We start from the raw sequence: 115,673 nt of genomic DNA on the forward strand, positions 1-115,673 counted from the left end.
GTTATTCATCCGTTCTCCAAACAAATATTTTTGTCATGCTTTTTTAAGGAACTACTGAACACAATAACTTCGGATTTGGTCAACAACTTGACAGTGATGAGTTCCTACTTCCTGTTTCTGATACTTTGAATTTTAAGCGGTTTATGCTTAGCATCATGCATGCAATGTCTTGTTGAAATAGCATTAGGTCCCACTAATTTATATATTAATACTGTGGGATAAACTAAAAGGGATTGAAATAAAGATAAGGAAATTCACTTAGCATTAATTAAAACTCAATTTCTTCTTAGATAATTATAAGGACAGTCAATATCTTCTTTATATTCTTTGTTTTCAAATGTTTAAAAATACAAACACAAGGTCATGTTTTTCTCTGACTGTTAATGACGTCTTTAAACTAAATCCATTGGGTGTTGGATGTGTACTGACTGATGTTTTAGTCTTAGATAAATGATTTTTTTCTGAGTTGTTGTTGGCTTTGAACTAGCTGTAACTGCGAGTACTCTCAGATCTGTACTTGGTGTCTTTTGTTGTGGTGGGGATGCATAAACACCCTGCCACGTCCGGTCTTTGTTTTTGTTATTTGTTTTTCTGCTTTGTTTTCGATCTGATGAGTTTAGCCCTTTACAACTGATTTTTATAGTTTGTTCATATGTTGCGTTGTTACAGCACTTTCCAAGGTTAGTAGAGGGTTGGGCGGCCGCAAACATTTTTAACCCCGCCACATTCTGTATGTGCCTGTCCCAATTTAGGAGCCTGTTATTCAGTGGTTGTCATTTGTTGTTGTATATCACATTTGTTTTTCTTTCATTGTTTTGTACATAGATCCGTCGTCGTCCGTCGTTGTTAACTTTTACAAAAATCTTCTCTGAACATACTGATACAAATTTTACCAAACTAGGACACAATCATCATTAGGGTATCTAGTTTAAATAAATGGGGAATGTGTCCATGGGACACAGATGATGGCCCCGCTTGCATATCATATAAAGTTATAAAGGGACATAACTGAAGAACAGTAAAAGTGATGCTACCCAAATTTGTACTTGATCTGAGTTTCGTGGTAATAAGTATTGTGTATAAGTCTCATAACATTTGGTTGAGGCTAACTTGTGTTAGAGAACAGAAAAGAAATATTCAGCAATTTTTATACGACCGCAAAAAAATTTTGCAGTTGTATATTGGTATCACGTTGTTGTTGTTGTCGTCGTCAAAAGACAGTTGGTTTCTGGACAATAACTTTAGTATAATTAGTTAGAAATCTATGAAATTTAAACACAAGGTTTATAACCACAAAAGGAAGGTTGGGATTGATTTTAGGGGTTATGGTCCTAACAGTTTAGGAATTAGGGGCCAAAAAGGGGCCCAAATAAGCATTTTTCTAGTTTCCAGACAATAACATGTGGAACGGTGTATGGATCCCTCTGAAATTAGACCACAAGTTTCCATAACACAAAGGGATGGTTAGGATTTGCTTTGGGGGGTTATGGCTCAAACCGTTTAGGAATTAGGGGAAAAAAAGGGGGAAAACAAGGGTGTCATGGTTAATGGACAATAACTTTAGTACAAAATATAATTTAAAGCAGTGTAAGGGAGGTAATTCAAACTCATCATTTGAATTACCTCCCTTACACTGCTTTAAAATGGTTAATGGACAATTACTTAAGACAATTTAAATGCAGTGTAAGGGGGGTAATCGAAACACAACGTTTTGATTACCTCCCTTACACTGCTTTTAAATTATGTTTAAAGAAATGTATATTTATAAAGAAATACCAGTAAAAATATCTGCAAATGTTGCATCTTTTTTTTTTTTTACAAAAAAATCCATATGAAAGATTTGACACCATATTTTATATTCTATTATAAAATAGATTAAGTTAGCACTATGGTAAATTTAATTGGGTAATTATGGTTGCAAACTCCATTGGAAATTTGAATTGAGATTATGACCATATCTTGAGGTAAGAATTTTTCTGGGGGAAAAAAGGGGGGGTAAAAAGAAATTGTGGGGGGTCAATTTTTTCTCATTTCTGATTTCAGAAATTAAAAAGAAAAATTCTTCAAATATTATTTTTTTTGCAAAAAAAAAGTGTGTGTGTGTGTGTGTGGGGGGGGGTTAATACGCAACAACATTGTGTATTGCACAAAAGAAAAAAAAGGGGGTATTTTTTTTTTTTTTTGGGTGGGGGGGGGTCAATTCGCAACAGCAAAGTGTATTGCACAAAAGCAAAAAATTGAATATAAATTCAAATCATATAACCAATTCTAAGTTCTTTGACTACAGTTATCCTGTGTCAGAAACCTTTTATGTGTCAAATATTTAAAATTACAATCCAAATTCAGACCTGTATCAAGCTTGAATATTGTGTCCATTTTTGCCCCAACTGTTCAGGGTTGGACCTCTGCGGTCGTATCCAGCTGCACTCAGGGAAGCAATTTATTCCATTTGTAAACTGACATAACTGTAGACACCACCAAAATTCAAACTTGATCTGTATTTTGTGGTAATTAGCATTGTGTATAAGTTTCATAACATTTGGTTGTTGCAAACTAAAGTTAGAGTACAGAAACGAAAAATTCAGCAATTTTTATGTTTATAAAGGGGCATAACTCAAGAACGGTAAAAGTGACACCACCAAAATTCAAACTTGATCTGTATTTTGTGGTAATTAGCATTGTGTTTAAGTTTCATAACATTTGGTTGAGGCAAACTAAAGTTAGAAAACGGAAACGAAAAATTCATCAATTTTTATGTTTATAAAGGTGCATAACTCGACAAAGGTAAAAGTGACGCCACCCAATTGCGAACTTTATCTGTATTATGTTGTAATAAGCATTGTGTATACGTTTCATAACATTTGGTTGAGGCAAACTAAAGTTAGAAAACGGAAACAAAAAATTCAGCAATTTTTCAATTTGTAAAGGGGCATAACTCTAGAACGGTTATAGTGACACCACCAAACTTCAAATTTGATCTGTGTTTTGTGGTAATAAGCATTGTGTATAAGTTTCATAACATTTGATTGAGGCAAACCAAAGTTAGAGAATGGAAACCAACTTTGGGACATACGGACGTACAGACGGACAAGGGTAAAACTTGATGGTAATGAGATGTGCCAATGCTTATACAACTGCATACCAAATATCACTGACCTACCACTAGTGGTTCCCCAGAAATTGACCTAATCACAAACTAATACATGTAAACTATGAAAAGTTTTAAAGTCAATAGACCTTGACTGAGGGGGCGGGGCCAAATAATCTCCATGGTAATGAGATGTGCCAATGCTAATACAACTGCATAACAAATATCATTGACCTACCACTAGTGGTTCACCATGAACTAGACCTAATCACAAACTAATACATTGTTGACACTGCTGCCGCCGCCGGAAACAGCATACCTATGTCTCGCTTTTTGACTCCGTCAAGGCGAGACAAAAATAAATTAGGAATGTGTCCATGGGACACAGATGATGCCCCCGCTTGCATATCATATTAAGTTATAAAGGGACATAACTGAAGAACAGTAAAAGTGAGGCTACCAAAATTTGTACTTGATCTGAGTTTTGTAGTACATTTGTAATAAGTATTGTGTATAAGTTTCATAAAATTTGGTTGAGGCAAACTTAAGTTAGAAAACGGACACGAAAAATTCAGCAATTTTTCCGTTTGTAAAGGGGCATAACTCTAGAATGGTTACAGTGACACCACCAAAATTCAAACTTGATCTGTATTTTGTGGTAATAAGCATTGTGTATAAGTTTCATAACATTTGGTTGAGGCAAACTTAAGTTAGAGAACGGAAAGCAAAAATTCAGCAATTTTTCCATTTTTAAAGGGGCATAACTCTAGAATGGTTAAAGTGATGCCACCAAAATTCAAACTTGATCTGTGTTTTGTGGTAATAAGCATTGTGTTTAAGTTTCATAACATTTGGTTGAGACAAACTAAAGTTAGAGAACGGAAACCAACTTTGGGACGTACATCTGTACGTACAGACGGACAAGGGTAAAACTTAATGCCCCCTCCGCGACGGCGGGGGCATAAAAAATGGCAATCAAAGTGGGATACACCACCTGGATCTGCCACTGGTATTTATTGGTTTTAAAATGAGAAAGAATTGGATATCAACTTTGTGTTATCTAATGTCAATATAACAGCATACATGATACAAGCCTTTAACAAGATTATACCTGTGTTATCATTTACAGAAAATTTAATAAGGAGAGTTTATAGCAAGGGATATCCAGTTCTCATATGTTAAAACTTTTTTCTCTTGCAGTAAAAATCCAATATCTATCATGGTCTGTTTTGCCAATCATGCATGACTCTCTGTGTGGATGCATTAGTATACATGGCCCCTTTTAGGATATACCCCTGTAGCTGTATGTTTTTAAGGAAGGCTTTCATAAAATATTATTATTCTTATTCTAACTCAATATAAACTATACGTTCAATTAAAAGCATTATTTTGGTGTAAAATTGTTGATCTTGTCTTTGACACCTCAACAGTTGGATGCCGTAGAATTGATCTTATTACAATGATAAATTGATAACATAATGAGTATTTCACTTGACAAAAAAACTAATTTTTTTTCAAGTAATCGCTGAACCATGAAAATGAGGTCAAGGACAATGGACATATGACAGACGGAAACTTTGTAACATAAGGTATCTGTATACAAGGTATGAAGCATCCAGGTCTTCTACCTTCAGAAATATAAAGCTTTAAACAAATAGTTATGACGTCGCCACAGCCACCACCACTGGTGGATTGTAATCCCTATGTCTCGCATTCAGGCGAGACAAAAATTATCCTTCCCTTTCATATCTCTATCAGTGGAATGAAAAGAAGTCTTTTCTTTTTTAATCTACTCCATATATAAAGCCACCGTAAGGACAAGAGTCAGATGTGGGCCATTATATTGCCATTGAGAAGGCATCCATTCAGATTATTTGGCATTGTGAGGAGATTCTGTACTTTGAGGTGCCTTTGTTGTAATTCTATTTACATGTATATCATGTGATTCTGTAAAATCTCATACCCCATTCTTTAACATAACTGTTAGCAGAATCATGTGGAGCAGTGTACATAGTGTTCAAGTTGTTTATATGTGATATATGTGTTCACATCAGAATTATAACTTTGAATATTTGATTTATATATGATACTCTTAAGTCTCTACATGCTAACAAGAAATAACATATAACAATTTAAATTTTAATGAAAACCAAAACAAACATGTTTAAGCATTTTACAAAAACAAATGCCAAGGAGTTTCTAGACATAAGATACCAACCAAAACATAATCATGCAATAATAAGTTATAGCACTTTAAGATTTTACACATTTAATAAAATTTGCAACATCACAACAACAGATGTTTCCATTTAATGAATAGTTAAATTAATAAAAATAATAAAAATAACAAGAAATATACATTAATTAATATCCCTAACCCATTTGGAGACAATTTTTTCCAAAGCTCCCTATGAATAACTACACTGTATAGCAAACAGTGCTAGTTAACACCTTATATCATTATTGTATATAGTACCAAACAAGAGTATTGCTCATCATGCTCATCACAACTATGTCTATCAGGGATTTTTTTGCCTCCAATAATTTAAATTATAACATTCTCTATTAACAGACCTTTCTTTTCTTTTTTTCCCAGGTTAGTTTATAAATTTGTTTTCTAATAGCCATTTTATTACAATGAAAACGATCTGGGTAATCAAATTGTTTATGACTATTTTTTTTTCAAACTGTCACTCAGATCTATAGCATTCACAAGATGTTAGTATTCCCCACTATTACATGCATTTTGAAAGAATTTTGCAAAAAAGATTGATTAAAGGTTGCCTATCATCCAGGTTCCTTTAAAACAGTTGAATGGACATTAAACATTTTATGTGTAAATTCTGTTTTATTTTGGAGAGAAAAAGGAGTTCCAAGTTCAAGCAAATGTTTCAAAATATCCTTTTTAAACAGATGCCGGTGGAATATATAAAATGCCTTTCAAACAAAAATAATTCTTTACAGGTAAACAAATGATTAAAAATTAGTCTTAAATACAAAACGATATTAGAAATTATTAGCTTATAAATATCAGCTTATAATATGCACGTTTTTAATGGTTATATATAGATGCAAATGGTTAGAACCGTATATATGAAATGACCAGTTGATAAAATATTGTATATGAAGTTTCAACCTCTAAGTTTTTCGCTGCACAGAACATAGTTGTCAAGTTATTAACTAGAAATCCATCCAAAAATTGATTCATTGTCTTTAAAGTTTTTTTACAACATTTAAATCTCATAAAACCAAAAAGATTTTCCTTTCAGACACCTCCACATGTAAATATCAAGTCATCACACACAATTTACAAACTATCACCATATTACATTCCAAGAACAGAATTTCTTTTCAAGTGATCACTTACTAAATATAGAATCTATTAATATTTTCTATATGGCCAAATATCAATTTTTACATGACTACTTTTGACAAAAAAATATTTTCTATTCATTATCATATTTCTTGATTCTACAGAAAAAGAATGTGATCCCATTCTCTCACTTTTGGACAAATAAAGTAAGTGTAAATTGTTCCTTCAGTTTTACAGCTATTTTACTAATTAACAATCTAAAGACTGAAATCAAATTCGCATGGCCTAACATATATTAATGGAATTTAATTTTTTAACAGTGTGATGGAAAAGTTTTGAATGTAGAAAAAAAGGTTCAATGTTCAATTAACATATATAATGAAATCCAAGATAAAAAAGTTTCAATTTAAAGTTTACATTATAATCTTTTTTTTTAATTGTGAATTTGGAAATAATTTCCTTTTCTGACACAACAAAAAATATATTCCTATAATATTAATAGCTAAAGTTGCTATGATTATATTTTTAACCTTTAATACAAATACAAGTTAATAAAAGTTTTCCATACATTCTCATTTAGACGTAACAAAACTTTCTTGAACATTTTTCCATATACATATACATATGTTAAGAAAAACCAACATTCACAGACATATATATTTTATTTCTGATACAATTCATATGCAAGCATCTGTATGTATTATGATACCATACTCGTAATATTTTTCAAATGCATTTTTTTTTAATTGCACTGCAAACTGAATCAAAAGACAACAGTGCCCCCCAAAAAATCAAATGAACCATATCAGGCAATGTGAAAGTTGAAAATTACTTCCTGGTCCAAGAGTACAAAGTTCAAAAATTTGTGGTTTTGCTGTTAGATCTAACAAAGATCCTACCAAATACACCCAAATGTTTGCAGCATTAATGTTTTCTTAATTCTTTCTTTTAACACTTTAATGAGATAAATATGAAGGTAAGTTTGATTATGCAGAAAGGTACTGGTATCATATGATTATTTATAAACTACTGATATGTAAAAATAAAATATATTAAATTCTGTAGCAGGTGAAAGTTGGTAAAAAATATAAATAACATTTAGCAAAGTTTTGTGCAAATGTCATAAATGAGTGATGAATTATTATTAATAATGGATGACAGTACTTTTTTGATTATTATCAATGCAAGTATTGAGGAAATGAAAGAAAAACAGTGGAAATTAATACACCATGATGGAATACAAATAACCTGTGCACAATTTTAAACAAAGAAATATTTCATTTAATTATTTATAGACCAATTGTGAACACAATCTTGCATGTGATAAAAATTCAACTAAAGAGATTATTGTAATTTTGTATACATTTCATCAATCTGAGGTTGGAAAAACTTTTTCAAATCCTGTCTTTTGGCTTTAAATGTTGGTGTTAAAAGTCCATTCTCCACAGAAAATAATTCTGGATGTACATATATATCCCTCACCTGAAAAGAAATATTGATAAAATAAATTTTAAAAAGAGAAGAAGAAAAAATTGACTTCCCTGTAAACAAAGACTTCAAGCACTGCATGAAATAAAATTTAACAATTACCTACTAGACACAGTTCTTTAAATGCATAAATTTTGCGATGTTTTCATTATTGCTAATAATTGACTAGATAATCATGCTGCTCTATTTCTCTTGATAAATCTGTAAAACTACATGAACAAAACTTTCCACAGGAATACAATTTTTTTATTGAAATATGAAGGCAAGTATTTCATTCATTCCACTGTCAAGTTTAAAAAAAAAATTAATAACAATATGTTTTTCTTGAATGTATTCTCATCATTTTTAAAATTAAAATCACATGAAAGAAAGTTATATGTATATTTTAATATGTCTTGACATCATATTTTGTAAAAAAAAATTGACACAAGAGCTTATAACTGATAATTTTCAGCATTAAAGATGCATATATAATCTGACATTCTAAATGTGAATATATTACAAGGTTATCTTTGGCAAAAATTACCTGGAGTCCAATTTTAGAAATTTTAGAAAGGTAAGAAGCAAACAAACCTGTTCAAAGGAATGTAATCCACCACTCTTTCCTAGTTTTGTCAGATCTGCTAATATGGCCTTCTTTATTTCCTAGAAAAAAAACCATTCAATGTTGTTATCTAAAACATTTAGTCCTAAGTATATTGTTTATAAATTATTTAAGTTTTACCTTAATTACAAAAGAATCCCCACCACAAAAAATGAGTCATCAGAATTAGCACTTGGGGTTGTTTAGTGTTTAACACTGCTCCCTTATTGGCTGCATTATTTTGATTGCAAAGAAAATCATGTATCCTTTAAAAATTTGAATTATAATACACACCCAACTGAAATGCTGATAAACACATACACAAACCGAGAACAATCTTCAATAATTAAATGGATAAATAGATGGGAGTTAATATATTCAATATATTCTTAAAAATAAACGATAAATGGGGAATGTGTCCATGGGACACAGATGATGCCCCTGCTTGCATATCATATAAAGTTATAAAGGGACATAACTGAAGAAGAGTAAAAGTGACGCTACCCAAATTTGTACTTGATCTGAGTTTTGTGGTAATAAGAATTGTGTATAAGTTTCATAACATTTGGTTGAGGCAAACTTAAGTCAGAGAACGGAAACGAAAAATTCAGCAATTTTTCCATTTGTAAAGGGGCATAACTCTAGAACGGTTAAAGTGATGCCACCAAAATTCAAACTTGATCTGTGTTTTGTGGTAATAAGCATTGTGTTTAAGTTTCATAAAATTTGGTTGAGGCAAACTTAAGTTAGAGAACGGAAACCAACTTTGGGACGTAAAGACGGACAAGGATAAAACTTAATGCCCCCTCCGCTACGGCGGGGGCATAAAAATATGTGTCCATAGAACACCATGTTAAGGTCTTTTATGCTATCACATTTACATGTTTAGTGAACTGCAAAATCTCCAGTCAAAAACCCAAATTTGGCAAAATTGTAAAAAGTTCACATCATAATAAACATCTGTACTAAATTTCAAGTTAATGTGACCACAACTTCATGGCAAACTTTTTAAAACATAACTCTAACCTGATACAGGACGGATGTACAGGCCAAAAACAGAATGTCCCCCTAACTGGAGGCGAGGCATAAAAATAGGATAGAATTTATCATTTGTTTGTTGCAGGTCCTATAACCCCCATCATCTAAGTATTATTGTGATTTCATGACAGTTTTTTAATAAACCCAAATATATGGTATATATCACTGACCATCCACAAATTATCTAGAAATTCTTACACTACCCATAAACTCAATTAATGTACCTTGTCATTTTTATGCAAATGAGAAGGGCAAAACATTAACCCCTACCAAAGTAGAAACGGACATGATCTGCCATAACACATTTTGTCAACTATATATACTATTCTACCATCAAGGCCAATCCCCCTAAAAAAATGAAGATAAACTGCTTCAGAGCCTATTTTTTTTCTCTTTCACTATCTATACAATACTATGATGTAAATACAACTGAATATACATACTGGATTTTTTACTAATTCTTCCATTGATCCTGATACATTTAAATTTGACTTTGCGTAACTTGGTAACACTTCAGGATCTGGTACACAAACTGCTACTAAACTTGCCTGAAGAAAAGATATATATAATTCAACTTCTAATCACATATAATGGCTCACAAAATGTTATAAATTCCTTTCTTACACACAGTAAAAAAACACAGTTTAATCTGTTTATTTTAATGCAAAAGAAATGTAGGTCATGATGACCGATCAACCATTGGATCACTCAAACTACATTAATACATAGAATATATGATTGATTGATTGTTGCATGCTTAACGTCCACTTATTTCATGGATATTCAGGACACTAGAATATAGGATTGTAGGTCAAACTGTATTGGAGAAATAAATCTCTGAAAATTTAACCAAATCAGTAAACCATGAAATATACATCATATGACCTTCTTTTACCACTGAATCTTTAAATATTTGTCTTGTGATCTTCATCTTATGTCTAATGGTCAGTCTCTCAAAGGTACATGTATGACTATATGTTAAGCTTCTATGATCTGGCTTTGGATTAGGACATGACAATGATGAGGGTGTTATAGCAAACAATATTTTACTCATTGGTGTTCAATACAATTTTTCAAGAAAGAATTTTTTTTTTTCTCAATCAAAATTTTAGTAAATTTCATATTGCACTCACGGATACAAAATTTGATTGGGTCAAACAGCTACTTGGCTAAAACAGCTACATAAGTCTAATAGTGATTGGATGTATGTGTTATCTTACAAATGTCAATTGCCTCTGTGGTCTTATTGAAGCATGATCAACTTATATATGGCTGATCTTGGGTTTGATAGTCGGTAGGGTAAAACAGACACTTTTAATATTAAATTTGCAGCTTCTCTGGTAGTTATTTTGAAGTGAGAGCAAAGTCAGAATAAGGCACTTGGCTAAAATAGTACTTAGAAGAGACTTCTTAAATTTGTTATGTGTTATGTATGCCTTATATACATACCTTCAAGCTATCACCATGGACAAATATTTGTGCTACCAATGTTGATCTAACATAAATGTTTTCTATCTTCTCTGGTGCTATATACTCTCCCTATCAAATATAAACATTGGAAAAGCTTTATATCAATTCCTATTTTAAAGAAAGTGGCCTTGACTGATGTGTTCTTTAACTATGACAACAAAGTTATCTAATGTTTAGTTTTAAATATGCTTAAATCTATACTATAGAAACTAGAGAAAACTGACATGTCAGCATGGGCCCTGATTACACTTTTTTCTGATTTGGGCCCAGCTTTCACATTTTTATGCAAGGCAAAGAGACTGATGACTGACATGTCAGCATGGGCCCTGATTACACTTTTTTCTGATTTGGGCCCAGCTTGCACATTTTTATGCAAGGCAAAGAGACTGATGCGTTCAAAGCAAATGTTCATAAGTTGTCAATTTTCATAAATTTTAACACCAGCAATTAATTCAGGATGTGTTTTTGATAAATAAAAGTTGTGTTAAAATCCAAGCACTATGTTTTTTGGTGGGCATTTTCGTAAATGTTGGGCAACCAATAATTTGACACAGAAAATCTTCTCATTATAGCAAATGATACCTTTTTCATTTAAATCCTAGCAAAAAACACAATTTTGACTTGAGGAAACAATTTGGAATGCATATTTTGCCTATAATGCATATCAATTTTTTATGACATCCTACCACAAGAAGATGCTTGTGAGTTTTAAGCAAAAGGTAAAATTTACATTTTTCAAAATTTGTCAATCGCTTTGAAATATTAACTTAATACACCTATATATCAGTTTTTATTAAAAATCCTATTATAAGAAGACATTTCTCAAAATTTGTGATTTTTTTTTTTTTTTTTTCAAAAATTAATGGGCTGAATTTAATAAAATAAAATATGCACATCTACATATAATGCACAACTACTATGCAAAATTTCAGTGGCCTCCCATCTATACTTTTAGTGATTTTGCCCTTACAAAAATTTTTTACGGACAGCCAAAGTGAAAACTATTAGGGCTTCTGCATTTGATGCGGGGCTCTAATAACAAAATCTCAAAAATTACTTTTTTTTATGAATATTACATACCTGAGCTAACTTAAATATATGTTTCTTCCTGTCAATAATTTTCAGGGTTCCATTCTGAAAAAAAAATGACATCAAGTTCATTGTCTAATACAAGTAATAGTAATTTTAGTAACTTTTAAAATTAAATATCATGAAAATAAGAACACTTTAGCTTTTATATTATCCGCATTTTATCATTTAAGTATAATGGTCAATGGAACAAAACTTTAATTTTCAGAAAAATGAAAATGTAAGCATAAAAGAATGCCAGTATGTTAAAGCTTAAAAAAAAAAACAGTCAAAAATAAAGACATACAATCTATACCTTAACTGAACCATTTAGTTAATCTTAATTAAATCTGCTTCCAACTGACATAAAGCAAACAATCTATATTGCATGAGTAATTCTAGTTATGTTTGATTAAACATCAAAACTACAATGATACATTATTGAATAAACAAACTTACAGGTAACCATTCTCCTATATCTCCTGTATGTAGCCAGCCATCCTTGTCCAAAACTTCTTTTGTTTTTACCTCATCATTTAGATAACCAACAAAAACACTTGGACCCTTTAGGCATACCTATTAAAGTAATCTTAAATCATCATAAATGAAATCTTCTGACAAATATTTTTGCTTTTTAAGTTCCGTTATTTATATACTATCAATTTATTACAGTCTTTTAAAAAGCTTGTTATTTTTTAAACAGAAAAGCGAACATCATTATACAGTTATTTAATATGTAACTATGCAATAGATCAAAATATATTTCTCGAGGTATGAAGATCAGCTCATTGTTCTATTGCCCGAAGCCAACGGCTGAGGGCAATAGAACAATGAGCTGATCTTCATACTGAGGGAAATATATTTAGATCTATTGCACTGTTACACATTCAATAACTGTTTTATTACCTAATACATACTGAGTCAGTTCTAACAAATTCTTAGAAATAAAACACATGAAAGTAACAACTGTATTAATTATAATGTGTAAGGAGCATACATGTACAACCAATACTTTAGAAATTCAATAAAACGAACATGAAATCAGAGTAATTTAAATAACAAGAAATCATTAAAGTCAACATATTAAATAAACGATCAAAACAATAAACCCAAGAACATTTAAAAGACCCAATTTGATTGGACAACATGAATGCCTTTAAACTAATCAGATTTCAGAATAAGAGGTCATAACAGGTCAGTGCAATAGACTGCACACAGGTGCAATAGAACGATAATTTCCAGTGCAATAGACCATGGAACAAAAAATGGCAGAAAAATAGCAAATAATATAGAAATATTAATAAAACAGTAAAATACTCTTTACTAGGTAATAATAAAATCTATTTAATAATTGCAATGTTCTTCTTATGTGTTTGTAATACTAAAAACAATAAATCATTTTTTTAATGCAATGCTTCAACTAATTTTTAACATTTGCTACTCAAATATGACTGAATGTCTTACCTCTCCTTTATTCTGTTCAGCAAAGTATTTCATATCTGGTACATCTTCTAGTTTGATAAGGTTACTGGGAATCGGTGGTCCAACATTACCTAAAACAATTAATATAATAATAGTGGTTCAACGTTACCAAATATGTCATACATCATATCAAAATTAACATGGGTAATAGTCCGAACTGTTCCTGATTTGATAAGAGCACCTCCCTATTTTCTCTGCTAAAAAATAAATAATTTCCATTTAAGTTGATTTTATAACCATTCTATGTGTTAAAACTACAACGTTTCACTGGTCTGGTCAACGGAAAGAGGGGAGGGTATGATAAGAAACATTATTTGTCCTTTGAAATTGAAAAAAATAATGATAACCTCAATCCTTTGTAAATCAGGTCTTTATTAATAAATGAAAGGGAGGATGAAGTTTGGTCATTTATGTACAGAAATGTCATTTGTGATGTCACTGTTATATATTTAACATGTGGATTCATGGCTTTATCATGCATTCTACTTTTAATCCAACATTATTCTGATGCACAAAAACAATTCAATACATGCAGGCATATATATTAGGAAGAGGATAAAAGAAGGGAAATATCATTGATAAGTACTGATACGTTTGAATTTTAATTTAAATTTCAATTTGACTTGAAGGCTTACTTGGTATTTAATGACATTTAATATATCTGTAAAGAATATAGAATAACCATACATTGTCTTGAAGTATAAGTTTATTTATACAAGGCTTAGAAACAGGTAGAATGCTAGCCAAACCAAGTACAAACAAAATTTTTATTTGGTGACAATGTTTGGTTGTTTTTCTTTATACTGCAACTCTTACAACTGTTCCAAATGAAATATTTTGGGTATAAACCATCAACTTTGAATTTGAAGAGAACAATGTTAAAATTCTGTGAACCTGTATTCTTTATTGAGTCATAAAAAACTCTACGAATACGCAATATCAACATCACAAACAAGGCAGTATATGTATATGCTCAGTGACTCATGGGACACAGATGATGCCCCCGCTTGCATATCATATAAAGTTATAAAGGGACATAACTATAGAATGGTAAAAGTGACACTACCCAAATTTGTACTTGATCTGAGTTTTGTGGTAATAAATATTGTGTATAAGTTTCATAACATTTGGTTGAGGCAAACTTAAGTTAGAGAACAGAACCTAAAAATTCAGCAGTTTTTCCATTGTAAAGGGGCATAACTCTAGAACAGTAAAAGTGACACCACCAAAATTCAAACTTGATCTGTATTTTGTGATAATAAGCATTGTGTATAAGTTTCATAACATTTGGTTCAGGTAAACTTAAGTTGGAGAACGGAAATGAAAAATTCAGCAATTTTTTCATTTGTAAACGGGCACAACTCTGGAACTGTTAAAGTGACACCAACAAAATTCAAACTGAATCTGTATTTTGTGGTAATAAGCATTGTGTATAAGTTTCGTAACATTTGGTTGAGGCAAACTAAAGTTAGAGAAAGGAAACTAAAAATTCAGCAATTTTTCCATTTATAAAGGGGCATAACTCTAGAACGGTTAAAGTGATGCCACAAGAATTCAAAATCGATCTGTGTTTTGTGGTAATAAGCATTGTGTATAAGTTTCATAACATTTGGTAGAGGCAAACTAAAGTAAGAGAATGGAAACCAACTTTTGGACGTCCGGACGGATGTACAGACAGACAAGGGTAAAACTTAATGCCCCCTCCGCCACGGCGGGGGCATAAAAACATTTGAGATATCCAATTTCATTGAATTGAACTGAAACTGCTACTTGTGATCTTTCAATGTGCAAGCCTTTTTGTGTTTTCAAACTGCAATACAGTACTTGATTGAACTTTTTCACAAAATGGACAATAACCCAATTTTTATGTCATTTGGTCTATGATGGAAAGTTGTCTCATTGGCAATCAAACCACATCTTTTAATTTTCATAAAAAGATATTAATTTACCTGATGAAGCATCTCCTATGAACTGCATGGAACATAAAGCATGAGATTCTGTCTGTCCATAACCTTCAATTATCTGAAATGAAAAAACTAAATATTTAATATGTAATACACCTTGTACTCTCTCCAGAAAACTGATGATATTAGGTTAGATGAACCCTACCCAACAGACTTTTATACCTTGCAATGATTCTATGTGTCAAATATTGTTCTTTAACTCAGAATAACTGAAAAACCTCATGTGATTAAAGCCTTTAGTTTTTTTAAGCAGTCACTGATCATAAAAGTGAGGTCAAAGAAAACTGACAAAAGCCAGATGGAATTAAAAACATAAGGAATCTATATACAAGATATGAATCATGCATTTCTTCTGCCTTCTTAAATATAAAGCTTTTACAAATAGTTTATGCATCCCTTCATCTCTCATTCTGTGACATTTGCTGCCAACGTGACAAAATGATATCTCATAATTCAGAGTTGTAGGCTCCAATGTATCAGATAGTAAAATAATTCATGAATTACATTCTTTAAATACATGGTGAGGTGTGTGCTACTCCAATCTTCAATGACAAGGATTGCAAGTTTCCCTGATGACTTTCTTGGTTCTCTTTGGGTATGCCAGCTTCCTCCACAAATTAAAACCGGCCACCATGATAGGCCCGTAGTATATATCAGGAAGTTAGATAATTAGCAAATTACACTGATAATACATAGAGAGATGTGTTCTACTCCAATCTTAAATGACAAGCATTGCCAGTTTCCTCCTGAATTTTGGCAATTCTCTTCAGGCACTCCAGTTTCGTCCACAAAAAAAAAAAACTTCCATGACATAACCAAGGTTGTTGAAAGTGGCATAAAACACCAACAATTAAAGAAAATTTAAAAACAAAAGGAAACAAGAAATGAATGTAACAGGATGCTGTTACGAAGTCTCCCAAACGAAGCTCCCATAATTCGTAATTCCCAGGGTCGCCTGACATTGGGCAACATCCATTGAAAATTGGTTTGGTCCAGTAAAGTTATATGCATTAGTGATGCCTGGGGACTAACCTTGTATATCATTCAAATCATCTTGGCATGACAAACAAGAATATATATGGTTTAGGGGTGGGGATCTCAACCATTTACAAGATACTAGAATATTGGGGGTGGGGAGGAACCCCTGGGGACTGGCCCTATACGTCATTCAAATGTTCATTACATGACGAACAGGAATATATATGGTTTAGGGGTGGGGATCTCGACCATTTACAAGATATTAGAACTTTCTCAAATGACAGGGGGTCAGGATGACCCCTGGGGACTAACCCTGTCTATCATTCAAACCATCTTCGCATGACAAACCAGAATATATATGGTTTAGGGGTGGGGATCTTGACCACTTAGAAGATATTAGAACTTTCTTAAATGGCAGGGGGTGGGGGTGACCCCTGGAGACTAACCCTGTATTTCATTTGATGTGCTTTATCATGACAAACCAGAATATATATGGTTTAGGGGTGGGGATCTTGACAACTTAGAAGATATTAGAACTTTCTTAAATGGCAAGGGGTGGGGGTGACCGCTGGGGACTAACCCTGTATAACATTTGATGTGCTTTATCATGACAAACCAGAATATATATGGTTTAGGGGTGGGGATCTCGACCATTTACAAGATATTAGAACTTTCTCAAATGGCAGGGGGTCGGGATGACCCCTGGGGACTTACCCTGTATATCATTCAAACCATCTCAGCATGACAAACCAGAATATATATGGTTTAGGGGTGGGGATCTTGACCACTTAGAAGATATTAGAACTTTCTTAAATGACAGGGGGTGGGGGTGACCCCTGGGGACTTACCCTGTATAACATTTGATGTGCTTTATCATGACAAACTAGAATATATATGGTTTAGGGGTGGGGATCTCGACCATTTACAAGATATTAGAACTTTCTTAAATGGCAAGGGGTGGGGGTGACCCCTGGAGACTACCCCTGTATTTCATTTGATGTGCTTTATCATGACAAACCAGAATATATATGGTTTAGGGGTGGGGATCTCGACCATTTACAAGATATTAGAACTTTCTCAAATGGCAAGGGGTGGGGGTGACCGCTGGGGACTAACCCTGTATAACATTTGATGTGCTTTATCATGACAAACCAGAATATATATGGTTTAGGGGTGGGGATCTCGACCATTTACAAGATATTAGAACTTTCTCAAATGGCAGGGGGTCGGGATGACCCCTGGGGACTTACCCTGTATATCATTCAAACCATCTCAGCATGACAAACCAGAATATATATGGTTTAGGGGTGGGGATCTTGACCACTTAGAAGATATTAGAACTTTCTTAAATGGCAGGGGGTGGGGGTGACCCCTGGGGACTTACCCTGTATAACATTTGATGTGCTTTATCATGACAAACCAGAATATATATGGTTTAGGGGTGGGGATCTCGACCATTTACAAGATATTAGAACTTTCTAAAATGGCAGGGGGTCGGGATGACCCCTGGGGACTAACCCTGTATATCATTCAAACCATCTTAGCATGACAAACCAGAATATATATGGTTTAGGGGTGGGGATCTTGACAACTTAGAAGATATTAGAACTTTCTTAAATGGCAGGGGGTGGGGGTGACCCCTGGGGACTAACCCTGTATTACATTTGATGTGCTTTATCATGACAAACCAGAATATATATGGTTTAGGGGTGGGGATCTCGACCATTTACAAGATATTAGAACTTTCTCAAATGACAGGGGGTGGGGATGACCCCTGGGGACTAACCCTGTATATCATTCAAACCATCTTAGCATGACAAACTAGAATATATATGGTTTAGGGGTGGGGATCTTGACCACTTACAAGGTATTAGAACTTTCTCAAATGGCAGGGGGTGGGGGTGACCCCTGGGGACTAACCCTGTATTTCATTTAATGGGCTTTATCATTTAGAACATTTTCAATTAAAAAGTTTGTGTCTATCACGAACGGTTTTCAACTAATAATCATTTGAAAATTTAAAAAAATAAAATCCCATAGGGTTCTATAGTAAAACCCTCTTTTCTTTTTGCCCCTCAAAGTACCCCTTTATAAACCCCATTGCAAAAACAAAACCCTGATTGCACCACTAGACATGTTAGTCTAACATATTGTGAAACCCTAAGTTAATCCGACAAGCGGTTTTGGAGAACGGGTGCGGACAAGTTCAAATTTAAAAGCGGCGGAAGAAGAAGAAGAAGAAGAAGAATAATAATAATAATAAGAACTGAGCAAAAACAATAAGTCTTCCCAAACTTCGTTTGGGAGACTTAATAAAGAGCAATATAATGGCACCTAATGCACAGCCCGTAGAAATTCTATCATTGTCCTACACTAAAAGAGCACTTACCGGACAACCAACACAGCATCTTAGGAATTCTAATACTGTTGCTGACAGAGGAGCTGAACCTGTAGTAATAAGTCTAACTCTTCCTCCTAAACCTTGTTGGATCTTCTTAAATACAAACTTGTCGTAAATGCTGTCATTTCTTATTATATGTCTGGTAAAAATAATAAAGCATAAAGTTACACAATAATACAATGTAAATTTTGTATTTAAGTAATTGTTATATTAAAAATATTGGGTTTTTTAAAAAAAATTTATTATTATTATTATTATTTACAGTGCTTATATAGCGCTTATCTAAATAAAAATTTACTCTAAGCGCTTTACAGTGCATAAAAAATAAAAAAAAAAAAATTATGTGTCAATGTTGCAGTAGAATCAAAATAGAAACCGTAAAAAAAATACAACTCAATATAGGAAAATTAATAAAAAATTCAGCAAAAGACTGAAATTTTTAAATAGAACAACTTTTTAATTTCCAATATTATAACTGTAATACATTGTACTAAAAATATTGTTTTTTCTTAAGAATAAATTCATCTTATGACTATTCTTTTTTTAAACAGAACCACTTTCCATTATCATCCCCAAATGGTGTCAAGTAATGTAAACATGACATTGATGTCTTTTAATCACTGTCCTTGCCTTTCTGATATTTTCATTTTGAAATAAAAAAAAATCCAAGATTTAGTCATTGCTTATTCTTATATGCAAACATTGTTCTTTTAGTTTCTAAAACATACAATAGAAATAACACTTGTATAACTGGAATAGTCTTTCTTAAAATGGAAAACTAAAAATATGGCATGATGAAAGGTATAAATATATTAATAGATATGCAAAATATATTAACTGGCTAATCTTATGTTACTGATGTAAAATGATAAATGAAAGATGGACAGACGGACAGACAGGGATGACACTCATTGCCCAACAGTAAACAGTTCATAACCCTCTCTTTTTATCCTATTTGTAAATTGAATATTTTTCCAACTAAGAATTATATCTATGAAATTAGTGTCTAATCTTTAGATTCAAGATTTTAATTATAAACATTAACTTACTTTTGAAGTTCTTTCTGTTTACTTTTCATTCCCATATCAAACATCATTTTTTTAATTGCACTTTCATTCACACCAGCTACAACCTAGAAATATAAACAAAATCAAAACTGATAAATTGTCACAAAACCTAAGTCACTGGAATTTTATGATACATCTACAAATTAATGGTTTTATATTTTTTAATTCAAGTCACAGTATTGCTTACATCTGTCTGGATAGTCAGATGAGGAAGATTTAAAAAAAAAATAAATGGGGAATGTGTCCATGGGACACAGATGATGCCCCCACATGCATATCATATAAAGTTATAAAGGGACATAACTGAATAACAGTAAAAGTGACACTACCCAAATTTGTACTTGATCTGAGTTTTGTGGTAATAAGTATTGTGTAATTTTTGCATCAACTCTGGAACTGTTAAAATGACGCCACCAAAATTCAAAATTATCTGTATTAGGTGGTAATAAGCATTGTGTATAAGTTTCATAACATTTGGTTGAGGCAAACTTAAGTTAGAGAACGGAAATGAAAAATTCAGCAATTTTTCCATTTGTAAAGGGGCATAACTCTAGAACAGTTAAAGTAACGCCACCAACATTCAAACTTGATCTGTGTTTTGTGGTAATAAGCATTGTGTATAATGCCCGATACAGCGGGGGCATAAAAATAACAGCATAAAACTCTATACCAGAATCACTTGCTACCAATCAAAGAAAGATTCTTTATTATGCAAATCATAAAATAATTATCAGTTTGACATTTCTAAATGTCTACCTTATAAAAATAAATTCCTTGTGACCAAGTTTTAATGTTTTAAATTTTGCTTTAACTAGAAATTTTCCCTACCTCCCTAAAGTACAGGTACAACAATTTTTCCATTTCAAGCAGTAATCAAACAATAATCATTAAAATCTAAATACCAGACATCTTTCACAAAAAAGCAGAGCATACAATTAAGTGAAAAAATAAATTATAACCCAGCCATGTTGTTCTCCATCCAGATTAAAAAAATCAATGTGTCATTCATTTTATAACTTTATGGACTGATAACCATTAAGAAGCAAAGAGTGGTTAAAAAGAATAAGTATAAAACAGGGTAAAAATATCCTGCATGCTTGAAGCAATAGTAAAGTTTATCATTATCACTATTGCTTGTGTTATGTTACAGCCGATTTCAATGAGTGTGTAGGAAAAGGTAATATCTTTGGTTAGCTTGCTTGCTAGCTGAACCGTAAAGTCATTATTAGGTAAGGTAAACTACCCTCCTTTATGAGTAGACTAGTCCCACAGGTAACCAATTCTATCTGTCTGTCGGACTAGTCTACTCAAAAAGGAGGGTAGTTTACCTAACCTAATAATGACTTCACGGTTCAGCTAGCAAGCAAGCTAACCAAAAGATATTACCTTTTCCTACACACTCATTGAAATCGGCTGTAAATTCAGATATCTATTTTGACATGGTTAACTCAATCAAAACAATAAACAAAATACAAGAAGTTTTACCTTATCATAGAATCAATTGAGTAATCTGGGTACAGATGGAAATATTACCTTACCATAGAATCGACTGAGTAATCTGGGTACAGATGGAAATATTACCTTATCATAGAATCGATTGAGTAATCTGGGTACAGATGGAAATGTTACCTTATCCTAGAATCGATTGAGTAATCTGGGTACAGATGGAAATGTTACCTTATCCTAGAATCGATTGAGTAATCTGGGTACAGATGGAAATATTACCTTACCATAGAATCGACTGAGTAATCTGGGTACAGATGGAAATATTACCTTATCATAGAATCGATTGAGTAATCTGGGTACAGATGGAAATGTTACCTTATCATAGAATCGATTGAGTAATCTGGGTACAGATGGAAATGTTACCTTATCATAGAATCAATTGAGTAATCTGGGTACAGATGGAAATATTACCTTATCATAGAATCGATTGAGTAATCTGGGTACAGATGGAAATATTACCTTATCATAGAATCGATTGAGTAACCTGGGTACAGATGGAAATATTACCTTATCATAAAATCTATTGAGTAATCTGGGTACAGATGGAAATATTACCTTATCATAGAATCGATTGAGTAACCTGGGTACAGATGGAAATATTACATTATAATAGAATCTTTTGAGTAATCTGGGTATAGATGGAAATATTACCTTATCATAGAATCTATTGAGTAATCTGGGTACAGATAGGAATATTATCTTATCATAGAATCTATTGAGTTATCTGGGTACAGATGGAAATATTTACCTTATCATAGAATCGATTGAGTAATCTGGGTACAGATGAAAATATTACCTTATCATAAAATCGATTGAGTAATCTGGGTACAGATGAAAATATTACCTTATCATAGAATCGATTGAGTAATCTGGTTACAATCCATTGAGTAATCTGGGAACAGATGGAAATATTACCTTATTATAGAATCAATTGAGTAATCTGGGTACAGATGGAAATATTATCTTGTCATAGAATCGATTGAGTAATCTGGGTACAGATGGAAATATTACCTTATCATAGAATCGATTGAGTAATCTGGGTACAGATGGGAATATTACCTTATCATAGAATCGATTGAGTAATCTGGGTACAAATGGAAATATTACCTTATCATAAAATCGATTGAGTAATCTGGGTACAGATGGGAATATTATCTTATCATAGAATCTATTGAGTAATCTGGGTACAGATGTAAATATTTACCTTATCATAGAATTGATTGAGTAATCTGGGTACAGATGAAAATATTACCTTATCATAAAATCGATTTGAGTAATCTGGGTACAAATGGAAATATTACCTTATCATAGAATCAATTGAGGAATCTGGGTACAGATGGATATATTATCTTATCATAGAATCTATTGAGTAATCTGGGTACAGATGGAAATATTACTTTATCATAGAATTGATTGAGTAATCTGGGTACAGATGGGAATATTACCTTATCATAAAATCGATTGAGTAATCTGGGTACAGATGGAAATAATGTTGGTCCTAGTTCTTTGATATCATCCATCAATAATTTCACATCACCTTGGAAAAATCCTATTCTGCCACCAGACATTGTCACTGTTACCTAGGGAAGAAAAAAAGCTCATCTAAACGATGTTTTGTTAGTCTATTAAATGTCTTTCATTCTTTAATTACCAGTATTTTTCATTTGGAATAGAAACAATTAAAACAAACCAGTTTCATTGTCTGAAAAATATTCAATATTGAAATCTAGCTTTGTTATCCTTATACAACAGTGATTTGCTTGCCGTACAAATTATGAATGTTACTACAATGTACAATGAATACACTTTAACACCGAATATTCTACCTTTACAATGAAGACCTACCTCTAATAACCTTTCATATGAATGGGCTAATGGTAGATATGAAATTAAAACATCTTCTGGACCAAGTGTAACACCACCATTTTCCTACAAAAAGCAAAAAAGCATTGTGTTGTAGTCGAAAACACTGAATTATTAATGTAAAATGATTATAATTTCAAGGTGTACCTATTTGAAGGGGGCATGCCATTTTATTTTTTGTTGGGATTTCTTGTAGAAAGAGACAATATAAAGATAAGTCATTTACCCAAGTTTTAGGTTAAAATAAGGAAATATTCAGTCTTACAACACATTTCAAAAATGTTACATCTATGCACTTTAGCTTTGCTTACAAATGATTAACAAGTTTGATAATTAACTGTTTCTGGTATTAAAAGGCATATAAATACAAGGACTTTCATTTATTTCTAGAACACCAATGATTTGACCACTATAGATTTTTGAACATATCTTAGTCCCTGTAGTGTACATTTAAATTGAAGAACCCTAAGTATCTAGATCACCTTATCACTAGAGCATATTTTGACTGAATGATTGATTGATTCAATGTTGGTGTCTAACGCCACTTTCAGCACTCTAGGCTGTATCATGGCTGCCAGTTTTAGTTTGAGGCAGCCAGAGTGACTGGAGAGAACCATAGAACATATTGTGAATGATTACATAGTTGTATGAGAACTCATTTACAATACATGTACTAGTCATAAGGGTTCCATTGAAAACATTAGATAACAAAGGTGCACATAATTTTCCAAAAGGTCTCCTTCATAGCCATGTTTCTTTAATAATTACACTGATTTCATAGGTTTATAATAACAGAAATATTCCTGATGAAATACTCACAAGGGTGACAAATGCTGAACAAACTGTAGAAATGGTTCCTTTATGTGTTAACATTGCTCCTTTAGGTAAACCTAAATTTGAAAAATTAAAAAAAAATCAAAATTATATCTTATAAACATCTATTAGTATATCAAATCAATAACATTAAATTCTTACATCATTATTAAGTCCCTGTAGTGTATTTAAAATTGAAGAACACTAAGTATCTATATCGCCAATACACATTTTGAATGATCACAAAGATTTACTATACTATTCATATGCTTATGCAACTGTTTTTCAAATATCAATAATTATATTAATCATAAATATTTGTTCTTGAGGACTATTGACACCAATATAGTAATACCTTTGTCTCATAATAAGGAATTCCTGTTTCTCATTCTTTTGTTTTCTGTGTAGTGCCGTATTTTTGTTGTTTTTCTTCTGGCCATGTTGTTGTCTGTTTTTCTTTCAATTATAGTTTTTAATTGTCTCCATGGTATTGTTTCCACCTTTATAATATGTTCATCACAGGCAAGACAAAACACTATACACATCATGAGCAGAAGGTGTGTGGTCATAGGTCACTATAAGATATTTATTTGAAACCTTTTAAACCAGCCACATTGTTTCTATATCACGTCCATAAACCTTATAATCTTTAACTTTTGTTTTACTCTGTCGATTATCTGTTTACTGTTCATGTTATGTATCAAAGTTTAAAAAAAGTTTTTTTACCCACCTGTAGTACCACTTGTATAACATACAACACATATATCATCTGGCTTCGCAGGCTGTAAAAAAGACCAAATGTTGTATAATATATTTATTAGAAAATTGTATTAAATGCATGTTATGGTTATAGGTGTGTCATTATAAGAATTATGTATAAACAGACTTTGGTCATTTTGATGCACTTAAAATTATATAAGTGTCAATTTTACTGTTCAAAATGTTTCTTTTAGTATGTTTTAATCAAAAGTCTACTGTGACTTAATATTAAGTGAAGCTTTTCCACAGGAATTCAAACCCACATAATAGTTTAATTAGTCTTTAATTTGGAAGGAAAGAAATCTAAAATGTCTTTTATCATAAATATACATAATACAATTACCTTTGGTTCCTTGGGAGATTTTTCACCCTGTTCCTAAAAATATCAATGTTAAGATGATGTAATCCTTTACAGTATTTGTAGTATTTTTAATTTCTTATAGTTCAATTTCTGTCATACTGATATTTTTGATAAAGTACTTTAACCAAATTGGATTTTACTGCATTGGCTGATTTTTATGGTTTGTTTTGTTAAGTGAAAAATTAGTAAACAAGAATGTGTCCGTAGTACACGGATGCCCCACTAGCACTATCATTTTCTATGTTCAGTGGACCGTCAAATTGGGGTAAAAACTCTAATTTGGAATTAAAATCAGATAGATCATATCATAGGGAACATGTGCACTAAGTTTCAAGTTGATTGGACTTCAACTTCATCAAAAACTACCTTGACCAAAAACTTTAACCTGAAGCGGGACAGATGGACGGACGGACAAACGGACGAATGGACGCACAGACAGAAAAAAAACATAATGCCCATAGGTGGGGCATAAAAACAAGTTCAAGTACCACATATTAATATGGCAGTCATAAATATTTATATCACTGTATCTTGTCCTTTAAAGACTTTGCTGTTCATGGCTTATCTTTATTAGTCTCTATTCTATTAAAATTCCTAACTACACTCTGGAAAATTTAGTTTGGCATAAGGTTATGAACAATTGTACATTTTTGGAAGACTGTATGACTTCTGGATGTCTTTTTGCTTTTATCATGTTGATGGGTTGCTCTCTCTCTATTGTATATCCTGCTTCTCGTGTTTCTCTCACTAAAATATGAAAAGTCATTTCCTTGTCCTTAATATTATTATAACAAAGTTGTTGATTCCAATTTTGCTACCAACTCTCTCATGAACAATTTAAATATTTTTGACAACCTCAATAATATTGTATCATAAAAACATTTACTAATTTTCACTAACATGCAATTTAAAATCAAATAATATAGTGTGACCAATTTTAGCCACATATTCTAAAGCCTTGTGTAAACAGTCACAAGAGAGGGTTGGGGGGGGTCTCCACATATGATTTTTGGTAGTCGTGCAGCTGGGGTTTTAATAAACACCCCCCATTCATATATTAAAATTTAGAGATAATCCTACCTATAATTATATTTCATGGGAAAATCATAACCCATTCAGATATTTCTGAGTTATAGATTATACAATCTGTGACATCTTTATTTTGATGAAAAAGGAAGATTAAACCTGTGTCAATAAAAGACTAAGCAGAAAAATATGGGAACATCCATACTCATTAGATACAAGGAGTGGTGCACCATATTAACACACATCTAACTAATGAAAGATGAAAATTTATGATTAACTTATATTTCCTCAGAGAAATTATGCTCCACTGATATATTTGACATATCAAAATAAAAAGGGACCAATTCCAGCGGCACTTCTACATATACTTTCATGCAAGAGAAGACCCCTTTCCCTGTGTCAAGTCTACATGTTATAAACTATAAAAAAAAGAATAACATTCTCTGCCCATGATCAATAGAATAAGATAATAGAAGCTAAAATACTAACTGTTGACCTTACTTGATCATAAGAGCCTAAATATCAAAATCATTTAATGATACAGGTTTGTATATTTGGTGTCAAACTAACCTCCAAATCACTAAATGATACGAGTTTGATCCCTAACTGTTGTGCTTTAGTCTGTAATTCAAGAGACATTTCTTCCATCATTACAATAGTTTTCAGGTTTGGTGTTTCCTCATATTTATCAAACATGGCCTGAACCTTCTTACATGTATCACAGATAACTAGGCTAATGCTGGCTGAAATATATAATAATATACTGAAATGACTGTATTATAAGGTATGTTGATGATAGATGACTGTTTATGTCCAGTAGCAAATTAAACACATATTTATGCAGGACGAGACTATGTTTATGTAGTATCAGTATAAACCCTGCTTTGTACTAGACCAACATGCTAGTTCACAAGGATGACATGTCACCCTACCTGAACACATAAATCTTTGATATGACCAAGCAGGGGATCAATTCCACCACCTCCTGCTATTATCTTTTATTATAAGGAATGATTACAATATAAATTTCAGTCATTTTTTATTTTATTCTGATGTTGGGTTGCCATTTATTTGATGATATTACTCATATTTCTTTTAATCAAGTGTAATGAATTTTTGAAAGTCAATTATGCAGCAGCGGCTCAGCCACTCTGTGTATAATCAAGTCATACTAGTAACTGTGTATAATCAAGTCATACTAGTAACTGTGTATAATCAAGTCATACTAGTAACTGTGTATAATCAAGTCATACTAGTAACTGTGTATAATCAAGCCATACTAGTAACTGTGTATAATCAAGCCATACTAGTAACTGTGTATAATCAAGCCATACTAGTAACAGTGTATAATCAAGCCATACTAGTAACTGTGTATAATCAAGCCATACTAGTAACTGTGTATAATCAAGCCATACTAGTAACTGTGTATAATCAAGCCATACTAGTAACAGTGTATAATCAAGCCATACTAGTAACTGTGTATAATCAAGCCATACTAGTAACAGTGTATAATCAAGCCATACTAGTAACTGTGTATAATCAAGCCATACTAGTAACTGTGTATAATCAAGCCATACTAGTAACTGTGTATAATCAAGTCATACTAGTAACTGTGTATAATCAAGCCATACTAGTAAAAATGTTCAATACAATGATTCAGATCAATGTTCACCTGCCTTCCTCCACAAACACAAAGAATATAAAATGACTTGCTTTAATTGACCTTCTGCAACATCTAGATGCAAATTAATGTGTATAAGATCATTGGTAGTGTGAACTAAATCTTGCAGCCATAAGTCAACACTTGAAAGAAGACAAGATGAATTTTCCCTAATTGTGAATGTACTTTAATGATTTAAGGCCAGTCAAATATATCATCTCTAAAGATCATTGCAATATGTATTCTTGATAAAGCAAATAACAATTGAGTGTAAATGAAAGTAATTTACTGAAGTGTGAAAAAAGGATACGCATATAACTCTATATTCTATTTAAAGCATTGTGCCATTTAATGTTGACCTAAGTGGTTGTCTTTTGTTATATCTTAGTTTTTTGTCCCTTAGGGAATTTGGTATAGGTAACTGACCTTTGATAGTCTCTGTTAATTTATTACAACTTGTTTAGACCCTGAACAATTTAGAGCTTGGCATAATGTAAAGACACTTGTGTTACGTTGAAGTCTGTAGGTTGACATCTAAATTTCTTTTTAATTTTGGTGTTGATAAGTTGCTGTCTCTCTGGGTTTATACCCTACATTTCTTTTTATTCATAAGCTTTTTCTGTTCCCAATACAAATATAATTGTAAAAATATTGATGTATACAAAATAAAACCTAACCTTGATTGATGATATATGTACATGCTTCTGGTCCTAATGTGTCATATAATGGAACCAATGCCATAGAATAAGTATAACATGCTTGTTCCACAATACCATACTGAAAATAAAACAATCAAACATTATTACATGCTTGTTCCACAATACCATTTTGAAAATTAAATAATCAACAATAATATGCTTGTTCCGCAATACCATACTGGGATTTAAACATCTTTCCTGTATGTAATTTTGGTAGTATCATGCAAATGTTGAAATAACTAGAGGCTCTCAAGAGCCTGTGTCGCTCACCTGATTCTACTTTGGTTTTGGAAATCATGTAAAATTAGATTAAAATCATATCAGATACCCTAATAATGATTGAGGCCAAATTTGGTTTAATATTGGCCCTGTAATTTAATCAAAAGCAGAAGACTTTTGTAAAGTTTACAGAAATTACCAATAAATTCATTGAAATTGTAGAAAATTACTTTATAGGGACAATGACAAATCAGCTACATAGTAACAACACTTGGTCAGCAAATTCATACCACTTTTGGTTTCAATCCATTAAGCGGTTTTCTAGAAGAAGACATTTGTATATATTTTCCATAAGGGTCCTTTGTTAAACTAAGTCCCCCGTTGGCAGCCATCTTGGTTGATGAATTTGCTACAAAGTAATAACACTTGGTCAGCAACCTCATAAGGAACATTCATGCCATGTTTGGTTTCATTCCATTCAGTGGTTCTCTAGAAGAAGTTCAAAATGTAATAAAATGCTTCGCTGGGCGGAGCTTGATACGACCGCAGAGGTCGAACCCTGAACAGTTGGGGCAAGTATGGACACAACATTCAAGCTTGATACAGGTCTGAATTTGGATTGTAATAAAATATTTGACATATTATAGGTTTCTGAATAAATGTAGTCAAAGAACTTGCAATTGGTTATATGAATTGAATTTATATTCAATTAAAGATTTCTTGCTGTTGTGCAATACACTATGCTGTTGCGCTATACTTAGTAAATCTGTTTCTGACACAGAAAGAATGTGGTCTAAGAATTTGAATTTTTTTAATTTACCTATTATGGTCCAATGTCCAAAATCAAAATACATGGTTAGATTCAGCATATCAAAGAACCCCATATATTCAATTTTTGTTGAAATCAAACAAAGTTTAATTTTGACCCCAATTTGGACCAACTTGAAAACTGGGCCAAAAATCAAAAATCTAAATACATGTTTAGATTCAGCATATCAAAGAACCCCATATATTCAATTTTTGTTAAAATCAAACAAAGTTTAATTTTGGACCCTTTGGACCTTAATGTAGACCAATTTGAAAACTGGACCCAAAATTAAAAATCTAAATACACGGTTAGATTCGGCATAACAAATAAATAAATGTGGTCAAAGATTTTACAAATCTAATGCGCCATACTGTGCAATTAAAGATTACTTCTTGAAATTTTTCAATATTTAAAATTTGAAAAAAAAATAATATTTGAAGAATAATTCTTTTTAATTTCTGAAATCTGAAATGAGAAAAAAATGACCCCCCCACAATTTCTTTTTATCCCCCCCCCTTTTTTCCCCCAAAAAATTCTTTCCCTCAAGATATGGTCATAATCTCAATTCAAATTTCCAATGGAATTTGCAACCATAATTACCCATTTAAATTTACCATAGTGCTAACTTAATCTATTTTATAATAGAATTTAAAATATAGTGTCAAATCTTTCATATGGATTTTTTGTTTAAAAAAAAGATGTAACATTTGCAGATATTTTTACTGGTCTTCCTTTATAAATATGCATTTCTTTAAACATAATTTAAAAGCAGTGTAAGGGAAGTAACCAAAACGTTGTATTTGGATTACCTCCCTTACACTGTTTTAAATAATCTTAATTGTTCATTAACCATTACTTTATACATAATTTAAAAGCAGTGTAAGGGAGGTAATTTCAATGATGTATTTGATTTATCTCCCTTACACTGCTTTAAATTATGTTTTGTACTAAAGTATTTGTCCATTAACCAGGACAACCTAGTTTTTCCCACTTTTTTGCCCCTAATTCCTAAACGGTTTGAGCCATAACCCCCCAAAGCAAATTCTGACCATCCCTTTGTGGTATGGAAACTTGTGGTATAATTTCAGAGAGATCCATACACCATTCCACAGTTATTGTCTGGAAACTAGAAAATGCTTATTTTTGGCCCCTTTTTGGCCCCTAATTCCTTAACTGTTGGTACCATAACCCCCAAAAAACAATCCCAACCTTCCTTTTGTGGTATTGAACCTTATGGTAAAATTTCATAGAGATCCATTCACTTTAACTAAAGTTAGAGTGCGAAAACCAATGTGTCTTCGGATGACGACAACACCAAGGTCATACCAATATACGACCACAAAATTTTTTTGCGGTCGTATAAAAAGTTAACGACGACAACGACGGACGCCAAGTGATGAGAAAAGCTCACCTGGCCCTCTGGGATAAAAAGGGCAATACAAAAAGTCAATGAACCATGACTGAAGTGCAAGACAAAATAATCTCCATTGAAATGAGAACTGCCAATGCTAATACAACTGCATACCAAATATCATTGAATTATCTTTTGTGGTTCATCTTAAACTGACCTAAATATAAACTTAAACATGTGAACTATGCAAAATTTTCAAAACATCAATAGACCATGACTGAGGGTGTGTGCCAAATTATCTTCATTGAAATGATTGTGCCATTGCTAATATAACAGCATACCAAATATCATTGACTTACCACTAGAGGTTCCCCTGAAAGTGACCTAATCACATTTGTACACTGTTGATGCATGTGACTTCGTAGAGAGGAGACAAAAAGAAAATAGCATATCTAGTCAAATGAGAAAAGCATGATTCTGTAAAATGAAATATTTTTGATTATTTCTATAAATCATATCAAAACTGCTTTCTAGTTAGTTATATGTTCACATCATTTCTATCTAAGTGCTAATTTTTTAACTACATACGAGTATCAAGGATTTACCTCAACTCTGTTTTGTGAATATAACCCTATTCTTGTAGAATTTGTAGCTGTCTGGTTATTTTCTATTAATCCTGCACCAATACTTGCTGCCCTATTCAAAACCTGAAACGAATTTGATTTAGTATACAGTCAGTTGAAATGTATTTTTGAAATTATATACATTTGAGAAAGTGGTTTACCCTACATAATCTTAGCAGGGTGTCAATTTATATACATTTAATCTTAGCAGGGTGTCAATTTATATACATTTAATCTTAGCAGGGTGTCAATTTATATACATTTGAGGAAAAGGTTATCTATAAAACCATATACATAAGTAGTCTATTTCATATCTGTATGTGCAAGTGGTCTACTTTATATATTAAATTATTAGCTGCAAGAACTTTAGGCACTGTCAACTAAATTACAAAAATGATTATTATTATTATTACATGTACTATAATTAAATGAAATTTCCTGCCAACTTATTTAATAATTCTCAAAGACAAAAAAATCACAAAAGGATTTAAAGGGAAATCACACTATTGTTTATACGCATCGCTATCGGCGCCGCTATAGTGTCGTGACCGTATTATGACGTCGCCGTTTCGAGTCCGTCGTAAAGGTTGCTAATTTCTAAAATGGCGGCCCGCTCAAAGGGACGTTCACTAAAGCAAGAGAAAGCAAATGACGTTTTGATTTAAGTGCAAAAAATGAAAATGCTACTCGAAACGGACAAAATGTATGGCAAAAAAATAGCCGAAAGTGGTCTTGATATGGTCTTGAATTACCTTACGATTGGGTTTAATTCAAATGCGTTACTCTCTTTGAATAAAGATATTATTATTATTATTAATATTATTGAGTTAGTATTTACATACAATACCATTTATACAATTATTTTACTTAAAGGTTTATTAATTTCACCGAAAAATATTGTTAGATATGAGAAATATCAACATTTTTTGTTGATCTGGTGTTTATTATTTGTAGCGAAATCCGTCAGCTCAATTTTTTTTTGTAGAAAAACTTCTTTTATTTACTGTAAAGTTTATATTTTCTTATATTAACATATTTATTGATCTCGCAGATTTCTTAGTTTCACGAAGAAAAAAAATATTTAAAAACAAAAGAGATATTTATAACACTTTTTGGTCGATCATTTCAGTATAATCAAAGAGTACATCGGCGAATGTGAAATCCGTCCGGTCAACTTTTTTTTTTAGAAAAACATTTTGTTTTACTATGAAGTTTAAATTTTCATATAAGATAACTATTAATCTCGCAGATTTCCTAGTTGTATGAAAAAATATTGTAAAACAAAAGAGATATTACTAGTAACACTTTTTGTCGATCAGTTCAATATTGTAAAGCGTTCATCAGTGAGTGTGAAATCCGTCCGGTCAACTTTTTTTTGTTAAATATTCATAAAATATAGTCTAATATTTCTAAGGTCTTCAAATATTAAAATAATCTATCAAATAACAAAAAAGTTCTGACTATTTATATCTCATCCGGTCAATACGGACAATTGTCCTGTCATTAGTGTAACCCAACTGTTGGCAGCGTATCGTCGCGATGCGGTATGTGGGAATATACTGGAAAAATAACAATATACCAAGAGTAACAGCATGTAAGCGTACAGCTTCCGGAATTTCTAGTTTTCTGTCCAACAGAGGGATGTAAATAAGAACAATGAGTTTCGATGTTCCTTTGGTGTCAAACGCCTCTCTCTCTCTCTCTCTCTCTGTTTCTTTTTTTTTTTGGGGGGGGGGGGGGGGGGAGGGGGTATGGGGGCACAAACACATGAACACGAGTGATTCGTAGAGTAATCATATTTGTTGAAATATCAAACGTTATATAAGAATAACGCCAGTTAAACATCACTGTAAAAGAAGCATATACATAATTTTACATCGGTTGCTGTCTGTCGAAATCAAAGAAAATTTAGCACCGTATTATATAGTACATTATACTCAATCTTCCTTTAATGCTTTGTACAGGCTTACATAATTAGGGCACAAAAAAAATCATATTTTGTAGTATTTCTTCAAACTGTCAATTATAGCGAACTGTACGACCAGCAAGTTAAAAAATAAGGTCGCTAGACGTCAGAGCAATCTGGGAATATCAAACACTATGCCTAGTTATTTTTGGACTATTGATGACCGTACTGCCTACAACAACAACAAAAAATCCACACTGTATATTTGGCTTTACAAGACTCCAACAAGAGAAATATTTAACACACACACATGTATTTATGTAGAGTAACATGTCTTTCAGAGTGCTAATCTGTAACCATCACATTATGGTCCGTCTTGTGAAAGAGTATTCATCTCATATAGAAAAAAAATTTGTGCTGATTTTCATGTAATATTTGCCACTGAAAGTTTTGCAAAAATCAAGAAAAAAACGAAAACAAAAACAAAAACAAAAACAAAACAGAAACTAGTAGTTTAGATGTAGGTTCGTGTTCAGATCACTCAATGTGATCACTTGCATGTCAACAAACAGTGATATAGGGAGATTGTCAGATTCCGATCATGACTGTAAAGGTCAACCATTTGTTTAATACAAAGGTAGCTGATTTACTCTTGATACCTTGGTTCTTTAAAAAAAAATGGCCAACATGATATAGCAGAGTGCTGAAAGTGGCACACACAATCAATCAGTTATTTCCAAATTACCTATCATTAATCAGTTTTGGCAAAAAAAGTATATAGGCTATACCATACTGAAACATAAATGTGATAAAAGAATATACAATTCAAGAAAGAGAGGTGCACCAACAGAAAATAGAAACTGCAATCTTTGTTTTAATTTCATCGGATCTCAGATCTCAAAATTTAAACTCTTACCAGAATGTATTCTATCTTACAGTATAACTCGGAAGTTTCTAAGTGGAACTCGAGCTTTAACTAGAACTCTTACTCGAATTAACATTCGAACTAAAAATAAAACTGGAACTTTAACTCTAAATTTAGCTGGAACTCGAACTCTTATTCTACATCAAAGGTTATCCACACTCTCATTTGTCATCTGAAAAAAAATCTCGTAAGGGTTCCACGGAACCCAGTGTCTCGCCTACTTTTGCTGTTAATCGCAGGCTCAACAAAAATGAGGAAAAAAATCAATAAAAATATTCCTCTCGATACTATCTTTTGATTGTAAGAAGCTTCTGTCCAAGTTTGGTATAAATCTAGGATAGTTTATGGATCTAATAAATGTTTAAAAAACTTTAACTGCATACTGTATGTAATGTTAACTGGAAGAAAAACTAAGTCCATTTATAAGTAAAATACGGATAAATAGGTACAAAATTTTGACAAATTTCCTTCGAGATACAAGCTTTTGATCATAAACAAGCTTCTGTCCAAGTTTGGTACATATCCAGGATAGTTTAAGAAAGTTATTGAAATCTTAAAAACTTTAACCACAGAGTGAATGTATTGTTTCCTGGCAGAAAAACTAAGTCAATTTATAAGTAAAATACGGGAAAAAAAGATTTTTTTTTTTACAAAATTTACTTCTGGATACTTTCTTAATATGATCATAAACAAGCTTCTGACCAAGATTGGTACAAATCCAGGATAGTTTAAGAAAGTTATTAAAAATTTAAAAACTCTAACCACAGAGTAAATGTATTGTTTCCTGGCAGAAAAACTAAGTCCATTTATATGTCAAATATGGAAAAACAGGAATTTCATTTTTGCAAAATTTACTTCTGGATACTATCTTATGATCATAAACAAGCTTCTGTCCAAGTTTGGTAGAAATCCAGGATAGTTTAAGAAAGTTATTAAAACTTCAAAAACTTTAACCACAGAGTGAATATTTGTGGACGCCGCCGCCAACGACGACGACAACGACGACGCCGACGACGGAATGTAGGATCGCTATGTCTCGCGAAGGCTCGACAAAAAACTAGAGTTAGATAAAATATATCGACATGTCCACAGAAACACGGATAGATGTAGCAGAACAAGAAAAAAAAACTAGATCCGTTTATTACAAATTAAAAGATTTTTTGAATTACATATCAACTGGGAACATTATATGTTCCTGATATCAATATGGCGATGTGTATTTTATTGTCAATTAACTCTAAATTATCAGATGCATTGTATTTCTCATAACATACCAGCGTTGAGCGATTAATCGAACGGTAATAGAATATACGTAATACATAAAGTTTTAATACACAGGCGATGAACATTGAACATATTATGTACAATGAACATGAAACGATGTATGAAAAATGGGTGCGGGATGATAGAACTCAGAAAAAAAATTGGTTTCCACAGTTCGAATAAATTATGAAGCGTTGTGTAATTACGGAACCAATTTTAAATTCCTACCGAAAATAGGTTTCTTTTAACGTGCTGAGTTTGTGGCATTTTTAACACGGCATTTCAGGTTTTATCTTCCCGGTGCGAATGGACAAGCTAGTGAAATTATGGTAACGAAATTTTTCTGCCTGCAGTCTAAAAGGAACGTGTTACTTTTCAGCCCGGATACCCTCAGGCTTCCGAGGTAGAAGATTCTTTATCTGGAAGCCGAAAATTATTTCTATAATACGGCATGAGGCAAACATTCGTTTTCCCCATACAACAAATGCAATTAAAAAAATGAGATGACTTCAACTTTGACAATTACTTTATAATAAATGTTTAACGATTCGATAGATTGATAAAGATATCAATGAATAATCAAAATACCTTAAAAAATGTTCAAAAATGATATTATATTTTATTTTGTAGTGAAAAGGTTTAATTCAACCCAAGCGTTGCAAGAAATGCTGTTATGCCAGCAACGTCGTTCTATAACGTTAAAAGGTTATAGTTCCCGCCAAAATTCAATAATAAAGATTATTTCCGTTCTAGCGGATTTAAAACATCGGTGACCCCCCTTTTTTATTTATGCTTTTAAAATCTTCCCTGAAGCTGCAACTTTTACAGAAGTTTGAAGGGAAAAACATTAGTAGATTTTTTTTATTTCAAGAAAAATCTATTATAAATAGCAATTAAAAATGGCGGGAAATGTTCAAATGCCTTCAAAAATAAGGAAACCGAGACAAATAAATGTTCATAAGGTACAAGTTACATTTGACTGTTTTTGTTATTCCAGTTAAACATTTTTTTTTTAATAAGTTTGTCTTTTTTTAACAATTTAGAGCGTTATTTCTATATTTCGTTATAACGCGATTCTTTAAGTTTTGATGACGTCATATCTCGAAAACAACATCGGTGACCCCAATTTTTTTTTCGCCTAAAATATCTTAATAAGTATGATCTGTCTACATGCAAAATTTCAATTAATTATTATTAGTAGTATAAATAGTGTGATTTCCCTTTAAAATCGTCCTTCAGGGACAATAACACCTATAGGGAGTTGACTATTCATTTTTTTTTTGCTTTTACAGTTTTTCTTTTTAATATAGTTTCCTAGAAAAACAAATATATATGGGTAAAACTTATCATTTAAGGGCAATAACTCAAAGAAAGAGTAGATTGAAGATTTCTGCTGATCATTTCCTCAAGTCAATTTCTCTTATTACCTATCTTATTATCTAAAATAATTTTAAAGAAAAAACATATCTTATTTCATCTCAAACTTATATAATGATTTTCAAACAAACAACTGTAATAAATTAACCTAATTTCTTTTCTTTATCTTGTGTTTCATATCCGTTTAATTTATTATTCCAAAAATACATGTAACATCTTTCTTATCAGGCACCTGTTAAGTCGATAAATATACTTTTTACATTGGTTGCAATGAAATGCCAAGATTTCCAAGTCAAAGAAAAACTGATAGTTTCACATCTTTCACTCCACTGATGTCATACAACAATAGTTGTTAATGATGCTGCATCAAAATGTAGTGAGAACATGTAAAAAAGGATATGGTTCCTGGCATTTTCTTCTTTATTTACACTAAAAGTCAATGTTATAAAAAGAATAACTAATTAGCAAATTTAAAAATAGAAAAATATTTTCACTTAAGTTGTCACTTGTTAAATATTTTTCTATATATATTTGGATTCTTGGATTAGCTATTTTATAATTCTATGACACCTTCCAAAGGTCACCCACTCATTTTTTGTTTATTATAGATGCTATTAGCACATCAGATTTATCACTATGAAACTTACAACTTATCTAAGAAAGAGAGTCCTACAGGGAAATTTGTGTTTTCTGTGCTCATTTTTTCTGTATGTGGAACACAATTGTTAACAATGAGAATTAAGGTCAAACTTTCAATAGATTTAAATTGTAAAAAGTATTTGATCATGAAATATTAAATCACAAAACAAAGAATTTTCTACAAATTATCAAAATTCGAAATACCTCGGAGCCAGAATCTCTCATATGGCCAAAATTAGCAAAAATGATATTTATTGTAACTTTTTCTTCCTGAAACCAATTATTTATTTTGAAATTAAGGCCTACATTGTGTTTCTTCCATAACAGAGTACCATTTCGTTATATATGGCAAAAATCAGAATAAAAACACTTATCTACATAGTCTTCCTCAGCCCACACACATTTCCCAAAATGAAATGAACCTTTAAGAAGTTGTCACAATTTACTGTAAATTCCGAAATTATTGCGAGGTTTTTATTAATGCAAATAATGTGACTGTGTCAGTATCGATAAGTAAGAACTCACATTCTAATATATGATACATATATCTGTTTTCAATTTTTTCTGAAATCGCAATAATTAATCTTGCATTTCTGTCCATTCTTTAAAAATTGCAATAATAAATGTACACAATAATTTCTGAATTTACAGTAATAGATCACAATTTGCTTGTTTATCAAGTTTCTCTTTATTTATCCTTTGTTTTCAATATAATATACATTTACATTAAAAGTTCATTAAAATCATCATTGAAGGAAAATCAAAAAGCAGGTACAAGAAAAAAAAACCAACTTTATATTAGATTCCCAAAAGTTTATTCAAGGCAAAGATTTTTCAGAGGAGAAGATTTTTTAAAAGTTGACACCAGATGTGGGTTGATGATAAAAGCCTAGCTATGGTATCAGATCAAATAGCCCATTGGTGAGCCAAAATGTACTCAACCAGTGCTATAATTAACATATCAAGTACCATTGCTTCGTTGGTTTATCCTGTCCTAATTTTTCATTCACTCAGAAAAGAGTTTATCCTCACTTTACCATCATCAAAAGCATAATTGTATAAATGTAACATCATCAAAAGAATAAATGTATAAATATTTTATGGGATATTATAAATAGCAGCCATATTGCTGTATAAATTAATGCAGGAAAAAAATGGTTATAAGCATTCTATGAATTTCAAGCTTTAACTTATCAGTGGTACCCATGAAATCAGATAAATATTATGTTGGTTAATGCTATTGCTACAGTATAGGTAAACAAATTATGTCAAGCCTTCCATAAACTTAAGGATACCCTAAATTATTTCTTAAACAATATACATGTTGTGTACAACTGACTATTTTTGGATTATTCACTTATAAAAATTGAAAGATATGGTGTAGTATAGTAGTTTTATGACATTTATTGGTTTACTACCAGACTACCAAACCTTATAAAGTTTTATAATACAACTAATATATTTACATCATTGTACGATATCCATTTATATGGTTCTTTACTACTTGGCTTCCATCCATAGCAAGCACCGTTACCTGAAAAATATAAACTTCCTTTCACTTAATTATAAACAACATGTCAATATATCTGTACCAGTAGCATAAACATACCACCTGTTCTTATTTAATAACACACTATTTTTTTTTAAATTCTTTACTTTCAATCATGCTAAATACTTTTCATTAGGGCTATTTCTAGAAATTGTTTATGGGTGTTGGAAGGCCTTTTATAAAATTAATTTATAGGTCAAAGGTTAAGGGGAGAACACTAGTAGTCTCCATTACAAGTGTATGCCATCAACATTGTCAGTGGTTGTCTTTTGATTTATCTAACTATTATGTTATATGGAGAATTTGGTGTTGACGGCAAGTTTCTGTTTAATTTTAGTCTCATGACAATTTAGAACATGACATTTTGTATAGACAATTGTTGAAGACTTTATGTTGATTGAGTGATGTTTGCTTTACGCCACATCAGTGCAAAAAAGCTATATTATGGTGGCGAGACTGTATGTTGACCTCAAGATATCTTCTGGTTGTTATTTCATTGACACACACCCCAGCTCTTTTATTCATATAGGAATATATATTGCTTTAGACTTTAAACTCCATTTTTATGATTTCTTAAATAGAAGGTCATTGGGATGTTACTGGTAATCTTCATAACAAAGTATGTACATGTATATATAAATTTTTGAATTTTCAAATCTTCTTTTAGCTCCCCTCATACATTATTGCTATAGAGGATTAAGTTCCTTCACAATGGTAAAGAATGCAAGAGTAATGACAAAAAGAACTATCTATATCGTCAAGTTCACGTCATTTTGTTTATCATTAAAGTTGAGCAAAGAAATTACATTTTTTCTAGCTTAGGTATCTACTCCTAATTTCTTAGGTACTTAATATCTATTCCTCCTTAATGTTCAACAAGACTTTATTTGTCTTACAGAATGAATATATAAGACCATATTAATTGATATAAATATAATGATCTATCATGGAAATCTTCTACCTACTTGATACTTGTGCTCCATTTCTGAATGCTTCATAAAGAGTTTGGACATTTTCATCCAGATATTCTAGAAGTTTACCATCTTTACATAATTTTGATATTCTTGCTTTGTCTTTACCCTGTAATTAAAACTACAAATTTAATTTTGTGCAACATTTCTATAAAATCAGTTCTGATAAGATTATATTAGACATAGATAGTCAGTTTATGCAACCATAAAAAATCATAGCTTGATGTCTGATAAAATATACCCTTACGCTCATGTTAAGATAATACACGTTTTATAATTACTCCTTTTTAAAGTCTGTGCAAAGTATTTTGATAACACCACAAAAACTTAACATTGTCCAATAAACCATGAAAAAAGGTCAAGGTCAGATGAAACCTGCCAGACAGACACCTTACAATCATTCCATGCATCAAATACAGCTGCTCTATTGCTTAACGTATCTGAGAAACAGACCAAACCACAAAAATATAACATTGACCAAGGAACCATAAAAAAGAATTCAAGGTCAGATAAATTCTGCCACTTGGACATGTACACCTTACAGTCATTCCATGCACGAAATATATTTGACCTATTGCTTATAGTATCTGAAATAGGGACTTGAACACGAAAACTTGACCTTGATAACTGATCCATGAAATGAGGTTGAGTTCAGGTGAACCCTGTCTGACCAACATGTAGACCTTGCAAGGATCCCATTTACCAAATATAGTTATCCTATTACTCATTCTAAGTAAGTATTTCAAATGACAAAAAAAAAAACTACAGTTTTCAAGCAGTCACTTAATCATAGGGATGATGTCAAGGATGCTGGACATATGACTGATGGAAACTTTGTAACTTAAGGTATCTGCATACAAGGAATGAAGCATTCAGGTTTTCTACCTTCTGAAATATAAAGCTTTTTATGCTGTTGCAAGCGCTGCTGCCACTAGATAGTAATCCCTATGTCTCGAAATTCCCAGGCGAGACAAAAAACCAGAAAAAAATTTGCAATGTTCCATTTCAATTATTTTTAAGCAGTGAAATGGCAATAAATGTCAATTCCATCTGCCGTTGATTGCTTCATAACAGATACTTTTTACTAAATGTAATTATGAAAAAATTGACAGTAAAAGTAGATATTGACTTTAATCCAATAGAACAAAGAAAATCTTCTTAAATTTTTATTTTAACAGCAAGCCCTTAAATCGTAAACAAATATTAACATAAGATAATTACAACTGCATGAGTTGATTGTCTCTTTAACACCAAACAGCATCAAATTCTGAGAATAATGCTTGATTTTCAACGTAAAAATAAGTTAACTTTTGAGGAACCAAGAGCTAAGAGGCATACTATACCACTCATTTAAAGCAATCTTGATGTTCAAAGTTTTGGAATTAAATATATCAAAAGTAATTACTATCTATAAAATAAGCCCAGTTTTAAACAATAAAAATATTGTACAAGCATGAGAATTTATACTATCAAAAGGTGCAAGTAAAGATTTCATATTTAGACTTTAAAACTAGACCTTACCAATGAACGAACACAAGGTCAGGGGTGAATGATATATGATAGATGGACATACATCCTCTACAACAAAACTCCATATCAGTCATTGTTGATATGTATACTTAATGAAGAACATCTCAATCCCGAAAACCTAACATGAGGACAAAGCATGGATATAATGTCAGGTGAAAATAATTGGCTAAAAAGCAACCTCTACACAAATTTCGCCTAACTCAGGGAAAGAAGTGATAAGTTACGAAGGTAATTTTAATTGTAAAGGCAGTCACTGTCAGAACAAATCTATAAAATTCCCTCCCCAATATGTCAATTTCCAGGTATGAACAGTTTATTAATTATTCAGATTTATATTTCAAATCAGTTATTGTCAGTAGTTTTTAAGATGTTACAGGTATTTGTTATGAATTGACTACTTTTCTTCTCAGTACATAACATCTTGAATATATATATATATATATGATATATACCAGATGAACTAATGTTACATTAATTCTAGTATATAGATGTCTTCTTTCTATCTTTAATTCTCAAGTCATAAGAATTTATTGATTCTCCATATCTTTGTATCAGTATAATAAAGATATATTTTCAACATCTTTCAGGAAAAAAATCTAATAAATTGTCCATGGTTATTAATTACCAGTAGCAGAAAAGTATTGTTATTATATTTTCAATAACTTTATTTTTTAAGTATATTTTCCTGTTATTCAATCTATGCATTTTGATACTTAATCTAATTTTTACAGATCACAGGAGAATTATAGCACACCTGGAAATAGGGTCCACGCCATATAGCTAATGCCATCCCTTTGAAACTGCTGTCATTGTTAAACTTTTTAAAAAATCTTTTCCACAGGATCAAAACTAGGGCTTTATTATCCTTAGTGTGTAATTGCTTCTCAACAGACCCTACAGACCAATATAGTCTCTATTAATATTCAAGATATATAAGTGTTAAAAAACATCTTTTATTTATTAAACAGTTGCAAATATACATGTAAATGTTCTATTAGATAAAGCCCTACCCCCTCCTTTACACACACACTTTGGGCTATAAATTGGGAAGGCCTGCTTATTTTTGTTTCCAACATGAGTCAATGAATATAAAAAAGAAGATGTGGTATGATTGCCAATGAGACAACTCTCCACAAGAGACCAAATGACACAGAAATTAACAACTATAGGTCACCGTACGACCTTCAACAATGAGCAAAGCCCATACCGCACAGTCAGCTATAAAAGGCCCCGAAATGACAATGTAAAACAATTCAAACGAGAAAACTAACGGCCTAATTAATGTACAAAAAATGAACCAAAACAAATATGTAACACATAAACAAACGACAACCACTAAATTACAGGCTCCTGACTTGGGACAGGCACATACATACAGAATGTGGCAGGGTTAAACATGTTAGCGGGATCCCAACCCTCCCCCTAACCTGGGACAGTGGTGTAACAGTACAACATAAGAACGAACTATAAAAATCAGTTGAAAGAGGCTTAACTCATCAGATGGCTAAAAATACAAATACTACAATTACAAGTGGACGTGGCCGGGTACTTGTACATCCAAACAACAAAAAGACACTAAGTACAGATCTGAGAGTACTCGCAGTTACTGACAGCTAGTTCAAAGCCACTAACAACTAATAAAAAAAATCATGCATCTAAGACTTAAGCATTTTTGGGGTCAAAGGGTGCAAATAATATTATAGTTGTTGTTATACTTGTTTTATATATACGTACTAAGAAAGAACTATCTGTAGGCTTTCTAAGCTATACTTAAATTCTAAATCAGATTATAAGACCATCATGCAAAGCAACAAATGAAGTAACAAAAGATAATCAGCATATTCAAGTCATATTTTTTTTTTCGTTCTGTATTACTAACAGACAGAAGGCAAAGAGTGCATTTGTTTCTAACCCGAAATTTTGTCATCGATGACTATCGTTTAGTAAACGTTAAGCTGCTAGAAACAAATACATCGTTTAATAGCCTTTATCGACCCCGCGTAGTGAGACAGAAATAGATTACATACACGCACTGTAAACAAACAGGTAAAAGTGAGGGAAATGAATGACCAGGAGTTTGCGAAAAACAACATGTGCTCGTAATTATTTAAACGACAGATGCAGAAACAAATACATTGTTTATAAGTCTCAACGATAAACGATTACGCGACTATTTTGCGCGTACATCGTTTATGTGAACGATGTCAACATTAACCCAAAATTGTAAGAAACAAATGGATTAAACGACAACGCGTGTAATCGTTTACATCGTTTAGGTTAGAAACAAATGCGTTCTAAGTGTATTAGACCACAAATATTTAAATTTCAAATAGTCAATAAACGATACTTTTAAACCAGAATCAATACCTAAATAAAACAACTTACAAACACAATTTCCGACTGTGAATGGAATCGACTGTTAGTCTTTGTAATAACTACTGAAGCTGAATGTCCCATATCCAACAATTCATTCACAAATGATGTTCACTTCTTAATTGATTGATTAGTTTTCCAGGTAAACACAGTATGTTTGTCTACTTCATGACCATAAATAAAATACTTCCATTTATTAACAAGTGTACTATAAAGTTCCCTTTTCAAGCCATTTATATTTTATGACCACAATTGATACTAATAATTATAGTTAGATATTAATTTTTTTTCTGTGACAGGTAGAAAACAACGAAGACACAGGTAAAAAGGATGAAATATAAAGACAACAATCCAATAACTATGTAACGATAGAGTAATGAAACTAGTATCAATAATGGTAACAACACACTTCCAATCAATGTAAGTGTTTATTACGACTTATACTTAGGCTATAGAAGTAGGATGTTCATCATGCCATTCTATTTTAGCCATTCAATAAGAGTTACGTATATCTCACATCCCATGTGATAATTACAGCAACAATATTGACACTAGTTCTATAAATAAACTCTGAAATTCCACTAATATCTACATCTTTCTGTAAATAAAACATGAATCATTATCTAACAATCCTGATGCCTAAAATCACATAATAAGAAAAACTGTGAAAAGTGTTCAATTATTCATGTCACAGATCCCCCTTTTGGCATAGATATGTCAAAGTCTATGATTAATGTAGGTAAAAACCTAAAATTATTATGATAAAAGAATAGAACAGGTATCAGGAGATGCAAAATTGTTTTGGTATTATGTGAAAAAAATTTTTGCAATAAAGTCATTGTTTCTGAAACAGTTGCAGATACAAGATGTCTACCCTTTTTATAGATATGCAAAGGCTATGTTTTGCCACAGAAAGTCCAAAACATCAATTGGAAAAAAAAGAAAATAGTTGAACAATGCCATTAGAAACTAAAGATTCTGTGAAAGTTTTCTTGAAACCTATTCTCTTGTCTAAAGGGAGTTGAGGTTATGACGTGTGACAGACAGGCAGACAAAAAATGAATGTAGAATGAACAGAATTAATAATTAATATACACAGGTGCTTCAACAAGCAAGATGTTTCATATCAGAAAATGATTAAAAAATTAGTACACTTATGTTGCAATCATTATACTCGCATTTTTGTCCATTCTTAAAAAACCGCAATAATAAATGCATGCGAAAATTTCTGAATTTACAGTAAATGTTAATAGACCAACTGCTTTAAAAATTATATTTCTATTTTCATTATAGTGTTAAGAGTACAAATGTATTTATATCAAGAAATATCTTTATCACTTAAGACCCAAAGGGACATCCTAGAGATTCTAAAAAATTCTGACCTAACTATTTAACATGCAAAAAATATAACAAGTATAATTAAGGTAACTTGTGATCGAAGTTTCAAATTGATTCATTGATTAAGAAAATAAGAATTGTGCATTAAGAAAACCCATAAAATAAAGAGGAGCCTAGCTTATGAATATAGGAACATGGATTCCTACAAGTTAATTTGCAATTTTTAATCGAGTCAAGTATTTACTCAGTGACAAAGAATGTACAATTCTAAAAAATCTTAAAAATGGAAGATAAGTGATAGATCAGACTAAAAGCTCACACTTTAAGGCCCTAGGGCTAGATAAGGTAAAACATATGAAAGCATCTTAGAATGTTATGTCTATATATGCTCAAGGTTTTTAAACTGAAATATGACAGTCTTAACTAAACATAAATTGAAAACAACACTTATTTAAAATTTGGTGCATATAAACAAGGAATTATATACAATTCCTTGATATAAAGCACTTTACAGATTTATCTTCATAAGAAACGCTCAAACCCAAAATTTGAAAGCCAAGGCTGTATAAATACTTGTAAATAACTTCAAAGTAGATAAAAGATGAATAATGAACAATACAAATCTACTTACTGAAGCAATCTCAGACTGAGAACTGAACTGATCCTGTGAAATTTCTAAAGATTCTGACTGTCCCATTACTATAAACTTTAGTTGACTAATAAGGTAAATATCCTGGTATGAAATTTATGTGTAATATCAATCCTGTAATAAATCATGTGTGAACTGTGGCCACTTATTTTCTTAACCCAAAAATATTGTTTTCAAGGTAAAGTAAACAACTCTTTTAAAAGTGATTGCCAGTAAATTGTAAATAAGCCACGCATGCAATGGCACGTAATAGTCAAAGTTGTGACTGAGTGCGGAAATATGAAGATAGATAGATAGTAATATTTAACTGGTCAGTTTACCTGAGGACAAATTCACCAGCAAAACACATCAAGGTGATAACTAATCATGCAACTACATGACTAGTTTAAATTCATTGTGGGAAAAGAAACAAACAAAACTTTAAATAGACCCTCTTCTTGTTTGATACATGTATTCAGAAATACAAAAAGATATCATGTGAATCCCTGAATCATAAAATGGTTGTAGACTAATGCATTTAAGTAATGTAGTTTCTAAATATTAGTTGTTTATATAGGCAGCTTTCAGTCCAAGTATAATAGCAGAAATAAAATGTTCACACAAGGATGTTGTATATGATATTATAACCAGAGAAACACATTCTCGAACATGGTTAAATATTTTAATTGTTTAACTTAAACTTTTGATACTTTTGCTGCTCCAAAAGATATTTAAAACTGTTAACACACAGAGGGCTCATATTCTGCTTGAAAATGAAACTAAAGGATTCAAAAACCACCAAATATCTATAATGATCCAGTTTCAGTACTTCTTCATAAAAAAATTTCATTAGAAAGCTACACCATTTGAAAATTCGAAAATTAGAAAATGATACTCAATAAACATGACTTCAGGGGGCAGAGAGCCTTAGCAATGTGCAAGAATTCTGATGTAAAAGTATATCATATAGCAATGCAGGTATATCACAAATACTTCTTCATAAACACTTCATATCAACAATCTTTAAACAATGCAAAACCTTCCAAAGTCACTGATGAAAGACTCAGAAGGCAAAGCTTCGTATTTGTCCCAAAACTCTACATTCTCTAGTATATGGATGGTAATGCAACTACATATGATTCTTCAATTTCATATCATACATATACTACTTCATGTAACATAACAATTCAGACAAATTAACATATTCAATTGTTTCTGTTTAATTCATTTATTCACAACTTTTATAGACTCAAAGTAAATACTAGGTAATAATGTTTTAGTGGACTAAAATAAATATATCCCATTATTCCCTAGAAGTCACTCCAGTATAGAAAAGACCCAGAAAAACACATTCCTGTATCACAATGGTATTGTCTTTGCAAATGAGAATACATATGGTGGGAATCTAAACTGCTTTCAATATGTCTAAAAATTTATTATATGAGAGGTTTGGTCATACACCAAAAATCCCCTCTACAAACAAAATCTATGGTACATATAAAAGGTCTATCTATAAAATCAAAAGACCTATTGTCTGATTTTTAAAACTGTTTTTTGTTAAATGTTTGAAATAGCTCTTGCTAAGATATAGCCTTTTTACACTGATGGGGTGTAAAGCAAACACCAATACATTAATCAATCTTGTCAGGGCAGTTCCGAATATATATGGTTTTGGGGTGGGGATGTGGAACAATTTTTTGATTTATTTCACAATTAACAATATAAGGGCTCAGTTACAGCTGTTATCATAATGCTAGCAAGTTGAAGGTTTGGTTGGCTTGCTTGCTTTGTTTGTATTAAAGTTTGCTCAATCATTGTAATTAAGATTGACATCTGCAAACAATATAAGTAGGCCGAGTTAAACCTGTATATAGGTAAATTTGATTTACTTGATAATGTCCAATCAAATTTAAATATAATGTATACAAGTTTAACTCCGCCTTTTTATATTGTTTTCAGATGTCAATCTTAATTACAATGCTTGAGCAAACATTAATACAAACAAAGCAAGCAAGCAAACCAAACCTTTAACTTGCTAGCATTAGGATAACAGCTGTAATATATCTATGGTTTACTGTAAAGGTCTTGTCATGACAATTAATCAAATATATTGTTAAGTAGGGGGTGAACATATGCAGTTTTCAAATTATTGATACACAGAGGGTTGGGGATGTCCGACAGGGTCAACACAAATGGTGAACTAGAAGGTCTAATCAAGGCAATCAAGACCATTTATGGTTTAGGATTGGGGACCTAAGTCGTTTTTTAAGATATTTAACCAGGGGCATAACTCGTTAAAAATATTTGATCAGAACTGATTTTCGAAAGTGTCAAAGACATTGCTGATATTAACCTATGATATAAGTTTCATAAAATTCTGGCAGGAATTGAACACATGAGAGCGATAACATTGCAATTTTCCATATAATCAATATTTTCAAGGGACACAACTTTTTTTTAAATAATTGATCAGCACTGATTTTTGAACTCTTCAAGTACATTGATGATATAAACCTATAATATAAATTTCATAAAAATCTGGCAAGAATTGTACACATTAGAGCGCTCATAAGGCAATTTTCCATATTATTAATATTTCCAAGGGGCATAACTCTTTTTAAAATTATTGATCGGCACTGATTTTCAAATTCGTTCAAGACATTGCTAATATAAACCTATGATTTAAGTTTCATTAAATTCTGGCAAGAATTGTACATATGAGAGTGCTAACAATGCAATTCTCTATTTAATTCATTTTTTCAAGGGGCATTACTCTTTTAAAAATAATTGATCTGCACTGATTTTCGAACTCGTCCAAGACATTGCTGATATTAACCTTTGATATAAGTTTCATAAATATCCGGTATTTCCATGTCCCCCGCAACACATTACTCAGGGGACAATTAAAGATTTATAATATGAACATGTATTAACAATCCAATTGATACAAATAAAACTAATGTAATAAACAAGCTGTGACAAGCAAATTTACTTAAAACAAACACCGTATTAATGAATACATTAACAGAATGTTAATCTTGATGTTACAAAACTAACAAAAGGATAGCATACTGAACATCCTTTATGGCTTACTTGGTAAACTACTGGCTCAGGATGAGTACAAGTTCCTCTATAACTCTATCCCCATTGTACCAATAACTCTTATTAATAGCATTCAATGATATATTGATCAATGTTCAATATATTGGAATGCTAAGAGCATTATCAAGACTTGAAGTTCTCCTCACTGTTTCAAAGTACATTCTTATCAAAAAGAAATTAAAAGTGTTCAATGGAATGTTATTTTCTAATTTTATGAGGTCATTTTAGCCAAAGACCAGTTTCATAGAAGGTAAATGAACAGTGGACCTCTGGATTAGTATTCCAGTATATTGAATGGTTTAAGAAATATTGAAATTAGTAAACTGTACTGGGATAGACAGTGAAAGGCAGTAACAATGATATAACATGCTGTCTTTAACCAGGACAAACAACTTAAAAGTACAAGAAAGCATTTGTTAGCATTATGCTAAAGGTTTCCTCAAAAAAGTTTAAGCTTAGAAAAAGATATATATGACAGGAAGCCTATTCTAAGAAAGATAACTCTTGGTCTATTTACAAGATGTGTCATTGCAAAGGCCACATGGTTACAAGAGCGCAATTATTCGTTAAGCATTTTCCATAGGGTACCAGTGGTGTTCCATATTTTATTTCTCGCAGACTACACAAACTAGGAAATAACGGGTAGCAGTTCCTGTTACTAGAATTGCAAGTGTTGCATAACAACCAAAAAAATATATATGGTCATGCGGCAAAAATTGACTTAAAATGCAGTTGAAAAACATCGTCTATTTTTTTCGCTTAATGAAAAAGGCAGATTTTTAATGGCTCCGACGTGCAGATATGAATATATTTTCTATACTTTGTACAATGTGAATTTGTTTTTCTGGATTTTTTAAACCTAATTGGATAAACTTTCTATTAAAAGTAATTCCAATCCTGTATCATCCAATCAGAAGACGTACAAGATTCTAATCTGAGTACCATCTTGGGGTAAAAAACTTGCCGGAAAAATGTAAACAAATAATTGCGCTCTTGTAACCATATTGTAAATACTTTGACTTCCAAGAGTTGGAAAAAACCATAAGAGAAATTGGCTCTAACAGAGGTATACTAAGACTAATGCCTAGGGTTAACAGTCAAATCTGTATGTAACATCCTCACGACCAGGGAAAACTGACCTTATCAGAGAGGTGTTGAAATGAGATTCAAAATTCATAGGTATTCCTACGATGTGACAAGAAGAGGGTGGCATGACAAGACAGGATTTAACTTAATAGAGGTGACCTTGATAGCTGTTTTTACTGCAGTTCTTTTATTTCCCCTTCTTTTTACTCACATTTTATAGTAGCATTGTATTGTTCAAAAAGACTGCATTAGTGAAATATCACTTCAATGTGATTCCGATATTTAATCATCTCCATTGAATTCATGCCTAACTTCTTACTAAGGAGTTTCTGAGCTTGTCAATCTTCGAAAACTGGGTGATGATCTCTAGATGTCTGTTTTTGGTTGGCTTGTGTTGTTGGGTAGCTGACTCACCAATGTTTACACCACATCTCCTTTTATCAATTTTATACTACAGACACAACCAACCAAAATACACCAAGATGCAAGCTAAGGTAATCCTGCATTTAATGATACATATGATATGATTTAAAATTGATTGGACCTATTGATAACTGTATGCTGATCTACTCTTTAGAAGTAATCTCAGTAATAAATATAGAATAGCTATACATAGTCTCAAGATATAAAAGTTGGTTTTAAAAAGATAAGAAACAGGTAGAATGACAGCCTTTGCCTAGCATTTCTATCCTGTTTCAAAATGAGTATAAACAAGCATTCTGAGAGTATTGCATGGCAATACATAGGCCCCTACCGATTAAAAATTCATTGTATTGGAACAAAATGCTAACTTGATCTATAACTTGTCATGGTGTAAATTTTAATACAAATATCAAGTCAATATCTTCAAGCATGACGAAAAAAAGTGTTGAAAACTGATTATTTGAGTGAATTTTCTAAGTCCAAGGACCATAACTCTGCACAAAATCATCAGACCGGAACAAAATTTGAACTTGATCTGTAACTTGTCATGATAAAACTATATAAAAATTATCAAATCAATATCTTTAAGCATGATGAAAAAAAGTGCAGAAAACTGATTATTGAAAATTTGGCCAAAATGATCCGAGGACATTATGAAAAGTTATGGATGACTGACATTTTAAAAAGTAGTACATGTACCTTGATTTCTGTTGATTGGTTGTTCAGGTCTACAGCTGAAGGAACAGGATTTGGATTCTGTGTTAGATATAAATATGTGGCTGTGGAAACAGCACTCAAAGTTATGGCCCCTGCTCCAGCTAATTTCAGATAGTCCATGTCCCGTCCAGTTATCTTCTGAAATTAAAAAAAAAGGGACAAGTGTCAAGGCAATATCCTTGTTCAGTTATTTAGACATTAAGTTGTACTTAATCTTACTACTACATAACGTCATGTCATATAAGAAAATTGACAGACTTTAAACTGACTCTATGATCTATCCAAACAATACTGGATTATTTATGGAAATATTTATGGAAATTAATTAAAAACTTTAAAAACATTTTACAGATTTAAAGTAAATCTTATTAATAAACTGAGTACCTGGTAAATAAATACCCATCTATATACATTTGTATAAATCTTATTACCATAGATTTCACCTCAATGTTGAGTTTAAATCTTATAATCCTAAATTGGTAGTATTTACATGAACATACCTTTTAAACTTTTAAAAGTAACTAGATACAGTTTAAAAGTAACTAGATACAGTTTAAATGTGAATAAGAAGGAAGAACACATCTGCTGACTTTTGAGTTTTTTTCTCTCACAAATATTGAATGTAAACCAATAAGAATCTCTGAATATATAAAAAAAAGTTATCAAATGACTTAAAATATTTCCCTATATGCTGAAACTATACAAACCATTGCAAGCTTTCTTTAGAAAATGATTAACATCCCAATGTTGTAACGTATATGATCAAAATGTTACTATCAAAAGTACGCTCAAGCTGTATAAAGGTCACATGAACATGCAAGGCCAATGATACTCAAGGTTACTAATACTATAATCATACCATTTTGTGACCTTGATCTTGAACTTAAAATGATTCATGTTTTCTTTCACTTCACACCATACAAAGTAAAGATAACTTAAACAAACAGCCACCTGTACAACGCATAACCTCTTCCATATATACATGTACTACATGTAACCTTAACCTTATGGTATACAACAATAAGCAACCAGTCTAAAAGCATTTATCAAACTGTTGGAACAAGAATGGCATGATCAATAAAGAAATTAAATTACCTAGTGATCACAGATAACTCAGTCCAAAGTTACCTTTTATTTTTTTTTCATTTTTGCTAGAGTAAAAGAATTTATAGGGACATTACCCTTGAATGATAACTGTCTCATCCAACAGAACTGAATTTAACCTGTATCAAGAAAAGATTCATGACATTTTGAAAACAAGAGGCTGTCAGAGAGACAGCAAACCGGATTTTCCTGCAGAGGTCGAACCCTGAACAGTTGAGCAAGTATGGACACTACATTTAAACTTAACCAGCTCTGAATTTGGATTGTGATTGAATATTTGACACATCATAGGTTTGTGACACAAAAAGAATGTAGTCAAAGAACTGATATATTTGAAATTGGACATTTAAATACCTATTATGGTCCAATATCCAAAATCTAAGTACATATTAGAATCAGCATATCAAAGAACCCCAAGAATTCAATTTTTGATGAAATCAGACAAAAGTTTAATCTAGGACCCTTTGGACCTCAATGTGGACCAATTTGATAAAGGAGCCCACAATCCAAAATCTCTCAATACATGGTTAGATTCAGCATTTCAAAGAACCCCATAAATTCAATTTTTGTTGAATCAAACAAAGTTTAATTTTGGACCCTGATTTGGACCAACTTGAAAACTGGGCCTAAAAATCTAATATTTAAATAGAGTTTAGATTCAGCCTTTGAAAGAACCCAATATATATATATTTAATTTATGTTGAAATGAAACACAGGTTAATTTTATCCATAATATTTTCTGTGCAAATGGAAATAACTCAAGCTGGATAAATAGTTCTCTAAAATAAGATATGATGCAATTTTTCAAATTATAATCAATAATATAATAACAACAACCAGTGATGACTAAGTTCTCTAAAATTAGATATGATTTAACACTCAAACATTGTTAGAATCAGCATATCAAAGAACCAAAGAATTCAATTTTTGATGAAATTAAACAAAAGTTTAATTTAGGACCCTTTGGACCTCAATGTGGTATTATCTTATTAATAATGAAAAGCTCGACCGTTTACAAGTTCTTAAACAGGAGGGGGGTGGGGGTGACTCAAGGGGACTCGCCTTATATTTCATTTGATTAGTTTTATTGTCCCATACAAGAATATATATGTATTAGGGGTGGGGATCTCGACCGTTTACAAGTTCTCAAAAAGAAGGGGGGTGGGGGTTACCCCAGGGGACTTTCCCTCAATTTCATTTGATTTGTTTTATTGTCCCATTCAAGAATATATATGGTTTAGGGTGGGGATCTCTACCGTTTACAAGTTATCAAAAAGAAGGGGGGTATATGATTTTATATCTATCAATTAAACACATCACTTTTCAAAATAAATAACTCAAACTTATTTCCATAAACCAGTAAAAAAAAAGTAATCAAATTTAATTAATAGTTGCTAATATTGTTTCTTTCATGTGTCAAAAAATAATACAGATCTGCAACTTATCTAGCAATGTCAAAAACTTTATCTCAAAATAAAAATAGATTATTATCTAATTAAAAACAAGTTCAGATTCAGCACTTGAAAGAACCCTATATATATTTAATTTATGTTCAAATATAACACAGATTAATTTTCCCAGGGGACCTGCCCTTTATTTCATATTTGTTTTTTTGTCCCATACAAGGATATATATGGTTTAGGGGCGGGGATCTCAACCATTTACAAGTTCTTAAACAGGAAGAAGGTGGGAATGACCCCAAGGAACTCACCTATTATTTCATTTCATTTGTTTTATTGTAACATACAAGAATATATATGGTTCCGCGGTGGGGATCTTGACCGTTTACAAGCTATCAAAAAGAAGGGGGTGGGGGTTACCCCAATGGACTCCCCCTATATTACATTTGATTTGTTTTATTGTCCCATACAAGAATATATATGGTTCAGCGGTTGGGGGTTACACCAGAGGACATCCCTTCCCCTAAATTTCATTTGATTTGTTTTATTGTCCCATGCAAGAATATATATGGTTTAGGGGTGGGGATCTCAACCGTTTACAAGTTCTTAAACAGGAAGAAGGTGGGAGTAACCCCAGAGGACTCGCCTTTTATTTCATTTGATTTGTTTTATTGTAACATACAAGAACATATATGGTTTCAGGGTGGGGATCTTGACCGTTTACAAGATATCAAAAAGAAGGGGGGTGGTATTTTCCCCAATTGACTTCCCCTATATTTCATTTGATTTGTTTTATTGTCCCATAGGGAACGAAAATCAATTTTGGGACATACAGCATACATACTTACAGACAGACAAGGGTAAAACTTAATGCCCCCCCTCAACTACAGCGCAGGCATAAAAGTGTGGCAAACTGATTGACCCCAAGGAACTCACCTTTTATTTCATTTCATTTGTTTTATTGTAACATACAAGAATATATATGGTTTCGCCGTAGGGATCTTGACCATTTACAAGTTTTCAAAAAAAAGGAGAGTAGGGGTTACCCCAGGGGACTTCTCCTAAATTTAATTTGCTTTAATTTATTGTCCCATACAAGTACATATATGGTTTAGGGGTGGGGATCTCAACCGTTTACAAGTTTTCAAAAAGAAGGGGGAAGGGTTTACCCCCGTGGACTTCCCCTATATTTCATTTGATTTGATATATTGTCCCATGCAAGAATATATATGGTTTCTGGGTGGGAATCTTGACCGTTTACAAGTTATCAAAAAAAAAAGGGGGTAGGGGTTACAGCAATTGACTTCCCCTATATTTCAATCAGAAAACAGTAAATTTTCAAATAAATCTGTTACTCCAATGATTATCATATGCTAAAATATTTCAAAGATCTAATTAATAATGAAAATAAATCATTATCATATGCTGAAATATTTATAATATCTAATTGAACAGAACTATGGTTGTTTAACATAGTACTCTAACATAATTAATAATGTAATAATCCTCAAAATGTCTAATGATATAGCGTATAATCATTACCACTTAGGAAATAGATAATTTTCAAACAAATCTGTCACTCCAATTTTTATTCTGAGATAAGACAAATCATAAAAAGATAACAACAGTAAAATGTTTAAAAATTCTACTTTTGGATATTAAAAATGAAGATAACTCACAAAGGAGATATACTAAAATCTTGAAAATTAATAGAGACCTTCATTAAGTCCCAGGAAACAACATATTTAAATTTGAAAAAAATTTGTTAAAGCGTTTTCATGTTATTGTGCGGATGCTTTTGGCAGCCGCCAGAGCCGCCCGCCGTATATAACCATTTTAATAACCGATATTTCCTTCGAAAATCCGGTTAAAAAATTCTAGTCAAGCTCTTCTTGGATTTTTTTTGTATCAAAATACAAATAGAAAAAAAATCTTTTCAGATAATAATTCTTTCATTACTATTTGCTACCACTTTACATGGGATCTATTATTTTGCTCCAGTAAATGGCATTCTACTCTCTAAGAAATTAGCTGGTTGGTTGGACAGACAAATATACAGACAGAGACATGTTGTCACTGAGATACAGATCCTTCATAAACTGTTATCTAAATATCCTGTAACAAAACATTTATATCTGGCATTGTCATTATCACCTACAATCGAAATAGGGTCAAAATCAACAAGACTTTCATCTGCAATTATATCACCTGATCCAATTAATGCATGTGTATGAATGGACTTTGTTAATGAACTGTTTTATCTACCATCAGAAATAGGTTATCATCAATTTACCACACTTATATAACTTACAATTATATGGACTTTCAAACAAAAAGAGAGATAGAAACAGTAAACATCATTCTATAAGAAGACTTTAATTAAAAAATTCTAGTGAAAATTGTTTACAATGATTGTCTAGAAATTATGAGCTACAAAATCTATATATACAGGATATAACTATCTAGACAGAAAATTTGCAGTAATACCGTCTATTTTTATTTTATTTTTTCAAAAGTTTCTCTTGAAATAAGAACAGTTTTCATACTATGTATGTTCCCCTAGTATATTATTTGTTTTTTGGCAGTAAAAAAAAAGAGTCAGCAAAATTATCAGTTTATATGCATATAATTTGTCGTAATTTATATTAGATTGCTTATAAGATTCAAGAGGCTATTAGTTACCCGACATAAGAGTAGAGTAATACCATATTGGAGTTGGAAAAATTACAAAATATTGGAAAAGTACCTGTTGTCATAAATTTAATGTTGTTGAGAAAAAACAAAGATAACTATCCTTTTATGTGATTTAAAAAAAAAAAGAGTGTGTCTGTTACAGCAAAAAACACTAAATGTGTGCTACTGATTAGAGTAGAGGGTTATATTTGTTAGAACCTGGGTGAGTTTGATACATATATAACCTTTAAGACAGTAAGGGATGTTATCATATCATAAACCAGACGATAAATCTCCAAAATGGCCTTAAACGGCCTTCTGGTTGTATATTGGTAAGAACTGATAATGATTGAAAGGTTTTATCTAACCTAATTAATAGATACCCCTATTTCTCTACATACAAATCAATAACACAGGTACATTGTACTTATAGATAGGATAGACAGGAAGTTAGCATGCATGTGATCTTTGGACCCAGACAAGTGAACCATGAAGCCGACCACAAATACACCACAGCAAAAAGCTAAAAACATTTATACTTAAAGGTAAATTAAGTATAACTTTTCAATTCAATTTCCCCTTACTGGTAACAGTAAATTGACAGTTACCAATTATTTTATGCAACAACTGACGTGTTGTGTAAATAAATCATACTGCTATTATCTTCAGACATAATACTTTCATTTTTGAGTATTTTGCTTTGTTTGATGCGATTAAGACAAAGATATGCAGAGTTTTCTAAAACAAACTGAGGTGTCAGGGTAAGATACAAGCGCAGGCTTTGTGGGGCAGGGCCAATTGTTATATATTAAATAATTCAGAAACAGAACTTAAACATCATGTATTAATAAGAGGTTCAATTCTCCTGGCAGAACTTATAACCATCAAATTAAAGTCTTGGATTTTAATTGATAGAGTAGAAAACAAAACCATGATTAAAGAAGTTAAAATTTTCTCAGACAGCCAATTAGAAATTGGAATCCTTTCCTGTAACTGGAAGATAGTAAATCATAGGCCAACTACTTATCAAATACAAACACTAAAACATCAACAAAGAATTCAATGAACCTGCAGCTATGATGTGTACAGGGAAACAAAATTGCTAACAGATTAGCAAATAAACAGCAAAAAAAGCTAATAAAAATATTCAATGGAACTCATATAATAGTTACCAAGCAGGGCATTAGAACAACAGCAAGATCTTTTGTCAATAAAAATTCGTAAAGGGGTTTCACGGAACCCTGTGTCTCGCCTGCAATTGCTGCTGTCAGTGTAAAAGTGTTATGTTGACTTAAAAATGAGTCCATTTAACAGTAAAATACAGAATTTAAAAAAATTTAAACTTTTTCTATAGATGCTTATGCTTGGCGACAGTCCTGAAGATTAGCTTCCGTTCAAGTTTAATAGCAATCCATGAAGGTTTACAAATTTATCATGTCACAAAAATTTAATCCTAGACATTATCTCTTAATCATTAAAAAGCTTCTGCCAAAGTTTCATAAAACTCTATGAAGGTTTGACAAAGTAACTGATGTGTAACAAACTTTAATTCAGTAAGCCTGTAATTCAGTGGTTGTCGTTTGTTTCTGTGTTACATATTTGTTTTTCATTCATATTTTGTACATAAATTAGGCTGTTAGTTTTCTCATTTGAATTGTTTTACATTGTCATTTCGGGGCTTTTTATAGCTGACTGTGCGGTATGGGCTTTGCTCATTGTTGAAGGCCGTACAGTGACCTATAGTTGTTAATTTCTGTGTCATTTGGTCTCTTGTGGAGAGTTGTCTCATTGGCAATCATACCACATCTTCTTTTTTATATTTAACCCTAGACTTACCTACTTGTTACCTGTACAAAATAAGTCCATTTATCAGAAAAACACGGGAAAATGAAAATGTCGTGATATCATCTCATGATGGTGGATAAGCCAATCAAATTGACGCAGTTTTCATATCACTTTTTCGCATCACACTCCGTGCAGTGTGATAAGAGAAATATCTTGTCATGCAAGAAATAGATAACAGGTCTGACACAACCATAAGAGAAATCATTTTTAACCCTTGAAAGTATTTTCATATAGGACAGAATCTACTTTAAAAAGGGGCTCCCATAACACGTTTTCATGAATACAAATTAGTGTATTTTTTAAATTAAGTATTTTTCTATTGTGCTTAATGGTTATCTTAATTGGAATTTACAAAGTCAATTTGGTATTATTGCTATGAGTTTGAAAATCATGATTGTTGTTAACTAGCTTTGTTGTAGTTACTAAATACTGTAGTGCTCGTTTTGATTTGGAATAGTGCATGATTTGAATGATTGTGTGAGATGTTAATGTTTATGATTGCTCCAAGCTTCAATGTCTACATGACGAGTTTGATGATCGTTTGATATCTTCTGCCTTTCTTTAACAAGTCTTAGACATGTTAGATGAATGAACTAGGCCTTTGATTATGATGGCAATATTCATTATTCATTTCATCAAAATAATTCTCAAAATACTAAAAGAAAACCGTTTACGTTTACATTTTTAGAATGATACTTTATTTAAAAAAAATAAAATCTTATTATCTTTATTTTTAAAGCAATACACTAACTATAACACAATTAAAAAAAATATTCAACACAAAACCATTAAAAGGGTTGCTAACATGTGGGTAAAAAAGTTAATAGGAGCGAACATGATTTTGGGCGAACAGACTCAGATTCAACATTGGCCGGATAAACATTGGTTCAGAACGACGAATGCAGGACAACTTGGCCCAGAGACCAACCGGACGGAGTGAAATTGGACTGACTAATAAGTCAACTCTGACCATCTATAATTACAACTCAGACACAGTATTAAAAGAGGATTTAAACTATTTAAATGATTTTAAATTATGTAATGATATATTTTGCATGACAGTATCATTTACATATTGCTGAATTTGCAAAATATAATACAAAAATTAAAATTTGTTTAATGCGAATTCAAATTTCTACTTCTCTTTATCAATTTATTATAAAACTGAATTGAAGCAAAAAAGTCTATGTTGAATTTGTTTTATTTATTTGATGAATTTTTATTTTATCATTTAAAACTCAACCGTCTATATGAATTCTAGTCACTTCGGCACCTGGTCAAATCAGCACCCCTTATATGACCTAGTCAAATCGGGACCTGGTTAGCTCAGCACCTACGGTAGTTATTTCAGCACCCAAAATTAAAACTATGTTTTGCAAGTAAACTTTTGAAGACACCGTTTTTTACATAATTAATTTAAATATTATTACTCAATGTGTCAACGTATATTTGTAGCGCGTAACAGAAGTTCCAATGAAACTTTGTTATAAAAAATGGGTCCATAATAACTGTTTCTATTGGAACTACTATACTACTAAAGGAAGAGACTGATTTCATTGAGCCGCAACTCCTCTGAAACCATACAAAGTCGGAAATATTTGTGATAAGACGTATAAATGTAGTGTTTTGTACTTCCTTAATTTGTCTTTGAAATAATCTTTTTTCCACAGAAATTTTTTAGAAAATATCCAAATTCAGAGACCGTTATCGATCCGTGTCTTAAACACTGTCGCGCATGCTCAGTCGACGTACTGCCCAACGACTCAGCCCACGGCCAACTCGCAACACTCAAACTCTCTCACTAATTATTACAACTTGCATCACTTTATCAAACTCGCACCACTCAAAAAAAAAAAAGAAATATAACAAACTCGAAGAAATGTGTTAAATCATTAAATTGTTTTCTTCTTCTCTTAGTAAATTCCTTCATTCCCGGAGCACCTGTGTCACACAGAGACAGAAATTGCACCACTCGAAAAAAAAATACTGCAAACTCGCACCACTGATCAAATGTTTTAAATCATCAGAGCATAATGCATCAGTGCATAAAAACAGTTTGAGAAACACAAACCCAATCTGTGTATAACTATAAACATTTCAAGTAGTCTTCAAGCCGCGCTTGAGCTGGTTTTTTCTAGTATATTATAAAGGAACCTCTATTTCATGACAACTGCACATTTACTAGTAAACATGGGCTACAAGAGGTGCCAACGTTATTCATTTTATACAAGTAGACAGGAAATGCAAAAAAGGCTGTACTTTGACCTATAATGGTTTAATTAATCAAATTGTGACTTGGATGGAGAGTTGTCTCATTGGCACTCATACCACATCTTCTTATATCTACAATGTATATAAAAAACAAAAAACTATTCTCAAATAAAAAAAATTAAAGAAAACGATAAAAATAATATTAGGTGCCAGTTGAATAACCAAATGCCGAAATTACTTTATGTAGGTGCTGAGTTGACCAGGTGCGGTAAAAACTGTAATTTTATAAATTGTCTGAGTTGGCATTATAAGATGACTTATATATGGTCCCAATTGACTTTATAGACTTTCAGAGTCGACCTACAGCTGTATTGATGGTCTGTGTTGTCTTCATAGACAGTCCGAGTTGTTTTATTTTTTTGTAGATGGTCCAAGTTGTCCTTTTTGCAGATGGTCCGAGTTGTCTCCAGGCCGAGTGGTCTCTCCAGAACGACTTTGAGCTAGAACGATAAGAAACCTTAATTTTTTTTTCAGGACACCTTGGATGTACTGTTCAAGTACATATGTATCTTTACATATATTTCAATATGAATATATGGAGATGTTCAATACGAAACTGGCTGTTAATTCTGTTCATTAAAATAAACGTCATGTCAACTAAATCGGACGGACAAAATTACCGGACTTTTATATGGAGTAAACGTCAATTGCGACAGCAACCTAACTTTGCTGGAATCTTGGAAATTGTTTATAAAATTGTCTACCAAATTCTACGCACCTTAGTGTTTCAATATTGACAGTTAAGTGATACAAGCATGGAAAGAACGTGTAGGAAATTAGCCGGTTTCGTCGATGACTGGTGACTTTCTATTCGTCTGACCATTAGCCGAAATTATTCAACAGGGATCCAGTTCAATTTGGACTTAGGCTGGGCCTCTCCTTTGCAACATACGGGTATGTCAGAGCCAAACAGATAAAGGACAGGGACCCAGTCTAAATTTGGACTTTGCCTTACCGTGATATACAAAACGTAAAGCTTTTATTACCTGTATTGAATAAATTAAGAGTTATTTCATATTTGACAGTTGTGAATAATCAAGACTTGAACAGATATATCCCGCCAAAAAATCAAAATTTAAGCTGTCTTTGTAAACTTTTTTTATTTCTTGCGTACAGTGTATCAATTTCCTCATACAGCATATACAGCCTCGAACTGGTCAAAGGAAGACAAGGTGCGTTATTTTGCAAAGAAATATATATTTTTCAGTAATGCGATGAGTTGCCATATTTCAAAATTATAGATAACTGAAGGTTATCATAACTATGCAACATATGAGATACAGTTGAACATAACCAGTGTCACTGTGTTGTGCATCTAGTGATCTACACAAAAAGGGGGAGGGTTGTGAGGCCGGCAAATTATTATTAGTAAAATTTTAATAATGAATTGCCCATAAAAGACGTCATTATTGTCTTCACAAGTTGATAAATATTCCCTTATCTTATAGTAATAACTTCTATTTCATCATAACAATGTGTAGCTGCGGAACCGTAGCTCTGGGTACTTATGATATTTTCTGACAACTTGCAGACTAAATAGCTATGGATTTTTCCTATTCCTAAACGTTCGGAATTGAGAACTAGGTTCAGGTCACATTTATTTCCAAATTTGTCATTGTTTATCCCCTGTGCATAGCTTGTCAGTGTATATTATATAGTACTTTTCTTTAAATATTTTTCTATGATATTGACATACTAATTTATGTTTGTATATTCATTTCCTTGACACTATTATCTAATTATTTCATTCTGCCATTTTGAATGATCTCATGACGTCATTAAATACTAGAACAGATAACTCTCAATAGGTATAGAACGTGTCGGTTTGTTTACGTTTTCTTTTATTCTATTTTTTGGACTATTTGAATGAAAGAACATTTTATTAAAATCATTAGTAATAATTCTTCCCTGTACTGCTGAAATTTTGTGGTAATTATTTTTCTAAAGCCTGAAAACACACGAATCTCGCTTAGTAAAACCACACACTTTCTATCTGTAAAAGATTAAAAAAAATATTGTACATAGTATTTTTATGCCCCCGCATTAGCAGAGGGGCATTAAGTTTTACCCTTGTCCATCTGTACATACGTCCCAAAATTGGTTTCCATTCTCTAACTTGAGTTTGCCTCAACCAAATGTTATGAAACTTATACACAATGCTAATAACCACAAAACACAGATCACATTTGAATTTTGGTGGCGTCACTTTAACCGTTCAAGAGTTATGCCCCTTTATAAATGGAAAAATTGCAAAATTTTTAGTTTCCGTTCTCTTACTTAAGTTTGCCTCAACCAAATGTTATGAAACTTATACACAATGCTTATTACCACCAAATACAGATCAAGTTTGAATTTTGGAAGGGTCACTCTAACTGTTCTAGAGTTATGCCCCTTTATCAATGTTTATAAATGGAAAAATTGCAAAATTTTTAGTTTCCGTTCTCTAACTTAAGTTTGTCTCAACCAAATGTTGTGAAACTTATACACAATGCTAATAACCACAAAACACAGATCAAGTTTGAATTTTGGTGGTGTCACTTTAACCTTCAAGAGTTATGCCCCTTTATAAATGGAAAAATCGCAAAATTTTTAGTTTCCATTCTCTAACTTAAGTTTGCCTCAACCAAATGTTATGAAACTTATACACAATGCTTATTACCACAAAACACAGATCAAGATTGAATTTTGGTAGCGTCACTCTAACCGTTCTAGAGTTATGCCCCTTCATAAATGGAAAAATTGCAAAATTTTTAGTTTCTGTTCTCTAACTTAAGTTTGCCTCAACCAAACTTTATGAAACATGTACACAATGCTTATTACCACAAAATAAAGCTCAAGTTTGAATTTTGGTGGGGTCACTTTAACCATTCTCGAGTTATGCACTTTATAAATGGAAAAATTAATCATTATCGAGTTATGCCCTTTATAAATCGAAAAATTGCAAAATTTTTGGTTTCCGTTCTGTAACTTATGTTTGCCCCAACCAAACATTATGAAACCTATACACAATACTTATTACCTTAAAACTCAGATCAAGTACAAATTTGGGTAGCATCACTTTCATCGTTCTTGAGTTATGTCCCTTTATAATATTGTATGCAAGCAGGGGCATCATCTGTGTCCATGGGGACACATTCTCCATTTATTTTAAATCATTTATGAATAGAAATTCAAGTGACTGGTAAAATATAACAAACCAACATGTGCTTTCCTTTTCTGTATGTGTTCTTCGCCTCCAATATAGGAGATCTTGAAAAGAAATTTGTCTTGCCAAACTTTTGGACTGACATATATAATGCAATCTTGAAAATTTGCCAATCCAATTTTTTAATTCCATTGCAAAATTGACTCACTTTAATATGTCAGACATTTTCAAATTTTTGTCAGTCAAATGATTCAGACTGACACTTTTCAAAAACTATGCATGAAAACTTGTGACAACTATCAACATGCTCAGAAATTCTATTTAGTTTGCAATGTTGGAGTGTCCATTGTCGAAGATGCACATAGACACATGTGAGCGACACAGGCTCTAGTTTCATGCTTAAATAATAAGTTGAGGAAAATGTCAGAGATGTTTTCCTTGGGTAATAATTGTAAAGAATTTATTGATTGATATGGAAAATAGATCTCAACAGCACAATATAGTAATTTAAACTGTAACTATCTATCTTTTGCAGGCTTGAAAAATAAAACCAATCAAAATCAAGTCAAAAAGTAATTTTTCCAAAGCACGCAATACATTTAAATTTATTATTTAGGTCCTGCATCCATGCTTTGACACATTCCCCATTTCCATTCTCAATTTTATTTAAAACTTTTCCAAGTGCACAGGTTTGTCTGTTCTTATGTAATAAAAAATATTTGTCTTATTTCATGCTCTCAATGTAAGTGAATGCCAAACCTAAAAGAATTTATTGCCTATTTAAATAATATTCAGGAAATATTGCTTATTGTTGTTTGAGGAACTATTTATATACTATTTTCGCTGGATTATTCTTTCATAATAAGATTTTCCATAAGCTTGATAAGCAAGTAAAAAATATTGTTAATTCAAATTATAAAAGGCAAGAAAAAACATATTTCTTTTCATTTTCTTTTTTTATATATCTCAGTTGAAAAGTTGTGGTGTTAACCAGCAATATTTGTCAATACCTTTTTACGTAAAACTGTAGGTCGAATAAAACTCAAAGGATCTGACATTCGAAAAAAGATTTCAAAAGCTCTGGTACAAAAATGTAGCTGACACTTATAATTTCATTTAAGCAGCTGTAGATAATATAGTCTTGTGTTGATTGATCTGATATTGCTTTTCAGCAAACTTAAACTTTCAAAATGGCAGAAGAAATGGTAACATTAGATTGGTCCAATGAAGAGGAACTTTTAAAAGAAGAGGAAGAAGAAGAAAAGAAAGCTGAAGAAGCAGCCAAGGAAGACGACAAAAAGACAGATGATCAAGTTTTGACAGAAGAAAAAAAAGATGAATCCATGGATACAAGTGAAAACAAAGATTCTGAAGAGAAAAAGGATGAATGGGTGAAAACACTATTGACATATGGTAAACAATGGTTCTTAATATCTGTCATAAATAACATCACCACATGAGAAACTGCAACAAGTGTGAAAAATAGAATTATTAAGACTGAAGTGTATAACGTATGGAAATTATACCTCCCTTCGTTTCAGTATTGGGATTTATCCTATCAAAAACTTCTTAATGATTTTGCTTAAGATTCTCCTAAAGCATGAACTTATTACTTCACACCATTATTGTTGTTATACTATCTGAAAATCACTTCATTGGCCATTATTCATTTACTTTATTTAATAACTTAATTGTTTAGTGATAAATCATCTTGTTAAGTACTCTCCATTTGAAAGTTTACTATCTTCATATTAAAATACAAAATGTATATACATATTTTTTAATCTTTTTCAGTATTGAGGGGACCTGTAAAGGTGACCAATTTGCAGATCAAAGATTTGTCATCTAGGGAACTTCAGGGTGTGTTGCACAAGTCATTTAATACACAAATAGATTTTCAAACAAAAAAAGGGTAAGTTTAGAGGTTAAACATTCTGCTGGTGGCCATATCTACAGTAAAACTTGCATTAGAAGAATGATATTTTCCGTCTTTTTATCTCATTTTAGATCTGGTCTTGAGGACCATTTGAGCATATGCCACCATCTGTCATCATCTATAGTAAATCTTTCCTTAATTTTGACTCGCCTGCGACAAAAGTCACAGTATGTGAGACATAGGGATTACTATCCGGCTAAGTGTAAACTATTTGTATAAAGCTATAATTTCAGATGGTAGAAGACCTGGATGCTTCATATCTTGTACATGTATGCAGATACCTTATGTTACGAAATTTCCGTTTATCATATGCCCATTGTCATTGAGCTCATTTTCATGGTTCAGCGACTGCTTGAAAAAAAATAGTTTTTTGTCATGTGAATCTTTCACTTATGAGTAATAGGATAACTATATTTGGTATATGGGTTCTTTGCAACGTCTACACGTCTGTCAGACAGGATTCACCTGACTTCGACCTCATTTCATGGATCAGTGATTAGGTCCGTTTCTCAAATACTATAAGCAGTAAGTCAACTATATGTGGTGTATGGAATGATTGTAATGGTTACATGTCAGTCTGGCAGGTTTCATCTGACCTTGACCACATTTTCATGGTTCATTGGTCAATGTTAAGTTTATATGTGTTTTGGTCAATTTTTCAAATACTAATAGCAGTAGGTCAGCTATGTTTGGTGTATGGTATAATTGTAAGGTGTACATGTCTGTATTATCTGACCTTGACCTCATTTTCATGGTTCATTGGTCAATGTAAAGTGTTTGTGTTTTGGTCTGTTTTTCAATTTCCATAAGCAATAGGTCAACTGTATTTGGTGGATAAAAAAAATGTAAGGTGTATATGTCTGTCAGACAGGATTTATCTGACCTTGACCTCATTGTCGTAGATCTTTAAAAATGTTAATTTTATGTGATACTTTTAGTAAAATCTTATCTTTAAGACTTTTAACATAGAATTAATGGTCAGTAAAGCAAGCGAGGCATTTCAGCGTGTGCGCTCTTGTTGCATTTTTGGCAAAACATATAATAGATAGAGGGAAGCTTTAATTTAAAGCCAAATAAGATCTACTATAAGTCAACATAACCAGGAGTTGTTTTCCTTAATTGAAACCCATTTTATAGCTCACCTGGCCCGAAGGGCCAAGTGAGCTTTTCTCATCACTTGGCGTCCGTCGTCGTTAGCTTTTTACAAAAATCTTCTCCTCTGAAACCACTGGGCCAAATTTAACCAAACTTGGCCATAATCATCATTAGGGTATCTAGTTTAAAAAATGTGTCCGATGACCCTGCCAACCAACCAAGATGGCCGCCATGGCTAAAAATATAACATAGGTGTAAAATGTAGATTTTGGCTTATATCTCTGAAACCAAAGCATTTAGAGTAAATCTGACATGGATAAAACTGATTATCAGGTCAAGATCTATCTGCCCTGAAATTTTCAGACAAATCTGACAACCCATTATTGGGTTGCTGCCCCTGAATTGGTAATTTTAAGGAAATTTTGCAGTTTTTTTGGTAATTATCTTGAATATTATTATAGATAGAGATACACTGTAAACAGCAATAATGTTCAGCAAAGTAAGATCTACAATTAAGTCGTGATGACCAAAATTGTCAGTCGACCCCTTTAGGAGTTATTGCCCTTTATTGTCAATTTTTAACAATTTTTCGTAAATTTTAGTAATCTTTTACAAAAATCTTCTTCTCTGAAACTACTGAGACAAATTTAACCATACTTGGCCACAATCATTATTAGTGTATCTAGTTTAAAAAATTTGTCCGATGACCCCGCCTCCCAACCATCATGGCCAACATGGTTAAAAATAGAACATAGGGGTAAAATGCAGTTTTTGGTTTATATCTCTGAAACTAAAGCATTTAGAGCAAATCTGACTGGTGCAAAAATGTTCATCAGATTTAGATTTATCTGCCCTGAAATTTTTAGACGAATCCGACAACCCGTTGTTGGGTTGCTGCCCCTGAGTTAGTAATTTTACAGAAATTTTGCAGTTTTTTGTTATTATCTTAGATATCATTATAATATCTAATATCTAATACTATTAATTATGATTTTAACATTATTTTACATGATTTCCAAAGCATCAGTAAATACAGGTGAGCGACACAGGCTCTTGAGCGCCTCTAGTTTGTGTTTTGGAGTTATTCTTGAAATTAATAACTAGAAAGAAACTGTAAAGAGCAAAAATCAACAGCAAAATAATATGGACAAGTATGAGATCAGCAAATTAGTTCACATTTATATAACTGAATTCGTGAATCAACTTCTTGTAGGATTTATTAACTTAAGTTGGCCAATTCAAATATGAGATATTGGAATGCTAATCTGGCAGTGACAGTGCTTGGTCTTTGGATAAAGCATATATATTTCAGAAGTTAGAAAACCTGGATAGTTCATTTCTTGTAAACAGATGCCTTATATTAAGTATCTGTATGGCATATGTCTTGTCGTTGACCTAATTTTCATGGTTCAGCAACAGGAGGACTGTATTTGGTTTATATGATTATTACAAGGTATGCATTTCTGTCGGACAGAGTTCACCTGACCATGACCTCATTTCATTGATCAGTTATTCGTGATTAGGTCTGATTCTGAGATACAATAACTTGAATCAGCAATAGGTCAACTATATTAGGTGTTTGGAATAATTGTAAGGTGTTCATTTCCGTGCAGATTTAATTTTGACCTATAGTGAAACATCTATAAAATAATACCCTTTTGTTTTTCAGAACCATACATTTAAACTTTTTACCAAATAAAGACAGATATGCTATTGATATCTTGAAGAGATTGGCGAGGTTTCAGCATGCCAACAAGGAAGTGAAAATACAATGTTCCCGATCTGTAGCTGCTTTACTTGGTAAGTTTTCAGTTATTGTAAACAATGCGATGAAGCCTTGCAAATGGAAAAATACATTCATAATTAAAACTACTTTTTAAGGAATGCTAATATTCATTTCATTTATTTTCTTCGTGTAGATATAGTGTGGAAAGAAGCTTTTATTAGAAATGTGAAATTGAAGTGACATTCTATCAAATATGAACCGAAAAAGAAAAAAGAAAAACATTAAAAAAGCAGAACTACTGTAAAGTAGCAGAAAAGATTTGCTTTGTAGCATATGGTAGCAGTGCTCTTTCAAAGAAATTAAAATAGAATTGTGGTCAAACTTATGTATTTGTATATATGGTGTAATATTAGTTTATTTTGTATCAATAAACAAACAAGTATTAATGCATGTTAATTCATGATGATGAATACTACATTTCAGATTATTTTAGAATCACTTGTTGCTTTATTAATACTACTATGACATTGTTTTCTTGGTAGTTAATAAAGTTGTGAACAATGTACGCATTAAAACAGAAACTACTCATTTTTGACAACAATGTATAAAGTTTAAAAGTTTTACAGCTTTTCTATAAAAGCATGTAAAGCAAACCTTTGATCGACTTGCTTGCTATGTTTGCTTGGATGTTTGTAAACAAAAGGGTAGGCAGAGTTTCAGTCTGCTTAATATATTTGGTATTTGATTGGACAATAAAAATTGACATACAATGTGAAACTTAACATTTAAATGAAGTTAATGTTTATTGTCCAATCAAATTCCAGTATATAGTAAACAGACTGAAATAGATTACCTTCCTGTTGTTTACAAACATCCAAATAAACATAGCAAGCAAGTTGATCAAAGGTTTGCTTTGCATGCTTTTATAGAAAAGCTGTAATTGAAAATTATGTTACTATATATATTATTTTTCTGCTGTTTCTTTTGTTTCAGGATTTGAATTAAGAAGACTAGGTGTTGGGCCGGCACCACCAGGAAGTAAGTTATCTGACAGCAAATTTGACAGTGGATCAAATTTCAACCCAAATTACATACAAAATTGTATACCGTACTTAAAGCAAACTCTGTTAATACTTGACATATTAACTGAATTATGTTGACATGTTTACAGTTGTAGTATGTTTGAATGTTGTGAACTTCAATTTGCGCATACATTCTCTTAGAAAGGAATGACATAACTTACTCTAGCACAACAAAAAATGTAGGCTATAATTACCTTTTGTTTGTCATGTATATTTATGCAATATAATCTAGTTTGAACAATACCCTTTAAAAGTATGAAAGAAAAAATCTTTCTGTGTTTAAGTGAAGGCTGATGACATCCAATCATTAGATGAGATCCAGGACATTATGCACAAACAGTTTTGTCATGAATTTAATAATCATTCTCATCTATCGTACATGTGTGCCAGTTTTTTACTGCATTACATACAACTTGATCTATGGTCAGTTTTCAATCAGATTATGTATTAAATCATTGTTTATACATAGGTATTTAACTTTCATGAAATGATGTTTTATCATTTCTATATCATCCTCTCTGTTTTTGAAATGTCTGTAAGGTCAATTTACAGTTAGTGATTGGGAAGAATCATGTATGATGTATAATTGAAATAGAACTTGTAAGTGTCTTGTTCATTTTATTTGAAAGTAGCCCATTACAAGAGCAGCTGATTCTTGTATTGGAGAGATCATAGCTGTTTTTAGTTGTACAGTTTCTGACATTATAATCAAAGAAACTGTTTCCGTAAATTTCTGTTAAATCAGTGTTTACAATTTCAATAGCCAAAACTCAGTTTCTACTCAAACAATGACTGGTTTAAGAATTATATTACATGAAGTCCAAGGACCTACATCCATACAACGTGACTTCCCAATCACTGAACCGTGTTAAGAAAACATGTCTGAACACTGTACTGTGTTCAGAAAACATGTCCAAACTTTCATTGAGTTTTCAGTGAAAATATATATTGTATGCATGTATATTACCACAATATACTTTATTTTGCATAAATGACATGTAATATTATAAAAGGCTAGCCAGTTTCTTCAAAATATTGAAAATGAAAAAAATATTGAATGTGCCCTGTCCAGCTTAAATAAGTATTAGATTTTGTTGGAAATGGCTAGCACTTATTAAAAAAATTGCTTTTTTATTTATTTAAAATCGGACTGACTTCATTACACCTTTGGACCAAATTACTATTGGTCACATAGCTTTGTCTCTTTAGAGAAAGACGGTTGCATTAATAGGTTCATTTGAACCCCATGAGTCATGTGATGAGATTTTTATTTTCAGCACTTCAATTTGATAAAGTATTATTTCTTTATGATATTCCACCTGAAACTACTGAAGAAGTTCTCAGAGCAATGTTTGATTGCCCAATTTGCATAATCCCTCTTGATGAAGAGGGCAATAACATGGGGTAAGTTGAAACCAGCTGCTTTTGATTTACCTGACCTTCAGTTCTTTTCAATCATGAAAAGATATCCCTCCAGAAACACCTAATATTAATTTGATATGTGCTTTCTAGAGGATAAATAATGGCTTTAATGCAGAAAAGATTACTCAAAATGACTAACTTATACTGTTTCAAATTCATTGCATCAGAATTATAGCTGACATTTTCAGTCATTAGACAAATTACAATGACTGTACCCTAGAATTCTCTAATGTTCAGACTATGCACTGGCTATCCAGTTAAGAATTCTTCATTTGCAGTTTAGATTATGTAAACTGATATGAAGATTGTATAATCCAAATATGCCCACAAGTCCTACATTACATCTTGTACTAAAGAGATACTAAGTACTGTTCAGACAGTTCCATATCAGCCAAGGGGTTTGAATCCTCTACAAAACCAATCAACACTGAACAGTACAACATATTTTTGGTACAAGATGTTGTGCTGAATTGCATTGCAAGTGATTATTACCATTTGCATTATGGGTAATTTCACCCACAGAGGACTTTAAAGTGTATTCAGATTTTATACAATTAGCTTTTCTTATTTACTTTGCTCTTGCTTAAAAGTATATCAATTTAGGTTTATATATATTGGAAATAGGTGACTAAAGTACTGATTTATTGATTTGATATTTATCAAATATTCTAGTACTGGTAAGTATAATTAAAGTATAAACATGAGAAAAGAGATGGACTCAAGTGACTTTCCACTCAGCCAATGACATCACTTCAAACAACCTACTCAAAAGTAATGACAGACACAAAGAATAAAATATCAGTCAACTTTTAGGAGAAAAAAGATTTGCAAACATAATTTAACTACAAGTATAACTTCCAGTAAAAAATATAAGATATAAGAAAAACTAGGTGTGTGTGTGTATATTACACAAATACACCCATTGACAACAAGAAAGAGAGAGTCAAGAGCCATAACTATTATCTGGTCAATTGGAAGAAAACACAAACTTGTTCTGTAATTTATCATTATGCAACCACAAAGAATAGGACTGCACATAAATCTACAGGCACAGCAATAGAATCTGGCAACAGCTATGTTTTTTGAAGAACTGCTAAATTATATTATCTGACAGATTAGTTGGGGATATAGAAATATAAGTGCACACTAGTTTATGCTCAGCAGTTTGGTTGTGATTGAGACTTCTTTTTAGTTTCAACAATATTCTATTCCAAATAAATTGAATTTGATTGGGCAACAGGATTTTTTTAAGACCATTACAAAATTATTAGCTTCTCAGACCAATTTTAAAATAAAAGAAATGAGGTCGGGAGGATTATTTTTTTATATCTGTTTAAAGATGCATTCAATGGCAATATTTTTAGTTTGGATGTTTGTTTCAAAGGCACAACTATAGGGTCTCATTCTTGGTCGCTAGAAACTTCCTGGCATGACACAAAAAAGTTTTTTGTCACATGTTTTTATTCCAAATATACTACTAAATCACTTTGGAAATCATATTATAAGACCTTTTCATTGATCAAGAATCCAATTTGTAATTTTGAAACAGAACCGGAAAAGAAGAATACCCAAATTTTGTTGATTTTGAAATATATAAAAATGGTCCATGTGAAGAAGCGGGAGAAGTTAATAATTTTTTTTTTTTTTTGCCTAAAAAAGTACATAAAGGTTCAAGAGGTTGTCATGTTTTCTCACATAAACTACAATTATTATGCAAGCTTTCCTGGTTTGAAATATTTTCACGAAAAGGTCTACATCATTGAATCTTAATAATACTTTTTCTGTTATATAAATTGTTTTTGTTTTGTGTCAAGCCAACTTCTCCTTTTTTGCCTTTAAAATGACTATACTAATTTTGATTATTTTGTTTAAATTTTAATGATTATTATATCAGTGCAATGAATATTAGCAGTGATAACATAATATATTAGTTAAAGCAGAAATACATTTTTCTCCAATGATTTTAGGGCAGCATTTTTAGAATTCCGTTCGAAGAAGGCAGCTAAAGGATGCCATACTGACAACACAGATATCGAGATTGGAGAAGTCAAGTGCAAGTTGTATAATAGATACCTGGTTGGTGGAACCAAAGGTTAGTAATTTTAGATATTTGACATTTTATTTTGCAAAGTTGATTTATTTCATGATAAGTAGTTTGCAATATGAAATGGAAGGAGATATGGTGTATATGTCATTGAGACAGCAATCCAATGCAATAAATAAACCAATTAAAGCTAGTTTATATTAAGTAGGATAATGAGGATATAAAATGCAGGGTTCTCACTAGGAATTTTTATGGTGAGTCCCAATAGATTTTGATGAGTCCAGGATGCGTGTAATTTTTTGTGTCTTATAATATGATGAAATATGATGAAATAAAACTAAAACGATGCATGTTTGATTGGTAGTTTTAATTATATGATCAACATGTGATCACGAAATAGCACAACAGTAATGAAAGTGGTGTTTAACACCAGTCAATCAGTCAATCAATCCAACTTTGGACACCAGGATAACAACTGAAAAATTAAATAACCTTATGGCATCCTAAAACTATTCCTCTTCAAGTCATAATTTTTATCAATATCAAAAGGCAGACCTAAAAGGAGGTAGAAAGATAGTAGACCAAAGTTTGAACATAGCCCCCTAAAGCAGCCATTTACAGGTTAAATATATAATACAGGGCAATAAATTAAAAAAATATTCTTATTACAAATCCCTTGATACATTGGTATCATTGTTTTTACACAAAAAAAAAGAGATACATGCATTTCATGTATATAAAAACAAGCAAATCTAAAGTGAACACTGTTCAAAATATTGAGCTTGGCTAAATAGTAATTATTCTTTAATCATTTTTTAATCGTCATTCAAAACATTTCTCACCTTGTTTACGATCGGGATGTTCAACATGCACAATACGAGAAAAATGTGAAATAATTCGAAGACCAGTATAATTATTCTTATCAGTAAAATTTCAAATCAACTTTGTTCTATAATCTATTTTATGCATAGTAGCAACAGTTATGAAATATAATATCATTTCATTTCAAGTTCTCAAAATTTTTTACTTTCTTTGGTTCAATTGATAAATACGTGATGTTCAACAAGTGGAAATATTAAATCTTTTCAAATACTCCTAAATTTTTAAAAAAATTGGTAACTATTACATATTTATTAATCAGTTTGAACAGAATTATATATTTTAGGATGAAAGACGTTTAATTTTAAAAATTAGTTATCAGTCAACAAAAATATTCATCTACGCATTACATAAATTTTTCAACATCGACTTCCGGTATAGTTTCCTGTCAAAACAATGCGACGATCATGAATCTTTTTGGCAAAACGATGTGTTTGGGACTCAGGGGATACAAGGAGGACACGTCCCGGGGACTCACGGGTTTCAAAAATGACGCGTCCAGCTTGATTTTCATGCGTCCAGGACGCGTATATGTGTCTTAATGGGAACCCTGTAAAATGTGCGCTTTAAAATAATCAGGGTTCAAAAATAGCAAAGCTATGCCCGTCTATTGCTCTGAATGAACACAAAACAATGTATGCTGACTACCAAATTGAGGCCTAGAAACTCCTTAATTTATTTAAGAGTTTAATGTTTGTAGGATGTATTGAGCTAGACTAGTTCATTTTATTTTATGTACAAAATTTCAGAAGTACCATAGGTGCATTAGTCATGTTGCTATCTTTATAGATTTGTAGAAGAAACAACAGTTTGTATGCAAAATTGAAATACCTGGAGATGGTATTTTACATAGTATAGCAATTCTTCAGACTGAAAGGGACAGATAAGTCAATTGATAGTCTGAAACAATGATAGAATTCGTAATTTTTGCAGACAATGATAGTTTTCTTAATTTTTACAGATGAAGATGATGCTTATGAAAAGGAAGAGAAAGAAAAGCAAAAGAAAGAACAGGATCGTAAAGCAATGGCAGGACAGAAAAAAGTTCAGAACCAACCAAGAGGGCGTGGTGGTACTGGAAAAGCTAACAACAAAAGACAGGCTATAAAACAGAAATTCAATCAAGCAAGACAAATGGGAGCATTTGGAGGACGACAAGGAGGAGGAAACTATGGGGGCAGTGGTGGAAACTATGGTGGTGGTGGTGGTGGAAACTATGGTGGCAGTGGTGGAAACTATGGTGGTGGCATGGGCGGTGGACGAATGAGTAATATGAGCAACGCAGATCAAGGAGTGAGTACAAGTAGCAGTTCAACTTTTTACTTGATTGATGCAAGAAATAAGTGATCATTAAAAGAAATTTATCAAAAAGGGGTGTTTTTTATTGCTCTCTTCTGTACATCTCCAGAATATCTTCCGGTGAAGTGTTTAAAAATATGCAAAAAAATCCTCCTGCAACTCATCCTCCCCCAAATATCAAATGGTCGTCCCTTTACTGCTACTGTCTGACTAGTTCTATAATGTAAAACCATCCATTTCTTTTTTTTTTTTTATTATTGCTATCTTTCATCGGATAGTTCAATTTATTTGTTTTCATTTGAAATATTTGTTGGAAAATGTAAAAATATTGCAGCAAGTCAGGACTGGTAGTACATATACATAACAAATATTGTTATGCTTACACCGCATCCATTAACGTGTTATATTACAGTAAAGACAATAAATTATATGGGGAAAAGGACAAAGAGTATGGAAAAAAAATCAAAAGAGTGAATTTCAAAGTTCAGTTGTGTTCTGATATCCCTGGCTTTCTAAAATAAAACTTTGGAAAATTATAAATTTTTTGCCTTATTTGTTGAAAACTTCAACAACTGATTTCATTTGATCATCTTTAGCTTCAACTAAGTACATGTAACCTAGTATTGAAAAAAAAATGTAGTAAAATTGCCCCTCTAGATGTCTTTTGGTTTTTTGTCATATTGGTTTCTATCTCATTGATGCATGCCCCATTTCTCCTTTTATTCAAACACATTAACAAATATCACAAATACAATGTACCATTTTTATTGTGTTACAAATCAGTAAATATCACAAGTACCATTTTTATTGTGTTGCAAAACAGTTTAAAGAAACGTATAAGTTTACAGGTAAATACTTCATTCAAGATATATTTGTGAAATTTAAATTCAGGGTAAATAACTTTTCTTCTTGACAAGTAAAATTAAAAGTTTTACTTGCCAGGGCACAAGTGCTCACATCAAATATTTCCACACCCCTGCTGTATATCTCAGATTTCTGATAAAAATCTACCATTCATAAAACTTGACCTTTTGATATGAATATTTGATTGTAGGTTAGTCCAAACTTAATGATGAATCAGATGATGGCTATGATGAGGATGAGTCAGAACATGGGAGGAGGAGAAGGTATGGGAGGAGGTAGTGGTGGTGGTGGTATGGGTCGAGGCATGTCCAGGATGGGTAACCAGAGAGCAATGTCTGCTGGAGGAGGAATGGGTGGCGGAAGAATGGCATATGATGATTATGGCGATTATGGTGGATTTGATGATTATGAGAGTGGATATGGACAAGGAAGAAATATGGGTGGTATGGGAAACATGGGAGGTGGAGGAGGAGGCATGGGTGGTAAGTATTAAATTTAAACCAGCTAGGCAAGCATGGTTATATTTTGTTTATTTATCTAAAATTAACTGTATGCAAATTATCACTTGATAACAAGTTTGAAGGAAAATTTTAGCCATTGACATCATGTTTGTAAGATTAACATTTTCTATCATTTAAATATGACTGACATTTTTATTAAAAAATACTGGGGTAAAAAATTAAAAAGTTCAGAATGTGGGATTTTTTTTTTAAAACAAGTAAAATAAAAGAATAAAGGGAGTCAAGTTGCATATGGTAGGTTGTAGTAAATGGTTAATTATTTTTACTTTGTATTTTGCCAACCTCATACTGGAAAATCTAATGCATAGATGAAACAATACTTTTGTAAATATGTAATTGACTTACATTTGTGAATAACAAATGATTTCAGTTATGTTTAAAAAAAAAACCAATTAATAATCTACAAAATACATTTATAATGTCAGTTTTTCAAAAGTTTCTTTTGAATTACATTCAGTTACATTAAACCAATATATTGCACCCAAAAAACTGCACCATACTTGACACATTTCTTATATTAAATAATGGATCATTTGTTTTTGAACGGTTCAAACCAAAGGAACTTTAACAGTAAATAGTAAATAAGACACGAAATAAAATTAAATCAGAAGAATTTAGGCAATATTGTTTTTTACTCTGGTATTTAATTATTTTAATTTTTGAAGGAAGAAGACCACAGAGCTTGATGGTAAGTTTAATGTCTTAATTTTTTCTCCCCTCCCAATGTGACTACATCATGTAGATTTAATAAAGTCTGTCTGTATGATCCAATTTGCTTATGCTTTGCATCCAGTTTTATGATTAAATGTCAGTGATATTTCACCAATACAATCCCTTAACATAGTACAAGGCCATTTATCAATTTTTGGTCACTATTTAAAAATAAAGAGAGGTGGGGGTAAACAATGATGAGACTGCAACCTAGTAACACAAATATGTAAAAAGACATATCAATAATAAGTCCACACTACAATTCTGTTATATTGTGTAGTGGTGATCATTAATATTCAAGGCACTGTAACCAACATTTTTCTCATTCTTGTTTTTTCGTTTTTTTTTTTTTTTTGGTTGAGCATCTACGTATGTATTACTGACACATGAGTGTTGTTGAAAGGGCATTTTAGCATCATAAGAAAGGTATTGTTAAATTAAGCATTTGTTCTTAATAGAAATATAGGTGATTTGGAGAAACAACAATGAGACAACAACTCAATGACAAAAATAATCATATGACCTCTAAGAGGGCAACAGACAGGTCGTTGCATTATTTTATGCTACAAATTATCCACTCTTCAAAAGATATTAATTAAAACAGAAAGATCTGCCATGACCACCCACATTCTCAAAGTATTAAAACAAAACGTTAAGATATGACATGAGAAAACCATTGTGATGGTTCTTGATTTAAAACAGGCATGTGAATATTTATAAGATGATAAATGACAACAAAATGTCTGGCTGTAGAGAAAGACCAAAAATAATTGATAGTTTATCTGTGATTGCTTTACGCCATATCAATGCAAAAAGGCTATATCATGGTGAATAGATTTATCTATGTAAATATGCTTTAAAATGTCTTATCTATTACAGGGTAACAACAGAAGGGGATCATTTGGAAGGTATTAAAAGTGAATTATTGCCTGGTTTTACAGACATTTATCTGATATGGATGGATTATAAAGACTTTTAGTGGATTATTGTCACCATGTTGTCAGCTATGAAAATGTTATCACTTTTATATTTTATTTTAAAAGTGTGATTAATATTTGTACATATTCAGTTTCATTTTTTTTAATAATCAATATATGAAATCATTGTTTTGAATTCAAAATTTCATGATTAATACTACTCACAAACTCCATTTAATTACTAAAATCTGAACAAATTTACATTGTTTAGAAAATTGGTTTCACTTTTTTCAACATTTATGTAGAAGGTCTTACAGATTTTCATATTTCATTTCTTAAAATAATATTCATTGTTTCATCATTGTTGTCAAAGAAATTGTGTAATAAATAAATAATTTTATTTATGTGTCATTTATTGGTAACAGTTGCTTGTTTTTTTTTCTCTAGATACCTTTGTCCAGAAAGGCAAGATTTGATAAAAATATCAGTAGTTGATATAAATAAGGTTCAAACAGCACTTACAGCAGTCAGTTTCATTGGCGTATGTATATATATACCACCAAATGAAACATTCTTTGCATATCTGTGCAGAAGCTGTCTTAACTTATTGAAGAAGCAATCATTTACTAAATTAATTGGTAAATCCACTTCTTCCAAAATATTTGAAGCCTACCATATTGTCATAAAATGAATGCCTTATGGTTTTAATGCTTCAATATTTTTATGATGAGATTGGGAAACCATCACATCAATATGATTACATTCCAGTTATAAAATGAATGCCTTATGGTTTTAATGCTTCAATATTTTTATGATGAGATTGGGAAACCATCTCATCAATATGATTACATTCCAGTTTATTGTTTTTTATACAAACTGGATCAAAATATTTCTTGTCTTATAAAACAAACATATGACTTGCCTGTGTTATGTGTAACCAAATTGTTTTCACAGTAGCACTATAAATCTCGTGAAACAGAACACATGAATTACCTGTGTTCTGTATTGCCAAATTGTTTTCACAGTAGCACTATAAATCTCATGAAACAGAACACATGAATTACCTGTGTTCTTTATTACCAAATTGTTTTCACAGTAGCACTATAAATCTCATGAAACAGAACACATGACTTGCCTGTGTTATGTGTAACCAAATTGTTTTCACAGAAGCACTATAAATCTCATCAAACAAAATACATGACTTGCATGTGTTCTGTATTAATTGTAGCAATATATAAAGTTGCTAAATAGAGATGCTATAAATGTGAAAAATTGACGATTTATGTTATCTGTTAAATGATTTTGTCCAGTACTACTACATCAATGTGAGAATACATTATTTACAATGAACAATTGATTTAAATTTACATACCAAACATAACACGTCTGTGATAACCTGGCAATGCAAATTTGAATCTCTAGATTAAAAAATTAAAACTTTATTTGCTTTTTGCCTAAATTGATCTGAGAATTTATTTGTAATGCATCAATGGCTATTAAGGTGTTCCTTCATTTTGTGTGGAATTCAAAAAAAACATTGCAATAATTCATTCATGGGTCTGTAAGAAGACAACCTATTGCAAGGCAAAACTTCTGACCCGTGTTCATGTAGTCCAAACTTCTTTTAAATTTTTTACTCATCCTGAATATGAATGAATTATTTGCCAGTGGATATTAGGCAAATAACATTTTATCCCTTGATGTTGTAACTTTAATCCCTATTTAAAGATATACATACAATTGTCTTTTTCCCAATCATAAGTATATGGCACACATATCTTTAATGAAGATATTCATATATCTTTCATGAAGATTTTTTTGTTTTTGTTTGCCAGCTTACATATATGTGCAGACTACAACTAAATAACATATTGTCAAGGACACATTTAAAACCTCTGGATATAACTTTTACATTGTTTTATAGCCATTGCATTACATGGGTCTTAAATTTTCTAAAAAGGCAGCAACTGTTACCATACTCAACATCAAGCTTTGCTAGGAAAATTAACCATCTGATGAATTGTCCCTGTAAGCATGATTTTCCTATTTTTACAGTGGACCAAACGACCAGAAAGATTCTGTTGTGGACTTGTTTGAGTCAGCCCTTGATGCAGTTGATAGTCAAATGTAAATACCTTTAATTTAAGATCACAGATTTACTGGAACAGATGTATAAGGGTTTAATTTGGATTAAAATACAAAAACTGGTCTATTTTAATGATACATGGTACTGAGTTGATTCAAACTTCTTCACTCATTGGATGACCCAATGATTTTAAATTGATAATGTTGTGAAAAATCTCGATTAATATCCACTCCGGCTGATGAAAAGTACATGAAAGCTACCACTTTCAGCATCATGGAACATGGAATACTTGATTTGTGTCAAATTCTCCATTTGCATGCAAGCTGAAATTTCTCTGTCCATTTACTCATAAAAGTAGATGACACAGTTTGCACATACATGTATGTCAAACATTCATCAGAATTGGCCTCAAAATTGTCATTTGCCAAGAACAGTTATAGTAGGTCCTTATTCTGATACATGTATTTGTTTTAGCAAGCAAACGTGCATTGGAAATTGACACTGAAGGTAGAGAGCAAAAACGGTCCTGTTACATACAATGTACTAGATTACACAACATTTGACACTACTTAGTAATGTGTTGAATATGGTGACATATTTATCTATAAAGCTGAATTATACACTGTCAAAATGGGTAGCTAATTCCATGAGTGGACATTTAATTTACCTGTTTTTGGTTTCAATAAAAGAAGATTCTTGACACTTTCCTTTCCACAAAGATTTTTACAGAATATACTGTAAGAACAATCTGACCTTCAATGGCATGATTGGACTCATCAGAGATTGGTCTTCAAAAATTGTGATAATTGGAGAAAAATTTTAATTCATAATTTCATCTTTTGTTAATCTTCTTCTGTGGTATTTAATTGTCAAAGTTTCACAGGTCACTGCCCATCAAGGCATATCTGTACATTCCTGTTCCATTGGAATATACATGGCATTTAAATATATACAGATTAGCATCTGTATTCATGTTTAAAACCATGCCTCCTGTCAGAATAAGACTGGTTCTGAAACCTGAGGCATGTTATCATGCAGACCAAATGAAATAATTTCTGAAACATCAGTATTTGGATTTGAATCCCATGAGGATACTCAATCTTTGTAATACTGCAGATATACAGTGCAGCTATATGTATGCAGAGAGAAGTTGTGATGCAGGAAAAGGTATACACATACACATTTATTAATGATCAAATGAAGGTAAGACACAAAAGAGTATATTTCAAGTGAAATGATGCATTTTATTATTACTTGTACATACACTAAAATAATAAGAGTTCCTTTTATATCTGACATTTTTTTTTACAAAAAGTTTACAGTAGTGTTTTCTGTTTTGTTAATGATTTGAATTAGTATTGTAGTTTGTCTTTGTCTTGATATATTGTTAACGTTACCAAACTGATCAGTTGATAATGTAAATTATCCAACTGCTAGATCAAGACATTCTGCAAGTTGGTGCTTCTGTAGGAATAATACAGCCAATATTTCAAATACTTGTCAAGCCACCTGACCTTGTCCTCATTTCATTGTTCAACAAACAATATTATTTTTTTTGGCTGAGGTCAGTTTTTCAGTTACTTTGATGTATTTATACTATATTTGGCCTATTTAGTCGAGTAAGATGACCATGACTTTCTGATGTAAGTAGCCTGAACTTTGTTATTCACACAGTTCATTGATCAGTTTAGATACATTTGCTAAAATATTTTTCTAATAGACTCCATATATATAATTCATTTATAAGCAAACTGGACGTTTCAGCATGTATACACTTGATTAGGAATGTTGTTGGTAAGTTGAAGCCAATAAAAAATTAATAGTATGAATAAAAGGAGATTTTGCGTTTACCTCAATGAGACAACCAAACCACACAAATAAAAACACCAAAAGATATTAGAAAATTGATTAAATTTGAGATATCTCTCGACAACCAAATGAGAATTGAAAGTTATGTGTAATTACTTGTCAACATTGCCACATTGCTGCAGTCTCCAACTAGCAGTTGGATAAAATATTTTACTAAGTGATTTATTTGTTTAGTATGAACTGCAATTTCTTGAAACATATTTTACTGCAAAGCAAAATCACAACATTTAAGTCGGGTGTGGATGATTTTATAATGGAAACAAAGTTTGAGGAGGTACGTATAATTTGTTATCAAGACGTCTCAGAAATTTAAGCCAATCCAGCAGATCCTTTTCTTTTACAAAATTTTGAGTGAAATGGAAGTTTTCTGCACCCTTCCTAACAGAAGATTTGGACAAGATATAGTAATTAGTATACCAAACACAAAAAGCAAAACAATATGCAGTGTTATTAATTATTCAAATCTATATTTTTATTAAGATTTGGGGATTGCTGCGTAGTGCACTGAAATTAAACTCATAGCTAACACCAAAATTAATAGGAAAGTATGCTGTTTTCTTTATGTCCAGTGCCATATAGTTCATACACGTTAAGGACAAAAACAAATTAATAATTAATACAAAAGGTATGTCCTGTAATAAGGAATCCTACATTCCGACTCGGGGGTGGCGTCCACAAATATTCACTCTGTGGTTAAAGTTTTTGAAATTTTAATAACTTTCTTAAACTATCCTGGATTTCTACCAAATTTGGACAGAAGCTTGTTTATGGTCATTAGATAGTATTCAGAAGTAAATTTTGTAAAAAAAAATCCTGTTTATCCATATTTTACTTATAAATGGACTTAGTTTTTCTCCCAGTTAACATTACATTCACTCTGTGGTTAAAAGTTTTTGAAATTTTAATAACTTTCTTAAAATATCCTGGATTTCTACCAAACTTGGACAGAAGGTTGTTTATGATCATCATGATCATAAGATAGTATCCAGAAGTAAATTTTGTAAAAAAAAAAATCCTGTTTTTCCGTATTTTACTTATAAATGGACTTAGTTTTTCTGCCAGTTAACATTACATTCACTCTGTGGTTAAAGTTTAAAAATTTTAATAACTTTCTAAAACTATCCTGGATTTGTACCAAACTTGGACAGAAGCTTGTTTATTATCAAAAGCTAGTATCTATAAGGAAATTTTGTAAAAATTTATTTCCTGTTTTTCCGTATATTACTTATGAATGGACTTAGTTTTTTTCCAGTTAACTTTACATACAGTCTGCAGTTAAAGTTTTTAAAACATTTATTTGATTCATAAACCATCCTGGATTTGTACCAAACTTGGACAGAAGCTTCTTTTTTTAAATTTTTAATAATTTTTTCCCCATTTTTGTTGAGCCTGCGACTTTTGTCTTCCAGACAATCTATAGATTTGATTGCATACTGTATTCATTTTTTACAAGCATAACTTTTTTTATACATTTCAAACATTTTATTTCATTAACTGTAAATCTATTATGTGCATTCCCCTATCACACTATAAACAAAGACAACAGCAAAAGTAGGCGAGACACTGGGTTCCGACTTTTGTCGCAGAAAGCTCGACATAGGGATAGTGATGCGGCGGCGATAGCTAACTTCTTAAAAGCTTTATATTTTCCTAGGTGGAAGACCTGGATGCTTAATACTTTGTATATAGATGCCTTATGTTATGAAGTTTCCGTCTGTCATATGTCCATTGTCCTTGACCTCATTTTCATGGTTGGTGACTACTTGAAAAAAAAGTTCAGATTTTTTGTAAAGTTAATTTCTCTCTTATTATGAGTAATAGGATAACCGTATTTAATATGTGTGTACCTTGCAAGGTCCTCATGCCCGTCAGACAGTTTTCATCTGATCTCGACCTCATTTCATGGATCACTGAACAAGGTTAAGTTTTCGTGGTCAAGTCCATATATCAGATACTATAAGCAATAGGTCTTCTATATTTGGTGTATGGAATGATTGTAAGGTGTAAATGTCCAACTGGCAAGTGTCATCTGACCTTGACCTCATTTTCATGGTTCAGTGGTTAAAGTTAAGTTTTTGTGTGTTGGTCTTTTTTTCTAATGCTATATGCAATAGGTCAACTATAAATTATTTGGTGTATGGAAATATTTTACAATGTACATGTCAGTCTGGCAGGTTTTATTTGACCTTGACCTCATTTTCACGGTTCATTGCTCAGTGTTAAGTTTTTGTGTTTTGGTCTGTTTTTCTTAAAATATAACCAATAGGTCAACTATATTTGTTGTATGGAATGATTGTAAGGTGTATATGTCTGTCTGGCAGATATCATCTGACCTTGACCTCATTTTCATAGTTCATTGGTCAATGTTAAGTTTTCATGGTTAAGTTTGTTTCTTAGATACTATAAACAATAGGTCAACTATATTTAATGCATAGATTGATTGTAAGATGTACATGTCTGTCTGGCATTTTCATCTGACCTTGACCTTATTTTTATGGTTCATTGGTCAATGTTTAGTTTTCCTGTTTAAGTCTGTTTCTTAGAAACTATAAGCAATAGGTCAACTATATTTGGTGTATTGAATGATTGTAAGGTGTACGTGTATTTCCGGTTTGGTTTATCTGATCTTGACCTCATTTTCTGGGATCATGTTAAGTTTATGTGATACTTTTAGTAAAGCTTTATATTTAGGACTATCAACATAAAATCAATGGTCAGTAAAGAAGGCTAGACATTTCAGCGTGTGCACTCTTGTTGATATCAAGGTTGGAATGTCTGCAAGGAACTCCCTCAGTAGTTCAGAGGTAGTGTGCTCCCCTTGAGTGCAGGAGGTAATGGGATTAATCCTGGCCTCGTCAAACCAAAGACTTGAAAATTTGTACTTTCTGCTTCTCTTCTAAGCATGCATCATTTGTAGTAAGTGCAAAGACTGGCCAGCTTGAAGTCAGAATAATATTTTCAGGTAGGGTGACATGTCTTCCTGCACACTGTTCCCATGTGAACTACCACATTAAAAAATATGTTGACTACAAGTTAGGATCCATACTCATATAACATTAAAATGTTTTATTATTCCTTATATGAATGTAATATTTGCCAATGGAAGTTAAACACAGTAAAATTCTTTGGCAAGTAAATTGAATTAAAGAAAATTTATTAATGTTGAGTTGGGAAATACTAACAATATGATGCATTTTAAAAATCCTAATCTTTTATTAATAGTATTTGGTAAAATTTTATCACTATGGAGATCTGTTATTAATGGGACCTGTTTGAATTAAGTCATTCCTTTTAATCGACAAAATCAGAGAACTAATGTGATTTTGCAAGAGGCTATCAAACTAATCAATTTTGAAAAAACAAATCACCATTTTGCAAAAAAGATCTTTTGTAGATAGTATAAAGCAAGTGTTCTCATTCTTTCACTGCAACGCCCAGAGCTTCATCTATTTTGTGATATGTATAGATTACCAGGGCTCTGCAAATTGATACTGGCTCAGAACTAGCTTTCAGTAACTGTGAGTACTCTTGTATTGGAATTTTGTGTCTTTAGTGGGTTTGTTAGTTGTTTGTTTTGCTTTGTATCAATCTGATGAGTCCAGCCCTTTCAACTTATTTTTATAGTTTGTTCTTATGTTCCCAGGTTGGGTGCTCGCAAAGGCACACACATTCTCAATGTGCCTGTCCCAAGTCAGGCACCTGCAATATAGTAGTTGTCACTTGTTACTGCATATCATATTTGTTTTTATGTTTGTTGTTTTGTACATTATAAGGCCCTTGGTTTTCTCATTTGAATTGTTTAACATTTTGTTATGTCAGGGCCTTTATAGCTTGCTATGCGGAATGGTTTTAGGTTTTGCTAATTGTTGAAGGCTGTACGGTGAACAATAGTTGCTTGCATCTACATAGTTTGGTCTCTGGTGGATAGTTGTCTCATTGCCAAACATACCACATCTCCTTATTTTATAAGAAATTTCACATTTGCAACCAATTAACAGTCAAGAATGATTCAACTGCAGATGGAAGTTGATGGGTAAAAAGAAAAATTGATGCACAATTGAGAAATACAACTATCAAGTTTATGTTTCTTTGAAATGTTACTGTGAGATACAGGTAGTATTCAGGTTACTTCTATCTTTTTAAGCAGCTGTTTATGCATATCTAGACCGTTACTTAGATAACTGTGTTCATTTTATTTCATTTAAAACAGAGTAGGCAGAGGTAACCCAAGGAATCTATCAGGAGGAAGAGATAGCAGAAATCCTGGAAATGCAGCGACATTAGGAAAGATAACTAGTCTTATGGATACTGAAATGGGAATGAGAGGTAATTCTCAAAGTCAAAGAGGGAAGTTTGATACTCCTGCTAATCAAAGGCTTGCTAAACTTGCTGGGAGTTATAATGAGGAAGATTTACACATGGCTGGTGGTAGTGATTTTGGTGCAGGGCCTAATATACATATTGGATATGGTGATGAGACGTATAATGACAGAGGAAGCAATAGGTTAACACAGAGAGGAGGCAATGATTTTGGTGATTCAGGTGGTAGAGATCAGTTTGCTGATAGACTCAATCAAGGTTACGGAGGCATAGCAGATGAGGTAAACATGGATAATTATAATCGAGGTTCTAAAACAAGTATGGATGCTGGCTATAGACAGACAATGGAGAGTGGTATGGGTGGTGGTCAATACGACGATTATGTTAGAGATACTGGAGATGATTATAGTAGAGGGGATGATTTTAACCCGAGGCGTAGGGACAACATGCATCGTGAGATGGTCGACACTTACCAGCAGAGGAGAACAAATGTAGGTTCAGGTTACAACGATAAATCAGACCTGATGAGTATTGATAGAAATCAGCCGATTAGTTATCCAGATATATACAGCAGTAAGGGATCCTCTGGTATGAGTGAGATGTTTTCACCCAAGAAACGTAAATTTACAGAAGAACCAATGAAAAGAACATATAATGATTATTTGATGGATACAAGCATGCAAGGTAAGGTAATATATAAATGGCCTTAGTAGCTTATACTCATAGTTGGTCAATACTTACTTAACAGGAAGACACATGAGATATCATCAGTAGTTTATATGTGAAACTTTAAAAGTCTTCATACAAATTTTATCATTTATTGCCCAGTCTTTACAGATAATTTATATAGCACACAAAAAAAGCAGAGCTTAAAAACAAGGGATGTCAAATCAGTGAAGTATTACTAATCAGGTACTCATTGGTTTTACAGACATGACAGAGTAATACTAAAGTACTGGCTCAGAAAAATATCTTCAAATTTCTCCTACATGTATTTTCATCCACTTGGAAGATAATTTTTTCTTCAGGTAAATTAATCAGTAAGTGATGGATTTCTTTTAGAAAAAATTTGAAGGACCCAGTGAACAACAGCTATTGTATTTATTAAATGAGACAAGTGAACTGACAAAAGTTTAATACCTTGAGAAAAGCTGGTGCGACATGTGCACTCTTGTTAACATATACAAACTTGAATACCTGTAGAATACACAATATCTTAGCTGTTTATACATATAAATATTGGATTATTCATCAATACAGTTTGTTCTATTCATGATAAATACATTAGATTGTTTGTCCACCATAGATATGAAACAAAATACATGATTATATGTTGAGCAATGTTAAAAGTATTAACCAAACTACAGCATTGAAGTTTCATGAAATACACATGCAAGCCATTGCAAGGCAAAATATTTATTTTACAAAAATAGGAGGTTAAGTATGATTTAAAATATATGTGGTTGTTGTTTGTGTAGATTGTGAAATTCATTAAAAAGTTACCTTGTAGATTCCTTACGGGATGATTCAGTATTCAAGAAACCAAATATGTCACTAATGGCAGGTAGAAATCAAAATCAGAGAGCAATGGGAGGACAAAATAACCAGAGAGGGAGAGGAGGACAAAATAAACAGAGAGGTGGAGGAAGAGGTGGTCCAATGCCATTGATGGGGTCATTTTCAGGGAGGAAGACATATTGAAGGTTTTATTTTAGTATATAGTGAAGGGGACAGGGATACTATCCTTTTAAAAGTGGAATTCTGGCCATTAAAATACAAGCTCACATACAACATTGAAATTATATATATGTAAATTTGCTAGTCAGAATATAATAACTTTGGACATTTGAGTTTTGAATTTTATGTAGATGCATTTGTATTTTTTACTTTCAGGGTTTTCAGTCAAAAACTACCAAGACCCCTGAGTTTTTTGTGAACGATAAGACACTGTTAACTTTGTATGTGATAATCATGGAGGCTGAATTAAATTGGTTTTCATACAGATTCCTTAACTTACATATAACAGCTGCAGTAAGTTATTAAGTTAACATTTTGTTTACCCATTTGTATGATTTTTATATTTTAATTCATCTATGAAATATTGAAAAGCAAACAAATAATTCCAGTTCTGTAAGGTTTAATTTATATAAAAAAATTTAAACCGAAATACTCAGAACAGATATATTTGATTTTAGGACATGATAGAAAAAATAAAAAGAGTGGATTTTTCAATTATTCAATATGGTACTTTGCTATAGAAACTTTTCATTATATTTTATCATTGTGAACATTTCAGTGTTGTTATATTTATTCATTTACACACTTCATTATTTACATACTATTATATTGAAAAACATAGGCTGGATTCTTTATAAAGAACCTTTTTATAGGTTTTTTTTACTTGATCTGTAAGAGGGAAACAGACTCTATCATTTTTTTGTGATTTTATTGATTTACATTTTCTAAATGGTGATATATGTATTGGTTTTAAAATATATATGATTTTAACCATGACCATGATTCATTGTTGTTTACAGCTTTCAATCTAAACATTTTTCATTTTGACATGAACTTAAGCTAAATATCTTAAATATGGAAAAAAAAATGTTAAAAAAATAAATTTGAACAAAGCTGTAAACAATTATGAGCCATTTTTTCAAGAGTAAAATTAAAATTATGAAATTGTAGTGAAACATAAATATACAATATCAGTTTAAATATTGTACATGCAAGATCTATACAAAATATTGTACATGCAAGATCTATATACAAATATTGTTATTTCATGTTTTATCAGTCCATTTTGGATTTTATACAAAAATTATTTTGCAATCTGGATTCTGACATTGCAATATTTATTTATCTGTAGCATTGATTATACAATAAATAAACAGTATTGGTTAAATTGTAAAAACCAATTTGAGACTAATGTGAAATGTAATGCAGGTTTTGTTTCTTAGAAAAAAAGAACTATTTTAGGTTCCTTGACTTTGGTTTAGGTTAACCTCATTCAAGTTTTACATTGAATTTTCAATATATTTTAATCCGAAACAACAAAAATATTTCTGAAAATGAGTTGCCAAAGGGTCCATTCTTCTTGATGATAATTGTTCATTGTTAGAAACACTTGTTGTTCAGACAATTACAATAAAAGTACCCTTTTATTATTGTACATGACTGAATCATTAAAAGATATTGTGTAGAATGAAGCAAACTCTGTAATCATAGCCTACCTATGTTTTCTGTTGTTTTAGTATTTTTGATACATACACTCGACCAATCATTAGACTTTTTTTTCATTATCAAATAAATATTATTTTGTTTGCACTTTACTGTTATAAAGAAACTTAAAAATGAATATTGCTTATGTTTATTACCTGTATTATGATGTATTATAATAAAGAAAATGAATTGATGTGCAGCTGTATAGTATTGCATTGTACTACTAACCCTTTTTATACGGCCACAACATTTTTGCAGTCGTATAATGGTATGACGTCTTCGTCCAGAGACATTTGGTTTCCAGACAGTAACTTGAGTATAAGTGTATGGATCTCTATGAAATTGTACCACACCACAAAAGGAAGGTTGGAATTGATTTTAGGGATTATTGTCCTAACTGTTTAGGAATTAGGGGCCAAAAACAAGCATTTTTCTTGTTTCAGGACAATCACTTGAGTATATGTGTATGGATCTCTATGAAATTGAACCACAAGGCTTCATACCTCAAAAGTTGAATTCTTGGGTTCTTTGATATGCCGAATCTAACCATGTAATTTGATTTTGGATATTGGACCATAATAGGTAAATGTCATATTTCAAATTTTTAAGACCACATTCATTCTGTGTGTCAGAAACCTACACTGTGTCAAATATTTAATCACAGTCCAAATTCAGTGCTGTATCAAGCTTGAATGTTGTGTCCATACTTTCCCCAACTGTTCAGGGTTCGACCTCCACAGTCGTTTCAAGCTGCACCCTGTGGAGCATTTGATGAAACACTTTGAATTGCATATTTCTGACGAATTTCAATGGGTTTTAGAGCTAATTTCCTAATGCTTGTAGAGTAAGACTTTGGTTGACTTGCTTGCTTTGCTTGTATAAACGTTTGCCTTAGCATTGTAATTAAGATTGACATCTGCATACAATATAGAAAGGCAGAGTTAAACCTGTATACATTATATTTAGATTTGATTTGAGGTTATCCTGGAGGTTAGGAACACCCAATTGTACATGTAAACATTACATGACAAATATTATCCACAGGTCAAACATATTAGTTGTATTGAATGATTGTAAGGTGTACATGTCAATCAAGCTGGTATCATCTGAACTTGACCCCAGTTTCATGGTTCATTTGTCAATGTTAAGTTTTTTGTGTTTTGGTCTGTTTTTCAAATACTAATAGCAATAGTCAGCTATATTTGGTGTATGGAATTATTGTAAGGTGTACATGTTTGTCTGGCTGGTATCATCTGGCTTGACCTCATTTTCATGGTTCATTGGTAAATGTTAAGTTTTTGTGTTTTGATCTGTTTTGCAAATACCAATAGCTATATTTGGTGTATGGAATAATTATAAGGTGAACATGTCTGGCAGGTATCATCTGACCTTGACCTCAGATTCATTGGTCAATGTTAAGTTTTTGTGTTTTGGTCTGTTTTTCATAGCAATAGGTCAAGCATATTTGGTGTATGAAATGATTGTAACATGAGCTTGTAGGTCTGGAAGGTATCATCTGACTTTGACCTCATTTTCATGGTTCATTGGTCAATGTCAATTTTTGTGTTTTAGTCTGTTTTTCAAGTACTATAATCAATAGGACAACTTTGTTTGATGTATGGAATAATTGTAAGGTGTACATGTCTGTTAGAAATGTTAAAAGAGAGGCAAAAGATACTAAAGGGACATTTAAACTCATAGTTGAAAATAAACTGACAATGCCATGGCTAAAAAAGAAAAAGACAAACAACAGTACTGAGCAACACGAACCCCACCAAAAACTGGGGGTGATCTCAGATGCTCCGGAAGGGTAAGCAGATCCTACTCCACATGTGACACCCGTCGTCTTGCTCATGTTAGTACAAACCCGGTGATTCTGTAGGTCAAATTCGGGACAAAGGGGACAGGATTGTAGTTACGACAATTGGAACATATCTGTCGTCATCTGTGAAACAGATATTCCATAACGGTCAACCAACTTGTGATGGTGTACATAAAATTTGCGAAGAGATGATTTCAACTTCACAAATTGGAACTCTTGGTTTGATAGCTTCCTTGTGAGTAGCAACCAAGGCAATCATGATAGGAAATACAACCCCTGGAATATCGTATCAACTGGGACATATACAAGTATAGTCCGTATGCAGGTGCTGCTGGAATGTTTCTAGAAATAAGAAAATGTGGTATGAGTGCCAATGAGACAACTCTCCATACTACATAGAAATGGAGAGTTCACAATTGGGAAGCTGAAATCATCTATCTTGTTTTGTTTTCAACCTACCCTCATTGTCAATTTCTAGATATAAGTCAAGATATGAGGCAGACTTAACTGTATCTGTTGTATCCTTTATCTGAAGTTCGATAGGATAGATTCAACATAGTCACCAAATACTGAATTATTTAATGAGAGAACATCGTATATATAGAGAAAAGTGAAGTAAAAGGATACTGCTAACTTCTTTTCTTTCTTCCCAAAAGAGGGACGAAAGATACCAGAGGGACAGTCAAGCTCACCGATCGAAAACAAACTGATACATAGAAATGGAAAGTTCACAATTGGGAAGCTGAAATCATCTCTTTTGTCGTAAAGTAATGTTTTCAACCGACCCTCATTGTCAATTTCTAGATGTAAGTCAAGATATGAGGCAGACTTAACTGTGTCTGTAGTATCCTTTATCTCTAGTTCGATGGGATAGATTTGTTCAACATAGTCACCAAATTTTGTATTATTTAGTGAGAGAACATCATCTATATAGCGGAACGTAAAGTTAAAGGATATTGCTTACTTATCTTTCTTCCTAAGAAGTTCCTGTATGAAATCAGCCTCATAATAATAAAGAAACAAGTCGGCAAGAAGAGGGACACAATTGGTTCCCATTGGAATTCCGACAGTCTGTTGAAAAACACGTCCTCCAAACGTAACAAATATGTTGTCAATCAAGAAATCAAGCATCTTGATAATGTCAGTTTCAGAGAATTTTTTGTTTGAATCAGAGTGATTCTTTACAAAGTAGGATTTATCCCTCTCCTAAGAAGTTCCTGTATGAAATCAGCCTCATATGAATAAAGGAAAAAGTCGGCAAGAAGAGGAGCACAGTTGGTTCCCATGGGAATGCAGATTGTTTAATGAAAAACACGTCCAAACGTAATAAATATGTTGTCAATCAAGAAATCAAGCATCTTGATAATGTCAGTTTCAGAGATTTTGTTATTGAATTAGAGTGGTTTTTTTACAAAGTACAATTTATCCCTCCCTAAGATAAGATCTACGTTGGCCATTCTTTTTTATGAAACCAAGCAGGACCAACTCTTTCAATTTGTCTTTTAGTTTGGAATGGGGTATACTTGTGTAAAGTGAAGAAAAGTCAAATGTTTTAATACTATTGCATGATGAAAGAGTCTTAGATTGTATGTACTCTAAAAGATCTTTGGAATTTTTTAGTATCCACATCTGATTCACGCCACCTCTAGAATAGGCAGTTTCACAATTAATTTGAAGCCAGGCTTTGATTGCTGATAAAATTGTTGTTAATAATTTAGAAAGAGGTTTCGTGGAGCACTTTGAAGACCCAGCAATATAACATTGCTTGTAAGGACACTTGTGTAGTTTAGGTATACAATACAGTGAAGGAAAAACCAGTTCTTCATCTTTGGTTGAAATTCCAAAAGAACATAGAACGGACCTTTGATTATCCAGGATTTCCTCCTTGGTAAGTGTCGTGGGGGAATATGTTGAGTTTTCAAGTTAAAAATGTTAAGTAATGTGATACTTGTAGTAAAAAAATTATCTTTAAGACTTCCAACATAAAATCAGTGGTCAGTAAAACAGGCGAGACATTTCAGTGTGTGCACTCTTTACTTTCTATTTGTCTCTCTTTCGAGATCACGGCAATCCGTAAGTTAAGTTGACATAATAAAAAGGTACATTCTGTGCCAGATTAAAAAAATCAGGTACACATGTTTTATTACAAAGAATTGTCTTGGCATTTATGTATCTTGCAGGTATCCACAGTGTAAACATTTATTTCTATGCATGCATTACGAGTCATGCAAATCCTTTCCTGTATATCCAGTAGGCAGTGCAATGCTTATTATAAATTTGGTGATAAATGACAGATAGACCATTGTTGACACTTGAGATTAATGACAAAAATGTCACTAGAAAGTAAAAAAATTGAGACAAAATGACTTTTTTAAAAACTTTTAAGGATATCTACTAGTTGTTCATAATTGTAGTTTACGCCAGATTTACCACTATGGTTAAAAGATTGTAAAGTCTTTTCTATATTGATCATTATTATATTCACCCATCAGTTCATCAGTAGAGACAGAAAACTCACTCTTATTTACAAAATATTATTTTTTTATTTGATGAAAATCATTAATTTTACTATCAATATAAAAGAAAATTTTCAATTGTTTGTACCAGTACTATCTAAAACTACAAATCCGGAAACCAGAAACCTCAGACCCCAGTTTATGTGAAAGGTAGAATTCATGTACTCTTGCACAAATCTTTCATTTAGCAGAATAAATTAAAAAAAAAAAAAATTATTTGCAGAATTTATAACTAAAAAATGTCTTTAGTTAATTTTAATTAAAAATGAATTGAAAGTATTCAAGAAAACCTTGATGAATAAATAAATGCCATATAAAATCGCGAAGAAGAAAATGACTCTTAACACCAGTGACTTGCTGAACATGTTAAGATAACATAAAAAGTATAAATCATCAAGTCGATTAGATACAATGTGGCAATGAATAGCCACTTTTTACATCAAACCATGATGGTATCTGTTTATACATAAGCTTTTGATTATAATTGCATTTTAAAGTGAACTTTGACTATTAACAACCTTTCAAGGTAAGTTTATATAGTTTGGCTTTGTCTTTGCTTCCCTCTTCAGTAACTGTTCCTATATATAGCATACAAAAGTGTCCTGTCATTGCAAGTCCTATGGAGAATGGATCTTGCAGTATCCCTTTGTCTTTAAGGCTGATGTAGATCATCATCTGCCCTGATGAATTGAGGACATGAAGAGTACTGCTGTCAGAATCTACAACAATGACATTGTCAGTAGGTGTTGTTGTTATATCACTTGGTGTAAATGGTCTATTTTCAGTGTTGATAACTGAATGTCCAGAATAGGTATTTATAATGTCTTCCTGTCCCAGCACCACCACTCTTCCTTCATATTCATCCCCTGTTCTATCAATTACAAAAATATTATCATTGTTAGTTCCAGTTATTCTCCATGGACAAGTAAATGAGATGCATTTAGTCTGGTCCTCCCCATACACCTTTTCATGATTCCCTTCGTTATCCATGACTATTACATGGTGTTCATGCCTATTCCAAGCTCCTACTACCACCTTATTGTTCCTGGTAACATAAATGGAAATAGGCTGATATGAATATAAATCATAAACAGTGTCCACAACTTTATGTTTTCCACTTTTGATCTGTTTCAGTATTGGTCCATCAGTAGCTAAAAGTAAATCATTACCAGGATTTATGGCCAAGTTGTAAATCTGATTGTTAAAACTAGATATTAACTGTAGCCTATTTCGTTCACATTTAACTTTTTGCAATCCTGTATGGGAGGACAAAAATCTTATTTTCTTTTTATAATATCCATCACCAATCCATAATGAATCATCTAAGGATATTGTCAGATGAAAAACGCCGCCTAACTTGGTTTGGTATTCTTCAACAACAGTCATATCAACATTAGCAGAATCCCTGCTGGAAGGTGATGTACTACCAATAACTGTGTTGGGTGATGATGTACTCACAATATCATTGATAGCTATAATCCTATGTTCCCCTGCTGTTTTTATTTTAGGATGAATGTTATGTTCACATTCACTACACATCAGCAAGTCACATTCGAAACATTTGCAGGAGATTTTAGGATCCTTATTACATAATTGACACTGAATTGGAGATTGTATTAATTGTGGTCTGGATAAAGCCATATTTTCTTGAAATATCAAAGCACGGAATTTATCCTGCTCACATCACTGACACTTTATTTAAGATTGTATTCCTAACTGTGGATTCATCATTGGGTAAAGCCATATGTATTAAACATATTTCTGTTATTGCAACTTACATGTTGTTGAAAAGGATTTCTCAGATCGATTAAAATACAAAATATATTAATTTTGTTTTGTAAGTGACAATATTATTAAAACTATATTTCAAATGAAAAGAAAATTACTGAGCTACAACTTCTTTTGTTTTATGATATATAATCTATCGAGAAAATTTTTAATGAACCATTTCATTTATGAAATGAACACTGAATTTGAGATTATACTTGTAGCTTTGTGGCCTTGAATAAATATTTTTGTCGGAAAGACCACCTTTTTGCTACAGTATAAGAATTTAAAGGGTAAACCATTTGAATGAGTTTTATATTAAATAACTTGTCACTATCAAATAAGCTAATTTGTTATGTCTAAAGTTTGTGTTGGTGTCTTCAAAATGTATAGAATATAAAAAAATAATAAGTCGCAAGGACAATTAACCAATTAAAAAATCTCTCTTGACCATGCAAAGTCGATCAGGACTCGAGCCTGTAATTCAGTGGTTTACCTGATCGGTAAATTCAGTAAAAAATCTCGCATGTAATCCTATTACTTGAATTAAATTTATACCTAATTTATCTTTAGAAATCAGAAGCTTGCATAAATCATTCATTAAAGTAAAAATGTACCCCTATCTTTGGCAACAATCAAAACATAGCATGAGAGAAGCTGATTTATATATTAGTGGTAATTGGTTTTGGTCCAGTAACTGCGAGTACTCTTATATCAGTGCTTTGCTTATTTCTATACGACCGCAAAAAAATGATAAGGCGATGTCGTCGTCGTCGTGCGAAGAAATTTGGTTTCCAGACAATATCTTCAGCACAATAGTATATGGATCTCTATGAAATTGTACCACACTGTTCCATACTACAAAGGGAAGTTTTGGATTGATTTGGGGGTTATTGCCCTAACCGTTTAAGAATTTTGGGCCAAAAAGGGACCAAAAGCAAACATTTTTCTAGTTTCCGGATAATAACTTGAGTATAAGTGTATGGATGTGTATGAAATTGTACGACAAGCAAGGATTTATATAGTATCTTACAATATAAATCCTTGCTACAAGATTCCATACCACATAAGGAAGGTTGGATTGAATTTGGGGGTTGTGGCCGTATCGGCTTAGGAATTAGGGGTAAAAACAATCAACTTTTAAACTGTTTTTTGAATTGGTTATTCCTGAAGGGGGCAAGATTTTTTTTTAAGGTGTTTTAGGCATTTTTAAACTTTTGTTAACTTTTATTTTGAAAATATATGTGCTGATAACTGTTAATGACTAATTAGTTGTTATCTGTTTTCTTAGAATTGATATTGTTGTTAACTGTTATTATAAAATAATGACCCATGTTAGCTGTTCAGTGGTCAGTACACTGTAAATCGTTTTAAATATAATCATTAAAATCTGTGGGGTCAATGACCAATACAGTATATTTTATTACAATCCTTTGTAATAATTCCCATTTTCTACGTATATGTAGGTATCTAGAGTTATCTAGAATTGGTTTACTCAATATATGATAATAATGTTTTGTTATGGAATTCTTTTCTCAGCATTTATTTTTGTACTTTTAAAGAAACTCACAAAGTCGAAAACGCGAATATGCGAAAAGGTGAAGTCGAAAACGCGAAAACGCGAAATATTTTATCTTTCCGATTTCGCATTTTCGACTTCGCGTTTTCGACTTCGCGATTTCGCTTTTCGCGTTTTCGCCCTATAGAGTATGAAGGGCGAAAACGCAAAAACGCAAAATTGCCTTAACCGGCCACCATAAATAATGCATTTAGATTTTGGATTTTGGACCCATTTTTCAAATTGGTCCACATCAGTGTCCAAATAGTCCAAAATTAAACTTTGTTAGATTTCAACAAAAATTGAATGGTAGGGGTTTTGCTATGCTGAATTGTATACTTGATCAATTTCACAAAGGTCTTTCTCTACCTGGAATATCCTTATTCCTATTGTTTTTTTCCCCAACGTGGGAAAGACCTTATTGTTTATCTTTTTTTTTTCTTCCAACATTTTTTTGACATGGCCTCCCCCCGTTTCTATTGAAAAAAAAATTAATTTGGACCATCGATAGACCTCATCATGAAGTATTACCAGGTGGCCCTGTGTAGGATTTCATTATTCCCTTTAGAAGTTATCTCCCCTTTATTGTTTTTTTTTCGACATGGTAACCTCATTGTTTTTGAAGATATCATGACCTTATTTGGACAATAGGTAGATTTTGTCATCAAGTATTACCAAATGACCCTGCGTAGAATTCTATCATCGGATCCCCTTTTAGAGTTGTATCCCCTTGAAATATTTTCTTTTATTTGCATATATCTTATAAATTGTTACAGATAGAATCTATCTGAAAATGGCAGGAACAGATGGCAATGTTAATAAACATACACAATTATTTAGTTATTAACACTTATAAGATTTATTCCCTTTAAAATATTATACACAATTTACAAAAATACATATATTTCGAGAACCGAAAGTCGTAGAGACATATGGGACCTTAACCAATAATCTTCAGTTCATGCGACCTTCATTTGCACCCAAGGTCATAGAGTGCAAACATTTATTATAATTAAATTTCAAGCTTGAATATTAAGAAATCGATAAGAGATAGCTGCATAGACATAAAAATGTTCCTCTCGAAGAGCTCTATATTTTATACAGACTCACGAGAACCAAAACTGTCCGACCATCAGTTAAAAATTTAAGACGAAATAGTTCTTTAAAGTATAGTTTTTGTGTAAATCTTTGAAACGGTAACTGCAAAAAATGATCAGTATTTAGACCTTCAATTTGAGGTCAATGTCATGAGGAAATTTCACATTTACCTTCAAAGGGTCCTATAACTTTGACCGTGTGAACATTTCAAAGGTCAAGTTGTCCTGAGTTGAATGATGGTATATAGTCCCATGTCTCTACGACGTCCGGTTCTCAAGTTTGGTATTGCATCATATATTTAATTAGTCATTGTCCCCTTAATGAGATATTGAATTGCCCAATTTATTTTGACAGTGTAGTACTTCATCTGCAGATCATCTTAGTTATACTTAGCAGATTGAGATATCTGTTGTCGTTATAGACATATTGCAGTTTGAAATTTTGTTAGAGGGGCATATATTTCTGAATCAACAACAGCTAGCCACCTGAAATTTTCAGAAATTGAAGAGTTTAACATTGTTATATGTTTGACTAAATACCAAAAACATTTGATTAAAAACAAAGAAAAATAAGCAGTTTAAAATTTTCATGTTGTGTAAGTTTTATAAGTTCTATTCATAATATCGCATCATTTTTTGGACTTTGACAAATGGGGTCATGTGACATGAAATTGAACATCCAAATGAGGTCTATTCAAAAATGAAAATTTTAAACCGTCTTTTATATCTGAAAGAGAAGGGTTAGATCATTAAGTGCAAAATTTAAAACTTCTTATATGGTAAGGTTGTCGTATATCAAATGAAAGTCCACAAAGCGTACATTTCAAATATCAAATGTATGTCCCCCAATAATGGGCGGGGTTGGGTCATTGAGTGCAAAAAATAAATTGTCTTTGAAGGTAAGGTTGTCGCGTATCAAATGAAAGGTCATAATGTGTAAATTTCAAATATCAAATTCCTGTCCCCCAAAAATTAGTTGGATTATGTTATTAAGTGCAAAAAATATCAAACTTCCTAGAAGATGGTGTTGTCACATATCAAATGACATCAAGTTTACATTACAAATTTCATACTTCCGATCTCGAAAATTGAGGTGGATAGGATCATTACAGCTGTTTTCATTGTGCTAGCAAGACAAAGGTTTGTTTGGCTTGCTTGCTTTGTTTGTATCAATGTTTGCTCAAGCATTTTAATTAAGATTGACATCTGAAAACAACATAAAAAGGCGATTTAAACTTGTATACATTATATTTAAATTTGATTGGGCATTATCAAATAATCTTATTTACCTATACACAGGTTTAACTCCGCCTACTTATATTGTTTGTAGATGTCAATCTTAATTACAATGCTTGAGCAAACATTTATACAAACAAAACAAGTAAGCCAAACAAACCTTTGTCTTGCTAGCATTATGAAAAGAACTGTAAGTTCGAAAAAAAGGAAAGTTTAGAAGACATGCTTGTCGCATATCAAATGAAAGGTCGTAAAGAGTATATTACAGATATCATTACAAATATCAGACTTTAAAGATTTCTGAGTGGATAATTAAGAAGAAGATAAGGAAAAGGGGGGGGGGGGCATTCATGAATTCAAAATAAGTTCAGAAAAATCTTAAACTTGGAACCACTTTCTTAAGAGAGAGACTTGTAAAAAATGTTCCATATTAATTCGTCTTATAAGAATAGTGCCTTCATTTCCTGTCAGATCCTCTTCAAGTTTGTATGAAGATTTCCATTTATCAAAACCTTGGATTAGTTGTATAGCAATAAGAAAAATCCTAAATGAGGAACATTTTTCTTGGGGAAGGGAATGCCTTGCACTAAAAATATCCCATTTGTACTCTTTTTGCTGGATATTTACTTTTTATACGTCCATTGAAGACGGGATGTATTATGGTATTCCAATGTCTGTCGTACAAACGCTTCGTACAAAAGCTAAAATTTGCTTTTCCCATTTTCATTTGATTTTAACACAACATTAGAATTGATGGAAAAATGCTCCCTTTCAAATTTGAAAATTGTTGGCTATGTCGTTCCAGAGTTACAGGACTTTATTCGTTTAAATTAAGGCAATTTTTCCCATATTGGACACTAACTCCAGTAAGCCTCAGTATTTCCTCAAATCATAACATTATTGTTTAGATTGATAAAATGAAGCTCTCTTTTATATTCCAGTATATTTCGTTCAAGTAGTTAACTGAATTGATTTTGTGTCAGGTAAAAAAGAAATATAATATTATTGTTTTGTTTTAAAAAGAAAACTATAAACAACTGATAGCTGGTAGATGCCCACAGCGTTAGTATATCCTGCTTTGCATAAACCACCCGACTAATTCTTCCAAATAACATCCAGATAGTAAGCAACAAAGCTAGGGACATTAAATATCCCATTTCTGTGACAGATGACATGTAGCCAATCACTCACATCTTTGACAAGGAGTAAGGCCATTTCCCCTGTGTTTCCCTTACAGGGTCAAAATCTAAAAGTTATCAAATCCTACTACAAATTGATTATTAGATAGTCTTTATCATATTTTTTTTTAAATACAGATTCATTGTTTTACATGTTTCCAAACAATCCAAACAGTTTTACATGTTTCCATAAAATCCAAATGTTTCAGCGCTACATGTTGCTGTTGAAGTCAATTTGATACATTTTATTTTAGGGCAAAGTTTGCACCAAAGGACATCATTAATAAAAATGATTTAATTTGTATCCAACATAGTTTTTGTTTTGGAAGACAATGTCCTTCTTGTTCGTTTTTAGAATAAATACCCAAAAGTCGGCAAAATTTCTTTTAAAAAATTGTACTTTAGGGCGTACATCAGGGGTTTATAATTTGATGAATTGTTTAGAAATAAGCCAAATTATTTAAGTTTATTTAGTTTGATCTTCATAATAACCTTGCTGGGGTAGTTCATATTTAAATCAGTTTGATATTTTCGACTGGTTTTAGTTAAAAGAATACTCTTCTCCCTATTGATATACATCCACTCATTAATCTCTAAGAACTGAAAATGACTGTTATTTGTTAGGTACCATTACTTTCTGAATTTAATTGAAAATCACTCATTTTAGTCTCCATGGAAATGGATGTTGGTTTTTGTCAGTTTCGACTGAAGCCAAAATTTAATATGCATGAGCCAATAATTTCCCCACAAACATTTGAAGGTACATGTATATTCATAAATAATATTAATATTTTCTTTGTTGACATATTTGTTTGTTTTTATAGTAATTAAGATTATAACACAATGTTGACTGCTGTACCCCTATTTTTTTACATTTTATCCTATTATGTCTGTTTGTTTTGTTCACACATTGTTGTCAATATAATGGAATTATATGCGACTGTCATACAAGTGAGGGGTTTAGCTAGCTATAAAACCAGGTTTAATCCACCATTTTCTACATAACGAAATGCCTGTACCAAGTCAGGAATATGACAGTTGATTTCCATCTGTTTGATGTGTTTGATACTTTGATTTTTTCATTTGATAAGGGACTTTCCGTTTTGATTTTTCTTTGGAGTTCGGTATTTTTGTTATTGTACTTTATACTTAGAGGAATATGAACAAAGTAAAATTACAAAAAAAATGTATTTGCAGAATTTAACCCAGAATGAATAACAGGCAAATAGTTAAACTAAAGTAATCTTAAATGTGGAGAAGGGTCTATTTACCCTTCAGGAGCACTTGAGATTATCCCCAGTTTTTGGTGGAGTTCGCGTTGCTCAGTCTTTAGTTTTCTATGTTGTGTTTTCTGTACTGTTGTTTGTTTGTCTGTTTGTTTTTTTCTTTTTAGCCATGGCGTTTTCAGTTTATTTTCGACTTTGAATGTCCCTTTAGTATTTCGCCTCTCTTCTAAGAAGTAAAAAACTGAACTGAATCAGCTTCCTTTTGATTGCAATACACAACCTGGAACATTCATCGGTGTTAACTCATTTCATTCAGGGACTAAATGACAATCCCACTTTCAAAGAAATAACATGATAGTATTTGTTAATATATTCATATTTGAATGAAAATTGTATTACAAAGGAAGTCTTGGTTATTAACAACCTGTCAAGTTTAAATTATAGAGTTTGCCTTTGTTTTTACTTCCATCTTTAGGCGTTGTTCCTATATACAACATATTTAATTGTCTTGCCATATCGAGTCCTATGGAACATGGATTCTGCACTATTCCTTTGTCTTTACTGCTGATACATGTAATCAGATGACCAGATGAGTTTAAGATATGGAGAGTACTGCTATCATTATCTACCACAATGACATTGTCAGTAGGTGTTGTTGTTAAATCGAATGGTGTAAATGGTCTATCTTCAGTGTTAATCACTGAATGTCCAGAATAGGTATAAATTATGTGTTCATGTCCCAATACTACAACTCTTCCTTCACCTTCATAATTCATTGTATCGACAACAAAAAAGTTTTCATTGTTAGTTCCAGTGATTCTAGTTGGGAAGGTAAATGAGATACCTTGTATCTTGTCCTCAACGTATATCTTCTCATGATTCCCCCCATGGTCCATGACTACCACTGTGCATTTGTCTTCTAAATCATTCCAAGCTCCTACTATAACCTTATTTTTTCTGTTTACAAAAATAGATGCTGGCTGATATGGATCCAAATTGTAAACAGTGTCTATAACTTTATTTGTTCCGCTTTTTATCTGTTTGAGTTTTGGTCCTTTATTAGCTATAAGTAAGTCGTTACCATGAATAATTGCCATGTCATAAATATCAATGTTAAAACTAGATTTCACCTTTAGCTTATTTTTATCACATTTTACTTTCTGCAATCCTGTATGGGAAGTAAATAATCTTATTCCCTTTTGATGGCCTCCTCCATCACCAAGCCACAATGAACCATCTAAGGATATTGCCAGTTGAGATACATCTTTTATTTTTGTTTGGTATTCTTCAACAACAGTTATATCAACATTGGAACAATCCTTGCTGGAACCTGAGATTCTCCCAATATACTTGCAGGAGGGTGATCTACTACCTACATTCTTACCGGAGGGTGATGTACAAACTACATCCTTGGTTGAGGATGATGTTTTCCCAATATCCTTTATAGGTATAATCATATGTTCCGCAACAGTTTTGAATTTTGGATGAATGTCATTCTTACATGTTACACACATCAATAAGTCACACTCTAAACATTTCCAGGAAATTTTAGGATCCAGTTCACATAACTGACTGAATTGGAGATTGTAATCCTAACTGGGGTTTGGATAAGGCCATTTTTATTTTAAATACTTAGTCTGTACTTTAATCTCTGATGTTGTGGATATCGGGGTGATACTAAATATTTTAATCTCCTCTAATTATAGTCCAATATATTTTGATAATTTTTGCAAAATATAGTTTACATTTTAAAGTTTTGGAGTATGAGATACCTGATTGGGGACAATTTAAAGGCAAATCTGATGTCACATAGTGACCCAATGAACCCTACAAGAAAACACAATTTCATTTCTTTAATGTTTTGTTCCCATAACGACTAGAATTTGGTGTAGTAATGTGGTGAACACATATGTTAACATGTTATTACTGATTTAGATTGGTTTTACAAAGAAATATACCTGTCAGACCCAATTTTTGAAAAAAATGTTTCGTAGTATGCGGAACTTTTATTTTCATGGGAGTTTTCTTTGAATACCAATTTATTAGAGTTCAGAATGAAAAAAGTCCAGTTAATTAATAGTTATAGTTAGCACAATATTGTTTCTACATCTTTTTTGGTATACTGGTAGCATGAAAGTTGTAAAGAGTGTCATGTTTTGACCGGTCTTCATTCTATTCATTCTTCCATCATTTTTGTCTCGCCTGCGACGAAAGTCGCATAAAGCGAGACATAAGGATTATTATTCGGCGGCGCCGGCGTAAACTATATGTATGAAGCTTTATATTTCAGAAAGTAGAAGACCTGGATAGTTTATACCTTTTATGCAGATATCTTATGTTACGAAGTTTCCGTTTGTCATATGTTTTTGATCTCATTTTTATGGTTCAGCGACTGCTTGAAAAAAATTACAGTTTTTTTTGTCATGTGAGTTTCTCACTTATTATAAGTAATAGGATAACTATATTTGGTATATGGGTTCCTTGCAATGTCTACATGTCCGTCAGACAGGGTTCACTTGACCTGGACCTCATTTCATAGATCAGTGATCAAGGTTAAATCTACGTGATTAGGTCCGTTTCTCAGATACTATAAGCAGTAGATCAACTATATTTGGTGTATGGAATGATTGTGATTGTAAGGGGTACATGTCAGTCTAGCAGGTTTCATCTGACCTTAACCTCATTTTCATAGTTCATTGCTCAATGTTAATTTTAAATGATTTGGTCTGTTTTTCAAGTACTATTAACAATAGGTCAACTAGATTTGGTATATGGAATGATTATAAGGTGTACTGTCTGCCTGGTATGATCTGACATTGACCTCATTTCATGGTTCATTGCTCAATATTAAGTATTGGTGTTTTGGTCTGTTTTTCAAGTACCATAAGCAAAAAGTCAACTATATTTAGAAATATCTGTTTCATGATGGGGCTTATAAAGATATCCTATATTAATATAAATTCTTGATGCGGGGTTAGTGCCTTCAGTTCCTTCTCATATCGTCATGGTGAAGCATTTTTTCTGGGGGAGGGGGATGACTTGTACTAAAAACATCTCGTATGAACTCTTGTTGTGGGGCATCTAATTTCAAGCTCAGCTGGCCGAAAGGCCAAGTAAGCTTTCCTCATCACTTGGCGTCCGGTGTCTGGCGTCCGTCGTTGTCGTTAACTTTTACAAACATCTCCTCTGAAACTACTCGACCAAATTTAATCAAACTTGGCCCCATTCATTATTTGGGTATTCAATTTTAAAATATGTTACCGATGACCCCACCTCCCAACCAACATGGCCGACATGGCTAAAAATAGAACAAATAGGTAAAATACAAGTTTTGTCTATTATCTTGAAAACCGCTATAAATAGAAAAAATCTGACAGGAGCAAAAATGTTCAGAATGTTGAGCTCTACCAACCTATTTTTCATTTAAGTCAAAACTGTCATACTACTCCTTACAGGAGTTATTACCCTTAAATGTCAATTTTTACCATTTTTTTTTCATTTTTGCCTATTATTTTGAAATCTATAATAGAAAGAGAGAAACTTAGATAATGAAAACCAAATCAACAAGACAAGATCTAAAAGTAAGTCAACATGGTCGAAATCGTCAGACGACTCCTTATTGGAGTTAATGCCCTTTAATGACAATTTTTACCATTTTTTTGTGTTTTTGCCTATTATTTTGAAAACTAAAGTAGATAGAGAGAAACTTTAATTATGAAAAATGATCAATAAGACAAGATCTACAAATAAGGTTCATGGCCGAAATCGTCAGACGACTCCTTATTGGATTTATTCTCTTGATAATGATACTAAATGCATTGCTAGTTTTGCCAAATTTAGAGGGTGTTGAATGAGGATATCATCCACTGTTCAGCATATTTTGACATTGATAAATATTATACATTGTCAGCTTAGGAATGAGGCAAGTGCCTTTAGTCGGCATCTTGTTACTGACCACTTGTCTGGTAGCTCAAGGTGTGCTTGTGGCGGTCCTATTGAAGATAACTTTCATTTTTTTATGTTTGTCCACTCTATACTAGACAGAGATATGAACTTTTTGGTAGTATTAGGAAGTTCCCAAATATTAATCTTGATGTCCTGCTCTAAGGCAGTCCAGATCTTAATATAGATGAAAATATTGAAATATTTACAAATGGACAATCACGGAAAATAACTGAATTAAATTGGATTAAAAAATTACAGACAGTATACCCTCTCCGTCTTAATGATAATATCATGGGAATTGGTAATATATCAAGAACCGATTCTGTTAACATTTTGGATATAGTTTCTAAAACTGTTCGTAAAAACCGTTCTCATGGGCGTAGAAAAAATCGCAATCAAAGAAAATTTCGGACCAACCATACAAATATTTTGGACCTAATTTCTATTTCAAAAAACAACGGCAGACATTATCTATTAACCAAGCTCTGTTCTTTACCTATAAATAAATTAAATAAAATTTTAGAGGATTGCAACACAATTTCATATTGCAGTCCTAAGTATGAAATCGTTCAAATTATAATGGCATATTGTTATTCTAAACTGTTTCCCAAAATTGATCGCCCTGAAGATCATAAAAAACATTATATCAAAATAAAGTATGTCAATAAAGGTTTTGATTTTGTAAATATTGCCGATATTTTTAACGACCATTCTGTTAAAGAACAAATTCCTGGATATTTTGATAATACTGAACTCCCTCTTATTTGTTATATTTACAAGAAATCTACCCGAAAATTTTGTTTAATTATAGCCAAGTCTGTAAAGATGTAAATATCAGTGAAAATACACCTACGTCATGTAATTGTAGTAATTCCGAATACACGTATGGCCCCATTTCCCATGTTATAACAGGAGACCTTAACATCGTTCGCGACCGAAAGTTAAAATCATTCCTCAGTAAAGGACCTAAATATCGTCCCCCGTCAATTATTAATTGGAATGAGTGTCGTAATATCATCCACAACTCACTTCGTGCTTACTGTTTGAAATGGATAAAACGGGAAAAAGCTGACAAAAAGTCTTCGAACTCCTTTTTTAATTCAGTAATGAAGATAGTTGATATACGTATACAACATTTTAAAGAACATTTTACTCTTAACAACAACCATAAAAATCCTATTTCTCGTATCAAACATAAACTAAAAGAACTAACCAAGGAATTTGTTTTTGTCCCGGCTGATAAAGCTGCTAACAATATCATCATAGTTTGACGTAAATTTTACATTGAGGTTCTGCAAAAGGAAATCACGCATTCACCAACACTCCAACTGACTTCATTTTCAGAAAACGATATCTGTAACAAACATAAACTATTAGCTACTTCTTTACAAGCAGAACCAAATACAATGAAAGTCCCAACTATGTACTGGCTTCCGAAGCTACACAAATCACCTTACAAATATAGATTTATTTCCTCTTCAAGTCATTGTTCCACTACTAAATTGTCTATTCTACTTACTAGTACACTTGGTACAATCAAAAACCTGATAATAAATTGTTCAAATAAGGCCTTTGAAAATAGTGGAATTAACTACTTTTGGAGTGTCAAAAACTCGTTGGAAGTACTTGATAAATTGCATGCATATATTGGTGATTTTGAATCTGTTCAAAGTTTTGATTTTTCTACCCTATATACCACTTTGCCTCATATTCTTATTAAGAAAAAATTCACACACCTAATCAAATGGGCATTTAAAAAGTCGGAATGCGAATACATTTGTTCAAACTCTTTTAGGTAATTTTTTAGTAGCAACAAACAAAAGAGAGCTATGTCAATTGGACATGCTTTGATACTATATCTGCCCTTGAATTTTTACTTGATAACATTTTTGTTCGCTTTGGAGATTCCGTATATCGTCAAGTTATCGGAATTCCAATGGGGACTAACTGTGCACCACTTATTGCGGACCTGTTTCTGTATTGTTATGAGTTACAATTTATGAATAAAATCAGCAAAGACCCATCGAAACAACATCTGATACAAATATTTAACAATACTTTTAGATATTTGGACGATATATTGGCTCTCAATAATGACGACTTCAGTATGTATACTAAAGAAATTTATCCTGTTGAACTTACTTTAAATAAAGCTAATACTAACAATGACCACTGTCCTTTCCTCGATCTTGATATCTATAACATTAACGGGAAGCTTAATTCAAAAATTTATGATAAAAGAGATGATTTTTCATTTCCTATCGTTAATTATCCATTTTAGATGGTGACGTTCCCTTGTCACCATCTTATGGTGTTTATATATCTCAACTTGTACGATTTGCTCGTGTATGTAACAAAGTATTAGATTTTAGCGAGAGAAATTTATGTATTACTGAAAAATTATTACACCAGGGTTTTCGATATCATAAACTAGTCAAAACATTTACTAAATTTTATCATCGGTACAAGGACATCATTCGTAAATATAACTCAACATGCAGACATCTTATACGTTCGGGTATTTCACATCCAATATTTTATGGTAATATTCTTTACAAAGCACAAAAATGTCAGTATTCACCTCAAAAGCTAACAAAACCTTTAAACAGACTTATTAAGAAGGGATATAGTTACGATACTGTTGTCAGGTCATTAAAGATTGCATATTTTGGCTTTAATATTGATTCACTTATAGGGTCTTTGCATCGGAATTAAACATATTTATTCTAAAACCAGTTGTTGGCATGACACGGGTTATGTTCTTCTCATATATTTTATGATAGTATAATACTAAACCCCTAACAGGAGGGATTGTGCCTGATATTCATATGATGAAGACATAATCTTTCAATCAGTTTAATTGATGTCTAGAGCTGGCATGTCAGTAACTGCTAGTAGTCTGTTGTTATTTATGTATTATTGTCATTTTGTTATTTTTGCACCTCATGTTTGTGGTATACCATCTTTTCCACAAGTTTATTGTTTTCTGTTTGGTATAAGAGTAATATTAAGATCCATTTTGTTAGATCTGGTGATCAATTTATTTGGCAATCGCCAATGGCAGTCAGCAGGGTTTAAGAACATCAGTTGTTCGACCTGTTAGTCAAATGCGTTTTGTTAAAATAGACTTTTTCACTTTTTTTGGTCTTTTGGAATTTGTTGTTTGTGCTGTATTTAGACCCCTCTACCAAGAAATTTGTTTTACATGCACACGTATAAAAATTGCGGTTTTTATCCAACGCAATCATAGGTTTGAACGTTGTTTTCAATTTAGACTTTTATATATTTTTTTGTTTGGACTTGTATTATATTTTCCTTCGGGTTTATATGATCCGTTCATCCTATGTCGACTCTTTAAATTCAAGAGTTTATCCTAAATTGAGGTAAATTATATGGCCTTCCAAATACCGTTTCGATCCCTAACATCACTGAAGAGACATTAATTGTCGAAATCCGGATATGGTGTACAAATTTTTGCACCTCATGTTTGTGGTATACCATCTTTTCCACAAGTTTATTGTTTTCTGTTTGGTATAAGAGTAATATTAAGATCCATTTTGTTAGATCTGGTGATCAATTTATTTGGCAATCGCCAATGGCAGTCAGCAGGGTTTAAGAACATCAGTTGTTCGACCTGTTAGTCAAATGCGTTTTGTTAAAATAGACTTTTTCACTTTTTTTGGTCTTTTGGAATTTGTTGTTTGTGCTGTATTTAGACCCCTCTACCAAGAAATTTGTTTTACATGCACACGTATAAAAATTGCGGTTTTTATCCAACGCAATCATAGGTTTGAACGTTGTTTTCAATTTAGACTTTTATATATTTTTTTGTTTGGACTTGTATTATATTTTCCTTCGGGTTTATATGATCCGTTCATCCTATTTCGACTCTTTAAAATTCAAGAGTTTATCCTAAATTGAGGTAAATTATATGGCCTTCCAAATACCGTTTCGATCCCTAACATCACTGAAGAGACATTAATTGTCGAAATCCGGATATGGTGTACAAATTTTTGCACCTCATGTTTGTGGTATACCATCTTTTCCACAAGTTTATTGTTTTCTGTTTGGTATAAGAGTAATATTAAGATCCATTTTGTTAGATCTGGTGATCAATTTATTTGGCAATCGCCAATGGCAGTCAGCAGGGTTTAAGAACATCAGTTGTTCGACCTGTTAGTCAAATGCGTTTTGTTAAAATAGACTTTTTCACTTTTTTTGGTCTTTTGGAATTTGTTGTTTGTGCTGTATTTAGACCCCTCTACCAAGAAATTTGTTTTACATGCACACGTATAAAAAATGCGGTTTTTATCCAACGCAATCATAGGTTTGAACGTTGTTTTCAATTTAGACTTTTATATATATATATATATATATATATATTTATTAAATAAAATATATATCAAAGTAAATGGCATCAATGTAGGTGGTAAACATCAAATAGCTGTACTGAAATATATTGATATTGTGTGAATATGTATATAAGTTATAAAGATAGATCATTTTTGTCACAGTGAGTCTGATAATATCATGAAAAAAAAATTACTATACATAGAGTGCTACCTTTTATCATTAGAAACATACATACATACATACGAGACTTCCACTCAATAGAACCTTGGATGGATTTGATCATAAAAAAAAATCTGCAATTGTGGTGTTATTTTATGAGAGGGACTATAAATATTTCATGTTATGTTGGGATGTGGGGTATGTGAGCGTACTCACTACAGGTTCGCCCCTTTCTGCCTCTGTTTAGTCTGTGCAATTCTCAGTTTGTTATTTGGTTAATGTATATTGCGTGATAAAATTGTAATAAGGGTCAATCAAAAATGTTTGTTATCTGGGCAATCTCTTAGCTTTTCATTTAACTAATGACAGAAATATTCCAGTCCAGTCCATTGTTCTTAAATTTAAATGATTTTATATCTTTTGATCAAAATAATATTCAGGATTTTCTCTCACAGTAGTCAGACTAAAGCAGATCCCCGTCTTTTCATTTTTTGTTTTGTTTTGTCAGATTTTCTTTGACATGATTTGAGATTGCCCCTTTGTAACTCCTACCCTTTTTTACACGGGGATGTCATGTCTTCCTACTATATTGTAAACTAGGATGGTAAAAATATGACAAACTATGACAGTAAGCAGGGTTCACAGTTATGTCAGATTAACACCTAATTTATTGACTGATAAAAACTAAAATTGAAAAGAGAGGAAAATTAAGTCTTATTAGGCAAAAAGACAAATACAATATAAGAGCATTCAAGAAGTAAAACATTGAATTAATATGACACCTTATCCCAATTCAACATAATAACCAGTATTAAAGCTACAACGGAGACTGTATGGAAATGAAATTAATGATTTATGGAATCTATGATGAGTTTATTTAAATTAAGAGTTTTTACACAAATTTACTTTATGCATATTTTTACAGTAAAACATTTGTCTAGATCCTTGTTAATTAACATCCTATTAAGTTCAGTTTATATAATTTGCTTTTTCCATTACTATCAGTTTTAGTAATTGTTCCTATAAACAGTACACAAAATGTTCCCTCCATTGCAAGGCATATGGAAAATGGATTCTGCACAATCCCTTTTTCTTTAGTGCTAATGTATGTGATCAGGTTCCCTGAAGAATTTAGAATATGGAGACTACTGCTGTACATGTCAACAACAATGACATTGTCATCAGGTGTTGTTGTCAAATCACTTGGGGTAAATGGTCTATTGTCAGTGTTGATGGCTGAATGTCCAGAATAGGTATTAATAATGTTAACCTGCCCAAGCACTACCACTCTTCCTTTGTTTTCTTGATGCATTATATCAATCACAAAAATATTATCATTGTTAATTACAGTTAATCGTAATGGTGAGGTAAATGAAATACCCTGAGTCCTGTCTTCATCATACACCTTTTTGTGATTTCCCTCATGGTCCATTACAATAACAATTCTTTCTTTTCTTCCTTCAATCCCAGCTCCTACTATGACATTATTTTTTTTTGTAACATGAATAGACAAAGGTTGATATGGTTTCAAATCATAAACAGAATCTTTAATTTTACTTTTTCCACTGATCTGTTTAATTATTGGTCCATCAGTAACTATAAGTAAATCATTACAGGGAGTAATGGCCATGTCATAAATATGAAAGTCAAAACTAGATATCACTTTTAACACATTTCCGTCATGCTTTAGATTTTGCAATGCTGTATGAGAGGTAAATAATCTTATTTCCTTTTTATGGTCTCCATCACCAATCCAAAATGAATCATCTAAGGTATTTACTGCCAACTGAAAAACACCTTTCAATGTGGTTTGATATTCTTCAACAACAGTTATATCAACACTGGCAGAACCGTCTCGGGTGTCTGATGTGGTTCTGCCTCTGTCATCACGAATCCCAATTTTCTTGATATCTGAATCCCTTTGTTTCCAAGCAGTTTCAATTTCAGGATGAATGTTATTCTTACATTCACTACACATAAATAAGTTGAAACATTTCCTGGAGATTTTAGGATCAGACTCACAAAATTCAAACTGAGTTGCTGATTGTGGTCCTGACTGGGATTTTGATAAAGCCATTTTGTTGATGACTATTTGTATACATACGGTATACCATATGTTTAAAATATTTAAATGGTAATTAGATAGGACAGTTTGATTTTTTGTATGACTTAATTATCATAAAATCAAAATAATGTATTCATTGCATTTGAATACAATGAAGATAACTGATCTGAATTGTATATATGTTTTGATTTGTAGTATGCATTAAGAAATAATGAAGCAGTTATTGTAGCCAAATTGTCAGCTAAAATATTTTTGATGAGTATCATTGCTTAATTGTCGAGAGAATTTACGGAAAGACATTTATCATTTCCTTAAAGGAGTTCAGCTGATGTTCCAAACCTTCATATTACAGTAACTTCTTATTTTTTGTGTAGCGATTTAAGTGGGTTGGGGATGAAAATTGCTTTGATTATATTTGGCTGTGTAAGCCCATGATTGATAGCAATAATTAAGCTATATGAGCCCATGATCGGAAACATACCGGTCACAATTTTCAAAACTAAAAAAAAAAAAAACTTTAAAAGACCGGCTCAATGGATATTATGGTTATTTATGATTGTTCCATTAGAAAGATGGTCTTCTGTATCAACTTATCACCCGTGTTCAAATACTAGTATGCTAAATATTTAACGAAACTGTTTTATGTGCCATATTGTGTGTTATATTCTGCCATATTTTGTGTAATAAACGTTGTTTTTTTTTTTAAATATTTACGGGTTACCGTTTTATTGATACCGCACTCACTTACCAGAAGTTGTAGCTGAGCTTGAAATTTGAATGTTAAACTAGTTATCATCTTTAGCTTATTTCACATTTTACTTTCTGCAATCCTGAATGGGAGGTAAATAATATCATTCCCTTTTGATGGTCTCCATCACCAATCCACACCTAATCATCTAAGGATATTGCCAGGTAATTACCACCTCCGAATTTAGTTTGATATTCTTCAACCACAGTTATATCAACATTGGTAGAATCATTGGTAAAGTCTAGGGTACTACTAAAACCTTTGGAATGTGTTGATTTTCTCCAATGATATAAAAAGTTAAATCACAAAAATACTGAACTCCGAGGAAAAATCAAATCGGAAAGTCCTTAATCAAATGGCAAAATCAAAAGCACAAACACATCAAACGAATGGACAACAACTGTCATTTTCCTGACTTGGTACAGACATTTTCTTGTGTAGAAAATGGTGGATTGAACCTGGTTTTATAGCGCTAAACCTCTCACTTGTATGACAGTCGCATCAAATTCCATTATATTGACTACGATGCGTGAATAAAACAAACAGACATAAAAGGAAAAAATGTCAAAATAGGGGTACAGCAGTCAACACCGTGTCACAATCTTAATCACAACAAAAACAAACAAATATTTAACAAAGAAGCACAAAAAAGCATATATCACATTTAACAACCTCGTTCATTGCTAACTTATTATTATAAAATGATATCCAAAATCCCATGTTCCCCGGCAGATTTGATTTTAGGATAAATATTATTCTTGCATACACTACACATCAGTAAGTCACATTCCAAACATTTCCAGGAAATTATAGGATTCGGTTCACATAACTGACACTGTATTGGAGATTGTATGCCTAACTTGGGTTTGGATAAGGACATTTTGTATTAGATAATTTATTTTCTTTGAGGGCTTGGATGTTAGAGTGATAGTAATAACTTAATCTCCACCAGTTGTAGTCCACAGTCCTTATCTAGTTCTTGCGTAAGATAATTAATGTCTGAAAGTTTTTGAGTATGTCATATATGTCCATAAATATATCGATTTGGTGTCAATTTAAAATCAAATCAGATGTCACATAGTATCCAATAAACACTTCAGGAACATAACATTTCATTTTCTCAGTTCTCTAAAGTTTTATTACCCAGCTGATAAAAATTTCGTGTAGTAATGTGTTGAACATATCTTCATAACATTATTCCGATTGGGATTGTTTTTAGCAAGGTTGTAATATGAATCTGATATTCCTGTCAATGGGTTAACTGCTTCCAAAACTCTTCTGGCTCCTAAGCATGTTGAACTTCTCATGGAATTTTTTGTAGATTCCATTTGATAAGAGTCCAGAAAAGAAAAGGTCTAGCTAATTTCTGGTTAAACATTACTGTGTCAAACAAAATACTATTTCTACATTTTCGTTTGATCTACACTTACTTTTATATTCTGTATTTTTTATCTTTAAATAGTGTTTCTATCGGTACTAACATTGATTTTGCTTCAGATGAATTTAAACATAACTATCTATGTAATGCTATACTGTAATGAAAATGTATGGTTCTACATCCTGTCTATACTATATACTTATATTTTGGCATTGTACAAGGTCATGCTTTTCTCAAATTGTTTAGATCGTCCTTACACTAAATCTGTTGGATGTGTACTGATAAATAATAAAGTCCGAACACATAATTTATTGTGTCACCTGCGACGAAATTAGCAGAATCAAGACATAAGGATGACAATCAAGCTATTTGTATAAATTTAAGAAGCTATAGGACCTCAATGTCATGGTTCATTGGATAATGTTGATTTTTTGTGGTTTGGTCTATTTCTCAGATACATTAAGCAATAGGGCCACTATATTTGGTGTATGGAATGATTGTAAGGTGTACATGTCTGACTGGCAGGTTTCATCTGATCTTTTCATTGGCAAGGTTTTGTTTTGTGGTTTGGTCTATTTCTCACATCCTATAAGCAATAGGTCAAGAATATTTAGTGTATGGAATAGTTGTAAGGTGTACATGTCTGTCTCGCAGACAGGTTTCATATGACCTTGACCTCATTTTCATTTGTGTTGATCAATGATAGGTTTTGTGGTTATGTCAGTTTATCAGTTACTATG

At 32.0% G+C, this 115,673-nt stretch overlaps 2 protein-coding genes across 6 annotated transcripts; one reads left to right on the forward strand and one right to left on the reverse strand.

Moving 5' to 3' along the window:
• Positions 1-5,215: 5,215 nt before the first annotated feature.
• LOC127707709 (long-chain-fatty-acid--CoA ligase 1-like) lies at positions 5,216-61,626 on the reverse strand. Of its 4 annotated transcripts, none has more exons than XM_052212397.1 (22): positions 61,466-61,626; positions 51,437-51,592; positions 40,252-40,366; positions 39,204-39,271; positions 31,610-31,711; positions 28,606-28,705; positions 26,839-27,011; positions 25,225-25,257; positions 24,853-24,904; positions 24,129-24,199; positions 23,292-23,375; positions 22,892-23,026; positions 19,923-20,005; positions 18,862-19,012; positions 15,480-15,552; positions 13,513-13,601; positions 12,508-12,624; positions 12,061-12,114; positions 10,960-11,049; positions 9,954-10,058; positions 8,463-8,534; positions 5,216-7,883 (listed from the first exon to the last, which is right to left on the reverse strand). In XM_052212397.1, exons 2-22 carry the CDS (start codon positions 51,572-51,574, stop codon positions 7,746-7,748), a joined length of 2,043 nt encoding a protein of 680 aa, XP_052068357.1. In that variant the 5' UTR covers positions 51,575-51,592; positions 61,466-61,626; the 3' UTR covers positions 5,216-7,745. The 4 variants fall into 4 exon arrangements, with proteins under 4 accessions (XP_052068357.1, XP_052068356.1, XP_052068360.1 ...); XM_052212396.1 differs by lacking the exon at positions 61,466-61,626 and adding an exon at positions 52,162-52,182; XM_052212400.1 differs by lacking the exons at positions 51,437-51,592; positions 61,466-61,626 and adding an exon at positions 46,130-46,279.
• LOC127707703 (aspartate, glycine, lysine and serine-rich protein-like) lies at positions 57,073-90,078 on the forward strand. 2 transcript variants are annotated; one of them, XM_052212386.1, is made up of 15 exons: positions 57,073-57,176; positions 65,065-65,305; positions 65,687-65,804; positions 68,593-68,723; positions 69,643-69,687; positions 71,009-71,135; positions 73,121-73,245; positions 75,038-75,369; positions 76,430-76,721; positions 77,426-77,448; positions 78,351-78,379; positions 80,444-80,515; positions 86,554-87,347; positions 88,174-88,366; positions 88,557-90,078. In XM_052212386.1, the coding sequence occupies exons 2-14, from the start codon at positions 65,083-65,085 to the stop codon at positions 88,362-88,364; spliced, it is 2,502 nt and encodes an 833-aa protein (XP_052068346.1). In that variant the 5' UTR covers positions 57,073-57,176; positions 65,065-65,082; the 3' UTR covers positions 88,365-88,366; positions 88,557-90,078. The 2 variants fall into 2 exon arrangements, with proteins under 2 accessions (XP_052068346.1, XP_052068347.1); XM_052212387.1 differs by lacking the exon at positions 57,073-57,176 and adding an exon at positions 61,842-61,919.
• The last annotated feature ends 25,595 nt before the right edge of the window (positions 90,079-115,673 follow it).

The sequence above is a fragment of the Mytilus californianus genome, unplaced genomic scaffold, assembly GCF_021869535.1.
Source record: "Mytilus californianus isolate M0D057914Y unplaced genomic scaffold, xbMytCali1.0.p SCAF_7, whole genome shotgun sequence".
Lineage (NCBI taxonomy): Eukaryota > Metazoa > Mollusca > Bivalvia > Mytilida > Mytilidae > Mytilus > Mytilus californianus.

Excerpts from the sequence above, each read along its gene's own strand:
- LOC127707709 (XM_052212396.1), bottom strand. Across the intron at positions 39,272-40,251 it reads AAATGGAGCACAAGTATCAA|GTAACGGTGCTTGCTATGGA; the intron begins GTAGGTAGAAGA and ends TATATTTTTCAG. Across the intron at positions 12,115-12,507 it reads ATATAGGAGAATGGTTACCT|AATGGAACCCTGAAAATTAT; the intron begins GTAAGTTTGTTT and ends TTTTTTTTTCAG.
- LOC127707703 (XM_052212386.1), top strand. The coding sequence starts at position 65,083 with ATGGCAGAAGAAATGGTAACATTAGATTGGTCCAATGAAGAGGAACTT. Across the intron at positions 68,724-69,642 it reads ATCTGTAGCTGCTTTACTTG|GATTTGAATTAAGAAGACTA; the intron begins GTAAGTTTTCAG and ends CTTTTGTTTCAG. Across the intron at positions 73,246-75,037 it reads CCTGGTTGGTGGAACCAAAG|ATGAAGATGATGCTTATGAA; the intron begins GTTAGTAATTTT and ends TAATTTTTACAG.